A 121896-nucleotide genomic window follows, 5' to 3' on the forward strand; every position below is an offset into this window, starting at 1 on the left:
TGTTTCAGAAGTTCATCAGTTTGGCTGCTTTTAAAATCAGCTAATTCCTGCTGAACCGTCTGAGGTCTTGGGACAACTGTCTGAGATTCAGAGAACTCCAGTTCAGCAGATAAATGAGTCTCATTAGGAAGTGACTCTTTCTCAGCACCAAAGACGGATGTTTGATCTGACATCTGAGACTCCATCTCTTCAGTTTTAGACAGATCTGACTTTTCGTCCTCACTATCGGAACCAAAGTCGATGACTAAATCATAATCCATTTCAACAGGGTTGACACATAAGTCGTGCCAGCAGATGTTTTTGCTGTTCATCAATTCAGCGAAAGTAAAGGGTTGTTCTGCCTTACTTGGGCGTTGAAAATCAACAAATTCCTGCTGAACCGTCTGAGGTCTTGGGACAACTGTTTGAGATTCAGAGATCTTCAGTTCAGCAGATAAATGAGTCTCATTAGGAAGTGACTCTTTCTCAGCACCAAAGACGGATGTTTGATCTGACACCTGAGACGCCATCTCTTCAGTTTTAGACAGATCTGACTTTTCGTCCTCACTATCGGAACCAAAGTCGATGACTAAATCATAATCCATTTCAACGGGGTTGACACACAAGTCGTGCCAGCAGATGTTTTTGCTGTTCATCAATTCAGCGAAAGTAAGGGGTTGTTCTGCCTTAATTGGGCGTTGAAAATCAACAAATTCCTGCTCGATGACTAAATCATAATCCACTTCTACTTGGTTGACCCACATGTCGTACCACGACATATTTTTTCTGTTCATCATTGGAGTGAAAAAAAGGGTTTTTTCAATCTCACTTGGGTGTCCAACCACAGTGGTGCTTTCTCAGCAAGAGCTCTGACAAGACTGAAGGGGAGCTGCTGCTCGTGGTCCTTTTATAGTCTCGGAATGTTCCAAGTTCAAACCCCCCTTTATGATGTCACACAGAGATTCAGCTATTGTGTTTGTTATATTTATTCATATCATTGTAGTTATTATTAATAATATTAATATTATTAATAATTATTATTATATTAATAATAATATTAGTATTAATATTAATATGAATGAAACACAAATTAATGAATGGAATCTTCCGGGTTCAAACCCTCCTTTATGATGTCACACAGAGACTCTTCTATTGTGTTTGTTATAGTTATTAATATTATTGTAGTTATTAATAATAATATTAATATTATTAATAATTATTATTATATTAATAATAATATTAGTATTAATATTAATATGAATAAAACACACATTAATGAATGGAATCTTCCGGGTTCAAACCCTCCTTTATGATGTCACACAGAGACTCTTATATTGTGTTTGTTATTGTAATTAGTATTATTGTAGTTATTATTATTATTATTATTAATAATAATAATAATTATTATTATATTAATGAAAATATTTGTATTAATATTAATATGAATAAAACACACATTAATCAATGGAATCTTCCGGGTTCAAACCCTCCTTTATGATGTCACACGCAGACTCAGCTCTTGTGTTTGTTATTGTTATTACTATGGTTATTGTTGTAGTTATTAGGGATGAGCGAGTACACCACTATCTGTATCTGTTCAACCAACTAAATTATCTGTATCTGTACTAGGAACGGGCGTGGCATAACCCGGAAGTGGGCGTGGTTTAACTCGGAAGTGGGTGTGGTTTACATCAATATATTATTTTAAGTCTGAAATTGATATGGAATGATCAGAAGTTGATATGTGTATTGTTTATTTGAAAACTATTTACAGAGCAGCCTCAGAATTGAGATTAAATATTTTTATCACAATAGTTAAGAACCTATTACAATTACAGAACAAGTGTTTCAATAAAATAAGAACATTAATATTTAAGTGCATGGATTAATACATCTGAACTCATGCAGTAGGAACTAGGAAATATGAAATGCTAGAACCAGAAACAACTTCATGTATATTTTTTTTATTTTAATTTGATTTAACTGATTTTTTCTTAACGTTCTTGGCATTTTGCCCCACACAAAGTTAAACAAGGCAATGTTGATTAAGGTGTGTGTGTCTGAGAGAGATAGAGAAGGTGAGAGGGAGAGAGATGGAGTTAAAAAAAATATATAAAAAACCCGACCGGAGCGGAGGTAGTGAGTGACTGATGCAGCACGTCAGCTCTGTCTTGTCAAGTGCACCATGTAAGTTACGAAAAAAGTAACTTTAAATATTCAACCGAAAAAGAGGCGAGCTGAAGAAAACCTAGGGAAAACTGAAGAAACGTGAGCAACAGTGAAGCAATCACAGCGAGATCCGTTACTGTCTGTGTGTGTGCGTGGATGAGCCGGACGGACTGCGCTCCTGGCTGGCTAGAGAGTTTTGTGCGTAGGGACAGGCGGGCGCTCTATGTGACTGGCCAATCACAGAGCATGAAGACAGTCAGTTACCCAATGAGGATTTTTCTTCAGCACAATTACAGATATTTACGAGGTTTGCTCGTTTCATGCTCGTATTTGTCAAAAATGCTTTATCCGTACCGGATACTCGTCTGAAACAAGTATCCGGCTCATCCCTAAAATAAACAATACACATATCAACTTCTGATCATTCCATATCAATTTCAGACTTAAAATAATATATTGATGTAAACCACACCCACTTCCGGGTTGTACCACGCCCATTCCGAGTACAGATACAGATACAGATAATTTAGTTGGTTGAACAGATACAGATACAGATAGTGGTGTACTCGCTCATCCCTATTTCAAACCCTTCCAGCGGGCACGGGAGCTCCTTCCTGGGCCGCAGCCGGCCGGCAGCAGCGGGGTATTCGTAATTTGGCATATAAGTCACTTTGGTATATAAGTCGCAGGACCAGCCAGACTATGAAAAAAAGTGTGACTTATAGTCCGGAAAATACGTTACTTAATGATAAATGATAAATGACCCGCACTTGTATAGCGCCTCTCAGAGTAAGGACTCCAAAGCGCTTTACACTACAGTGTATCATTCATCCATTCACACACACATTCACACACTGATGGTGATGAGCTATGATGTAGCCACAGCTGCCCTGGGGCGCACTGACAGAGGTGAGGCTGCCAAGAATGGGCGCCACCGGTCCCTCTCACCACCACCAGCAGGCAAGGTGGGTTAAGTGTCTCGCCCAAGGACACAACAGCAGAATTCTCTGTCCGGAGCCGGGATCGAACCTGCAACCTTCCGATTACTGGACAACCCCCTCAACCTGTTGTACTTAAAGGGTAGTATTAAACAAGAATTACATTTTAACAAAAGTGAGAAAAGCTTAAAACTTGAAGGATACAGTGATGCTGACTGGGCAGCTGATAAAGACAGCAGAAGAAGTACTACAAGATATGTGTGGCAAGGTGGAGAAACGAGGGCCCGGGCAGGATTCCCAGACTCCCTGGTGAGAGTCACGCACGCTAACCAGTCAGCCAAATGGACATCCCCTTGGCCAAGTAGCCAGGGCGCATGATCAATCGGGACACTCTGACAGGATGCCCACACTGCCACATATTGTTTTAGTCTATTTGAAAAGGGTCCGATTGTATCATGGAAAAGTAGAAAACAACCTACAGTTGCGCTATCAACATGTGAAGCCGAGTACATGGCATTAGCTGCCACAACTCAAGAGAGTATATACCTTGTACAGCTACCTAGAGGGATAGATAGTTGTAACAAACATGTACCCATCAGAATATACAGAGAAAACCAGGGGGCAATGGCATTATCCAAAAACCCAGTACCCAGACACAGAAGCAAACATATAGATATTAGATATCATTGTGTACGATCAGCATACAAACGGAATGATAAACATCGAGTATTGCTCTACAGAAAACATGGCTGCTGATGTATTCACAAAGCCAGTACCAAAAACAAAGTTTGAGACTTTTAAAGAGTACTTGTTTGGAAAATAATGTGAACTGAAAAGACGTGATGTACTGAAGATGCAAACGAAAAGGTGAAGAAAGAAAAACAAAAAAGAGAAAAAGTAGTTCTAAAAAAAGTTCTTCTATTTTTTTATGCGCTTTATTGAAATTTACGTCGTATGTGTATTACTCATTTGTTATTTAGTACAATAGAGAATCACTAGACATGCCTTTGAGTTGGAGTGTTGAGTATATTGTGTAACAAAGGCATGTCACGTGACTCGAGTGATGACATCACATGAACTGTGCGAGCACCGGAATGCTATTTCAGTTGAGCATGCGCAACAAACGATCTGTGTGTTCTCTAACTCAGACCAAAAGGAGAAAGATGGCGATCTGTGTTTTTTCCTCCGGTGATTGTTAGCGGCTACACTGTTCAGCTAACCACTTTGGTGGCAGGCATCACGCTGAAAGATATCTAACGTAACAGGGCACAGGTTACCTTGGTTTTTTTAAGTAGACTGAGCTTATTGGGGTTTACAGTGTGTGTGGCTTTACTCTTACTACTCCTGTCCAATGTTTTTTAAGTACAGCAGGATGGAAGTGCAATTTTATCACTATTACATTATTACATAAATCAATTTAAAGACATGGTGTTTTCATTTTACTGTATTTAAAGGGTTAAACATTCCCAACAACTAATTAGTAAATAAATAAATAAAGCCACGGGTTGTACCACTCAGCAGTACATAGAGGGCTGCTCATGCCTCATTGTCTCATTGCAGCTGATTCTCACACACATCCAGCTTATCAAGCCCAACATAAACCTCTGAGATCCAAAGGCAGTGCTGCTGGTCCCATTTCTCCTCATTAGCTAGCGCACACCCAAATGCATTGAAGATAATTATGCATAATGTGAATATGCTGCCAAAATAATGGAACAGCAGCATCATGATAATTACGCTGAGTTCAGTATGAGACAGTCTGATGCTGAATGGTGGAAAGTGAGGAATGTAGAAGCAATCCAGCCTACCCCTCTAATTTTCTCCTTGGTTTCTTTCATTCCATCACCTTGCCAGGTAATGTAACAAACATGTGGATGTGGACGTCACAGGAGGGCAGGACCAGAGCCAGCTCAGAGCACTGAGCTGCTCTCCTCTGGACTTTCATCTGTACTGAATTTGGCAGCTCGTAGCTCACATCTGTGCTGCTTCTCTGGGGTTCTCTTGGTTCGAATGACTACTAATTAAAGGTTGAAGATGCAAATATATTTCTGCCTTTACTATTTTACATGGAGGCTTTACAAGAGGTAATTTAAAATGCTACTTGTACAGTTATTTATAAATCAATTTTGTCTTTTCCACATATTCAGAAGGCTCATTTTCTCCAATAAAATGTTATTCATAAGTTAGAGAAAAAGACACTGTTCCAAACAATAAGTAAATGTTATTGGTTAAAAAGTAAATAATAAATAATTATTTAAAAGATTAATCAATTTGAAATGAGTGGGATAAAATAATAATAATAATAATAATAATAATAATAGTAGTAGTAGTAGTAGTAGTAGTAGTAGTAGTAGTAGTAGTAGTAGTAGTAGTAGTAGTAGTAGTAGTAGTAGTAGTAGAAGTAGTAGCAGCAGCAGCAGATGGCAGCAAAGTGCAGTCTGATAGTAAAGTGCATGAAAGAGGCTTCATTGTGTCTTCATTCATTCATTTGATCCAATCAGGAAAGAAGTCATTTTATTGTCTGTCTTGATCCTGGATCCCTTACAGCAGAGGTAGACAACTCCTTTCCCTTGTCAGTATTCAGTATGTTTTAGTTGTATCCCTGCTTCAACACACCTGATTTTAATGAGCAGGTGATTGAAAAACGTTTGCAGCTCTCCATGAGCTTCTGAACAGGTGAATCAACTGTGTTGGAGCAAGGAAACAACTAAAACATGCTGGACACTGGCCCTTGGGGAATGGAATTGTCCACTTCTGCCATACAGTCTCCTATAGTGGTGCAAATAATGTGTGCAGAGTAGGTGGAGTTACAGACGATACAGGCTGCTCTTTCCTGGCATTAAACAACAAACATTACTTTTTAAATTCATCCTGAGATACTAGAGACTTTCAAATTGAATTAAAATTAATTCGTTTTAATTTCAATAAGTCCCTCTACGTCAATAATATTTCTTTCTTGTACAAAAACAACACAGTAACATCACACTATTTACCACTTACTGCAAAGCAGGGGTGGAGCGATGGGTGGGCACAGGCCCACCCAGTTTGACAGAGTGCCCACCCACCAGGGGCAGGGCCAGGCAGTAGCTTGGCGTTGCTACAGCAACATCAAGATGTGGCCAAGAAAGCAACTGTTTAGCAACCCCAGTTATGGTGTAACAACAATTACAATATAAAATGATTACTTTAATGAATGTGAACTTTTTTCACTGTGTAATAAAAGTACTTTAACTTTTATATCTTGTATTAATTTTAATCATATTATGAATAAGTTTTCCAGTTTGCTTGTTGGAGTTGTAATTTGGTCTTTTATATAAAAAAGGCGAATTGGCACCTGCCTACTGACACTAAGCAACTATTAACCTACTGCAGAGAAAATGTTCTGATGCCATCCCTGCCACCCAGTGAGGTTCATGATTTTTTTTCTCAGAAGCATCCTCCTGCCCTGGACTTCTCGCAGCTGAACCGGGCATCTCCCGGAGTCTGCGGATGACATCATTGTTATTGTCAGCTGTGTAAACTGAGAAAGTACTGGGTGTGAGGGGGAGACAGAAGCGCTGCATGAAGCAGACACGCAAGGACCTTTTATCTGATGCTTTTCCACTTACGTTAATCTGGTAAAGGAAACGAAACGTTTCATCCGGGTATCTCGTCGGGTCTGCTTCAGTCCTCCAAGGCCATTTTTTTTTTGGTTCTGTTCATTTAATTGCTGTTATTATCTGGACCGGAGGTTCGGGTGAAAGATCCCGCCGGTGATGAGTCGTCCCGAACCGCGTGGGCGCGTCGCTGTCCCTGGTCCTGAATAAGACAGAGCCCTTGAGAGCCGGTGAGGAGAGGGGGTGTGGTCGGAGGTGTATGCTGTTTAGTCAAGGTGTGTGTGTGTGTGCGCGCGCGCTTGGATTGTGCTTGCTGATTATTCCCTGGTGGAGGACGCAGTTGCTGAGAATCAACTGATCTGATCTCTGGTTTTGCACCACCTCCTGCTGCATCCTGAGCTATCTGGAGCATGAAGAACAGTCAAAAATCCTGATTTTTGAAACATGCGGTGACCTCTGGCAAGCTGCAGTCTTTTGGATCTTCAGCTCTTAGCTGATAGCCTGCAGCTAGGATGCTGAGACGAGCACGGCAGCATGCCTGGCTGATATTAGAACCTGTCCAAGGTCCTGAAAGTTCACACGAGAGAGAGTGTGCAGGTCTTGGCCCAGAGCGGGAGTCCAGCGTCGGTAACAGTCCTTAAAATTGAAATTTAACGGAGATCCATGGAATAAGTATATAATATATAATCTTCTATCATAGGATTATTTGTGGCTTGAGAGATTTTATTAAAATATGTAATTTTGACGTGCACGCGTGCAGCGCACATCTCATATGAGCTTTGAAATGAATTAGGCCATCCACATTTTTCTAGGCCCACCCATTTGCTACGTTCTGGCTCCGCCACTGCCGCAAAGCACCGCTTTTAGCAAGCCTGCTAACACAAAGCTAACATGTCTCCTTGGGAAAGCTAAAATATCTGCAGCTTGGGGTCAGTTTAAACCAGACAGCAAAGGCAGAGCTGCAGTAATAGGTGCATACTGGGCATTCAACATGCTGGAAAGAACATAGCTCCATGATTCGCTGCCTTCATACAAGCTACTTTTGCTGTTGGCTTTTCCCTTTGGGCATCAACAAAGCAAATCACTGATCCTCATTAATCCCCCGTTTGTCTCTAACAGTCACAGTTCACAGTGAAGTCAGTCAAAAACGCGGAGCCAGCCGACAGAGAAAGTTACACAAATGAGCAAAGAGAAATTGCCAACAGACTGCTAAACATCGGGGGTTTTATTTCTCCTGCAGCACGGAGCTGTACGCTGGAGCTACAGGTGTTATGCAGAGAAAAGTTACCCTGCCCGCTGAAGGCTCTGCCTGCCTGCTCCGTCACGTGAACACGCATTGCTCAATTCAGCTGCGTATTGAGGGAGTAAACAAGTTTAAATAAGAGCAATGCTGCTACGCTTAAGTATATTCACAATAGAAACAAGTTTTTTAATCAGTGTACTCCCTAAAAAAATGAAAATGAAACTTAAAGGACAATTTGGATGTGTTTTCTTTTCGGGGCGACGGTGGCACAGTAGTTAAGTGCTCGCCCCATAATCGGGAGGTTGCAGGTTCGAGTCCCGGTCTGTCTGTCGCTGTCGTTGTGTCCTTGGGCAAGACACTTAACCCACATTGCCTGCTGGTGGTGGTCGGAGGGACCGGTGGCGCCAGTGCTCGGCAGCCTCGCCTCTGTCAGCGTGCCCCAGGGCAGCTGTGGCTACATCGTAGCTCATCCCCACCAGTGTGTGAATGTGTGTGTGAATGGGTGAATGACTGATTGTGTTGTAAAGTGCCTTGAGGGGTTCCATGACTCTAGAAGGCGCTATATCAAATACAGGCCACTCTACTTATTTTAATGCTTTCTTGATATCTTTCCCCCTTTTTTCTTATTTTAATGCTTTGCTAAAAGTGATTTCTTTTTGTCTTCTTATTTTAATGTATTTCTGTAAAATGATCAGATTGGGACTCGGTATCGGCATCAAAAAAACGGATCGGGAGCGAAAACCGTGATCGGAACATCCCTAATGAAAACAATCAAAACGTCATGAAATGAAAACAAAGTCATTAAATTATATCATGAAGCACAATAAATGAACAGACAAATTAAGATGTTGGTTTTTCGTAACATTCATGGACTCACCCGGTATGTCTTGCGACGGGGAGGCTGTTGTTGGATTAGCTTCCAGGAAACAGCAGAGAACATCTCAGCTTGTAGACGCTGACCGTTAGCATTAGCAGAACACCTCGTGGCTTGTTATTTGTGGAGATAAAACATCAATGTTGCAGAGCAAATGGAGTCCAGTCTGAAGTAAGAAGTCCAAACATGAGCGTCCCAAGTATGACTTGCAAGGCGTTTCTTCCTAGAGACCACTGTAAATGTATTGATTAAATGAGTGTCCCGCACCTTTAAAACTTTCCAGAACAATTTTAAAACATGATTATGATTTTGGTTCCTCCTGACTTGTTTTGGGTTATATTTTGCTGTTGAATATCAAGACAAAAGTCAGAAACATATGTTTTAATTATGAGGTAACACCATGTTTTTGTGCAGGAGATTTTACTTCATATTAGGCTGAAATATATGGTGATCTTCCTTGTATTTATGAGACATAAAATATGTGTTGCTTGTAGCCAAAATCCACACAAGTAGATGGACATTAGAGTAAATCGATGTGCAGGAGATAGAATCCCAACAGTCAATGGAGGATGACTTTTACTACAGAAGCAACTGCCAGTTTTTTTCTTTCTTTCTTTAAACAGGAAATCTGTTGTTGCGCTAATCGATTTCTTCTTCCTGTTTCATCACTAATTTGTTTCTACAGATTGAAAAAGCAGAAACAAATTTGTACTAACTCAGATGTCCAAACCCTATGTTTCTGGTGTTGCATTATTGCAATTTAGAAGGACATACTACCAGGGCCAGATTTCAGATTTCAGATTCAGATTCAGATTTCAGATATATTGGCCAAGTAAAATTACATTTACAAGGAATTTGTCTTTGGTAGATGTTTGCTCTCTAAAACAGACAACAACCACAATAAATGACAGTAAAAATACCTAAAAACACAAAAGAACATGTATACCCACACACATGTGCATTTACACACACACATATATACATACCCACACACACACACACGCACACACACACACATATCCATAAGCATACTGAATACGTATTAAAAACTATAATAAAAGGATGGCAAAAGAATCTACAGATTCAGGAGAGAAATGGCTGAAGGAAAGAAACTGTTCTTGTGTCTGGTAGTTTTTGTGTACAGCGATCTATAGCGTCTGCCAGATGGGAGGAGATGGAAGAGAGTAGATGCATGATGTGTGGCATCTTTGACAATATTCACTGCCTTTTTCCTGGTCCTGCTGATGTACAGTTCCTGGACAGAGGGCAGTTGGGCACCAATGATTTTTCCTGCTGTTTTATTAATACGCTGTAGTCTGCATTTGTCCATTTTTGTGGCTGACCCAAACCAGACAGTGATGGATGAGCAAAGTATGGATTTGACTGCAGCAGTGTAGAAGATGATCAGCAGCTCTTGTGGTAGGCCATACTTCCTTAGTTGCCGTAAGAAATACATCCTCTGCTGAGCCTTTTTGACGATGGAGTTGATGTTTGTTTCCCACTTCAGATCCCTGGAAATGATAGTTTCCAAGAACTTGAATGAGTCCACCATTGACACTGGGCTTTTGGATATTGTGAGGGGGGGCAGCACTGTGGTAAGCTTCCTAAAATCCACAACCATCTCCACAGTCTTAAGGGTGTTAAGTTCAAGATTGTGCTGACTACACCAGACCACCAGCCTCTCAACTTCTCGCTGATAAGCAGACTCATCACCATCCTGGATGAGCCCAATGACAGTGGTGTCATCTGCAAATTTCAGGATTTTTACAGCTGTGTCCTTAGAGGTGCAGTCATTGGTGTACAATGAAAAGAGCAGTGGAGAAAGGACGCACCCCTGTGGTGTACCGGTGCTGATCAACCTTGTGCCAGATGTAACATTGGCCAGATGTAACAAGACTTTGTTGTACCCTGGGCAACAATATTCAAGGGCCCCATCATCACGACCCAAGGATCACCATAATATGGTCACATACAGAATATTTTACTGTAAAATGCAGTAAATATACTCAATATTTGAATGCCTGACATCACGTAACCCGCTCAGGGTAACCTTTGACCCACCCCGTGTGGACTGACCAATGAGGAGAGGGTCTTAACTTGAGGCCCTCTCTTCAATTGAGACTGACTCTCAACTGACGTTCAAAGTCATAGGCAGCGAAGCGTCTCTGTGCAGCGCAAAAGCCCGGGTGGACAGTTTGTTTAATATAGGGTGACCATCTTTTCATTTCCAAAAAGAGGACAGGGTATCTGTGCCCATGATGTCACGCTATGGCAACGCCACACAAACCACGTTGGGACCCATTTTTTGTAAGAACTAAAATTAACATCAGATTCTGCCAATAAAAGGGCTCTAAAACAATTTATATGTAAATATTTTGCATATTTATTGCAACATCTCATTTTTCTGCTTCAGTGCTGCAACAAGGTTTTAGTAATAATAAATTATTATACCTTTTGTTTTACTACAGCATCGGTAAGCTTCCTGTGCACAGATTATTAAGGATGCTTGTTTCAGCTGCGAGATTAGACGATAGGATCAATGAAAAAATAAGTTGTCACACACTCCATGGAAACTTTCAGAGAATCCACAAATAGTGGCTTTCAATCGGTTTTGTTACTTTTTACAAGTTTAGGAAAGAAGCAGATGAGACAGCATGTCTGATAATTTAGTTTTTCATCTGATAATATTAGAACATGTCAGTAATGTCTGAGGGGCTTTTACAAACACTGTATAACTAACACTCCTGGAGAGGGTATGAAGTACACAGAGGCTTCTAGGGAGCCCAGTTATGGGGGGTGGGGTCATTTAGCCTTGGCCCCCAAAGTGCTTTGAAACAGCCCTGGGTGTGTGACTGAGTGTTGAAGGTGATCTGAATTGTATCAGATATATAATTATTACATGTGTTTAAATGATTGTTTTATACAGGAAAAACGTGTAGTGGAGATAAATCCACTTACATTTTACTTTGTTTTCTTGTTTTTATTGAACTATTTTCCTGTCCTGTCTGTCTCTCATCTTCCTGCATCTCTTCTAAACTATCCAGAAAAACTGCTGCCTGGATTCTTACTTTTTCACCTCATCAGTTACTTCTGAGCAGATCAAAGATCTCCTGACCGCAAAGCGGAGTGTGCATTTCGATGCTGCGTCAGTGAGGTGAAATCACCGCAGCACAGGTGATGAGCTCCGCAGTAGCAGAACGCTTCAGGCACAAATAAGACAGAAAGTAGAGAACATGTGAGGACATGAACGGTCGTATATTAATTATAGTTTTTTGGTTGCGCCACTTTGAGAATGGACCGTGCGCTGGACGCAGCAGCCTGGATCGCTGCGCAACAATGATCAGCGCTCTGCAGCTCTCTGTGCTCTCTGCTCAGAAGAGTCCATAAATGATGTAATATAGGTAGAAAACTTTTTTCCGGCTCCCCTGGATGTGTAGGATATCCAGCTCCCCATAATTCGATCCCTGCTCCTGGATGAAAAACCGGACATTTTCATCTACAAGAACCCCCAGCCCGGACGCCCCGGACGGAGAGTGAAAAGTGGACATGTCCAGGGAAAACAGGACGTATGGTCACCCTAGTTTAATATAAAGTGGGAGATTACAGATACAGTATTTTGATCATGCCCTTGCTGCCCTGGGCCCTTTAGAGTTCGTGGGCCCTGGGCAATTGCCCAGTTGCCCATATGGTTAATCCGGCCTTGCATACTACTAATTCACAGCCTCTTTTCTTGTTGTTTCTTTTTTTGTTATTTCTTGAATGCCACCATTGAAATTCCAGCTATGTAATGATACTCAACATTTCCTGAGAACGTTGATTTTTACTTTCCAAACTCTCTCTTAGCAACAGATGAAGAAGAAGAAATGGGTAGAAAGGTATATTTGTATAGCACAAGGCACTTCACAAGCACATAAAATTTTTGAGCAAGTTCTCCCACTTAAAAAGATGAGAGAGGCCTGTAATTTACATCATAGGAATAACTTGATTATATGAGACAAAATGAGAAAAGATTCCAGAAAATCACATTATCTGATTTTTGAGGAATTTATTTGCAAATTATGGTGGAAAATAAGTACAACAAGCAACATTTTTGGCTCTCAAAGACCTGCAAGAGGCTCCTCTGTCCCCCACTCGTTACCTGTATTAATGGCACCCGTTGGAACTTGTTATCAGTGTAAAAGACACCTGTCCACAACAGGGGCGGATTTAGGACTGAAGAAGATCCGGGGCTTAACACACACGCGCACGCGCACACACGCATGCGCGCACACACGTGACACGCACTAGTCAACATCATATATATATATATATATATATATATATATATATATATATATCTTGTACCACATAATGTTTAATCTGAAGCTACATATTAAGCATATTCAGGGCAGAGTATTGTTCCTGTTAGTGTTTACCTGATAGTAAGCTAACTTTAGGCAAACCAGCAGCACAACAAATATTTTCAAATAAGACTCACAAACCTGAGTCAACACCAGTCTCATCAGAGCTGGGGTTCTGTCGTTGTACTTTTGGTCTAAAAAACGTCCTTATGTCCATCTTCACTCATGCGTTTCAGACAGAGACTGTAGAAGAAGTCAGCTGCTGAAGGGCTTCTCTTCAGTGGTGGAGGCTCAAGCAGGCTGTATACCGACTGAGTGGCCTAGTGGTAGAGTGTCCGCCCTGAGATCGGGAGATCAGGGGTTCGACTCCTGGCCCGGTCATACCAAAGACTTTGAGAAAAATGGGACCCAATGCCTCCCTGCTTGACACTCAGCAATTAAAGGGTTGAATTGGGGGGTTAAACCACCAAATAGTTCCCAAGCTATTTTGACCCAGGGGATGGGTCAAATGCGGAGAATAAATTTCACCACACACCTGTGTGACTAAATGGGACTTTACAAACTACTGCCAGCTGCGCTCTCTCTGTTGGACTTTGGTACTGCATGTTACTTCCGCGATTTAGATCCGGGGCTTATCATGAAAGATCCGGGGCTTCAGCCCAAGTAGCCGGGCCTAACGCCGCCCCTGGTCCACAATCTGTCCGCACCTGTCACAGTCCAAACTCCACTATGGCCAAGACCAAAGAGTTGTCAAAAGACACCAGAAACAAAAATGTAGCCCTGCACCAGGCAGGGAAGACTAAATCTGCAATAGGTAAGCAGTTTGGTGTGAAGAAATCTACTGGGGAGCAATCATTAGAAAATGGAAGACATACAAGACCACTGATAATCTCCCTTGATCAGGGGCTTCATGCAAGTTCTTACCCCGTGGGGACATAATGATCACAAGAATGGTGAGCAAAACCCTGAGAGCTACACAGGACGATCTAATGAATGACCAGCAAAGAGCTGGGACCAAAGTAACAAAGGCTACCATTTTTAACACACATGCTGCCAGGAACCGGCAGTACCAGATGTCTCCTGCTTAAGCCTGTACATGTGCAGCCATGTCTGAAATTTACTAGAACTTATTATTGGAACTTAAAATTGGTTTAGTAATCTCAGTGACCCTTGACCTCCATACACAGGTGAATTCAGTTATGAGAACGAGTATTTAAGGGGGCCAATGGTAGGTTTTCATCCTCTATGATTATTTTCTGAAGAGTTGCAACATGGAGGTCTGAAAACAGCTACCGTACCATGTGGTAAAACAGCTGTCAAAAGACATGAAAACAAAGATTTTTCACCATCATGGTTTAGGGAAGGATACAGAAAGCTGTCTCAGACATTTTTTACCTAAACATTTTATTTTCTAAATTTCAACTAATTTTTTTTAGCTTTCTTCTGTTTATGAAATTTTATAATTATAATTATGACTTAATATTTTCTGATGTTAATCTAATTCTGTTTTGAGATCAATATGATTTTGTGACTTTGTTTTATTTTGTTTTGATCTGTGTGAAGCACTTTGTGATTCTATGTCTGTCATAGTGCTATGTAAATAAAATTTACTGACTTACTTACTAATTTCTGCTGTCTGTTTTCACAGTAAGGAGCATACTGAGGAAATGGACAACCACGGGCACAGTTCAAGTTAGGGCTTGAAGCGGCAGACCAAGAAAAATCTCAGATAAACAGAATTGAAAAGTGGTGAGAACAGTTAGACTCAACCTACAGACCAGCACAAAGACCTACAACATCATCTTGCCGCAGATGGAGTTTTTGAGGGTCGTTCAGCTAATCGGCGCACTTTACACAAGGAGATGCTGTATGCAAGAGTGCACAAACAGAGCTGCTTGAGGTATGTTAAGGTACATTTAGACAAACCAGCTTCATTTTGGAATAATGTGCTGTGTACTGATGAAACTAAAACTGAGTTATTTAGGCATAACAAGGAGTGTCATGGAGGAAAAATAACATAGCATTCCAAGAAAAACGCCTGCTACCTACAGTAAAACATGGTGGTGGGTTCATCATGCTGTGGGGCTGGGTGGTCAGTGCAGGGACTGGGAATCTTGTTAAAGTTGGGAGATGCATGGATTCCACTCAATATCAGCAGATTCTGGAGACCAATGTCCAGGAATCAGTGACAAAGCTGAAGCTGCACCAGGGCTGGACCGTTCAACAAGACAACGACCCTAAACACTGCTAAATATCTACTAAGGCATTCATGCAGAGTAACAAGTAGAAAGTTCTGGAATGGCCATCTCAGTCCCTAGACTTGAATATTATTGAAAATTAGAGGTGCGAGTTAAAGAGAGTTGTCCGTGCTCAGAAGCCATCAGACCTGAATGAACTAGAGATGTTTTGTGGAGAAGAATGGTCCAGAATACCTTCAACCAGAATCCAGACCCTCATTGGAGGCTGTAGGAAGTGTTTAGAGGCTGTTTTTTTCTGCAAAAGGAGGGTCTACTGAATGTTGAGTTCATTTGTTTTTAGTGGTGCCCATATGTATGCTCCTGCCTAATTTTGTTTAAATAGTTATTGCACACTTTCTGCAAATCCTATAAATTTTGTTTTGTGTGTCCAGTTCTCAGATATCAGTTGTTGAACAATGACTAGTATCAGGCTTGCTGATAAAATAAATCAAGGCTGAGATAGTCTTCCTCTGTGTAAACCTTTGACCTCCTTCCATTCCACTCCTGCTCACAGGCCTAAGCTCAGCTCCTCTCTGTGTGTGTCACTTCCACTTCCGGTCGGAAACAAGATGGCGCCTGTACTTGGCTTGGCCGCAGTCACCGGCCACTTTTTCAAACTTTTCTCCACTAACCTCCTCTATTCCACCTTGCTCCTGTCTGCGATCCTCTTCAGTATCCAGGTTTAATAGAGTCTAAGCAGGTGTGTAACAGCTGTAGCTTAGACATCTCATGGGGCTTAAAGGAGATGTACAGTTGGATGTCATCTGCATAAAGATGGTAGGAGATTCCTTTGAAGGAGCTCAGGATGTGCTGAAGAGGAAGCAGATAGAGGAGGAAGAGCAGAGGCCCCAGCACAGAGCCTTGTGGGAAACCATGGGTGAGAGAGGTGGTGGAGGACCTAAACTTGGAGACGACCACAGAAAAGGAACGCTCAGAAAGATAAGAGGCGAACCACTCCAGAGCAGTTCCTGATAGGCCTACCCATTCTCTCAGCCATTTCAGTAGTAGGTGATGTCAACAGTGTCAAAGGCTGCAGTCAGGTCCAGCAGGACCAGAACAGAACAGTCCCCTGCATCACTGTGAGTCAGAAGGTCATTAGAGACCCTAAGAAGAGCTGTTTCAGTAGAATGAGCTCTACGAAAACCTGACTGTAAGCAATCATAGATGTTATGTTCATCAAGAGCAGCTGTGAGCTGTTTAGATACAACCTTTTGCAAGATCTTGGAGATGAACGGAAGTTTAGAGATGGGTCTGAAGCTGCTATTGAGAGAGGGAGGGAGGAAACCACAAAAGTTCCCACTGCAGGAGAATGGGCCTGCAAGAAGAGGTGAGAGGGAGTTTTTGTGCTGCAAAAATAAAGATGTGACTTTTCCTCTCAACAGGTGTTAAAAAAAGTTGACCTTTAAATCGAGACAGTAATAAAACAAGGAACAGCCCGGAAGAATGAAAAGAAATATTATAATGCATGATGTGAGAAATAAGTGTTTGGGGTTCTGGTGGGGGTAAGAGCTGTGACAGTTGAAGTGTGTGTTAAACAGAGGGATTGTGCTTTTCCGTGGATCTGCTAGACTTGGGTGTTTGATAAGAGTTTTTCCTTTTTTTTTGCCTACGTGTTCATTTCCTGTGTGGATTATCCTTTTTCATTTGTGTTTGAAATAAACTACTCCTTCTATCGGGTAGGAATAAAAGGCAATTCGTGGGGGCCTCCTTTCTTTTCTCTGGCGCAGCAAAGGTAAGTTTGCTGGTTGCTTCATTCCATCCCAGGTTGTTTACATCAGCTGTCGCCTGATCAGAGGGGAAGCTGACGGGGATCTGTGATGAGTGTGAAAAGCTCTTGCAGTGTGTTCTGATACAGCATGAGTCTTCCTACAGCAAAATAAAGGTGATTTTACCAGAATTAAATGCCCAGGTTGCATACAGGTAACAGTTTCTCTTTCCACAGAGTAAGGTGCTCGTCAGGAAGGGGCAGAGGTCAAGCCCACCATCTAGTACCGTGAGTCAGGACCTTGAGACTTAACATCTAGAGCTAACCTGGTGGCCTGATTCACGACATCAGAATGTGTGTGTGTGTGTGTGTGTGTGTGTGTGTGTGTGTGTGTGTGTGTGTGTGTGTGTGTGTGTGTGTGTGTGTGTGTGTGTCCTATATGATATTTAACAGATTTTTTTATCATAACAACCAATGATTTATTCAGGAAAAGCATGAAGATTTACAAGGCTGCCCAAACTTTGCATCCCACTGTATCAAAGTACTGAGATGGAATTTTGTTATTGAATAAATACTGATTTTACAACATAATTTATAAATAAATTGGTTAAAAACCAGACAATGTGATTTTCTGGATTCTTTTTCTCATTTTGTCTCTCATAGTTGAGATATGCTTATAGGCATCTCTCATCTTTTTAAGTGGGAGAACGTGCTAAATTGGTGGCTGATAAAATCATTTTTTTTTTTTTGCCAAAGTATATTGAACGGTTTTGAGTGTCCTTTAGTTGCTTTGCTTTAAACAAAAGAGAGAGCAGATCTTCAATAGGTAAACTGGAAGTGAAAAGTCTGCACACCCCTGTTGTCACACTTGGTTTGAGTGTGGTAAACAAAAGTAAATTAATAATCCCAAACCCTTTTCCCACCATTATGGTAAAAATGTACTGTGCACACCCTTAAACTAAAATTTGTGAAACCTGTTTCATTGTTTCATCACAGCACTGAATCTTCTTGGGTAAAGCAAGAACTTCACCAGGCAATGAGTGTCAATTCCTTCTTGCAAAATACTCCATCTGGTTTAATTGCTCAAGCATTTCCTTTACACAGCCTTATTCCAGTCATTTTAGCAATTTCCTATCAGATTTAGGCCTAAACTCTGATTAGGTTTTTCCAAAGCTTTTATTTTCTTCCACTGAAGCCATTTTTTCAGTGTCCTTGGTTGATTTAGGTAAATGGTTTGGGTCATATTAAAGATATTCAGACATCTGGAGCTTTTGAACCTAAACTGACTGGAATTCAGTACTAAATAGGATTGCATCCATCTTAACTATAGCCAACCATTTCCAGAAGAATCCCCTTTATCAGGCATGGGGAACCCTGGTCCTTGAGGACCGGCATCCTGTACGTCTTTGCTCTAACACTTCTGATTCAGTGACTGAATCATCTGTGCTGCAGCTCATCAAGCTCTGCAGAAGCCTGTTAATCATCTGCTGATTGAAATCAGGTGTGTTGAAGCGGGGTTGAAACTAAGATATGCTGGATTGCAGCCCTCGATGGACCAGGGTTCCCCACCCCTGCCCTAAATGGAATGGAAACTTGGATGAATCTAAGAATCTGACCTTTACGAATGAACGGATCCCAGTGAGCAGCTTCTCAACAAGTCTTGGCTGGAAAAATTATGTGTTTACTTCAGTTTTAAGATCTTTAAGAAACAATCGATCTCCACTCACACTAAAAGTGTTTTTGTCGTAAACCGAAAGCATTTCTAAAAGTCAGGATGTTAATATTAACAGTTATCAGAAAATCATCACAGATTATTCTCAAGATAATTCATTCAAACTGAGATTGCTCAATCATATTGCTCTGAAAAGGTCTAAAGATAACTTTTTGATTGCCTAGACGTCACTTTCAACATGCAGTATGCTTGTTTTTCCTCAAAATAAGATTCATGATCCGACTGGTCCCGACATGCTTAGAAACAGACCAGAGACTCCTAAGACACCACACACAGCATTGAGATTATCTTTTGAGCCATTTTGGAAAACGGGTGCATAGGTTGTTGGAAGGGAAGGATCGAGATGATTGGCCGTGTGAACCGAGACCATGTGCAGACATTGTGGAAAGTTGCATCACACAACTTCATTGTTATAAACTCCACTTTTCTGACATTGAGCAGTGTTGATTTGTATCCAGATGCATTGTTTGGAATTGTAAACAACAAGTTCCACTTTGTTTTCTGTAGATTGTAACATGGTCTCTAACATGCTTAATGGGAGACAATGTTGTGTTGCTGCTTTTTTTGACTAAAAATTAGCTGGGCCTGGACGTTCAGGCTACAGATGTAGAGAATAAAGAGGCTTATTGTTACATGTTGTTCACATCCAGTGATTTCCAGAAATTCCTGCTGCTCCCTCAGTGTTGCCAGGGGCCTCTTTGACCAGTTTGTAACTTGTCTTTTCATCAACGAGGTTGTTCAGTTCTGGGTAATTTCTCAGTTTTATCATGTTTTCCACAATTTCCGATGACAGTTGTCCCAGTGTTCCCTTAGTCTGTCTAATGCTGTGGAATTTTGTTTTTTCTCTGAACTTTCCCTCCATGAAGTCCGTCAACGCTTTATAAGTCTGAGATTTAACACTGCAATGTTATTGAGACTTTCTGGCTAGAACACATTAACTTTATTTCAGGATCTTTACAATAGGCTGAGATAGGATTCTAACTGGGCTTTTATAGAGTATTAGTGTAATAATTTGGATTTTCAATGAAACTTTTGCTAATAATCAGAAATATCAAGCCATCAAATTTTGGTTACAGCACATGGGAGTTCACAGAATGGACTGAAGTCAACAAAGAATTAGAAAAGCGTTCATTTCTAGTCTTTCTTAATGGTTTTACCCAGTTTTCAGCCTTCCTTGTTTCTCAAATCCAGCTTTGACTTTTTGTCTTTTTTTTAATGGTCTCTTGTAAGTCACTCACAGCTCTTTGTAACCACGCCCATGAGGTATAAAAGCACATGGCTTTAAACTTTCCATCAGCTATTTTACCCAGACACTGACCAAGATACAAAAACCACAACGCTGAAATGGAATCCGGCCAGTCCCGTGCAGTTTACCCAGACTACCTTGCATGGTCAATTTTTAACACCTTGTGCTGTTGTCTGCCTCTCGGGATTGCTGCAATCATTTTCTCATCCAAGGTAGGAAAATGTCACACTTTTTAGTTTTAAACTTTTCCTCTTATGGGGTAGCCAAAGACGTTAACTGCAAGGCTTATTTTTGTGACAGAATCTCTGATCACTTCTACTCATAACTCAAATTTGAATGTATGTAGATCATGTCCAAAACGCATCATAAAATTCAGCTGTTTTGCAAATGTAATCGTTTTTATATAAACATGTTTATTTAATTGTTTCTAATTTTGTGTATTGTCTCACTAAAGGCAAAAGGTGCTAATGAGTCTGGAAACTCAGTTGCTGCTCAGGAGGCATCAAAAACAGCCAGAACGCTTAACATCATCGCATGCGTCTGTGGAGTCATTTTTCTCATCATCATCATCGCTGTCAACGCCAGTGCAGCTAGGTAAACCTGAGGAGGTCCTGGCACAAACAGCACTGAAGCTCCTGCAAAGCCCAGCCTTCATTTGTCTCCAGCAGAAGCAAGCAACACGAACAGATGCTGTTGCATCTTTTGTGCCTTGTATTTCTGTACTTTAGTCGTCTCTTTCCTTTGTACATGATGCTGTAAAACATCAGCATTCTGTGTGTGACATAATTCAACATATTTGTTAAATTGGTTCATTGTTATAATTTAAAAATAATAAACAAAGAACAATGAAAGCTTGATGTTGTGTCAATCTCCAGAAATAAGTTCCATGGATGGATGGATGAGTAGAAGGTAGGTAGGTAGGTGGAATGTTCTTTCATGCAAGAACATTACACCATTACAAGTACATCTGATGTTGAAAGACTATGTGCAGATTTGGTCATATTTTGCATATTTACCTCACTCAGTATTGCAACTTTTTGCATAATCTGTTAGCACACAAGGTGTGTGTTCCAACTGGCTATGAGAACTGCTGACAGCGCGTTGTCTTTTCTTCAGATCCACAACTGTGCCTCACTTAAAATTGGTGCCATTTGAATGAGGAAATCAAAGATATCTCTCTCTCTCTCTCTCTCTCTCTCTCTCTCTCTCTCTCTCTCTCTCTCTCTCTCTCTCTCTCTCTCTCTCTCTCTCTCTCTCTCTCTCTCTCTCTCTCTCTCTCTCTCAAGTCAAATCTTGCAGGCTGAGTTAAAATAGCGTGACCTCAGTCATTCCCTTTGCTTAAAAAGGAAATCCAAATGTTTAGAACAACCTCTTTGGTGCAGACTTTAAGCTGAGAAATTTGTTTATCCCACATTAGCACATAAACTGTTGGGTCCACGACTGCCGCTGCGCCACTGCTGGAAATCTCTTATAATTCTGAACACATATTGTGTAGCTGTCTAGAGTTACACAGATGAGTTTATTATCAGCACATGAACAACAACCTAAATATCAATGTGTGTCTAAATGCATTTAAAATAAATTTCAACGTTCATGTGCAAAATAATCCTCAGCTAATGGAGTAATTAGAAGCCATGTTTTCTTCTGTTTGCCAAGTCATGTCACCCCTGAACTGTTTAAGATGAACCAAGCAGTGTTTAAAAAAACAGTAATCATCAAAGCTGAGATTAAATCTTCATGAGATGTGAGCTTCCGTGGCTAGTCTCCGACTCTGATTAACAGCTCTGTGTGTGTGTGTGTGTGTGTGTGTGTGTGTGTGTGTGTGTGTGTGTGTGTGTGTGTGTGTGTGTGTGTGTGTGTGTGTGTGTGTGTGTGTGTGTGTGTGTGTGTGTGTGTGTGTGTGTGTGTTTGTAGCATTTTACAAAGACAAAAGTAATAAACTTACAAGCAGGTTTATGAGACAACACAAGAAATATGAAATAAGATTCTGATCTCAGAAATACATGTAAGTTCATTCAGTCTGGTCTTCTCCACTTTCGATGGCCCCAGACTTTCTGTCCTCCAGAAGTCCTTCAACATGGGTGAACAAGGATGTCTCTCTGTGCTTCGACTGCATTTTCTCAACCTGCTCGTACAGCCATCAACAAAGAAAATACACAGCCACACACAGACATACGGCTTCAGTTAATCACAAGTACACAAAGCCTCAGAAACATGATTAAACAGTAGAAAAATTAGCATTTTTACTCATTTACATCTTCAGACAGCAATCTTCTGCTTGGTTTGTGAATTCTGTGAAGCAGAGCCACACCATGGGGGTCGGACAAAACTTCTGTTACGTCTTCCTGCTCCTGAAATGGCTCAGACAAACTGGACAGTCCAGAGGGGGACGTGTCCATTTTTGCCAGAAAGAGTTGTCCCAGGCACTCCTGAAGAGACTAGGATTTAGAGAAATAATAGATAATAAGAAAACAACATAAGGAGAACATGTGTCCAATTAAGAAAACACTTCCAATTGAACATCTGATCTATACTATCATGTAGATTTTATGTTTCTGCACCTTGAAGAAAAGCCTCTGGAAGGCGGGACTGGAGTCTGGGCTCATGTCTTTTATTTTGATATGAGACAGACAATGAATCAACATGAGAGAGAAGCCTCCAACAGACTGCAACCTCTGGCGACGGACAAAAAGCATCTCCTCCGCTTCCTGCCAACAGGACAATAAGAGTTATGTTTCTGAGCAAATTATAGCTGTTAAATAAAACGTGGAGATTTCATCAGTTGTACAAAATTCTGAAAATAAATGACTTTTTATTCACAGCTACAAAAGATAAAGATGTCAGTTTAGCAGTTTTTCTAAATGTAAATGTTGCAACAAAAGTTTTGAAGTTGGATCTTGGCAATCTGGAGCTCATCTTACTTTGTAACAGAAGAGGCAACAGTGTTTTTTTTTTTATTTTGCAAATACACTATGAAAGAAAATCCATTTGAGACATTTTAAGATCATAATATTCACCTGTCTCAGTAACAATCATCTAACCAGAGTGCTTAATTACAGAGGTGTGGACTCGAGTCATATGACTTGGACTCGGGTCAGACTCAAGTCAATTTTTTAATGACTTCAGACTTGACTTGATTAAATCTATAAAGACTTACAACTTGACTCGGACTTGAATGCCAATGACTTGCGACTTGAATCGACTTGCATCTGTTGACTTGATGATGACTTGAGCATAATTGATATTTTAGCACAAAAGTTGCATGACATGGACAAAAATCATAAATCATTCTTTGTTCTGGGTTTGATCTTGTTCTGCTAGCTGTAGCAGCACTTTGTTTATAATCAGTTTCAGTTGCACTTTCTGCTTGTTTGAGCAAATAAATGAAGCTTTAAGAAGCTTTATTTCTGGAATTTATTTATTATCGTTATCATTAAATAGAAGCTGGACAGATGACTTGATTATGACTTGAAAATTCAAAGTTAAGGACTTGGACTTGACTTGGACTTCCACATCACTGACTTTGGACTCGACTTGGACTTGATTGTATTTGACCTGGACTTGACTCGAGACTTGACTAGAAAGACTTGTGACTTACTTGTGACTTGCAAAGCAGTGACTTGGTCACACCTCTGCTTTATTACATAAATCTCTCATTGAAGTATTTTACTCCAGAGCACCTTTAATGTGTTTTTTTATCAGTTTGCTGTCTTCAGCACCTATGGGCTACCTTTAGTGGATGTGAAAGGTGTATAAATAAAAATTCAGTTGAATACAACTGAAGCGGGATTTTAGATCCTGTCATATTTGTTTAATTTCTGATAAATTGATCGGTTTTGAATGGAGCATTCAGCAAATGACTGACCTCGTGTTTTGGGAGGTTATCAGCCGTGGTGTTTACCTGATAAAAAAAAGAATTCCTGAAGGCATTGTTGAAATAGTTGTTGTTTGGGAGGCTAGCTGCTATTTGAAGGGAAACAGCTGGAGTCTGTTGAAAAAGAGGAAAATATATTTGTTTCTCTGAATCTATCTAGATGGGATGAAATTAGAAAAGTTGGATTATGTTACAAATATGCACAAAAAAACATAAAATAACTGAAGTGATGTTTTTTTTACCCCTAAGGAATTTATTTGGAGATTAAATACAAAAAAGACTTGCCTTAAAGACCATTTGATTATTTTAAATGTAAGCAAAGGTTTTCGTTTTAGAGTGAAACTAGCACACTAACCAGTTGTAGATGATGTAGTGTACTGATCAGGAATAATCCATGTTGGTAGACCAGGAACTCTCTGGGGTTGAGCACTGACAGATTCAAAGGGATCAGCTCTCCCTCACATTCCCACTGAGCATCGAGGACATCCATGAAACCTTTACCTTCAACACACACTTCAGTTAGATCTGGACTCAGACTCTTAGGTTCGCACATGCTCACAAACATCTCTAGACTTTGTGAGTGAAAATGTTTTGACTCACCATTGAGGTCTTGACTAAGAAGCCCTGCCCTCCCAGCCCTGGCTTTCAGCTGTAGCTCCACCTCCTTTAACAGCTGGAATAGAGGAGAGAGCTCCAGCAGCCGTTTCCACTGCTCCTCTGTTGGAGGGTGTTTAAAAGTGGATTGTGTTAAAAGTGTTAAAAAAGTGTTTAAAAGTGTTTAAAAGTGTTTAAAAGGGACAAATAAAAGCATAAATACATTTTCATCTTTTTTCATTTGTATTTCCTCCACCTAAAAATACGAACTGGGAGACCACAAAGTAACTGTCCATTGGTGTTTAACCCTTACCCAACGTTTAAATTTACGAACGTTAATGTCATTTGAGCACAAAAAAATGCTTTAATGTTGGGTAAGGGTTAAATAATCTATAAAGTTGTCTAAATCTAAATCGATATTTATAAAAATTAGAATACCTGAAAAGGTGGGGACAGCTATGTGTGCCAACGGAGCAGATCCCTTCGTCTGTTGACTTTCTGTTTAAAAATAGCAACAGTTTTCATAGATACCACTGGAAAAAGGGTTAAGATGTATCCAGTCACCATGGCACCCTGGGCATCAAGTAATAGCATGATGAGGGTAATTTGGATGGCATTTTTAAAAAATGACAACCCCATTGTGGTAACTCCCAACATCGCTCCATCCAGTTTCCTCCGCTTCCCTGAGGTTGGGTCGTGGAGGCATCCGAGCAGAGAGACCCAGTCTCCTCCCAGTTGGATGTGCCCAGAAAACCTCACCAGGGAGGGATCCTAACCAGATGCCCGAGCCACCTCAACTGGCTCCTCCCGATGTGGAGGAGCAGCGGGTCTACTCTGAGCTCCTCCCAGATAACCGAGCTTCCCACACTATCTCTGAGGGACAGCCCAGACACCCAGTGGAGAAAACTGATTTTGGCTGCTTGTATCTGCAATTTCATTCTATCGACCCCTAGCAACGCTCGTGATCGTAGATGAGGGTTGGAATGTAGACTGACCAGTTAATCGACTCCCAACATAATATCCAAAATACTCAGGCGGGGAAGGCGCAACAAAGGCGGTTTTCCCACAAACAACTCCCACAAATCGTGTTCAACCTCTACAGCTCGCCCACTGGGGTGCTCAGTTGCACAAGAAGCCCCCAAATTGTGTTGATTGTTCCTGTAACACTAACAAAGTTTATTCTTCTGGTTAAATTTTTTGTTTTATGCATTAATGTTGCTATTTAAAAGGCAGACATTACCAGAAAGTAGCTTGGTTTCCAATATAATTAAAGGTGTGGTTTACTTGTGTAGGAATTAATACACATTAATTATGACCAATAAGATGTGATTTTCCATATAAATATGAAATATCAATCTGATTGATCCTTGAATGTTTAATCAGAAGATTCTAGGGTTCTTTACTTAACTAGGGACCATATACACACTTCGTATTGATTCAGAATTAATTCAGACAGATTCAGTATATAGTTTATAAAATTAATTTAATTATTTTTCCTAAACTAATCATTTATACATGACAAGATATGAATAATGAGATGTGACGTGGTAGATGTGAGGTGTTGTGATGGAAGCTAGATGTTGTAGCAACCGTTCTTTGTATCTGAGAGTAATTGTGAAATCTGGGTGTAAAAGAATTTGTTGTTAGTTAGTTATTGATAAAAACATCATCAGACACAATCTATCATGTCAAGTCCAAGCACCCTTGGTGTGGAGGTTCTCGTTCGATCTGGGGGGTCATGCGGGACACTGCCGATGGCGTGAACTCTGATATCAGGAACCCGTAGAAAGTTCTAATAAGACCCTTCCAGTCTGAGATCCCTCGAGGTGAAGGCCAAAAGCTGGAATGCTTATTTGCGTCTAAGGTTGATGTTTGCTTGGCTCATAGGAGAGCTGGTTGTCTGGTATCAGTCGCAGTGTTTCAGAGAGGCTTTGACAGGAGGTCAAAGGAGAAGATGTTTTCAAAAATGCTTCTTTCCTGAATTGGCCGGTTCGAGGGTCAGTGAGAAACTGAATTAATTGGGAAGTAGGTCTTGTTTTATTAAACTACCTTGTTATGATTTCTGGCCAAGTTTGGCCAATCAGAATTTGACATGTTTCTGAGTGTTTACCAACATCCCTCAGAAAGCCACGCCTTCCTTCAGATACAAAATTCTTAACATTGTGAATAAGAATCTTTAACCTTATGTGAGGTGTATGAGTGTAAACAATGATTAACTTGTTAAATCAAACACATACTGATTTGTGATATAAATGCATCATTGTAAGAACAATATTCATTTCAAATTCATTGATTTAAGCACAGATTATTCAAACATTTGATTTAAACATCTTGTTCATTCATCACATATGATTATTTAACTTAAAACTATAACATCGTGGAGTCTTCACTTATTCAGAGTGAAGAATGTTTACGTCTGGCGTTCACACGGTGAGTGCAAGAACCTTGGGTGAGAATGTTTGTTTGAATGTTTAGTCTTCATGTAATGTCAACAAGCACTACAGAAACTTCTGGATTTGGAAGGCCAAATAGAAAGTGGATTTATTTCTGCAGATGAAAGGTCATTATGTTGGTCAATGTAGATGGTGACAAATTTACCCTTTCTGACGTTACACTTGTTTGATAAAATGGTAACTGGTCTGTATTTGTATAGCGCCATATTAGGGTTTAACGAACCCCCCAAGGCCCTTCAAAACACTATCAGTCATTCACCCATTCACACGCTGGTGATGATGAGCTACGATGTAGCCACAGCTGCCCTGGAGCGCACTAATAGAGGCGAGGCCTGCCGAACACAGATGCCACCGGTCCCTCCGACCACCAGCAGCAGGCAAGACAGGTTAAGTGTTATGCCCAAGGACACAACAGCAGCATTCTCTGATCGGAGCCGCAATCAAACCTGCAACCTTCCCATTACAACCTGCTCTACCTCCAATACATTTGCAGTAGTCTCTGTTAGGAATGAATGCCTTGTGGGTTGTACTCTGGAGGAAGAAATATACTGATGAACCATTTCCAGGAACTGGTAGTGACCCACATCACAGCTGACCTTCAGACGGCAGGTTTTGGGGTTTTATTTCCTGACATTTGAACATCTCGCCTTGGATTGAATAACATCAACGCGACTCTATCACTGACTTGCAACGTGGATATTTTATCTCCACTAATAACACAAGCCTAGAGGAGCGTCTGCCGTGTGGTGAAGTTGCTAATGCTAGTGGTTAGCTTCTGCAAGTCAAAACATTCTCTGCTGATTCTTGGACACTAAACTAACAGCGGCTTTCCTCGTTGTGATTCAAGATGGGTGAGTCTGTGAACGTTACCCCGGCTTTCCACAGGAGCCGTCAGCAGCATGTTACTGCAGCAGCACGTCTTGCTCGCGTAAGCTGCTGCTTGACCCTTCCCACGAGACGTGGAGCAGCAGGGGAGCAGCTGTCACCGACGGAGCACGAAGTCGCACGAGTGACTTCGTCAGTAAACACAACAAGCAGGAGAGAACTACAACATGGTTTGTCTTTTATGTTTTGTCCGTTTTATAATCGCCAATACGGACCTGAAAAACAAAGGAGACCGCTAGCTAGGTGATAACTTCTCACGGGGACGCACAGTTAGTAACTTTTTTTTTTAAGTAAAGCAACCGAAGGCAGTACGTTCTTTATTCTGAAAATCTCGGGAGCTTCTCTCCATTTCCGCGTCCGATTTCCTGTCTTTCTTTCCCCAAAAATGTCGAACTTGACCCGTTTCAGAGGCGTCGCGCGTAGAAAATAGAACCGGCGCGTAAGGGCTGCGACATGCTGCTCCTGAGAGGCGGCCGACTCGCGCTGCTGACGGCTCCAGTGGAAAAGGTTCTGTTGACCACAGCGGTTTCTATCAGCAGCTATGACGTGCTGCTGCAGTAACGTGCTGCTGACGGCTCCTGTGGAAAGCCGGGGTTAAGTGACAGTGTGACGTAGATCTGTCAGGCTTTTCATATCCTAGCGTTTCACCATCTATTTTCTATCAGAAGCTAATGCAGGAGACAGGTGTAGGAGACTATTTTCATGTTCAGCCTGTTGGGAAATCTCAGAGTGACTGGTTATAATCAGAAATATTCATTTAAAAATGGGTGTTCTGTGAACCACACCTTTAAAGAAGTTAAAGAAAGTGACAAATATGCTAAGCTCCATCTCACCTTGAGAATGAACTCCAGAAGATGCTGTTTGTCTTTCTGAGTTGTTTTGTGTCAGTAATGAGTTTGCATGAAGACCGATCTCCTGGGACCGAGCCACAGGCTCCCTCAAAGACTGAGTAGAGAGACCTTTAGAGACATAGGGAAGGTCTTTTCACTGCCTAAAACTGGGGATCAATCCTTGTAAACACAGTAAAGTTGTCAATTAAAGTTTGTAAAAGGAAACTAAATTCAATTTTGAGGTTTAAAAGATAAACAACGAGATAAAAGCAGATTGAGAAATCTATCCTCAAAAAGACATAGTTTAAATTGAAATACTTCATTATTCCCAAATTCCCAGAAATTAAATTCTTTAGTAATTATTAATGCTCTTGCTTTACATATATACTGTAGTTTGTTTGAGCAGAGCTGCACGATGGTGCAGATTGTTGCACTGGTGCCTTGCAGTAAAAAGGTTCCAGGTTCAAATCTCAGCTTTTGCTGTTTGCATGTTCCCTAATGCATGCAAGGGTTTTCTTGAGATACTAAGTCTGAAGAAATCTCTAGTTAAAACTACCCTGCAATTGATTTTCTGTCTTAGAGGATGCTCTGGGCTGTTCTTGTTTCCATGATGCATCACCCTTAGTACAATTAGCTCTAGAGAGTCTGGGGCAGTTTTCAGAATCCTTACACATCCCTTTGTACAACCACTTGTTCTGATGCTGCAATGCCAGCAAATGACAGATTTTGCTGTGTGCTGTTTGTCTCTCGTCTCTTTAACTGTCTCGTCCTGTCACCTAAGCCGGATGCAGTTTCTCATGCCATAAACCAGAGTTAAAGCTTCCTTTTGTAGAGTAAATCTTTTCAGGGGAACTACAATTACACTGAACTGTCATAAAAGTGAGTCTTGGCTCCAAATTTTCTAAAGATTTTCTTCTTTTTTTCTTCTTTTTTTTTAGATCTCATTTGAAGGTTTTGTGTGCATTTCCACACTGACATTCAGGATTTAGAGTGCCTTATGAAGCACATACCTTTTCCCACAGGCACAGAAGCAGTCCAGACTCTGGAAGGCATCTCCACACAATCTGCCTGCTTTGTTGAGAATCCTAAAACATGTTAAATGTCACATTTCAACTGTAATTGTTCCTCTTTCTATTCAGATACTTCAAAAACAAACTCTAATAATCAAGACTGATGTGTGTTAAGTCAATGTTCAATGATTTACAAAGTAATGATTAAGATATTGTATGTGTGGTATCTGCTTTTCTGCTACTCGTGATGTACCAGAGATGTGCTGATTGCAGAAGTTAGAGGAGAAGCCGGTTGGCTGCTTTTCTTCCAGGAGATGAATCAGTCTCTCCAGCAAAGGCAGGGCCCTCTGCTGGAGAGAGGCAGGGATTGTCACGTTCAGTTTATGCACACAGCTCTGGACCAGACCAAAGTCCCTGAACCAGAAGTTCCCACTCAGCACAGCCTAAACAGACAAATGCAGCTTATGTAATAAGAATTAACTTGACTCCAGACAAAGATCTGTTAATATTTATAAAGACACAAATTTATGTTTTATATCTGTGTGTTTTTACCTGTGCAGTTTTGGCACGCAGCTGAGAAAGATGTCTGACAAAGTGCAGCGAAGTGAGAGAAGTGTCCAGCTCTGTCTGTCTGGAACTGCACAGCTGCAATGTCTCTCTCTGCCTCAGCTCTTTGTCCTGAAGACCAAATAATCACATTACACTTCAGCATCAGTACTGCAGAGTGCTCCAATCTTCTGTTGAGGCTTTCTAAAGCTTGCTATGTTGTATCTTTGGTACGTTCTTGCTGTGTTGCTTTTCTAACTGCATTGTTGGTTCTTTTTCAAAACACAGAAAAGGTTTATTTTTATCTTGCTGCTGACAGTTTCGTTCACGGCTGCGAACATCCTCAGAGCTGACGCTGATGGTGGCGTCACTTCCTATTCCGTTTATCCGCGGGCAGCAGAGGACACTGTCGCCCTCTGCTGCCCGTTCTCCCCTCTCCAATGATGCAGTTTCATGGGCGATCCAGTGTGTAGACCCCATTGTCTCTGTTCATAGTCCCGCATCCACGTCTCCTTATCTCTATAGCTTCCTTTATCCAACTTTTGTGTTTCTGTTCGGTGTTTATGATCCTTGTGTTGTCCCAGTCTATTATATAATTTTCTCTTGTGCAGTGATCTGTTATGGCTGACTTCTTCATTGTGCTTTCTGCTTCTTGTTTTGCTGCTCTTGTGTGTCTTCGACTTGTTTCTTTCTCACACTCCTTTCTATGTTCTGTTGTTCGTGTGTTGAGTTGGCGTACGGTTTCTCCTATGTATGTTTTATTGCAGAGTTTGCATGGGATTTTGTAAATGACTCCACATTTAAGACCAGCTGATATTTTGTCTTTTGGGTGTACTAGTCTGTTTCTAACTGTTGTGTTTGGTTTTGTTGGTGTGTTTATGTTATGTTTTTTCATTGTTGCTATTATTTTTTCAGTCATGCCTTTGATGTATGGTAGAGTTATCACTGGTTGTGGTTCTTGTCTTTCTGGGTTTCTGGTTCTTTACTTAGGTTGTTCTTTTCTTTCTGTTGTTGTTTGTTGTTTTCCTTTGTTTATTACCCATGTCAGGTATCCGCAGGTCTTTAAAGCGTGTTGTATGTGTTTGTCCTCTTGTTTACGGTCTCTTTCTTCTGTTATTATGTTTGCTAGGTGATATAATGTTTTCATTACTGACATTTTGTGTTTGGTAGGGTGTTCTGATGTCCATAATAAATATTGGTCTGTGTGTGTTGGTTTCCTGTATTTGTTTATGTTTAGGGTCCCGTCAGTCTGTCTGGTTATTTTCATGTCCACAAATGCTATGCTGCCTTATGTTTATGTTTATTTATTTGGCAGACACTTTTATCCAAAGTGACATACAATTTTTAACTTGTTGGGCATGTTGTGATCTGTAGGGGAACCCGGAGTACCCGGAGGAAACCCATGCACGCATGGGGAGAACATGCAACTCCATGCAAAAAGGCCACAGCCGAGTTTCGAACCTGCAGCCTTCTTGCTGCGAGGCAACAGTGCTAACAACTGTGCCACTATGCAGCCTTCTCTTTCTGACTCATATGTGAACTTTATGTTGTCTGCATCATCGGAGAGGGGAGAGCGGGCAGCAGAGGGCGACAACGTCCTCTGCTGCCCGCGGATAAACTGAGTAGGAAGTGACGCCACCATCAGCGTCAGCTCTGAGGAAGTTCACAGCCGCGAACGAAAGCGTCAGCAGCAAGGTAAAAAAGAAACCTTTTCTGTGTTTTCAAAAAGAACCAACAATGCAGTTTCTATGTTGTAGTTTTTCAATTGTAGCCCAAGACGATTATGAACTGCTCACCTATGTGTAAAGAAATGCCACAAAGAAAATAAATCTGACCATTGCGTTAAGGTTTGTAGACCAATCTCCAGCTTGTGACTTCCATTTCTCATAGTCTTGTTGCAGCTGATCCACACACACATCCAGCTTATCAAGTCCAGACATGAGCGTCGAGTGCCAAACACACTGCTGATCCCACTCCTCTTCATCACCTGAACCCACAGATAAAAAGCACAGCATTTTATTATGCTGACTCCAAAAGCAGTGTCAAAAATCAGTGCTGGTGATTTACCAAATGTGAGGATGTGTAACACGTGTGGAGGCAGGATCAGAGCCAGATAGGAGCGCTGAGCTGCTCTCCTCTGGACCTCAGTCTGGGCTGAATCCTGCAGCTCTGTAGCTACATCTCTCAGTTGCTTCCCTGACCACCGAATCTGAAAAGACGAGTAAACACGTGTGAAAAGGAGACATACATTTTGCTTTTTCAGCTCTAATACCAAATGCATGAAAGTTGATTTCAAAATTCCAAGAAAGGTAACACATTTTAAAAACCGCTTAACTTCAAAATCTTGCAGCTTTACTTGTTTGTTTGTTTTTTCAAGCGCTGTTTTAAACGACAATAATACATCAAACGTATATAGCGCTTTTTAGGACACTCAAATACTCTCTCACATTCACATGCTGCTAGTGATGGTGAGTTACTATGTAGCCACAGCCGCCCTTGAGCAGTCTGACAGAGGCGAGGCTGCCATTTGGCTCCATCGGCCCCTCTACCCACCACCAACACAGACAAGTTAGGTGAAGTGTCTTGCCCAAGGACACAACAGCAGAATACCCCTGGCGGGAGCTGGAGTTGGACCCATGGCCCTCCAATCATGAGGCAACCTGCTCTATCTACCTCCTGAGCTACTGCTGCCCAACATCATACAGCTTCTTGTTTAATTCAGCTTATTTTACTGACTTCATCCCTCTAAGCAAAGAGAAACGCACAACTAAAACAGGAACTCCCTCTGCTGACCTGTGCATCTGTGACTCTACAGACACTCTGGATCAAAACTGAGTCCAGATCGGTGAGGAAATCGTCCTCACGCTGCCTCTGCTGCTGCCAGTAGGTGTTTCTCACACACACTTCTCTCTGCAAAGCCTCAACCTGGCAAAACATTTAAAAAGTCAGACAGAGCTCTGAAACAAAAACTTGTATAAGTCTCTATAATGCACATTTCACAAACAGTCATGAAAATATGGCCATCTTATCATCTCTCCCACCTGTATACTATCAGTTTGTTCTGCCATCATTAACCAGTATGAAGCTGTGACTGGTATGATGTTTTGTCGAGATACATCCAGCCTCAGTCCAACTACCGGTGCCAGCAGCCCAGTTACTGCGTCAACAGTCTGGGATCCATACCGGATCGCCACCAGGCCTGTGAGGTGAAGAGCACATGTGAGCACTTAAAAACTGAAATGTAAAAATGTGTGTTCTATCTTTTCTTATGTACCTTTTCCATCTGGGTCCTCCATGGTTCCAGCCAAGGGAATTGTTTTCCCAGAGATGGGATCTCGCTGACACCCAAGCACAGGAACGCTAAGACCAGATCCCATGGGGTCAGGATATTCCATACCTAGCAGAGCTGGAACACGCACATCTGAACCTGGCAAAGGCATCTCTCCTGATTTAAAACAGGAATATGTTTCAGGTGCAGAAATAAATATAAATTAGATAAAAGATTAATGAGTAAATCAGAACCAAGAAGTCAGGTCTTTACTATGAGAATCACATCACATGGAACAGTGTGTAAGGTTTTTTATGTAGGTGAAAAAGGTCAATTGTTTAAAGCATTTTCTCACCCAGAGTGCCTCCATCCTTCATGAGACCCACAGTCCAGTCCAGCAGCATCTCCAGCCGGGTCCACAGCTGCAGCTGGCAGTGCAGACTCTTTCCCCAGGACCGCTCCAGCTCCTTGGTCACAGAAACAAGATCATCTTGTTGACCACTTGGATTCTCGCTGCCTGGATGGAGCTGCATGTGCTGCAGAGTTGGATCTGAATCCCACTCCTCAGTAAGTGACTTCAGAAGATCCAAAACTTTAAACATCTCAACCAGAACCTGAGTTGAACAGATGTGACATTAATTCAAGTGATTTTTAAATCAATCCATTGCTGTTATGTGCCTGTGTCATGTTCTGTGTCTCCCTCATGTGTCTCCTTGTCTGCATCTCCCCTCATGTGCCTCTGGTGTTCCCCAGCCCACTCCAGGTTTTTTTTTCCCTTAGGTGTTCCCCTTAGGTTTCTGTGTCCCCAACCCCCTCCAGGTTCTCTCTAGGTTTCCCTTACGTTCTCCCTTTAGTTCATTTTGCTCCCTTCCCCATTTTTAGGTCTGGTTTCCTCCCCTGCTTCGTTGTGCTCCTCCTCTCTGTTTATTTGTCTCACCTGTGCACAATTCCCTAATCACCCAGCCCTTGTGTATATAACCCTGTCTGCGTCTCAGGCCTAGTCCGCACGTAGCCGGGTTTTTTCAAAAACGAATATCCGCCCCTCCAAAAACTTGCATCCACACCACCTCATTTTAAAAAGAAAACTGTCCACACGTACCCGGATAAATACGTTGTTAAGGACATGCCAGACCTGTAGGCGGCAGTACTTCCCCCGTTCTTAACCTCACCCTTCATCTGTGGTCTTCCGCAAGGAGCAGTAATTCCGCTTGCAAAAACAAACAAGCAAAAAGCGCTTGGACTATTGATAAAGCGAGCGCAGCTCTGAGGGCATCCATGCTGCCGGCTAGTGTAAACACAGGTCGCACACGTGATGTCAGCATTTTTTGTCGCTGAAAGTGACGTTGCGGACCTTAAAACTCCGGTTTTCTCTGTCCACACGCAGACACCCAAAACGTGGAAAAATATCTACGTTTTGGCAGATCCCCGGCTACGTGTGGACAGGGCCTCAGTGTGTTGTCGGTTCATTGTTGTTTGTGTCAGCAATGTCTCCTTGTCGTCCCCCCCCCCCCCCCCCCCCCCCCCCCCCCCGGGCTCTAGGTATTTGGTTTTTTCCTCTAGGCCTCTTGGATTTTGCTCTTTTGGATTCTTGGACATTTGGATCTGGGCTTCCTGCCCCTTCTTGGATTTTTGGTTTTTGGACAGTTATTCCTAAATAAAGGATTTTACGTTTTACTTGGCTCCTGCCTTTGTGTCGCTCTGGGTTTCTGTATCTTGGGTCCTGACCTCCTCTTGGCTCGCAACGTGACAGCCTGGTGTGTTAGTTTTTAAATGTAACATGTCACACGCTTCTAATTACCTCAAAATAAAGTTTTTTTTATTGTTTTTTATTGTTTTATTGAAAGGCAAAAATGCAAACTATCAAGAACAGAAAAAAACTGAAATCTGAATATTGTCATGATTTGATGCTGCTTTAGAAACTCAAGAACATTTTTTGTGAGCGTAAACTAAGCGCATCATGCTTTTGTTGCATTCTTCTTTTAAATGTAGTTATTTAAAAGAATGAGATCCTTGTTGGCACCTTGCTGTCTAGTAAGGTTTGGTACCCTCCTGCGTTTGGCACCAGCTGTCCCGCCCTGGTGCTGGCCCCTCCCATTCTCACCATCCGCCCACTCAGAGGCTCCATTAAGGACTCGGCCAGCAGGACTCCTCCTACTGGCTGCACATCTCCTTCACAGGCACACAAGGCAATAATGAATAACTAAATGTAATATCATTTATGTTACGATATTAGCAGCACCAACCTGTTACTGGATCTAAATTAACCCCAACAGTGAGAACAAGGTTCCCCGTCCTGGAGTCCAGCATTGGATAACCAATTTGTATGGGCTGTGGCAGGCGGGAGAATGGGCAGACATTTAGCCTACCAAGAGGGTAGACTAATCCAGTCTGGGGGTGAATGGTTACTGCCAGAATGGGAACTGGGACTCCTGTGTCTGGGTCTGGCATGGGAATGCCCAGCTGGAGTCTCTGGCCCGGTCTGAGGCCTCTGAGGCGAGAGCAAGGCAGAGGCTGGTCCGAGTGAGGGGAGGTTGGATAGGGGATGAAGGGAAGGAGGGGACTGTCCCATTTCCTGGAGTCACCTGAAACAAAGAACAGGGCACAGACCGATGTCTGTGTATATTCTTAACATGTAATGTGTTTATAAAACTATTAAACTCACATTTTAGCTTGAATTTAGAAACACAAAAATGTAGATTCAATTCGTTTTAGTTTATTTTTGTACATCACTTCAATTTTAGGTTTTATTTGGTAACTTTTCATATTTGAACCTGTTTTTGTCTCAGTTTCAATTTTTTTTAATTGAAGTAATCATGACAAGAGTCGTCTCCAGGCTCTTCACAAAGTAATCTTTCCAATTGAGTTCAGTTCATTAAGCCAGTTATATTAAAGTTTCCTTATAAGGAATCCCAGCAGACTAGATGACTATTGTCAGTGTCTTACAGCAATCCCAGAACTGAGCAAGCATGTAGCAACAGTAGAGAGGAAAACTCCCTTTACACAGGAAGAAACCAGGCTCAGTGAGCAGCCATCCATCACGACTCACTGGGGTTTGAGAAGCCAGAGCAGACACACACACACACGCACACACACACACACGCACACACACCTTCAGTCATTTGTCAGATTAAAAACATTCATTCAGTTTTAGTCAAGATTTCACCCCCAGATCTTTTAAAATTCTTCTCTTTTTTGCTTTTGTAGCAAAATTGCTCTTTTAGTTTGTTCACTTGATTTTCTGCCACCTGACCTCGGCTCTGACTCTGGCCCACAAACATAAACCCTTTGTTCTGTCTGCCAATTTTTTTGCTTCATGAAGGAGATTTTCTGCTGGGTTGGAATGAATGAAAAAGAAAACAACTGAAAGAATACTGTTACCTGTGCAGAGGTCAGTAATGATCACTAATGTAGCGCTGACTGGATCGTAGGCCACGTTGCCAACGATGGGCAGAACTCTACCAGTCTGTGGGTGAAGGAAGAAATCAGGCGGCACGGCCATGGTGTGGCCGCTGTTCAGCAGCATGTGGCTGTGAGCGTTTGGCCTAATGAGGCCTGTGACTGCATCAGAGTCAACGGCGCCGGAGATCCGCAGAGACCCATCAGGACCTGGAAAAGTTTACTAATTTATATTGTTTGTCTAATATACAGTATATACCACCACTTTTAGTAACTTCATCACACATCTGACTTTGTGTTCCAGCACACAACTGTAACAGTAGGTGGCAGCGTTTTTATAAGTGTGTTATTTTTCTACATAAAATGTTTTTGAGTGTATTTCAATAAGGAGGTAAACTCACTAAATATGTCCTCTTTGTTCAGAACTGTCCTAGAGTCAGGACAGAGCAGCTTGGCCCCCGTACCCTCTCCCAACAGCCCCCATGCTCCCTGACGGTGGCACTCCGCAGACAACAGTTCTCCCATTTCATCCGTCAAAGCTGTGAGCTTCTGCATGATGCTGAAATAAAGACATAAAGGACTGAAGATCTGATGAAACAAATTGCTTCAGTGCATGAAAATGATTACATTTGCTGTTGCAGCTCACAGAAAGGCTGGCTGTGGTTATTTATCTTGGATAGTAGCCGTGTGCACTCTCTGAGATGAGATGTGAACACACAGTAGACCCTCTGCTTGGCCTGGTGCTCCCGCCTCAGAACCTGAAGCATCACACTTTATCAATTAACTTGATCAGACCCACCACACCACTGATTACTATCATGCATGATTACATGCTCATATTTCTTTGGATATGATGGCAGGTTTTTACTTAATGAAGCATATTTCTGTAGTTGTGAAGAACTGCACAGTATACCTGCAACTGGCTGTCCAGCAGAATCCGCAGCTGTGAAGCTAAAGATTTCCGTCTCACCACTTCTTTCTCCATCTCCCTCCTCATCCTCTCATAGCCGTCCCCCACCCTCTCTTCAGCAATCATGCTTGGGTGGAGCAGTTGCAGTTTCCCGAGGACTCCCTGATAAAGTTCCTTCACCTACATGCACAAACATATATTAGAAACAAAATCATCATATCACTGCAGTAATCTGATCCCTGTGTAATGAAACGGGCATGCATTGAGCTGACACTCATCGCATTTGTGGGATGGTGTCTCTTTTATATCTTTATCGCTCTGTTTGTCCTCGGGCTTGTAACATAAATCTGTGTTCACAACCCAGCAGCCAATGGTCTTTATGGTAAGAACAGGAAGAACACAGGATGGAGATAACTGCACGGAAGAGGACAAAGAGGCTCACTTGTGATACTCAATCTGCTTGAATGGGGTTGAATAATATCAGTGAGAAGTGAATGAAAAAAGGGTCAGAAGGTGCTGAAAAAAAGATGCAAGAACATTAAGAAATATTTGACGAGACAACAGGTTCTGTTGGGTACGCATGAAACCATGCAGACAGCAAATATAACTCAGATTGGGTACAATTATTTATTTCTTTTTCTCTTCTGACTTCCTGTGAATCCAGTATTTGAGATGCTTGATAATCTATTTAACATTAGTTTTAATGCTGATTAAACAAATAAAAGCTGTATGTATAGTTTGGAATTTAGCTTTCTCGACCAGCTAGAGCAAATCATCACCCTGAATGGCTGAATGGGATTCAGAATGATGTGTTACCTTGCATTCTACTACTATTAGGGTGACCATATCCTAACTCGGTAAATGTAGGACAGAAACTACTCAGTGTGGGACAACGTAAAATTTGAATACAACGCGGGAAAAAAAATATTCTAGTCTTAATTTCCTGATAATAACCTTTTACAATATTTGACACTGAATGTGCTACTACTAGTTTACCTGTTGAATTAATTATAGATTCACTAACATAAATACAGTACAGTTTATTTCTTACTAAATAGAAAATTTAGTAAGAAATCACAATGTAGCCATAGTAATACAACTTGGTATATATGTTGTGTATGTGTGTGTGTGTGTGTGTGTGTGTGTGTGTGTGTGTGTGTGTGTGTGTGTGTGTGTGTGTGTGTGTGTGTGTGTGTGTGTGTATGTGTATGCGAGTGTGTGTGTGTGTGTGTGTGCGTGCGTGCGTGCATGCATGCATGTGAGTGTGTATGTGTGTGTATGTGTATGCGAGTGTGTGTGTGTGTGTGTGTGTGTGTATGTATGTGTATGTATGTGTATGCGAGTGCGTGTGTGTGTGTGTGTGTGCGTGTGTGCGTGCGTGCGTGCGTGCGTGTGCGTGTGTGTGTGTGTGTGTGTGTGTGTGTGTGTGTGTGTGTGTGTGTGTGTGTGTGTGTGTGTGTGTGTATCTGCTCTGTCTTCTCGATCCCCAGTGAGTCATGGTGGATGGCTGCTTATACTGAGCCAGGATCTTCTGGAGGTTTCTTCCTGTTAAAAGGGAGTTTTTCTCTCCACTGTCGCTAAATGCTTGCTTAGTATGATGCAACCTGCTGGGTTCCTTATATAGGAAACATTTTACTGATTGGCTTAATGAACTGACCTGTATCGGAATGTTTACTGGGGGGAAGTGCCTGGAGATGACTCTTGTCGTGATTTGGCGCTATATAAATAAACTTGAATTGAATTTGAATTGAATATGTGCATGCATTAAATTTCCACTTTTTATCGAGCTGCAGCGCTGCATGAATGTAATGCTGAGGAGGCTCCTTTCTATATCCTTGAATATCATTTTGACTTTCCAACTGGTTGAATGTTTAACAGCTCTACCTTTTGTTGCTGTCTGTTGTTATTTTCCAAGATTCAAAAACAAGACATGAACATGCTTAAACTTGACTGTTGAACATAACGTTTGATCTTCATCCTTGTAGCAATCAGCCTCAGGCACTTTAACTAACACTAGGTGATCAATGAGCACGCTATCACAGTTTCAAATAGAGTCTCTTGTGAACTAAAGAAACATTCAACCTTTTATCTAGTTTGCTGTTCTCAGAAATGTTGACAAAATGACTAAAAGGTAATCCTGGAATCCGAGAGCCAGGGTCTCCCTGTGGTTGGACTGATTTGGGTCAAAACAGAAGATTAGCACCGCCACAGCATCGCATAGAAGACATTTCTGAGAAAGCAACTTTTCCACATAAACTAAGCAATGCTCAGACACGCTTTAGATTCTGGTGTAGAACTACAAAATAAGGTTCAAAAGTGAATCGTTCATCCTGAAAGTTCCTTATCTGTAGTCTGTTTGCACTGATCTGTAATCAGAATATGCGTTAAACCAGTGTACTCTTGTATTTGTTTCATTTTCTAACATCATTCCACTATCAGCTTGTTATTTATTTTGGGACATCATCTAACTTTGCTCGTATCTGACAATTCCTACAAAAATTTTAAGCTATTGAAAGATTTTACCTCAGAGAAAATGATACACTTTAAAATTTATGAAAGAGACGAGAAAACCAGAGTGAGTTCTGCCACATGCCGCACGTTCACTTTAACTCTAATAGTTATGGACCTCAGTTGTGAGCTGCCCCAGTCGCGTTGTGACAGACAGGCTTTGCTTAAGCAGCAGGCTGTAGAAGGTGTTGCTGCTGAACGCCTCCAGATCCACCTGGTGTTCATAATCCCAAAACTCATCCGAGGCATCCGCGCAGGCAACTGTTAAGAGAGTAAAACACACAAAAAATTCTAAAACTGCATTTAAAATCTGGATTTGGTCAAGTGAATGTGTTGGGAAATCAAACAGCTTGGCTTCTACAGGTTTACGTCAGTTTGTGTGTGTTCATCCTCAGGCACGTACCAAACACAGGATGCTGCCCTTTGACGTGACACTTGGATTGTTTTCCTTTCTACTTTCACCACGTGCTATCAGCTTTGACGTCAGCTTTTTTTTAACAGTAATTGGTCACGTGGGAGCACCGCCCTAAGGTCATTGTCAGAGTTGCGTAAGACACCATGGGGATCGTCGCACTGTGATCCTACATGATGTGGTGTCCATGTTCTTGTGTCTACATTGTGGAAATCTCATGTGAATGCAACTTCTGCAATATGTTGGCTCCTATGCTTTTGATGAATGAAGTGTTTATGCGAGTTCACACTCATGATTTAATGTTCCACCTGGCTGCATGGAGTCTTGTGTCACTCCAGCTTGTTGCTTCCGGTGAGTCTTCCTAAGCGAGATAACCCTTGAACCTTTTGATGAGTAATCATCCATTTGGTAGGATAACTGCAAAGAGCGATACCTCGCTCTGATTGTTTCCTTCTGTGGCCATCCATACTCACGGAACATGATCTGCAGAAGGAATAGACGGGGTGTTTTTGTAAATTATCCTTTTGTGGTGACATCTGGAGGCACCGCGTGTTGAAAACTAACCAGCACTGCTACACATAGACAGAGAACAATCACAGCTCCGAACAGCAGCCCTCCAGCCACCAGCCAGTCCGGCCGAAGCAACAGGTCACGTCTTCGTCTGATCCCCATCCTGGTCACATGACGAGGGAGTGTAGGGAAAAAAGGGCCCGGCTCGTAGCACTGGCCTCCTGCAGGCATCACTCGCACATACTGAGAGACATGCAGGAAGGGAGAGAGAACAGCAAATCTAACAATCAGGGAATTCTTCAAACTGTTAATGTCAGATCTAAGTCAAGGATTATTCATAGCGATATATTTAAAAATGGCAGAATTGCATCATTCAATGGAGAGTTTACTAGTGAGAAAGCCAGACCATACTATGCCAAAATATACCATAGTTATTTATATAGCACATTTAAAAACTGCATGGCAGCTGACCAACGTGCTGTTTATGAAAGGAGGACGGTACCCGGGAGGAGAATAATCCAGATTAGATTTTCTGTTTTTCAATGACTGTAACTTTTTTTATAGAGAGACAGAAGAAACATTCTTAGGGAAGTGGCAAAAAAGTGTTACAAAAGTCAATTTTTCTGTTGATTTTCTTGTTGACTTTTAAGGCAGACACAGCAAAAATGACCCTGATTTTCAAGAAAGATGAAAAGTACTTTTTCTTTTGACTTGATGAAGAATTCACAAATTTAAATATGAGGAAAACTGATCATATTTTATGATGATGTTTACTATTTGACTAACTGCTACAACTAAAGGTGTGGATGAAATTCAGTAAACAACAAGTAAAATCAATCCGAAACAGCTAAAAAAATACTGAAAACTGTTGTTTTTCCTTTTGTTCCTCACCGTTTACAAATTTATAACTTTTATAATCCATTTTTGATCAAACTGTCCATGCATTGTCTATACCCACTTGTCCATGCAGTGTCGCGGGGGGCTGGGGCCTATCACCTGTAATCTCCAGGTAAGCTGGTGGGGTGCACCTAGAACAGGGGTGTCAAATATACGGCCCGCGGGCCAGGTCCGGCCGGCAAACGGGTTAAGTCCGGCCCGTGAGATGGTTGTGTAAACTTTATTTTCATACTTTACAATGTAGAGTGAAAATAAACTTATCGTGAGCAGGTTTCCTCTGTAATGAGTATAAATAAAACAAAGCTGCGCTCAAGACTCACACAAGAACTTGAATCACATCCTGAAGTTGGCCGCCACTCAGGATGTGACTTCTGATATTGATGTGCTGGTGAAAGCTAAAAGATGTTAAGTAAAATGAGTCAAATATACTTTAAGTGCTGCATGAAACTGATCTAGCCATGAGATCTGTAAGCTCTTTGAATCACTAAAGAATGTTTCTTTGATTCATTGATTTTTATTTATTTTTCAAATTTTCAAGTACACTTCAGGTGTTGTACTTGTACTATTTTGGATACACTGTCCTCAGGCTCCAGCTTTGTTTTATATTGATTGTATTAAAACAAAGAAAACAGTTGTTTTTAATTTACCGGTCCGGCCCACTTGGGACTAGATTTCCCTCAATGTGGCCTCTGAGCTAAAATGAGTTTGACACCCCTGACCTAGAACATGTTGCCAGTCCATCGCAGGGCAACACATAAACACACAGGGCCAACAACCATGCATACACACACGCCTAGAAACAATTCAGAGACCAATCAACCTGACAGCTTGGACAGGAGGAGGAAGCTGGAGTACCCAGAGAGAACCCATGCATGCACAGGGAGAACATGCAAACTCCTTGCAGAGAAAGCCCAGGTTTGGTTTTGAACCCAGGACCTTCTTGCTGCAAGGCTTTGCCACTGTGCAGCCCTTCTGGGCAAACAATTTAAAAATGAAATATAATGATTACCATGTGTTTGTGCTGATTGCTGCTGAGAGTAAAAACATAAACTCCAGGTTGGCTAAAGACAACTGTGAAGATGGCTGGAGGAGTCCAGGAAAGAGTCAGCTCTTCCTTAAGGAGTCTGAACGCACCCCAGTCAAAGTGACTGTTTGTGTTGTACAGGTTATCACTGAAACACAAAGACAGTGCCAACAAGTGATTAAAAAGCCAATTAAAGTGATTTATAGAAGAGTAAAAGATCTGACTTACACATCATAGAACGGGTAGTGAAGCGTGTTGACGATGAACAGTAAAATATCACCCAGATGGAGACATGTTGTTGGGTTCAAAACTCCATTTATATATAACATCTTGTTTTCTTCAGTGACATCACTCTCTCTTAAATGAACCTCTCCATCTGCAGGAATGTTATCTTCCTCCCTCTCGACCTCGTGCAAAAATCTGTTTTCTTTGTCTAGAAACAGACAATAAAACTTCCTTATAGCAGTCAGGTTGATATAAAGGTGTGGGAAACTCATTTAATCAATACATTTGCAGTGGTCTCTGATAGGAATGAATGCCTTGCAAGCCATACTCGGGGCAAAAAATTGCTTGGATCAGCATGGACAAGTCTGCTGCAGCAGAGGGTGGCTGAACACGGTGGGATTTGGAGTCTTATTTCCTGAGTTTTGGAAATCTCGCCTCGGATTGGATAACAGCAACGTGATTCTATCACTGACTTGCAACGTTGATATTTAATCACCAAAAATAACACAAGCATGGAGAAGTTTTCTTCTGTGTAGTGGAGTTGCTAATGTAACGGTTAGCTAGGACCTCCTACTACCAGGACGTTGTCTGTTGATTCCTGGATGCTAAAACAACAGCCTTCCCCATCACGAGTCAAGATGGGTGAGTCCATGAATGTTAAGTGACAGTGTGATGTAGATCTGTCAGAATTTTCAAATGCTTGAGTTTCACTGGCAATTATCTATCAGAACCTAATGCAGGAGATAGGTGTAGGAGACTATTTACATGTTCAGTCTGCATGAAAAACTCAGAGTGACCGATTGTAATCAGACTTAATCATTTTAAAATGTTTTTTCAGCGTTCCGCACCTTCAATAAGCTCATCTTTTTAATGCATAAATCGTAAATTCAGTCTGGAGAATAAATGGCTGCAACAAACCTGCCGAACTGTGCGTGCTGTCAGGAAACAGCTGGTGGATTTCCTTTGGGATGCCACCGAGGAGGCCGAAGAATCCTGCTTCTGCAGCCACATAGTGAAAGGGTGACAGGAAGCCACAAAGAGGCAAGGAGCTGGACAGAAAAGCCCCATTGTGTTTGTGTCTGTGATTGTGCGAAAGTGCGTCCCCACCTGTTGTTTGAACAATATAGACAGGACGTGAGGATTTGTTTTGGCTGTTGCACTGCAGATTCCCCTGGGAGTCCCACTTTTTAAAGACAGTTTCCAGCACGCCGCCTGAGAGGTCTGACACCTGCAGGCACACAATAAGAGTTTGGCTTTAATAGGTCGGTGTCAAATTAAGACACTGGGTGGATGTGCACTTTGTCTGATCGAGTCACAATGTCACACTTGATGTCAACGATTACCTTCTTAACCTGAAACAATCAGTCATTTCTTTATTGTGCATCTTATTCACCTGACTTTCGTAGCTCCACACCAGTTCCAGGTCTCCATCCAAGCCACACTGGAGCTTCAGGTCACTCTCCATTTTTCTCCTACAAAGGCCTCCACACATGGCTCTTCCAGGTGCGTCTCTGCACACACACAGACCCAACTCCCTGTCATAACCACGGTAGTCCTCTGCAGTTTGGCACACCTGAGGAAACATAACCAATGCAAATTAAATTAATTCATCTGATTAAAGCATTACGGATCAAAAGTCACAGGAAGAACTTCCTGGTTAAACATTAAGAGGACCTTATTAGTGCAGATAAAGCACCGTCGGGTTCACAGAATAAAGGGCAAAGACATCTGGGTTGTACTCATTACCCTCCAGGATCGTGGAGTGTGTTTGCTCAGTGTGTTCAGCAAACAGGCCTCGGTGGTCTCGTATCTTCAGGATGAGTTTCCTGTTTGGTGATGTTTTATGAAATCTAGACAATTCCCTTTGCCCTACTTCTTGTGACTGTATCTGAGTGTGATAGGGGGCCTATATCACAAGTACAACCTCACGTCTGCAGTGAGACGACCACTGTTGCTTGTCGAAGCAGTCTCCATACTGTGTGCGTGATCTCCCATCTCTGCAGACGCTGTACAGCTGTTCCACACACACTTCTTCATTGCTGGTGGGTTGATAGCCGGTGCTGCAGATGCAGCGCCCATCACTGCTCTATAGAAAGACAAAAGATAAAGTATACACCTCAATCTGGAGTCATGTTGTTGCTTAATGTGCCAAAGTGCTCTCTCATTGATTTAATGATACTGCATTTTTAACTTTATGCTTCGTCATTCTCATGCAAACTCAGGGACAAAAATCTCATTCCCTTTATTGTGAGATGATCAGAGGAGAGCAATGCAAAGGTAGCAGCCTGGGAAACCAGATCCTCATCAATGGTAACTCGATCTGGAGCTCTTTCAGCTAGAAGCTGCAGATTCTTTAGTCCGACATCTCAGAGAGACTCTACATCACTGCTTGAACAACACTCTAGGATTTTATGGACGGATCACAGACCCAATCTGAAGAAAAGGAGTTATGTCTTAATGGGTCAAATCCTGAAAATAAATATTTTAAGAGTTTTACTAACATCTGTCTAGTGGTTCGTGATATATATTGCAAGCAGAAACACACACTAATGTAAAAACATCACACACCTTTCACATATGATTTCACAAAAACACATTTAAACTGAAATTGCTTGTAGAAATGATCTTTCTGTCGCCTTTGTCAAGAACAGCACCTGAAAATGTTGTCCCTCCCCTGGACAGGTGCAGGAGTGCTGTCCAGACAGGGGCTGCTGAGCCAGCGGACCACAAGTCAGAGGGGAAAACATTCCTGGTCGAGGACAGTAGTAGTGAGAAGGACACTTCAAACAGCTTTCTACAGACACAGCTCCAACATCTGGTCCGTATGTCCCCTTGGGACAGGGAACGGGGCTAAAACTTTCAGGAGGACAATAGAAACCTACAAACAAAAATATATTTTTGTAATTTTTCTTGTTTTTGCTGTTGCAGTTGTGGTTTTAAAAATGAAGCTGCATTCAGGAAAGCTTACCTTGCCGGCAGTGCAGCCGCTCATTATTAAACTGACTGTTGTCCCTTTCAGGAGCCACACCTGAACTAAAAATCCACCACAGACACCAAAACCCCATGTCTGCAGAAGTTCTGATGTTCTCACATCCTAAAGAAAAAGGCTCATAAAAAGACGTGACGTTTCATCTGTGATCCATCAAGAAAAAGCTTTTCATGTTCTGCAAGCATCCTTCATCTGCTAACGTCTGCTTGACTTTCAGCAGGTTGCTGAATTATTAATGCGGCCTGTAAGGTTAGGTGACAGTGACAGTGGTGTGAGCGCTCAGCAGGAGGAAAAAGAAAACGCTCGCCTGGCGCTGCAGATCACCTTACTCTGTTTTTCTCAATCCCATCATGATACTGATGAATGGATCGACTCGCAGCGAGCTTCACTGCTTTAAAGAGAAGCACCTTATTGTATTTTGAACTTCGCAAGCAAAGCTCGGTGTTTGTCCTGATCCTGCATGGAGGCATTGTGTAAGCTGCTGTAGCTTCACCAAATCAGCCATTCTGACATTAACCTGGTTTATTAGCTTTTATTCTAGCTGACCGGAGACTCGGGGGCACCCAAGTCTAGTTGGACAAACAAATGTTTGCTTTGTTTTTTTCATTATGTACCTGATAGTGTCGACCTGCAGAGGGGAAACAGAAAAAATAAAAAGGTCGAAGTCGGCGTGGCTAAAACTGAGATTTAGATTTTTTTAATAGGTTCACAAATGTATTTCTTTAAATTAAACTGTAATTTATCTGCCACAGACACTGTTAGCTTTTTAAAATCTTTACAAACCATTGATTGCTTCCTTTGATGCTTCATGCCTGAGCAAAAATCAATGCCGGAGGGTTGACCTTTGCTCTATAGTAAAATGAAAAAGCTCCATTATATTGATGCAAAGTGACTCGAGCTGACGAGTCATTTCTGCAGGAAAAGAATTGCTCAAGTAGATATATGTTTCAATGAAACACGAACGGTGGTGTTTGCACTCAACACTCAATAATAATAATAAAAATAATATGTAAAATAAAAGCCCTTTTGTGAGCACGCAGACTACGTCAATAAACTAAAGAAAGTAAATAATTTTGTTTTCATGTCCACTAGTCAAGGTCCCGCTCTGCTCTGTTGTTGTAGTGAAGTAAACGCTAGACTTTGGATACCTTGAATACCCCCACAAAGGCTGTTTCATCATGGCAGCCATGGACTTTGACCCCCAGCAGTGACGACTTGTGGCTTATCTAATGAAACCATGCTCAACTTTAACCCAAATATTCATCTTGTTTGTGGCAAAATTTGCATTTCACAAATGCAAATAAACACATCTTTAAACACGCAGCTTGTCTGATTGAACTGCTCTCAACTTTTACCCAGATATTTTTTTTCTGAAAAAAAATGAAAATCGATCACAAAATAATTTTTACTGTAAAACTACTTTAAAATTATATTTAATGATGAAAGAGATGACCTTCTTTTCCAAAGCACGTTCCTGCAAACCAGAAACTTAAACTTTTTAGGGGCACAGTTAGAAATTTAAGTCCCTTTTATATATGTTACTTGCAATAAAAAATCTAAATGACTGATTTATCTTATTGAACACTCTTATGAGGCGTTGCGATGATAAAAGCATGGTATCTATGCTTGCCTTTTCTGGAGCCTATATATAATGTTTATTTTCTGTTTATAACTGAGCAGCATTGATGTACCTCCTTAAAATAATCCCCTGATCAGTCTTCAAAATTAAGTTTACCATGATTATCTGGTGAAATATGTTGCCATAAATCAACTTTTTTTCCAGTATGTGTTGTGCGGCGATAGAAATCATCAGCGTGACCTTCCACGTGTTGATTATTGACGCAGGCAGAGGTTGGGCAGCCTCTCTGATAAGGAGGATCTTTATAAGTCAGACGAGATGAGAAGTGACTCCACAGACCCTCAGACTTTTGACAGAAATCTGCTCCTTCACCCGCTGGCTTTTTCCACTACTTCTGTGTAAGAGAAAGCAGGATTTTTTTAGCAAGTTTTCAGATTTGATTCCTGGGTTTTTGTGTTTTTGTGTGAAATTCTGAACTTTTTTTTCCTCATTTGTCTTTCCACAGAGATCAAAATGAATCTAAAAGTTGTGATCTTCATCATGTCTCTCTCACAAACTTTAGGTATTTCTCCTAAAACTGTAATTTTACAGACAATAGTCCTGCATCGTTTTCTTATATATTCTTGTTTTTCCTGTAGCATATCCTCTGCAGGAGGCAGCTTGGGTTGGCTCAGATTATAACCAGATTCACGAAAAGAAAGACCTCTCAAAAGATGTGCAGTAAGTCGACCAAACTGCAAATATTAAATCTGAAATTTTAAATGAACACGTATAGAACATCTTTGTAGTCTAATAGTTTTGCATGTGTCTTCCTACAGTAGGATTTACAAGAGCGCCATTGACAGCAGTGGTCTTTACCACCAACAAGACGATGACACCAAGAATCCTGTGGCAGCAGAGATGCAACGCAAACTCTTCATGGAGTCAGAGCGCCTGCGTGTGCGTCTGAGCCAGGAGCTGGCTGAACTGTGGGAGAGGCTGTCCCCATCTCCGGCCAATCTCAGCGCCACATTGGCCAGTATGAAGGAGCGCCTGACACCCCTCACACAGCAGCTCCAGACTTCCCTCAGCAGCAACACTCAGGATCTGTGCAGCCAGCTGAGTGTCTTCCTGCAGAGCCTGGAGGCAGCCGAGGGTCAGACAGAGGCAGGTTCAGCTCTCTATCAAGAAGCTTTTCACTGGATTCGTCAAACTCTGGACCACAGCAGCCTCCAGACGGCCAACATCATCGCTGACTTTCACACCATGGCCATAAACAAAGCCAAAAACCTGAAACGGGCTGGAACCTTTGAGGATGAGGATGAGGAGGAAAATAACTCAAAGATCTGGCAGGCAGTGAGCACCAAGTTGGGACAAGAAGTGAGTTCACTGAAAGAGGAGGCGCAGGCCCGGGTGGGGGCTCTGAAAGCACAGTTTGCAGCTCTGCTAGAATCCACTCAGCCCCTCAAGGCTGAAGTGGCAGGCAGCGTGGAACAGTTCTGCCAAAACGCAGCGCTGCAGAGCCAAGTGCTCCAGGCCCGGATGGAGAGGCTGTTTATCGGGGTGGAAGAGGAAGTCCTGGGGGCCTCCCCTCAATATCAGCCTCCATCTATGTCCACACAAGCTGGCTCTTTGCAGGAGGACTTCTCAATTAGACTTTCTGCTCTGATTCAGGACATTATGCACTCTGTGCAGTGATCTAAACATGCACTTCCCTCTTACTTTAACCACTGAACATATCTCCTAGCTTGTTTGTTCCATAGTGAAACACCCTGGTTGTAAATATTTCTGGATGAATGAGTTGAGAGGATTTATTATTTTCCATATTTTGTGTGAATTAGTGAGAAACCAATGTAAAAAGAGTTACTTTGGAAGTAAAAGGTGTTCATATGAATGCAAAAACAGTAGAAATGTATTTAATTTTAACTTTTGTATATTTTTGGGCCAGTTTAGAGTGTGAAAACCAACTGTTGGTAATATATGTATTAGAGAAAAGACACTCCATGTTTGATTTTGCCCAGTGTAAAAAACAAACATCTGTGTACAAAATTGCAGAAAATACAAGTAACAGATTACTTTATGCTATTACATTTCAGTCTCACCGTCTTTCTTCATTACAGAACCCCAAAAAGCAGCAATATAGAAAAAAATAAGATCCCGTTGATTGAATATTACTCCATTGATTGATTGTGGGGAGTTATTGCTGAGAAAATGTTCTTTGATATTTAGAGAAAATTTGCAAAAGCAGCATTAACCATTCAGTCAAGTGATCATCTCCCCCAGTAATACTTTTCTTCAGGGAAAACCAATCACCAGCCTTGCAGACACCACCCCGACCAGCAGGCCTGTGATGGTAAATTTATCCGTGCTTGATGCCAAGTTACTGCCTAAATAAAAATTAAAAAAAGCAGAAATTAGTGAAAAATAAGTCTGATCCTTCAGGATGTCAACGTGCATTTGGAGATTTTAAAGAGATTAAACATAAATGAATAAATAAAAACTCACTGTGTACACTTGTGACAGATGTGGCTTTAATGAAACAAAAGGATAAGGTATTACTCATCATGCTTAGTGAATAAATATGCGTGATAATAAAATTAACAAAAAACCAACCTTCTGCGGCAGTGTAAAGAGGTCCGACTGAGATCGTGGCCGTGTCACTGCTTTGTTCTCCAAAAGGAGTCAAAGACCTTTTTCTTTTGTTTTTACAAACCTGAAAAACATGCAGTTGGAGTTTGTAAATCACAACAATGTCAAAAAGCAGTAAGGATCTTTAAAGAGTGTGATTTCCTTTTAACTCATTAGCTTACAGACGTCAGCTGTTGGCACGAGCTGGGCTCACAGAGTCTCAGCATGCAGTGCAGGTAGATGGTGGATATCTCCTGGGCTCTGTCTTGAACGAAGCGGAAGGCTTCAAAGTTGAACTCAGCGGTGGCGGAAAGGCCGTTCAGTGTCACAGCTGTCTTTGTGTCTACTGTGCATCTGCGGCGGAGAGCCAAAATATATACGGATGGACTTTCCAACATTAAATAAATGTTACAATAAGGTTGCACAACTGATGAGGAGTGCCTTACCCAGTGAAGAAAGTGTACGCTACAGTCTGGGAACTGTTATAAGGAGAGGGAGTTGCAAAGCAGCGATCCAGCAGCACGTAGAAACTGGAAACAGGTGTGTAGAGTAAATGTAAACCTGTTATCACGTCTGTTCCCAGCCAGCACACGTAGGTGGGCTCCATGTGGAACAAGTATGGGCAAGCTGTATGGGTCCCAGAAGGGTTTGTCCACAGTTTCCATGGAGGCCCCATTGGGGTTAGCCCAGGAAGATTTTTGCCCACAATTCAAATCTTTGTTGGCAAACTCCTGTTGGGCCACCATGGGCTTGCCCATATACAGGTATATTCATATACAGGTATATTCTTCATGGGGCCTACCAGTGTGTGCTGGCTGAGGTTTTAAATGAAGATAAAAGTAATGAGATTTACTCACTTTCCTGTCAGATTAACAGTCTTCACCGCCACATAGACCTTCGTCCGCAGCTCGATTCCTTTCGAAGGCATGACTAATGGATACTTATAGTCAGAGTCCTAGAAAACAAAACAAAACACATGTAAAGGCTTGGTTTAGATTTTTGTTCAGATTTAACCAGATTTAGTTTGTTCCTACGTTAAAAATGCTCATTCTTAGCGCGTTAATGAAGGTTCCATTATTAGTGGTGGTCGCCACTGAGATGGAGGAGCTGAAAAGTTACAGGAAAAAAATGGAGTTAATAAAATTAACATGATGCTCAGTAGAGTTTTGTAAAGAACAACTACTCACGCAGCAATCCTTGTGTTGTTGAGGAGATATTCCAGGGGGTAGCGGCAGGAGAACTGGTAGTAGAGGTCTGTGGAGTAGCTGATGATCCCTACGTCTGATTGGAGCGTTTGAATGTACCCTGTGATTACAACTGACTGGATACTTAGAAAATTACTGAAGGGACCCGTGGGATCCGGGGCTTCGTCCACAATCTGAGCAGCAACGGACACAGAAAGTTTCACATTATTAATTCTTCAAATACGTGCTGTTTGATCTCCCCAGATATACAGTCGTTTCTGACCTGCAGAGACTGGTGACAGGGATTATCTTGACTGCTGTTAACAGGAAGGTGGAAACGGACGACTGGAGGGTCCAAACTGGTGTCGATAGAACCCAGGCAGTCCGTGTGGTCGTGGTTCCCGCCGAGCACCAGTTCTGAGGCGTTGAAGCCTGCCCACTGAGCCGTGCACGCGTTGACGTCTACGGTTATTATAGTGGTGCCACAGCCTACTGTCATATCAGAATTGTCTAAAAAATGGCAAAATATTTTTATCTAAATGATAAAGTTGCAAAATTATTTCTTGGAATTGGATAAAAAGTCTGCGTTTGACTCCAAACAATTCTCAGTTAACCAACCTGGGTTCCTGTTGTACACAGAGGAGCAGTTGTAAAGACAAAGAGCGGGCTGCAGGAGCACCGCCAACAGGGGGAGACAAAGAGAGAGAGACATTCTTTCAGATGAAGGCTCCCTCACTTCAGTTATCCCTGTCGATAAGAAGAAGGCAGAACTTCAACTCTTAAGTTCAATCAAACGCATTATCAAAAACGTTTAGATTTTTACTTTTTCTTTTATCTAATACAGAAAAGTCAATGAGATGCAGCTCTAGTCTTTTCAGAGTTCTGTTTGCTTTTCCTGAATGAAATTGAACTCATCATGTAGCTTATTAACATTTTCTTACTTAAATTAAACTGAGAATCCCGATAAGGAGGGTCTTACCTCGCTGGTATCTGAGTTGGTGTTTGTCACACAGTTGGGTGAGTAATATGACTTTTATAGTGGGTAGGACACCTAAAACCATGGCAGTGTGAATCATGAGCCCTCCCTTAGAATAAGTGTGTACTAGTACACACGCACACACACACACACACACACACACACACACACACAGAATGCACACACTCACACAAATGTACTTGTATGTGCTTAATGCTTGCACCCAGACCTAAACACTAAACCATCATTCTTAGATGATGGCTTCTTTCTATTGAAAAGGCTTTGTATGAGCACAGTGTTACAGATGTACTCTTTAGCTGTATTAACTGGCTGGGTGGAAGCACATGAGACAGTGTGCATGAGCGAAAACATTTTGTGCATGGAAACAAAAATGTCCAACATACTAAATAGGCCATTGCAGAAACATGTTTCAAATAGTTTAGTTCTCCATGAAATAACTTTAATTGCAAAATGCTAAATAAAAGTTCTGCAAATCTCCAAACAACAGTAAAAGTATTTTTGTGGTTTCTTCATATTAAAACAGTGATTCGTGTCTGGAGAGTAAACCACGTAAAGTGATCACAGTAACCACAAGCAAGCTCACCCAACCTTTGTTTCCTTTACCTGCTTGTCAAACTTTTCTCATGTTGTGTTCACAGAGCTGCAGAGCAGGTATTCTAACTTCCTGCAGGCCACAAGGGTTACAGCTCAACTGTGAACCTCTATTGTTCATCAGACATTTAGAATAATGATTGTGCCAAAGGGGCCGTGCCAAGTGAGAGGAGACATTTGTCACTTTATCCAAAAATGCGTCACTCTCTTGGAGTTTCCTCAGCCACACCTGATTTTACCTCCAGGTAGACGCTTGTTGGGAACAGTGCTTGATCACTGTGCAACGTGTTGATTATTGATGTTGATACTAAAAATAGCATCCATGAAAATAGACTCACTGTTTAAAATATTTGAGGATAGCAGAATCATTTAAAAACTGGATGGAGATGAGTCGTATTTAACAGTAAAAGTTTTGAAACCCAGAAACCTTTACGTCTAAAAGTGTTGAAGTTAGAGAAATGACCACTCAGTGGCCCTGCATGCTTTATTAGAAATGTATTTTAGCAGAAAACCAACAATTACTCAGTTTTTGTCTTCATTTACCCCCCAAAACAACATTAAACCACCAATTTGGATAGCAGAGTCATTAAGAGAGAAACAACTTCATGAAATCAGCAGCAAAGCTGTTAATCAGAGTCGGAGACTAGTTGGTTCAGAATCGCCACAGAACCTCACATCTCATAAAGATTTCATCTCAGCTTTGGTGATTACTGCTTTTTTTTTTTTTTAAAAAAACACTGACTGATTCATCTTAAACAGTTCAGGGGTGGCATGAATTGACATCAATTTATCCAGGTGATTATTTTATTGTTATTTTTAAAAAATTATTTCATGTAAAGGCTTGAGAAAAATATTTTTGTTGCACATGACAGTTTACATTTATTTTAAATGCAATTAAACAATTTTTGATAATTACGGTGGGTTCAGAAAGTATTTAGACCCCCATCTAGTTTCCACTTTTTGTTATATTGCAGCTGTTTGCAAAAATCAACTAAATTCTTTTTTTTTCTCATTAGCGCACACACAGCACTCCATATTGATGTTTAGGATGAAAAAACACATAATTTTAGAAATTTCTGCAGAGTTATCAAAAAGAAAAAGCGAAACAACACATGGTCCTCCTAAGAATTCAGACAATTAGCTGTGATACTCATATATTTAACTCAGGTGCTTTCTGTTGTTTCTCATCATCCTTAAGATGGTCTTACACCTTCACTGGAGTCCAGCTGTGTTTGATTATATTGACTGGACTTGATTAGGAAGGCCACACACCTGTCTATATAAGACCTTACAGCTCACAGTGCAGGTCAGAGCAAATGAGTCATGAGGCCAAAGGAACTACCTGAAGAGCTCAGAGACAGAATCGTGGCAAGGCACAGATCTGGCTAAGGTTACAGAAACATCTCTGCTGCACTTAAGACTCCTAAAATTGCAGTGGCCTCCATAATCCTTGAATGATAATGCCAATACCAGTTAATCTGAGGAGTTAAACACTCTTACTGCAGAGGGGATTAATAACCTACGGTAGCATTCTGTTTTCCATCTGGGATGTCTCAGTCTGCCTCTGATGGAGTTGTCCATGGTGTCCACAGTGGGTGAGAGGGTTTTTTGAGATGGAGGTCATGTTCCCCAGCACCTTCCTTTCACACATAAGAACTAAGCTAGCTTTGTGAACTAACTTGTTCAGACTCTTCCTTATGTAGCATGGTGGGTGTTGATACATATCATTAAATTATCAATACAATGTGATATTCCATATTAATATAAATTATCACTCTGATTTGCATTTGAATATTTGATTTAATATTACCTTAGATTCTCATGACTATTTAGGGAAACACACACTTCATATCAATTCAGACAGTCAGAATATAGTTTTTAAACATGGATTTAATTCTGTATTTCTAAACTAATTATTATACATGACAAATTATGAATGAAATGATGGAATGTAAACTAGATGTTTTGTAGCTAAACCTTGTTAAGTATCTGAGAGATCTTGTGATGTCTGGGTTGTAAAATCACTCTGATTGTATGGTTTGACAAGCTGTAGATTATTCATAAAACCATCACGCCCATGTGCAGGTCTACGATACCCATGTTGGATGACAGCTCTTGAGCGGTCCGAAGAAAAGGCAACAGATTGGGGATGTCTTGGTGGCTCCTGGAATATCAAAGAGTCAGCTCCCTTTGATTTCAGATATCACCGGCCATGAGATGCTACCAGGGCCTGCTAGTTAGACGTTCCACATCTGAGGTGTTGTAACATCTGGTACCACTCGCAAGCATTGCAGAGAGGCTTTGACCTTGACGTCAAAAGAGAGGATGGTACCAAGTGCTTTGCTCACCTGGTCGGCCGAACCGGGAGGCTGCTGAGAACTGGCTAGATCATGCAATATTCCATTTGCAACATCTGACTGGCGTCTGTTCTGTTGGGGCTTGAGAAAAGTTGGGCTGACATACCTGGCGCTGCAGTCTGGTTCCAGTACATTTCTTGCATGGTTTTGAATGTGAACACAGCTGATTTGTCTCGTTTCGTGATTACTCTTTCATGTAGAGACACTAAGGAAGGCTGGAAACATTTCAGCTGTTAGACTAAGGTGTTAAAAATACGAACGCACTTTGAGTAGATAGATTTTGCTTTTGGTTCTACAAATGGACACTGGGGGGTGCTAAAAGCAAGCCAAATCTGCCTAGTTCCCCTCTAAAGTATAAAGACTATTAAAACAGGTGCCTAAAATAACAGTGAAACATATTAAAGCACTAAAACAGGATGTAGCCATGGTACAAGATTACTGTATAAAACTAGGAAGCAATATAAAGGAAAACAGTTTCGAAAATATTGACCAAAAGAAATGTGTTCTGAGGCTAGATTTAAAACTTCCAAGTGAGGAGGCCAAACGCATAGAGGGGAAGTGCATTCCAGAGCTTTGGAGCAGCAAAGGCAAATGTCTGTTCCCAGCAGGATTTACATTTGTTTTTGGGGATGCAGAGCAGGTGATGGTTGGCTGAAAGTTGAGATCTGGAAGGGACAGTATCCATTCGGCACCAAAGAGGTTATTCTAAACATTTGGATTTCACTTTAAACTCAAGGGAATGACAATCACATCACTTTTAGCTTAGTCTGCTAAATTTGACTTTATCCATTCATTTTATCCTAATTTAGTCACCCGGGATTTTTGTTTGTCAAAATGTTGACAGTATTCTCAACCTGTGGGAAGGAGAGAGAGAGAGAGAGAGAGAGAGAGAGAGAGAGAGAGAGAGAGAGAGAGAGAGAGAGAGAGAGAGAGAGAGAGAGAGAGAGAGAGAGATTTTGTTTTCTCACCACTTGACAGGGAGGAGCCGATTAGGATCTGAAAGAAAGAAGATACGCTGAGAAGCTTGTCAGGAGAAGAAACTGTACTGTGTGGGCACACATCTAGCAAACACGCTAACCAGTGTGACTAATGACACCTCTGGGACTGAACATTGTGCATCACTTGGATTAATTATGTTCTTGGACTAGTTATGCCAAAACTTCAGAAGCTGCAGAGGAACTACTGTTTGTTCTGCCTGCAAGACAAAGCTTTTAAAAGTGTTATTTTTAAAACACAATTGCTTGTTTGAAAATAAATCCTTAAATATTGCATTTATTGAGGGGGAAGACAGTTGTTGCACCACTGATTTAATCAATTCTGTGGGATAAAAAATCTGTTTAAATATCAGAAAACTATTTCCATTTTTAGTTACATAATGTTGCACTTACAAATATTTAACTGTGCTGTCCCTGATGAGAAAACCTGTTCGGTGTAAAACATTTGTAGCCTATTTATTTTCACTAATCTGTTGCTGAAATGGGGAAGAACACAAAACATGACTTAACATCATTCAAACAAAAGACAAATATACTAACAACTGTTAATGAAAGTTACTTTGTAATTTTTGCTACATTATCTACAACTTTAGGCTTTTATAAGTGGAATTGAAGACATAGGGCCTAAAAATTTATCCAAAGCAATGAATGGGGAGAATGGCCCTAAAAACTGTCCTCTTCTCCAAATTGCTTATTTTCTTCTTTATAGGATGGAGTCAATGTGACAAACACAATACAAAGTGCTACAGACTCAATGTTTTTATTGACTTTATACAAACAAGGAAGGGAATTGGCACACTCCACTGGCAACAAGTAGAAACTACACAGAGGCTCTGGTAAACCAGGTAGGGAACATTTTAGCCTCTGTAGCTCAATTACTCTAAAAAAAATCCTAATCGTTCTTTTTGTACTTTTGGAATTTTTATTTAATAGGAAAAGAGGGATGGAGAGGAGAAGGAAAAGAGGACACAACATTTATAAAGGTACAGTAAATGTTTAGCAGAATCACTTCCCTGTAAATTATTTCAAAATAAAACTCTGATACATTTTGGAGTTTTGTGTTTATGTTTATGTTTATTTGGCAGACGCTTTTACCCAAAGCGACTTACAATTTATAACCTATAGGGCATGTTGTGATCTGTGGGGGAAACCGGAGTACCCGGAGGAAACCCACGCATGCATGGGGAGAACACGCAACTCCACGCAGAAAGGCCGCAGCTGAGTTTCAAACCTGCGACCTTCGTGCTGCGAGGCAACAGTGCTAACAACTGCGCCACCATGCAGCCAAGGAGTTAGCAACTACTCTCATTAGTTTGATAAAAGCGCAATTAAAATCTTAATTTTAGAGGAACAAGGTCGTTTTGGCTCGCTTTTAGCACCCCCTAGTGACCGTTTGTAGAACCAAAAGCAAAAACTTTCTCCTTGTTATGCGTTTGTCTTTTTAACACTTTAATCTTACAGCTGAAATGTCTCCCCAGCCTTCCTTAGTGTCTACAGGAATGAATCCTGAATTAAACAAACCAGCTGTGTTCATGATCTAAAACATGCAGGAAACGTGCTGGAAGCAGAATGCAGCGCCAAGTATGTCAGCGCAGTTTTTCTAAGTCCCAACAGAGTGGCTGCCAGTCTGAAGTTGCAAGTGGAATTTTCTGGCCAAAGAAATTGATCTAATGTATTTTCACTGTAAAACAGTTAGTCGCGTTGTCTTTCAAATTAATAAGCGTATAACATACAGGTGGCCAATTCTTACAGAAAATATATATTTTGCTAATATTACAGTCAAGGTTGAATATGGTCTGTATTTAGGTTGGACTGCTTTAACAAATATACATTTTCTATTGGAAAATTAGTAAAGCTTGTGAATAAGAATTATTTGGAAATGTGTTTCTTCTACCTTCTTTTGTTATTTGATATGTAGTTATTAAATTTTCCCTTTAAACCACATATTTACAATATTTTACATGTAATTTAAAAGTATCATCCATCTGATTAAACAAATGTATCCACATTAATCAGCTGTTGTGACTAGACATTTACCATACTTTTATTTGTAATTTTTTAGCAGTTTATGCATTTATTGTGAAAATCATGTCATGTGAGCCATGCCTTTCATGTTTAAAGCAAAATATGAACCTTTTAAAACAAAAAATCAATGTCTATCAAAATCTGAGTGTGTTCATTGGATGCAGTTGGGTACTTATTGGTATTCAATAATAACTAATCATTTTATATCTGACATGTTTGATTATGAACTGTATGTCTGTGCTGGTTAAATTTTGTTATTACTAAATAACTGTATTTTATATTTTATATTGATTTTATATTAATAACTTAATTTAATTAAAGAGTAAAATCCCTCTACCATGGATTCATCTTGCTGCCACCAGAGGGCGCATGGTCTGATAAGCATCACTGCAGCCCTGAACTCTTGGTCCGTGAAACCATTTAGAAGAGAACATTTCTACCTCTTAATCTCACTGAGGCTGAAAATCCCAATATAAGATTTTGTCTTTTTGCTAATATATAAATATTAGGGTTAGAAGAGGAGGAGGAAACTCGTGAACTAAGAGATTATTTGTCGCCCTCCAGTGGGGTCAAGCTGTGACTGCACATTAGTTGTGTTAAACGATTTAGAGGACATTTCATTTTGTATATTACGCAAAAAATAAATAATATTTTTTGTACTTTTAGGAATATTTTATTACTTAAAACCAGGAGGAGGAGAACAAAGAGTAGAGGACCATACGTTTTTAAAGTTACAATAGTTAGTAGAAACACTTCCTGTTAAATCTTCCAAAATAAAACTCTGTGGCTGTTTTACGTTAGTGTTGGGAGAGAGAGAGAGTGAGAGAGTGAGTGAGAGAGAGAGAGAGAGAGAGAGAGAGAGAGAGAGAGAGAGAGAGAGAGAGAGAGACCAAAATTAAAAAAATAACTTTTGCTTAGGGTCCTGCTCAAATGTGCTCAGAGAGATTTATTCTGTTGTGTTCAGACAGTTTATTTCTAACAATAAATATATTTAACAGACATATTTATGGTCCTAAAATCAACCGTTTACCCTGTTTTTGTCCTGTTTTCCATGACAGCTCCGTGTGACCTTGTGAAGCTATCAGGATGATGACAGATGCTGGTTTGTTTTAATGCAGTGCGCATGATAGTCGCGGACAAAGAGTTCTATTCAGTCCATAATAAAGTTACTAAAAGGAAAAATGGGATTTTAGGAGATTTAATCTTTCACACTCAGTTCTACTTTAATGTTGGTTTAGTGTAACAGAAAAAAAACTTTTTTCTCTCTTTCTATGTAAAATGTTGGATTTTCTGAAGTTTCCTGAAACAGCCGCAAAACCTCTGCTGCTGCCACATCCGACCCACTTTTTTTTTTTTTTTTACCTCAGTGACAGATCTACTGTTCTCTCAGCCCTGAGAAGGTCCGAGCCCCATGGCTTCACACGTGATTTAACCAGAACCCGTCCAGAACAGCGGAGGAACATGTAGAAATGGATTTTATGAAGCTGCTTGGCACCGTTGTCGCCGTTCTGTTCCACCCTGGATCCGCTTCCAAACTAAATGGTAAGGTTACGCTTTGGGACAACTCGATTTTCCGCTCTTTCGGACGCAAACAGCGCAAACTCGGTTTATTTCCAGCGCATAGACCGTGTTTGGTTCTGCAGAAAAAGTTCGCACGCAGCAGTAAAATGGTGGATTTCGGGCTTTATTTGACTGCTTGAGCGAGTTTTAACAGCAGAACCACAGCCGCTTCCTATTCGGGTCACGGATCTGATTCCAGAGATTCCCTCCTGGAATTACAAGCCATAAAACCCACAAGTGAGATAATTTAGTTTCTTTAACAGCGTTTATATAACTTCTGCTGCATAAAAGGAGTCTGATCTTTCTGGTTTAAGAGATGAACATTACAAACATGATTTAGGAAAAACGTTCTGAAATGATGTAATGCATGATCTTCTGACCTAAAGTGAACTTTTCTGGCTTTATATTCACTCACACCCCCACTCTTAATAAAAACAAGTGCATGCTGCCAGTTGTGATTTATTATAAAAAACAATATTTGGCTGAGCATCACCTACAGATCTATCAAAGAAAATGATACGTTTAAGGTTTTTAAAGCACTTTAGACATGTCCTGTATTGTAATCTGTGCTGTTGAGGCCACAGGAAGAAAAGCCTCAGAAAAGTTTAAATCACTGTGTTTATCATCTGGTCTTCTTCTGCCTGATGCTGCCCTTGGTCTCTAGGGGAGAGAATCTGTCGACGTGGAACAGAGCGCCCGTGCTACAAGGCCTTCTACATCCAGGACAGCAGGCGTAGGCTGACCTTTGAGGATGCCAGACAGGCCTGCAGGTCTGACGGAGGCGAGCTGCTCAGCGTTGAGACAGACAGCGAGCAGCACCTCATGGAGAGGTTCATACAAGAGCTGAAGGTTGGAGACGGAGACTTCTGGATCGGGCTCCATCGCAGCCCGCAGCATCACAGTGCAGGGAACTCTAATCTGGGCTGCCCCTCCCAGTACTCTTGGCTGGATGGAAGCAAAGCCAAATACAGGTTTAGTGGAATGGAACAGTGACGTTTTCTCATTTAAACATGAATCTAAACTTTTTATTTTTGTGTTGCAGGAACTGGCAGTGGGACGAGCCTTCGTGCGGTACTGAAATGTGTGTGGTTTTGTACCACCAGCCCTCTGCTCCTCGTGATGAAGATGCTCATTTCCTTTTCAAATGGAATGACGAGAACTGCAGCTCTAAAAACAACTTTGTCTGCAAATACCGAGAAGGTGAGCCCGTGCGGCCGTTGCACCTGGCTCCGACTGCTGGGAAATTCTGATTTTTACTTTTCAAACACATTCATATCAGTACAGGTTTAAACCACTTGGCAGGCTTTCCACCACTCTCACACTGCTGTTGAGGGACTTTATGTTGCCCTTGTTGCAGAAAGTTCAAGCAGCGCAGCTTTTTCTCTTCTTCCTCTTGATTGTAAAGGAATGCTGATGATTTTTCTGTGCTCTTTCTCTTTTTCTAGAGCTTTATTAGTAAAAAGTAATCTATCCTGATCTATTGAGATTTATTTTAGTGTGTTTGTTTGTGTATTTTAGAGGGATGCTGTGCAGGTTTGGCTTGCATTTAGCACCCCCTAGTGTTTCATCTATGAAAGCAAAAGTGAAACTTATCTCTTCGCTGTGCGTTGTCTTTTTCACACCTTCCCTCAGTTTCACACTAAAAGCATCAGTGGAGAGGAATGACCACGGAACGTCACTGCTTCAAATGGAATCTGTTATAGTCTATGGAGTGTTTCGATCCAGCAGCGACGCGGCAGTTTCCAGGCGTGTCCCAGAAACGGCACGCCGTGCCATTAAAGATCGGGTCGGGTTCTATTTTTGCCACATTCTGGAACATGTCACTTTCCGCAATTTAATATAAGGCTAGACAGGAAATCACACCGTTTCAGTGTAAAGTCCCCGGTAATTTTCAAAATAAAGGTACCGATGCAATTTCATATTTATGAAACTTACGTGTGACCCAACGGCCTTTTTTACTCACAGCATCGTTCCAGAAGTGCAGCGGTGTGTTTTTCATGGGTTTAATTCCGGCAGTGGAGAGGAACAACATCATATATGGCATCAAACGTGATTTCCGTCTTTTTGGTTTAACGGCAGATTGCATAAACAAACTGTGACTTGAATTCTTGAGGGATCTTGCGAGCTCACGAGTCCAGCGAAGAGCACAGCGAGGAAGCCGTGCCGCTGTCAAGAAACTCTCGGTGTGAAAAGGATTTCTTTGAAGTTTGCTAGTTAACCGTTCCACTGCTGTTTTGCGCCGCTGAAGCTTTCAGAGTCAAACCGGGGTAAAAGAGCTAGTCACCTCCAAATCAGCTGTTTTTTGCTGATAAACAATATAAATGGGTGTCTAATCGTGCTGTGGACACGTGTGGCCAATATTTTGGCACTTTAGTGCATCTCAGGTAAAATTTCAATATTCTGCCTAAAACTGTCAGTATTGTACCATTTTCTGGTATCTGCACTGCATTTGAATTTAAATCTGCCATCACAATTGGCTAAGAGGTACACTATGATGTTAGCTGGTACATTATGATGTCACATTGTGTATTAGTTAGCAGCTCCGCCGTCTCAGTCAACAGTATTTGTTGCATTTTTCAAACAGGAAGTGGGAGTGGATTAAGACTGGTAGGGGGTGACTTGCTCTTTAGCTGAAATATCACCTCAGCCTTCATTAATATCACTAAATTAAACAAAATCAGCTGTGTTCATGATCTAAAACATGCAGTTAATGTGCTGGAAGCAGACTGCAACACAGGCATGTCAGCTCCTTTTCTCTAAATCCAACAGGAGCCGGATCAGACTTTTAAGTTGCAAGTGGCCACAGAGGGCGGCCCCAGCCTGGCCCGGTTGATTCCACACATCCTTGCCTTAAGCCCATGTGGGCTGATTCTACCCACCAATCAGAGGCTTGCTTTAATGGAAGGTGTGAATTTGCTGTCAGCAGTGGGTGTGTTGGCCCTGGTCGGCCTGAAGCAGACCCCCTCGAGAAGAGGGCTGAGAATGAGCCTTGGTTGGCCCAGAAAAATACCAGGCCACCCAGATATGTAAACAACCTACGCTGCCCGGCCCGGGCCGACCCGGTGCAGATGGGAATGGCCCATAAGTGACACTTCATTAACCCTGAAAAGGGTCATTTTAGCACACGATTTAAAAATATGAAAAAGTATGCCTTTAAATTTACAACCTTTGGTTTATTTTCAAATGTGTGTGAACAGGAACGTGACATTAAATATATTTTAATCAGAGTATTTTGTATTTGCAGATAAAGTACCCATCATTACAGGTGACAGGAGAAAAACACAAGCAGGTACCACACAGTCTGGGTGTGCACAAGGCTACTCTGTTTTATAAATCAATTCAATTCAATTCAAAAATACTTTATTAATCCCAGAGGGAAATTGATTGCTGTAGTAGCTCAGAATAATAATAATAATCAAGTCATCAAAGAGTTATTGTATATTACAATGGCTGTTGGCAGGAAGGATCTCCAGTAGCGGTCAGTGTTGCAGCGAAACTGAAAAAGCCTCTGACTGAAGACACTCTTCCGTTGTCGGACAGTCTTGTGAAGAGAATGCTCAGGGTTGTCCATAATTTTCTTGATTCTCTGGAGAATCCTTCTTTGCATTATCTCCTCCAGTGGTTCCACAGTCGTCCCCAGAACAGAACCAGCCTTTTTTTTACCAGGCTGTTGAGCCTTGTCAGGTCCCTGCTTCTGATGCTGCTACCCCAACAGATGATGGCTGAAGAGATTACACTCTCAACAACAGACTTGTAGAAGATGTGCAGCGTCTTGCTACAGACATTGAAGGACCTAAGCGTCCTCAAGAAGTGCAGTCTGCTGTGTCCCTTCTTGTAAACGGCTTCACTGTTCTTTCTCCAGTCCAGTCTGTTGTCCAGGTGAACTCCAAGGTATTTGTATTCCTCAACCACCTCCACTTCTTCTCCCATGATGGAAACAGTGTTTGACTCCACCCTGTTTCTTCTGAAGTCTAAAATCATCTCCTTTGTTTCAAGGTCAGATGATTGTTTCCACACCATGCCACAAAGCTCCACCAGCTCTCTGTACTCAGCTTCCTGTCCTTCTCTGATACACCCGACAACTGCAGAGTCATCTGAGTATTTCTGTAGATGACAGGTCACTGATTTGTACTGGAAGTCTGAGGTGTACAGGGTGAAAAGGAATGGTGAGAGTACAGTCCCCTGTGGTGCTCCAATGTTACTGATCACCTGGTTTGATGTGCAGTTCTTCAGCCTCACAAACTGTGGTCTGTTTGTCAGGTAGTCTTTAATCCAGGCGATAGTTGAGGTCCCCACCTGTGTCTTCTGGAGTTTCTGGCAAAGTACATCAGGCTGAATTGTGTTAAATGCACTGGAGAAATCAAAGAACATGACTCTCACAGTGCTGCCTGCTTTGTCCAGATGACAGTGGATTGGCTGAAGCAGCTGGATGATGGCATCTTCAACTCCAACTCCACGGCGATAAGCAAACTGCAGCGGGTCCTGATAGGTTCTAGTTTGCTTATTCAGGTGGACCAACAGGAGTCTCTCCAGGACCTTCATGATGTGGGATGTCAGGGCAACCAGTCTGTAGTCGTCATTGACTGATGGGCGAGTTTTCTTTGGAACTGGAACAAGGCAGGATGTCTTCCACAGGACTGGAACTTTCTCCTGGGCCAGGCTGAGGTTGAAGAGGTGCTGCAGAATCCCACAGAGCTGCTCTGCACAGGCCTTCAGTACCCTGGGGCTGACACCATCTGGACCTGCAGCCTTGTTCCTGTTCAGTCTCTCCAGCTGCCTCTTCTCCTGACTTCTAGAGACAGATAGGTGGGAGGGGGAGGTTAATGGGGCAGCAGCATCTCCTGATTTGGTTGAAGACAGAAATATGGAGCCAGAAGAGTCCATATCTGTGTTAGAGGACAAAAGAGCTGGCGTGTGACAGGAAAATGTTGGATCAGATGAAGGATGGGATGTCTGATTGGCTGGGGACAGGTGAGGAGGATGCTGGGTTTGTTCCTGAACTGAACCTATTGAAGAACTTGTTCAGTTCATTGGCTGTGTCCAGGCTGCCATCTGTGCAATCCTTCCTCTGCTTGAAGCCTGTGATCTTCTTCATCCCTGACCAGACATCTCTGATATTGTTCCTCTGTAGGTTGTTCTCCAGTTTCTTCCTGTATGCCTCCTTGCTGTCTCTGATCTTGATCTTCAGTTGCTTCTGTATACTCCTCAGTAATTCCCTGTCTCCCTCCTTGAAGGCTCTTTTTTTCTCATTTAGCAGATTCTTCAGTTCACTGGTGATCCAGGGTTTGTTATTAGCGAAGCATCTCACTGTTCTGGTGGGTATGATGGTGTCCACACAGAAGTTTATATAGTCAGTGACACATCCAGTCATGGCATTGATGTCCTCTTCATATCCTTGGCCGAGAGTCATCCAATCTGTGGTCTCAAAACAACTCTGCAGGGCTTCTTCAGCGTCTGGTGACCATTTTCTAACAGTTCTTCTTGTCACAGGTTGCCTCTGAACAAGTGGTTTGTATTCTGAGCAGAGAAAAACAAGATTGTGATCTGATTGTCCCAGAGGAGGTCTTGTTTTGGACATGTATGCATTCTTTGCATTTGCATAACACAAATCCAATGTCTTGTTTTCTCTGGTGGAGCAGATGACAAACTGTTGAAATGTTGGAAGTGTAGTAGAGAGTGAGGCATGATTAAAATCACCAGATATAGCCACAAATGCATTGGGGTGCTAGGTTTGTAGCTTAGCGACAACGGAACTGATGGCATCACATGCATTTTCAGCAATGGCTGAAGGTGGAATATAAACGGTTGCCAAGACAACACTGGTGAACTCTCTTGGCAAATAATATGGGCGACAACTTACTGCCAAGAGTTCAACATCTGGGCTGCAGAGACGACATTTCACTGAAACATGACCTGGATGGCATCATCTGTTGTTGACAAGCACTGCCACTCCACCTCCTTTTCTTTTCCCGTTCCTCTTCAGATCTCTGTCTGCTCGTACAGTCAGGAATCCTGGCAGAGAGACGCTGGAATCGGGGATATGGTCCTGCAGCCACGTCTCAGTGAAACACATAACACTGCACTGCCGAAACTCTGGCTGAGTCCTTGAAAGGGCTTGGAGTTCATCCATCTTGTTGGCCAGTGATCTCACATTGCCCATTATGATTGATGGAAGAGATGGTTTGAATTTCCTCTTTCTCTGTCTCCGTTTTGCTCCCGCTCTGCACCCTCGCTTCTTGCGTTTTAGCTCATTTGAGATTTGTGGCTTCATTTGAGGTATTATTTCAGCCTTCCCAATGTTAATCAGCTGCTCCCGATTGTAAACCAGCTTGTTGCCATGGTTACGCATCATAACAAATGCTCAAAAACTGAAAAAATAGCAGTAAAAATCCTCCAAGCTTCACAGCACCAGAAACAGAAAAGTGAAATGTCCAAAAGAATACTGTTTTTCTTGAGAAACTAGAAGAAAAATGTCCAAGAAAAGGCCAAACTAACATATAGTCAACAGAGCTACTCAACATGCAGCCACTCAGAGCAGCGCAGTTCCGGACTGCCAGTCATTTTAATTAAACGTTGAAAACATTAAGATTTCTCACATTTCAAGCTTCCTCTCCTTTAAAAGAAGAGCTCTAGATGTAAAAGTGCTCCGAGGGTTTAGTTGTTTACTTTTAATCAAATGAGCTGCTGTATGCGGCATCTTGCTAACATAACGTATCCTTGTCAAATTGGCTGTTGCATGTGATTATTGACCTTGAACAGTCATAAAGGTTGTGCAAAATATTTAACCAAATTTAAGTGATTTTTGTTTTCATCTGCTTTGGAATTAGTTGAACATTTCATGTTGTCAAATGTAACGGTTTTATTTCCGGTTCTCTAGTTCCATCTCTGAGGCCAAGCATATTCTCAACAACAGAAGGAGTTAACAAAATAGAAATGGGACTACCCGAGTCATCAGGTAAATAAAAATCTCTAGCTTTCATTCTTTGTTGGAAATTCATTTGAAACATATTTTACGTATTGATGTGTTTTAAAACAGTTAAACAAAATAAACTTTTTTTTCAGTGTCTTTCTCAGAAAACACCCTCTATGTTTCATACATCCTCTATGCCACTATTCCTGCTCTAGTCCTGCTTCTGTTGGCAGCCGCTGGCTTCTTCTGCTACAAACATCGTGCAAAAAGGTGAAAGCAGAGCTGCGGAAGAGTAGAGAAACTGACTTTTTCACTGTTTTCCTGACGTGCATCTTCTTTTTAACAATCAGGAGAAAGACGGAAACAGAAAGCTACCATAGCAGATCAAAGCAGTGGATGTCCACAGCAACTTCAGTCCCTCTACAAGGACCATACGCCTTTAGCGATGTAACCAAACTGCCCCATAATTCACTGGACTGCAGAGCACCAGCAAAGGAGACAGCAAAATACTCCTGCACTCCTTCTTATGACTCCCAATATGGCGACTATGAGAATGTGGCGAGTCCTGACAAGGAGAGCGGCTTTGTGACCAATGACATCTATGAGCCTTGCAGAGGTCGGCCTTGCCGCGGTCAGACAGGATGGGTGGAAAATGAGATCTATGGATAATAATTGTCCATCTGGGGTCTTTGACTATTGTGAAAAATATAGAATGAGAGACTTGTACTATTCTGTATCCCTATTCTGTATATTTGTGTGGTACTTGTTCACTGCTGTGTGTTTGTGTGATCTTATATGGACTAGATTTGTGTTGCTGGTGTTCATCTCAGAATATTTGCATAACCCCATATAAACATATATTCAAAATCTTTCAAATAAATGCTAATAATCAAAACAAAGACCCACAGCAATCCCAAGATGGTTTTTTTATTCAAAATAAACACAAATTTGGGGAAATTTGTGAATTGTTCTGGGTATTTAGAGTTAAATAGACAATCAGGACTGACAAGCAAGTAGCAATTATCACGAGACTCCAGCTAATATATGTTTAGACTATATTTCCAAATAAAAGTGCCAATTTTAGTCACGCAAACATTTGTTGATTGTTGTGACTTTTTTAATACAAAAAGCATTTGAAATAAAAACATAAAAACAAGGGAATGAGACTGAAACTGTGACCCATTCCGCTTATTGTGACCATCAATATGTTAAGAACTTCAAAGCTAACAGACTTGTTATATGTGCAGCCACCAGGTTTAAACTATTTCCTGTTGGTGTTTTAAATTTATTGATTTTCAGACGCATGAAGGTTGAATTAGATTTGCTCAAACTGGGAGAATTTACATGCAACCCTGAAAGTATAAATGTAAGGACCTCCACAAGGTTGCTCATTTGTAAACAATTCACAATTAGTCCAAAGTGACAGATTTATAGAACATGTCACCGGATTTACTGTGACACGTGAACAAAAGGTTACAAGGTTGGGGTCTAAAAAGCATCATTTTGGCTCTTTGATGTGATGGGAGTATTTCAACCTTCTGTCATTCCTGTGTAGAGCTTCCTGTTTGGACCCTGGTGTCAGGGAACAGGACAGTACATTCGGAAGCAGCGATGACAGAACTCTGCTGACCAAAATAGATCTTATTGCTGTTGGATTGCTGATTTATTTTTTTGTCTTTGTAAGAAGCTCAATCCCTTCACTGATCTCTCAAAGTCAGTTGAACAAGTGTGTGCCTCCTATGTAATTTTGCAAAAATAACACAGATGCATATTTCTTAAAATAAATCCTTGAGCATATACTCAGCGTGGGCTGTTTGGGTTTCATGATTTGGAGAGATGCAGCAATCCCAGTAAGGAGAGGCTGAGTGTGTTCTTGGAGAACGTTAGACAGGAAATGCCAAAAGCACATCTGGAACTCTTACATTAAGGAAGTCTGAGCGTGACAGCGGAGGCCTTTGCCTCGCTTAGCAGTCCACTGCTCTGTTAAACACTGTGACAGGGCAACGGAAGAGAACACTCTCTGAGTGTGAATGTGGGCTGTGTTTTAGGCATGAAAGTCATTTCCATATGGTTTGGCTACAAGATGTTGCGGTCACATTCCTTATTTGATAATAACATGGGTGAATTTAACTGCATTTGTACTTGTATAACTATAATTTGGAGTGTGTGTGATGCTTTAGATGTATGTGTGTGTGTGTTTGAATGTAATTACTAGAACGGTTGATAATTAAGTACAAAGAAGTGGAAAGGAGAAATGTGTGGCCCATGTGTTGTTTTTTGTTTTGTTTCACCGACAGGTGGTGCTGTTACACAGGCAATCAGAGGTGTCTTTACTATTTAAAATGTCTGTGTTTATGTGGCATTTGTGATATATATTTTCGAACTACTTTTGCGTTTTTTTTCCATTTTTGGCATTTTTTAATTCATGTTAAATCATGTTAAAAGTACTCGAAATTCGAGATGTTTTAACATAAAATGCAGAATATATTTGTATTCATTTTTTCCTCTATTAATATTAATACATTAGAGCACTTTTTTATCTCCTACAAAGAGGTGCACGTTTCACGCCACTCTTAAATGCACCAAATGACTCTCATTAACATTTTTTTTCTCTTGCATTTTTGAAGCTGCAGCAGACAAACGCTCGGCAAACACCTGCAGGGCAGGACTTCAAAGTTACCTATGCGTGCAATCAAAGAGGCCAGGCGAGCAAACAGATTTCAGAACAGCAATTTTACCGGTTGACGTAAGAGGTGGGTCTGGTTGTCGTGGCAACCAATTGGCACTGAAGTGTGGAGTCGCTCCGTGGCTCCGCCTCCTGTACAAATACCCCTATGGCTTTGACGTCAATACACGTCAACCAGAGAACATGATGCCTCTTTGCAAGTCAACTCGTGTGCTCTGTAGCAGATAGAGGCACCTCGGGCTGAAATATTAGAACTCTATTGTGCCGGAGAACGTGGTGTGACAGCCCCGTGGCTCCGCTAATGGCCTGTCGCGCTGAGGGAGAGAGCCGCCACATTGGCGCGTGAGCCGGCGGGGCGACGCAGAAATCAACTTTGTCTATTTTTAATGGACACGCTTCGAGCGGCGGTGGCAGCGGGCGGTTTGTTTTCCTTTCGTCTTTATCTCTAGCTGGCCGTGGGTCCCCCTCCTCCTCCTCCGCGTGTCTCTCTCTACCCCCCCAGAACTCTCCGAAACAGCTCCCATTTACAACAGCATGGTCATGGCTGACAATGTCCAGAAACCGCTGTTTCGGGGTCCGGTCAGGGTGGGCTTCTACGACATCGAGCGCACTTTAGGAAAGGGCAACTTCGCTGTCGTGAAGCTGGCTAGACACCGCATAACCAAGACCGAGGTGAGTGCGAACTTGTTAGCCCCAAAGGCTAACTTTGGGCTACTGTTCTATTGAGTTATATAACTTTTAAGTTGACACCCCAGGCTTTCGCGGTGGACAGGGGGGCTCTGTCCCGACATCACACACTAATAGAAACTCTGGTCGGGCGGCGGCTGAACAGCCGGCGGCCACATGACTGCCACAGGTTCGGACCCTGCAGGTACAGGAGCTAGTGAGCTTCAGCACGTCCATCCCTCTCGGGATTTCACTGCCAGTAAGAGATCTGACCGCCAGTGCTGCTGGGAAACACACTGTAAACATGCACACTCGGTTTTACACCGGACTTGACATCATACACCTGTTCTCACTTAATGACCCAGTGTCAAAGAAAAAGACATGTCAGTATCTGGGGATGCAGAAGGAGTTGGTGGTCTCATTATGTAATCCAACTAATGATGCGATGTTCCAGCAGTGCAGCCAGCCACGTCTCTGCAATCTGAAAGCAAAGTCTTCTGCAGGCATGCATGCACCGACTCTTTTGAGTCCTTGCATAGCTTGGAAAGGGGTTTGATATCGCAAACACTCCAGGCTCTCAGTCGCTGCAGCTCGAGCACATAAGAAACAGTTCATCTGTCAGCTCTCTGCAGAAAAGGGCTTACTGAAGCAGTACCATGGAGTACCATGACGTTCTGCTGTAATGACAGAGACAGGGAATTTACTGTAAACAGTGATCACACTACAAAAGCCATGCTGGGGTGTGTTCTGAACATAAGATTAAAGACTTGTAAAAATAAAAGTTAAGGATTTTAATCTTTGATCTGTGCAGTTTGTTTTTTGCTGATTATACTGTAAAGAAAAACAGAGACACTCAGACAGACTAATGAATAACAGGGAGAGAAAATGTCTTGTGCGACACTTGGTGTGTTCATCTGTTTGGCTGTGTGGATAAAATGTGTGACGTGTATTTGGTATTTGCTAGAGGAGGTCACATGGAGCATATGACCAAGGTTATTGGAGAGAGAGATTCTGAACATTTATTTGAAGCCATTTACCTCTAGGTCTAGTGATGCCAGGCCTGTTGCATGTGTGGGCAGTAAACTAATGTTTTAATAACACATGACACAGCAGATTTGACTTGTGCTCATGCACACACACGTCCCTAGATAGGTGGGTTGCTTATGTGCATGTGTGTAACCTACTTTTTCTAACTGACCTATTTGTCTCATTTTGTACATTTTGCCACTTGTTTGCATAGTTTTGGTCCAACAGTGATCCACGTCTGTCCTAAGCGCTGTCCAGTTTTCCTGTTTTTACTATTTCATGAGGCACTAAATTCCCATTGTAACTCCTTTTCTTCCAATTGGCCTTGCACTCGCAGAGTTAAAGAGTTGTCTTTTGCTTTGTGTGCTTGTTCAGTATTGTTTCCAGCACAGTCCGTTTGAATACCGAAGATGCATTCATCAGAAATGTAAAATTTGCAAGTTAGCACTATAAGATTTAGATTTCTTTGCAGGATTTAATGCCATACAGTACTGCATGCCAGTCTGTGTCGTGACAAGGGAGATAATAATGGAGTGTTAAACCTATTAAAACTCCCTCAGCTGCTCATTGTTGAGCAGCAACGTCAGATATGCTGAAGGAAGCTCAAGATAAGTGACAGATTTCACTGCCACTGAAAGCAAATTAAAGCTCACTGTAAACACAAAACCGAAAATGCAGCACTGTTCTTTATTTGACTAATACCTCTGCTTTTATGCAGCAGACAGGTTAAGGGAACAAATACAGGCATCATTTATCAGTTCATCTGTTGCTGCAACATGCTTTTGCATCAGGTGGCCATCCAGTGCAGCTACACATTCCTTTGTAATATGAACAGAGTAGATCTGATGGATATCTCTGAATAAAGATGGAGGATAAAACGAACATCCAGGGATCGAATCGCTGCACAGTCTGTCGCCATTTGATCAACCTTTAGAAGTCTAACTGATCAAAGACCAAATAAATGTTAAATTAATCATTATGAAAAAGAAAATTAGGATTTTTGTTTGGTTGGTTGAAATTTGCTCCCCCTGATCAGCTTTATTTGTTGGCAGACTTTCATCTCAAATGTTCAAGTTCACCTAACGGTGGTGTGAGTGCAGAGATCTGGGGTTTCCTGTTTACTTCTCCTTTTGGCTCACAGATGCCTGGAGCATTTCAGATCACACTGGTGATTTTGTTGTTTATGAGAAAGTCAGGCAGAGAGGTGCTATTATTGCCTTGTTACCCACCAGACTTCAGCAACAAATGCCCGTGATGTTTAGGGTTCGAAGATGCTGTTTACATTCGTTCATGTCCGTGAGTGTGACAGGAATGTATTTACCTGTTGGATTAAAGGTCAAGACGGTTTCCGAACATTTTTAATCCCATCATTCGATTCGTAGAAAAAGCTAAAACAAAAATAAGCTAGAAAAGGAACACAGTGTCCTGTTTTTATGTTTGTTGAATTACTGTTTTGCACTGCGGCTAGTTTTTGTGTTCATCACTTCTCATGAGCCTAAACAAGCACCTCAGCTACATGTCATCAAGGAACTGACTATTGTTGTATTGCTGATGGTTGATGTTTCTGCAGGTGGCCATTAAGATTATTGACAAGACCCAGCTAGACGCTGTGAACCTGGAGAAAATCTACAGGGAAGTTCAGATCATGAAGATGCTGGACCACCCCCACATCATTAAGCTGTATCAGGTTGGTTCTTTGTACCTTTTTATCTTCATCTTTTGTCGACTTGTCAAAAAAAAATGTAAACAAATGAGTGATTTTTCAGAAGTGTTGGATTCTACTTTCACCATGTCTCTATTTGATCTGATCTATTGTGTCTTATCGTCTCTCCGTTTTATCTTTTTATTGTTTCTTTCCACTGGATGCCTGAGTGGCGTTTGACGTAATAAATGCGTTTTCATTGCGACCTCAGAGGTGTTCCGTTTCTACTGGAAATCTTTCAGACGTGGAAATCAAGGAACCACAGAACTGCCAAGATCTCAAGTGTGATTTCACCAGTTCATGTGATAAAAATCAAGGTGAAATGTATCCAGAGGTCTGTGGTTTACTTTCTGTGCTTTTTACCTGTCAAGGAGGTGACACATGTATGTTTTGATATCGTTAAACGATGAGAAATCTGCACCGATCTTTTCATTTGAAATTTTCCAGATGCTTTACTCTACTTTTGTGTTTGATTTCCTGTCTGGCTCGATCGGAAATGTTTAGCTTGACTCTAAATCCTGTCATGTGCTCGGTCGGATACTGATCGCACAGCATCATGGATATATTTGAGCTCTGTTGAGATTCTTATGATAAAATCCCTTGAAACAGCCTCTTGTTTTTTATTTAAATTTAATTGAACTGACTTACTTGTAACCCTAATACACTCCCAGTAAAGAAAATTGCTCTAGTTTTAGATCATATCCGCGTTTAGCCTTGAGTTGTCTGTGATGGATCGACACTTTCAGCTGAAACTGAGATGATAGTAAGCCAGACACATTAAGAGAATGTAACTTACAGCAGGTCATTAACAGGTGACCACATGTACTCCTCTTCATCTCTTTGTTTTAGAAACTGCTACTAGTGCAAATCAGTGAAGGTGTAGGTTGTTCCTTCATTGTCTTGCTTAAATCGAAGATTCTAGGAATTTAAGAACTGACTTGTTATTTGTCTCAACATGTTGTGAGAGGTTGTATAAATGTGCTCCTCTATTCAGTGAATTAAGGGAAATGATTTTTCTATGAATATTTTGAACACCATTGATGTCACAATGAATCTCATCATTTCACCTCCTGCCCAGTGGCACGAAATAGTAGAGAGTTGAGGTAACTTTTGATTGAGAAGGATTGTTGTGAGGGGAAAAAAATATGTATTAGGGATGGGTACCGAATTCGGTACTTTTTAAGGTACCGACCGAATTCCATAGTACCGACCGAGCACCGATTCACGTCATTTCAAACGGTGCCTCGTTTCGGTACCCGTCCATCATAACGAGAACTTGCCAAAACAGCTGCGCATGCGCAAGAGCGTTTTGTCGTCGCTCGCTGCGAACCAGTTGTAAACAGAGTAGCATGGTAGAAAGAACGCAGGCTAAAGCTTGGGTCCACTTCACTAAATGTGATGGGTAACTGGGTGATGATGAAACCAGTGACAACGATCTAAGTGAGACATCCTCATCTTAATCTGCTCCGGTAGGTAAATATAATTAGCTTGATATGTTAGCTTCCGTTTCGCTAATGGTGCGTTCGCTTTCTCCTCGGAACTCCGAATTCCCGACTAGAAGAACATGAACGCGCTCTAAAGTTTGGCTTCACTTTACTAAATGTGACGGGTGAAGACAAAACCAGTGACAACGATCTAAGTGTGAGGCATCATCGTTTTAATCTGCTCCAGCAGCTAAATAAACTGTTTAAGATAACGTTAGCTTGATATCTTAGCTTCCATTCCATCCTAACCCAAGGACAAACAGTTGTATGTTATTTATCGTGATATTTATCAAATATTGTTATATATTGAGAAAAATATATATTTAATTATAAAAGAGAATTAAAATAATAAACACTCAAAAGTATCGAAAATTGGTACCGTTAAGTACCGGTATCGATTCGTAGGTACCGGGAATTAGTACCAGATTGATTCAAATGTCAAAGGTACCCATCCCTAATTTATATATATATATAAGTTTTAAGAAATTACAGATACAAATACACAATCTGCCACGTTTGTGTGCCAACAAATCCCTTTCTTGATGTCAAAGGTTTTGTAAAGCGACATCCAGTTTATTTTTACTTTTATTTTTTCTGTTTTGCATATCTTTTAAAAAAGGCGTTGATTTAATCATTTCTGAAACGACCATAGCAGCAAATTCTGAAGAGCCAAGTCCTAAACTACGCAGACTAGAGTAACTGATGAATGTCGACATCTTTCACCTGGCTGATTGTTAGTTTATCTGGACAAGTCAAAGTCTACCCCCGTTAACTCGCTCATGGCTTGTTGTCAGAGATCAGGGGTCAGAATGTAATATGTAACACTTGTTGAACTGGATGAAACATGTTTAAGGGGGAGTAGTACAGTGTTCACTGCCCGGCCCCAAACAAATGAAAAAGGTCACGCACTCTTTGTTGGACCACCTTTAGCTGTGATTACGGCACACATTTACTGTGGCATAGTTTCAATAAGCTTCTGTATTGTCACAAGATTAATTTCCATCCAGTGTTGCAATAATTTGTCACCAAGATCTTGTATTGATGATGGTAGAGTCGAAGCCTGGGCAATAAATCGAAAATGTATCGCTATCGAAATTTCTGACTCTTTTCAAGGTTATTTTTCCCATGTCAATAAATTTGGTTATAAAAAATGAAAAGATGTGTGTAGGTTGGCAACATTGATATCTCTTTAAGAAGCTGTACCACCTTCAGTAGGGCTGAATGATTTTAGGAAAAGATTGAATTGCAGTTTTTCTTGCTGAAATTGCGATTTTGGTTCAATTTACGATTTTCCGCAAACAAAGATCCGACACTAGCCTGCCAAGCCATCCTGTAGATTGAGTGAAAATATGGTCTAGATTCTAATCTAGTACAACAAATCATTCACATTAATATTTACTATTTAATCATACAATAAAAACAGTCAAAGCTATTAATATTTTCTCCCATTATTATTATTTTTCGTGTTTGTGAAGCAACTTGTGCTTGTGATTTTCATCTAGAGAGGAGCTTTATAAAAACATGTTCTACTCCAAAAATGCATGGAGGAAATCTGTAGGTAGAAATAGCTTTTGAATGTATTAAATAACAGAAAAATGCACACAATTTTCCCTGCATTACCGCGGCAGGCTGGTTGCACGATTTTCGAAGCTGTCTGATAAGTTTTTCCTCACTAACGTCAGTTCCGTGAGAGAGGCACACATTCTGACACCTTAGCTTATTTGAACTAACGTGTGCCATCAGAAACATTCAAGCCATTTTTAAAAGAGAAGTTAAGCTTTCAAGTCAACTAAAGTGTGCGACTCCGCACTCGCGCTGATGAAGCATAAACCAAGCTTTAGAAATCAGCCTGAACTTGCTCCGATGTGGGAGGAGTCTCTCTCTCCCTTGCTTTACGTTCTCTCTCTGTCCCGGGCTCACCTACGGTGCCATTATTTTCAGCCCTAGCAGCGCTGTGTGTGGGAACATAAAACAGGGAAAATAACCTGAACATGCAGCTCTGTCAGCTGTGGAGTTGGGCTTGGCTCTGGACGGTACACCCCACCCCCACCCCCCCGTGCTGGCTTTTGCTGCCGCCATAACACCGGGGGAAAACCCCGGATGTAAAAAAAGTTACACAACTGATCCTGGATCAGTCAAAACCGCTAAAACCACAGCTTTGACTGTCACGTGATCGTGCTGTTTGAAATTGCAATTTCAGTCCAAAAACGATAGATCGTTCAGCCCTAACCTTGAGTAACGTAAAAATATGACTCAACATAATATAAATGATAAATGATCCGCACTTGTATAGCGTCTCTCAGAGTAAGGACTCCAAGGTGCTTTACACTACAGTGTATCATTCATCCATTCACACACACATTCACACACTGATGGTGATGAGCTACAATGTAGCCACAGCTGCCCTGGGACACACTGACAGAGGCGATTGATACACATGACAGCCCCATCTAGTGGACAACTTTTGTTTCTGCACATTCGTGTAGTTGTCCATTTATCGTTATCGAGGTGAAATCATCAAAATATCATGATATTGATTTTAGGCCGTATCGCCCAGCCCTAGTAGAGTCTGACCACAGCACAAAGCCTTCTCCAACACATCCCCAAAGATTCTCAATGGGGTTATGGTCTGGACTCTGTGGTGGCCAATCAATGTGTAAATGAACCCTCATGCTCTCTGAACCACTCTTTCACAATGTGAGCTTGATGAATCCGGGCATCGCCATCTTGGAACATGCTTGTGCTATCAGGGAAGAAAAAAATCCGTTGATGGAATAACCTGGTCATTCAGTAGGTTCAGGTAGTCAGCTGACTTCATTCTTGGAGCACAACCTGTTGCTGAACCTGACCAACTGCAGCAACCCTAGATCATAGCACTGCCACCACAGGCTTGTACAGTAGGCACTAGGCATGATGGGTGTGTCACTTCATCTGCCTCTCTTCTTACCCTGATGAGAAGCAACTCATTGCACCAGTTTATTTTCTCGTTTTGCTGTCTGACACGTGCTCAAACACACACACACACACACACACACACACACACACACACACACACACACACACTCAATTTAAACAGATCTGCTTCTCTGGAATACAGATTATTACTTCTTGTCAGTTTCTGTGGAGTTGGTGGGACCTAAGTTAGAAAAGAGTATTTATGTAAACATGGGTGGAATGACTGTATCCATTTGTACAATGCTAAGCAGAAAAATAATATGCTTAAGGTTTTTAAACTAATTTAATCAAATTATAGCATTAAGCCAGGATTAATATTAAGGCACTTGTATGAGAAACCCCAGCTCAAGAAGCCTCTTAATGCTTTTTGTTTTCTTCAAGCACTTCTGTTCAAATGTAAAGGCTGAAGGAGATAAAGAGATAATTATGTTTGAATTGCAATCGAGGGCACTTGAAGTAATTTTAAAGGTTTGGGGTGGGGTTCTATTCTACAAAGTGGATCTAATTCACATCACAAGGGTTCTAGAAAGGCAGCGTTTGACTTGTCCTCTAACCAGATGTTAAATATTTATTTTGAGTTAAATGCATCACATCCTCAGTAAATGTTTTTTCAGTATTTGACACTTTTGACTTATTTTGAACTTTAAATATTTCTACATCGTACATTATGGATGGACGGGTAATGGCTGATTGATTAGTCTTATTATTGCCATTTTAAATAGTAATCGTCATTAGCCTTTTCAAAGAGAAGCACAATACTCAAAGGAAGTTGACCAAAATATTGTGTTAGCTTTTTAAAGAAGGAGCAAATTCCAAAACTTTCACTTTTACCAGTAGTGGAGATGGGCCGATTCTGGGTTTAGGCGTAAATGCTAATTACGTGCTGCTCAAACTGATTTTGGTTGATTTTAATTTATCTTAAATTTTTAATCCACTCAATGTATCTTGTCATTGAAGTCAATACATCGACAAAGTAGGGCTGCACGATATTGACCCTTTGCACCGACATCACCTAATCACGTGGGTCCACCATGGTGGACGGCTAAAGCATGTAAACAGTGAGTGACACGATTACTAAACAAAGGGAAAAGTAGAGCCTGAAATAGTTTTTGCGATCAAAACAAAAACAAAACTCCTCCAGCATTCCTTCAACTACTTCATGCCCAGTTCAGTTATCAGAAGAAGTAGTGCATCTAGCGGGGGCTCATAGAGAGCGGTATGTTAACTAGCTTACCAACGTTAGCTTACGTTCTCTCTGCAGCTGTTCACCGATGTAAACATGTTGCTGACTTTGCCTAAATTCACCCCGCTGGATTTATAACTTTATGTTACAAACAGCGTTTCACTTTACACCAAAGCTGATTTTTAAAAAGTCCGGATCCCTACCAGCTTCTGTTGCTGGTGGTGTTACCGGGTTCAGCTGCTGCTCTCACACCGGAATGAGAAGATCTCTGAACGCTGACGCTCATATAAATAAATAACGTAATTTTAACACACGTAATCATACATCGGAGCTTTAATATTGTTAATAATTGTCTCGCTGTACACTACAGTGGACTGAGCGCATCCTCTGTGGTGAAATCCCCATCCATCAGGATTATCAATAACTAGTATAAACGCATCACATTTATCCCTGTCCCTGTCTTCCTCGTGAAACAAATGAACGTTAATCTTACCCGGTAAAAACACGTTTGCTGCAAATCTGAGGCCACTAGTCCGCTTGATTGATCGCTGCAGTTCATCTCCGTCCTCAGTCTCCATCAAAGTTATTAAAAAGAAAAAACGAGTTGAGTTTACATCCTTGTCTGTTAGTGCAGCCAACCACGCAGCAAGCTAAAACCATTTTACTGTCAAATCAGCTAAATAAAAGTGACAAAAGGCTACAAACTGGCTTGTTTTGACTAGCTTCACTGGAGTTTCTACTGGTGTAAACAGTCTTTTTGCCATCCATCATGGCGAAGGGGGAGGTCACATGAGTGGAGTGACGTCACGTGCAAAAGGTCAATTAGGAAAACATGCAATGCGCGATAATGGGGATTAATGATTAGTATTGTGATGACGATATGACTTGCAATAAATAAACAAATATGTAACTCACAAAATCTAAAACAAAGAAATTTTGAAAATGACCAAAAATATCATAAAAAAAATGGGAAAAGCAAAACTTGTGATCAAAACATGTGGAGAAACGGAAAAAGAAAGTGAACAAGAAGAAGCAAATGGCGGATCCCGTTAAAAGCAGAATCAGTAGAAAGCAGAACGAAGCTAACTCAGGTGTTTGCTAACCGTCCTAATTAAAGGCATAGCGGAGGATCTGTTTCTAACAAGTGGATCACTGGTCCGCATAACTGTCAATCATTCTGATGAAGCTTTAATGCAAGGTCGTCCTCGTACATTTATGGACCAAAAACAAGTAAATTAAAATGTAAACATCTTCTTCATATCGACCATCAACAGTCAATGTTCATTTTAAAACATCGCCACACTTCTTGGGTTTTGCCCACTTTATTTTACAGTCACTGACTTACTGGTACAGAATATTTTTCGAATCACTTCTTTTAGTAGCAGCTGTCCAAAGAGAAAGAACAAAAAAAAATAATAACGCAGGAACTCCAACTACCAAGTCTTGGACTGTGTATCACAGGTCGTACGGGGGGGGGGGGGGGGGGGGGGGGGGGTCTTTAAATCTGTGGACATCATTTTTACTTACAGGGTGTTTCATTTTGGAGAATAAAAGCCATAATTATATAGTTCCATATGAGAATAGCAGAACATAAAATAGTCAAATATACAATACTTACATTTGTTTTGTATGTATATTAATTGGAGGTTATGTTATTCTCTTCATTATAAACTGAACGTGTTAATTGATTTGTAAAGTTGTGGGATAATTCTAAGTAACAAATCAATTCATGAAGAAGCAGTGAAGGGATTTTGTCTGCTAGTAAGAGTCCCAAGACACCATCAGCCAATGCTAATTTAATAAAAACAAACAGATTGTTTCCATTCTGCATGTGTAAGAAGATTTGCATAAATTTGGACACTGGTTTGTAAAATGTTTGTCCTTATTTCTGTGATTTTCTGCTCTGCTCCCACTGATGTTACAGCGATGGCTGCTGTTTGTCACAAAACAGCCTCACCATCAAAAACTGTATTGTATAAACCTCCGGGGTCCTGCCGCTTTGTTTAGAGAGTGTAAATAAATGTTCATTATCTTTGCACAACCATGTAGCGGTGTTCCAGCTTTGTGTTGGGGTTATTTTGGAGTATATCATTATTTCTAACAGGCCTATCTATCCCATCATCTTTGCTCAATTAGTTGGTCCCTTTCGTGTCTCATAAACTGGGCTTGACCCCGCCACCCAGAGGAAAGCCCAAGCTAATGAAGGTGCACACAGACACAAATTAACTGTGGACCCTTTCTCTTGTTTTTCATGTGTTATGTGGCCTCTTTCTCTGACGCCAGTCGCCCATTATTGTTTTGTTCACATCAGTCGTCGGACTCTCCTGGGTGTTCCACTCTCCACTTTCCCTGAATTTTGCAAATTCAGACGTCGCCACACGACAAAAGTGCTTTGTCTGGCGGTATTTTCGTTATGATGCCAAAAGAAAATGAGAATTTAATTTTCATTATAATAGTAATAAAAAAAATGCATAAATACTTAAATGTTGAGGTCACAGAAAAAAAAATTGCTGTCCGTTGTATTTTGTTTGTTATTGGTGCATAAAATGTTCAAGGATATAAATCATGTGATTGACCACAGGAAGTGCAGCTACCCAAGCTCATGACTACATAATCAAATGGAGGAAGACACTAATGCTGAATTAGACACCAACCAGCGCTGAACACAGCCAGAAATATGACTGGCATTTATTTAAATTTTTTTAAATTGTTTTTACGTGAATGTCCTTGGCACCAGTATACAGTTTTATGAACCAGTGGCGAGTTGGGCTGTAAAATTAATCAGATTTGTATTTTAATTTCAATTTTGGCTCCTAACAACAACAAAAAGCATTCAATGTAACTGATTAAAAATCAGTTTAAATCATTCGGTCAATATTATTTTGCATGCAGTTGTGTGTGTGTGTGTGTGTGTGTGTGTGTGTGTGTGTGTGTGTGTGTGTGTGTGTGTGTGTGTGTGTGTGTGTGTGTGTGTGTGTGTGTGTGTGTGTGTGTGTGTGTGTGTGTGTGTGTGTGTGTGTGTGTGTGTGTGTGTGTGTGTGTGTGTGTGTGTGTGTGTGTGTGTGTGGTTCCACCCCTTTTGAAGGCTGATTTCAAGTAAAAATGGCACAGTGACGCATGCAGAAAAACATGCTTCCTTTATTTCCAGTAATGGCCTCCCACAGCATTCAGTAATTTCTTCTAAATCTTCTAAAGTTTTATTTAGAAGCATCAACACTTTTAAAAGACAAATTTTAATGCACACTTCTATCCTGCTGGCCCCTGTTGCAGCTCTTCTCTGCTTTTCTAGCAGCACTTCCTGGTCCTGTTTTCTTCATGTACCTGATCAGTCAAGATGAGTTGAAGGAGTAGTTAATGGTGGTGGTTAAATTAACCTTTAACTCTAAATTGGCCTAAAGTCTGATTTATGCTTCTCTGTCTGCGTGGGTACGGAGACACGTGATGTAATTATGAGTTGGCTCTCCGCCGGGCTCGCAGAGGCTGACGGAGAGCCATGCAAGTTTAACTATCCGTCAAAAGAGATGGAGACCAAAAGCTTGTGATTGGTCTGGATGAAGCTTCCTTTAACCCCTCATTGACCCCTCAAAAAATAGAGCCGAAGATATTTAATGACTGACACAGAGCAGATTAAAGAACGTTTCATGGAAAAAGTCTGAAAATTGAATGTTTATTCACCTGTGACTGAAAGAGTGCAAAGATAAGCAGCAAGCATTTTATTAGTGGACGGAAATTCTGGGAAACTTGAAAAGGCGAAGGAGAATGGAGGACAAATTTGTCCATGTTTAAAAAGTCTCTGAAATACATAAACACTGTAGAAAATGCACTATCTTTAACCAAATACGTGACTATAAAGGTGGCAGAATACCCCAGAAAAGCACTATGCCCTCTGCTGTCCTGGTGCGGAACTGCAACAATCCCCGCGTGATGGAGAAGTCCAAAGGGAAAACATCTCCATCAATTTGTGTGCATGACTCCATACTTGAGCTGATGGAGAAGTATAAATCAGCCTTAAGGGGCATTTTGGGGGTTGTCTGTATTAAATGTAATATGATAAAAGTATCTCTGGGATTTTCTCTTAAGTTTTATCCACCACTAAACCCTGTACTCTAAAAATGTGTGAATTCCACCCATTTCATAAAATAACCCTAGATCCCCAGCAAAGCATCTTGACACCCGAAGAAAAAGGAAGCAGTAAAACACACACCAAGTGCAACCCCCCGTCCTCCCATCAGAGAAGCCAGTAACACACACGAACTCACCACTCTGATGGAAAAAAGGTGGCTGGAATGAATTATTGTCGCAGCCTGTCCTTGACGCTCACCCACCAAACTTTCTAACCATTCAGCTAACAGTTAGCATTTTGGTTGTACTCGCCACTCTGGCCTCACCATTGAATGGTTTTAATGTTGGAATGGCGCCGGTTTGAGGAACAAATCCATCTGAAAATTTACTGTGATACTGGCAGAATTTAAGAAGCAGTCTGTGAAATCACGATCACAGAGAAACACATTCTGGCTCAGTTTTTGAGAGCTCCTGAAGATAAAATCTAACAATTTGTGGTAGTAAAAATCTTTAGGAAGACTGACCAGGGATCCTGTACCTCTCACTGACAAAAATGAATTTTTATGTTTTAGCCATTATCAAAATTGCAAACTAGGTAGGAAACATAAATCACAGATGTGGAGAATAAACTCCCTGCTTGCAACTCAGAGAAACTGGGTGTTAATGTTTACAGTCCATGGGAGGAGGGTTCCGGATTTGACACCACATGAGGAGATGTAGCCTAGAAATCTAGACCGTCTTTTGCCAAAGCAAAATAATTTTGCTTTGCCTGTCAATCTAACCACGCTCCATTCGAACTTCTGCTCCGGACCGTCTGGTGCCGGTCCAATTACAGCACTATATCTGTTGGGTAGGCGGGATGTTGGTGTAAAACTAAGATGGTGGCGGCTCATTTGAAACCGCTTTGGTATCAACTTTTGATTATTTAGAGTCCTTTATTTAGAAAAATTATGTATTTGGGTCTTCTTTGACCATGTATGGTGGATTGCCCATAGATCCTACCCTGCGAATGAGAGCTGTTAATGGTTCGTGGCCAGACTACATATTCATATATATGAGATGGCTTGCCAGGCTAGAGGAGAAGTGCATGAGGATCCTAACCTTTTCTATCCAGCCACTTGCAATAGCTTAGTAGAACTGACAGAAGCAGCAGCTGGAAAATGCATGCGTGAATCCAAAAACTGCTTTGGGGGTGTTTTTCATGGTGAAATAACTATAGCATGGTCAAAAGCTCCAGAAAGTGGATTTTTCTTGATATAGTCCCTTTTAAACATTGTAGGGGACGCCAATTGACTCTTAACTCTCGTTATTTCATCACAGCTAAAACACAAGATTATGTTATGGCTAATAAAAATCAACCTTTTTCACAATAGTTATTTTATCTTGTTCTTATGTAATAAATGATTTATTCCACTTAAGCTTCTTAGTGCCAAGGTCCTGATTCTGCTCACGCTGCTTTACTGGCACTCCATAATGAAACTGAGCCACTGTTAATTTTACAAGTTACTCCTTTGCTTCTCCTGCTGTGACAAGTCAACGTTTCTCTGCTGAAAAACCTTCATCTTCCAAATTAGTTTCTGTCGGTTCATAGCCGAGTACAACTACGTGGGTTTAAAAAATTTCAATCAGTTTTTGTTGTCAAAGAAGACCTAAATAGGTTTGTTGCGCAACCCAGAGCCACCTCCTTTCATCTCCCAAATCTGTGAATCGGTCCGTCTTAACAGATGGAAAATTGATCACAAACAAAGAGCGTGGGATTTCTGGTGTGAATGTCTGGCTCGCCGTGTCTGATTCATCCTCTCCCTCGCCATCTGATTCTACACTCCACATTTAATTCTATTCATCTCCCGAGTGTTTCTGCTGCTAAATCGGTTCACTTCCTCCTACACAACATAGTGCTATGTCAGGACTGAGAGGTTCTAAGTACTATACAGATACACTCAGCAACACCAACCATCCACCTCCATTCTAACTTGGATGCCATTTTTAGACCCTGTGCCATTCATGCATTTTGTTTGTTTGGAATTTTGTGGACGACACACTATGTACAGTGTTCGCCACTATGGTTGACTGTGTAATATTTCATTTTTTTTACAGCAGAAGTTTGTTTTGTACTAAAGTGGTACTTTCTTCCCTCCTCCTTCCTTTTTGACCACTGTTTATTCGTCTATCTTTTCTCTCAGGTAATGGAGACAAAGAACATGCTTTATCTAGTTACGGAGTATGCCAAGAATGGTGAAATCTTTGGTGAGTTCTTTATCTTTTACTTATTAATTAGCGATAGTTTTACATCACTCAGGTCATTTACTCTGTTTATCTATCAGTAAAACAAGTTGGTCCTAGTGTCAGGACAGTTCTTGATAAACAAGTTGGATCAAAGTCTTTTTGAGTTTTCGTTGCTGTCACAGGTGTCCCAGCCCCAATCTCAAAGGTCATATGATTGGTGAGAACAATGTACTGATGCAGCCCTTGTTATGAACCACTAGCAGTTTTCTAAATGTGCTGACGTTGTTTTCTTGTGTAAAATGACATCACGGATGGCTTGTAAAGGCCACTGAGAGGCAGCCTCAAAGAGCAAAAGGTTAATTTATTACTAAAGGTGCTGGAAAATCAAATCAGGTTATTGCTGAGACACTACTGTACATGACATGAGTTGATTACAGCATGCTGCAAAATAATGCATCATTTCTTTTCAAGTTTTTTGCAACAACTTAACTATATGTGGTTGATTTTTTTTCAAGGGGGGAATTTAAGAGTATTTGTCATGTGCCTGCAAAGGCAAACTTCTTGAATTTGTTAGGTTTATCATTATTTACTCTATGCAAACAGTTTCATATCATGTAACAAGAGTGAGACGTGTTACATGAGAGGCCTACAATCTGATGTGATCTTCTGTCTCCAATAAAAACAACCTAGGAAAGAAAAGAGTCCGTCAGTGCTGTTGAAAGGGAACAATAAAAGATAACCGATGTTCTGAGAATGTGGGGCATATCAGCTTAAATCATTTAAGTTCCTTGCAATGGTTTTGATACTCCTAATAAAATCTGTGAATTATAAAAGTTTAATGAGTTTTTCTCAAATAACATTTTGGTTCTAAGAGAATTTAACCAAGTTTAAAATAACTGCAGTCTTTTCCAAGTTAGCTGCCAGAATGCAGTGTTGAAGAATTGCATCTTTCTGAGGGTTAATAAGACCAACAACGATCAACTTCAACATTTGTCACATAAGCAAATGCTGACTGAAATGGTAAATGGTATTTGTATAGCACCTTCTTAGGGTTCTACAACCCCCAAAGGCACTTCACAACACAATCTGCCACTAACCCATTCACACACGTTCACACGCTGGTGAGAATAGCTACGATGTAGCCACAGCTGCCATGGAGCGCAATGACAGGGGCGCCACCTGTCCTTCCGACCACCGCCAGCAGGCAAGGTGGGTTAAGTGTCTTGCCCAAGGACAACAGCAGCATTCTCTGGTCAGAGCCGAGATCGAACCTGCAACCTTCCGAATACTGGACAGCTCGCTCAACCTCCTGAGCTACTGGTGCCCAACTGAAACTGTGTGACACAGATAACAGTGGAAGAAATTGCAGCAGGAAAGCCCCACAAAACTTCATGCAGACAAACATATCCAAACAGCTTTTTTAGAGGTTTTAAGGATATGAGACTGTCCAGGAGCAAAGTGGGCTCATATTTGCCAAAATGAGATGACTAGCTCCCATTTGGACAGCCTGATCATAAGCACAGTGTTGTTGAGTTTTTTCATTTTGTCAATTGAAGTGAACAAATAAAAACACGGGTAAAAGCAACTACAGACAAGTCAGAACAAAGCAGGAATACTAAGTAAAGATAAGGATTTATCTTCATCTAACATAGCACAGTTATGAGCTCCTTGTACTGTTTGTACGAGTACAGACTGCAATCTCAGATCCTTATAGCCCAAAGTGCTTACGTAAGTCATATTAAAAAATAGACTTGTGTCTTTGTATGAATAATGTTTCACTTTAAAACATTTTACAAAATTTTTATAAGGATTATAGTAAAATAATTTTTTGTTTAATGGGGACAAGTAAGTGAAATAATTTTGAACATAAAAGTCTTCCTGTGCATGTAAATCATCACCATTGTAAAATAAAGAAAATTCCTGAAAACTTGCAAGAGACTTGGACGAAGGTCTGGTGCCTCATATCTCCTATAGCCTCAGTAAACAAAAGATCGACCAATCTTCCAAGCTTAGTCATGAAACCTTCTTCATCAACCCTCAGGGAGCTTAAGTTTCAACCAGTCTTATGGGGTGATCGGTTATTTATTGACTTACTAATGCCAAATGAGCTTTAAAAGTCATAATTACAATATAAATATTAATTCTGAAACAAGCAGGGAACCACCATTGAAGCTTTACCTCTAATTATCTGTTCTCTTCTGTCGCAATTGGTATAAAGTCTGGCTGCTTTTCTCTGAAATAATTGAAATCTGGACAACTTGCAAGTGCATAGAATGGATTATTGTAGTCATGTTTTGGCTCCATAAATGTATGGATAATGATTTGCACATTAATGAGATGTGTTTTTGCAAGAAATTTATTTTACAGACTGTGGTATTGGTGCTAATAAACCAGACTGGAAAATATGAGGTGTCTTGTTTTCAGTCCAATCTTTTTAAATGTTCATAACGGAAAATTGTACAGGGTAAAATGAGAAGTGTCTGGTGGAAAAAAATATTTAGCAAAGGAAATCTATTAGTGATGTACCAATATGAAATTTTTGGGCCAGTAACGATATCCAATATCAATATCACTGTTATGGCCGATAACCAATATACTGACATTATTGCTTCTAAAATTAGCAGATTTTTTTATAGAATGAAAATTATTAAAGCTGAATTTACGTTATTATGTACACACACCACACACATTTACGCTTCTGAGATGATTACAATGGCTGTCGCATGACTAAACAAATACACATCACCCCCTCACTCTCTGAAACAGGCAAACAAATGGAGACAAGATGGAAAAATAATCAGTTGTTAATATCGGCCCGGTTTTATTTATCGGACCGATATTAATGCCGATATATTGTCCATCCCTAAAATCTATGAAATCCATCAAAGGCCTGATAGAGCTCAAGTCAAAAAAGTACTTCTAAATACTCTTTTTCGGAAATGGGGATCACTGAGGAAATACCCTTGAGGTACTCCACCAAAAATGCATTTGGTAAAAGATTCCTAATCACCAGTAGCAGCCTAAAGTCCTAAATAACTTTTGGACAACTAGACTAATTTACAACTAGATTATTAAGAACTTTGAGGATGGCAATCATTATTAGTTGTGTAAATTTAAAACCAGACTGGATTATAATAATCTAATTGGAGAAAAATTCGGATCGTGCAGATTTATGAGCTATCTTGTTGTCTTAAATCTTGTTCAAACGATCAGCAGCTACGGGCTCATCTAAGCAGCCTCGTGACACTCAAATAAGTCTAAAAGAGTTGCACTAGAGTTGTCCTGTGCTTGTTTATCACAAACTGAGGTCTAGAAGTAAGAAGTAAAACAGGGACAGCTGCATTTAAGCTTTGTTACTGGTTAGTCATAATCTAGTACACCTTTTATGAAGATGAACAAACTCTTGAGTGGGCGTGGAGTTTTCTTATTTTACAGCCACACCTGCAAAAATATGACCTTCATGAAAGAGTCATTAAAAGTATTTCATTTGTCCTTGTCTCCAAATGTTGTCAGAAGAAAAACTTTCTAAGTGGATGGTTGATTCTTTACTTTAAAAAGTACTTCTTAACTTTTATTTAAATCGGTTCTTCCAGATGTTGAAGGCAAATAATGCATATTTGGATGTATTTTTAAACAGAACCTGTGAAGATGATGGCCTTTTATAAAGGTTCTTGCCAAAACTGTGACTAACCGCTGACGATAAAGGGTGCCTGAACTGTACGTCTTTCTTGATGCTGGAAAAAAAAGAAAAATCTTCTCAGAATATTAATGAACAGGATAATAATTCCTGACAAATGAAGTTTTACTCATTTAGCATCTTAACCAAATACTCCCAACATTGAGGATGCTTAAGGTCCTGCTGGGTAAGAAACAAACCTTTTTTATAAGTAGGCTGAAAGTTTCCCATTCCGTTGTGAATAAACATATTTTCTAAATTATTTGTAGAAGTTTTGAGCGTTTTTGGAGCCTTGTAGCGTGATAGTCTTACCTGTGAGATTGTCTGAGAATGTTTGCTCTTAACCTACTTCCAGACAGGAGCTGAGAGGATTACTCGAGCAATAGGCTGCGTGCGTGTGTGCGTGCGTGCGTGCGTGCGTGCGTGCGTGTGTGTGTGTGTGTGTGTGTGTGTGTGTGTGTGTGTGTGTGTGCCTGTGTGCGTGTGTGCGTGTGTGTGTGTGCGCGTGTGCGCGCACATTTTGTTTGCGTCTGTATTCAAGACCAGTGCTGCACTTGTAACGTTGACTCAGCAGCAACAGCAGCAAGCTCCTGCGACCTAGAGAGAAGCAGACTGGAGAAACTCTGAATGGAAAATAGAGTACAGAAATAGGATAGATGGTCATTATTCAGTGTGCATGTTTTAGAGCTCGTCAGCTTCTTGCTTCTTAGGTTGCTTCAGCTGGTTAGATTTACTGGTCTTTAACAGCTACTCTAATCCAGATATTTAAAGAAATGTATTAATAAAAACTTTTCCTGTTTTTTACTCCATCTCCACTAGCTTTAGATTTACCAAACACCAGTTCTGTCGATCCCACTGAGAGTGTTCTGTGCTCCCCTACATGTGATCTGTTCCTTTAAATAACCATCCACAATTGGTGAAACTCATTTTCTAAAATATGTGGCTTTTTCTCATCTCCAGATATTATAAAACCATTGTGTCCTCATTCCTCAGACCCCTCTGCTCCCATTGCGCAATGTGATGTAGTTATGTAAGGCATTTATATGTCAACATCAGCTGCAGCAATAGAGGCTTGGTTTCCATTAGACAGACACCGACTGGTAGCTGCAACATGGTATTACAGTCTTCAATCTCACAAAATTGGACAATCACTTGTGATTTCCAAATATACTTCCAGAGGTTGGATTGAGTCAGGATGCATTCAAGCAAATGGATAAACTCTCCCTCCACCATCGCCCCCACGGAGAGGTTTCCACCGCTTTTCTGAGACGAACACAATCTCAGGTCAAAGGTTACAGAGGCTGGAAGGTGTCACAAATTAAACCAAACACTTTGAGGAGCAGCGAGAAGGGGCGATGTGTGTGTATCGAGACAGAGAAGTAGATATTTTCTGCAGGAGGTGAAGAATGATGGATTCAGTCTTACAAAAAAGGATGGGTGGGCACAGTGATAGGCACGGCTGAGATGCCAATGTCAGTTTGTTGATGTCTTTGTCTTTCAGTCAGTTTGTTGCTTCGCAGTCTGCCTCGACACCACAGGATGGATCAAACCTAGAAATTGGGTCATCCGCACATAAATTGAATTGCAGAGAGCAGCGGCAGTAGAGGAGAGGAGGTAGAAGAAAACAGTCAAGAGCTGGGGGACATCCGTTTGAATTTGAGAGGTGGCGGGGAAATGTAGGGCATGCATATTTAAGAAAGCACTGCTGGAGTGAGGGGAGCGTAGTAGCTGGCAATGAGCAAAATCACTCCAGCAGATCTTTAATCTCACTGCTGGGAACCAAGTCAGACACTCGGTTTGTTGACTTCAAAGGAGCACTTAAAGCTATTTTGAGACAGATTCTCATTTTCATACAGTGGAGTGTCAGTTTCTACCGTTTTATACATGACCTTACTTTTTCAGTAGCTCTTTTGCCGCTCTCACATTCACCAGGGTGTGGCTGCTTTCACTCAGGTCACCTTAAAAGCTGAACTGAGACGTGACTGTGCAATATAGTTATTATTATCAGATACCAAAAAATGTGTGCAAGGTTTTCATGTCCAATTTCTTAAGTGACTCAGACCTCTGGAAGACATTGATGTATGCGTGATTAGATAAAAAGGTCAACTGTAAGCTGACTTTGGTGAATAAACTTAAAGGCTGAAAGACTCTAGATTTGTTTGTTTGTTTTCATGCAAAATAAAATGCAAGTTCATTTTAAAGGGAAATGCTGATTGAGGTTTTCTAACCTGCTGCTAAAAGATTTGAACATCTGCACTATCAGATAATACTTGGATTCTGAGTAAAAAGAATATTCTTTATGCAGGTTTGAGGGACCCAGACTCTTCTTTAATCCACACTGTGTGCTTTCAGTTGGCTGACTATAAATAACATCGGAGTGAGCATGTGTCAAATCAAGCTGACATATTTTTTTTATTTGAAGGTTGAAGTGAGATCATTTGTTCTCTTTTTCAGCAAACATCTGGAAATTATGTGTTTGGGGCAGAAGAGATCAAACCTTTGATATTACAGTTTGTCTTGTTAGTTAATATGCAGTAGGGGCTGCATGACTTAATTTTTTTTAAAGTCGACAGTCAAGTAATGAAAATCTAGTCGATTTTGATTACTCGTTGATGACATCATATGCCTGAAGCGGGTTGGTTCGCTGGAGTTTATGACAAATAAAATTGTACCCACATTTTCAGAGTTAAACACATCTCTTTTAACAACGGTAGTTTATGCATCTTGCTTCAGCCCTCTCCCCCTGCGCAGCGGCCGCAAACTCACTGATGCGCCTGCAGCCTCTCAGAGTTTCTGCTGCTCTAAACATTAAAATAATTATTTCATTTTCTGTTCCTCACTTCTGATTACCTTCAATGGTGTCTGTTTGTTGCAACCACCAGGTACAAAAACTAACTTGTTTTTATTTGACAATTTTTCTGTCCTGTCTGTTTATTATCTTCCTGCATCTCCTCTCAGTCCTGAAGAAAAACCGTTACCTGGGTTCATATATATTCACCTTATGAGTTACCTTTGAACTGCAGTTCTAAAAGATCTACTGACCGCAAAAACAGCGGGGTGCGCGCCGGCCGCGCCAGTTAGGTGAAATCACTGGAGGACAAAACGGGTGGTGCGCTCTGCTCCACAGCAGCCAAATGCATCAGGCACAAATAAAAGACAGAAAACATAAAAAGAAATGAGCCGACATGAACGATCGCGTGTTAAATTTGTTTTTGAGGTGGTGACACCTAATTTGATAATGTTACTGTGGCCGTGCTCAAGACGCAGATGTCTGGAGCGCGTCAACGATCAGAGCTTTGCATGCGCAAGCTGGTTAAGGTTAGGATGGGGGTGAGGGTAAGGTTAAATTGCAAGAGGGTAAAGGTCAAGATTCGGTCAAATGTCCGTTTTACCACAGGCGTCAGTACCGACGCTCTGGCACAGCCCGTCGCCCCCCAATGGGCAGGGGCTCGTCACCTGCTGTCTTTTCCGAGGACTGCATCTTGTCGCTCATTATCACGTGACAGCGACTAGTCGATGAAAGCATAAAAAGTCACTACAGAGCAGTGAAGTCGAATAGTTGATACAACCCCTAATATGCAGTGCATTCATCATTGCTTCATGCAGCGCTGTCCTGGCATTAAGGGTGTCAAGCAATAAAATTTTAGGGGTGTGGTTTGTTTCTTTTTACTTAAAGGTGCAATGTGAAAGAATTCTTTAGTTAAATAATCACAAAAAAGTCAAATGTCTCAATCATGTTGGAAGGAAGGTTACACTTAACTCATTCACTGCCAGCTGTTTCCTGATCGCTAACGGCCTTCGCTGCCAGCGTTTCTCACCGTTTTTACTGTTTTTTTAAGAGTCACAGAATGTTGCGTGCTAGAATGATGTCAACGCCAAAACAAAGAGGAGAATCATTTTTTACATCAGCAAGAATCCGTGTGTTTCGAGCGTTATCCGTTCTTTCATAATCCGTTGTCGAATTGTGATAGGCAGGCGCTTTTCCGGTTCGCGCCTCACTTTTTTTTACAGGAACGGCCCAAAACGATCTCCTAACACATGGATGTTCTGCTTCCTGATCACGTGACGTGTGACAAATGCGGATGAAGATCGGCTTCAGGACTGAGATGTTTGTTCTCTCAGCACGGGGGCTCGTTTTGATGCTCAAACAGTAAAAAAATGCAAATGACCACTTTAGTCGTCATTTGCAGTGAACGGTTGGATCTAAAATGACGACTTTAGTCGTCAATGGCAGTGAATGAGTTAAACAAATGTCCTTCTTAGCCGATGAGGGGTTGTCAGTTTTGCTCTAAACAAGGGAGGGACGTAGTTATCGTTTACAGTCAGTGAGTTTGCGAGGTTGACGAGCCTGCGCTGAGCTAACACTGGTGCGCCAGCATTTGTAATCTGACACCACCAGGCAAAAAAACTCCAGAGTTGTTTAAAGAACTGAAGCCAGTAAACAATAGCAACCCAGAAGTTATTTCTTGTTTCCTTAAGAAGTCACACCATCTTGTTGTCTTGCTCTAAAATAGAGTCTAGCAAGCTAGAGGCTAACATTGAGCTAACAATGCTAACGGTCAGTTAGCTCTAAAAATATCTCAAGCTATTTTTTCAGTTACCAACAACTCTATATCACAGTGTGAAGTGAAAAGTGAGTCAGTTGTGTTTTTTTTTTCCTTAATGAGTCATTCAAACCTATAAGGAACCACACCTTAGAAAATCTGCTTCAATCTGTAACAGAGAATGTTCATGTTTTTAAGGCCAGGCTAAAGACTTACCCTTTTATTATAGCTTTTAGCTGAATCAGATCTATTTTAGCTTGTTTGTGTTTGCTTATTTGTCAAACGCTTTTATCCAAAGCAACATAGAATTGTTATCCTATAGGGCATGTTGTGATCTGTGGGGGAAACCGGAGTACCCGGAGGAAACCCACACATGCATGGGGAGAACAAGCAACTCCACTCAGAAAGGCTGCAACTGGGTTTCGAACCTGCAACCTTCTTGCTGCAAGGCAACAGTGCAAACAATTGCTCCACCACGCAGCCTATGTTTAACCATCTTTTTTATATTTTATCCATGTTTTATTACTTACTCTTTTACTTAAAGGGACTTTACGGAGTTTTGAATTTTTATGCTTGCGATTGCCCCCTCAGGCCAAAAGTGTAACGGCAGCTTCAATAGTAGGCTCGTGCATGAGGCGTGCATGCTGTACGTGCACACTCCTTAACGAAAATAACAGCTGAGACAGTCCCGTGGGTGGGTGGGTGGCCCGGAGGACAGAGGACAGGAGAACGCGCAGCTAATTAATTAAATAATTTGGTTCTGTACCTTTCTCTTCAGCACAGCCGACAAAGGTTTTAGATGGGTCAGTCTTCCTGCATGCTCAGATCGTGCCCTTCACTTGCTTGAAAAATTGTTCCAAAATGAAAGTTGAACCCACATCTTTTTTATCTGTGAATTCAATGCCGTTTGGCGAGTCTCAAATAAAAATGTGGCCATCTTGCTGTAAAAAAATATACCATTAATGTAAAAAATAAACTCTAAATAAATTATGTTCACATCCAGAATCAAACCCAGGCCTTCCGCACGAGAGTCCGCCTTCTTACTAGGTGAGCTATAGCACCAGTGACGTGTTTTGTATCTGTAATATTTATATCATTGATGACAGCTGAAACAACCTTCAGAGAATGGTTCGGAGCGAAAATGGCTATTTTGTTGCTAATTTGCAGGAAATATCTAGAAGAAAGTAGCTAAGGGTCCTCAGAAATGTGGCTAGGTTCATCACTAGGCATTAGGAACAGCAACAAAGTCGCTGAGTTGGCACTACCTCATTCTCTGCTGCTAAAGCTACTGATAGCAAATGCTACGGGCTATGCCTGAGCGTGAACGCGCATGAAGCAGCCTGCTCGACCCGAGCAGCTCTTTTTCTGTGATTTTACTGAAAAACAGGCAATCACAGTAAAAATGCCAGGGCTCATTCTACAGAACCAGGGCATTGCAGAAGAATGTATGAAGAAGAAATTTATTATTTCTATACATGTTTTGGCTGTCAAACTTCCATAATGCCCCTTTAAATGACATATTTTCTTATATATTAATTTTAACTTGTTTTAACCTGTATTCATTACTTGTATTATATTATTTTTATATATTAAATTGTATGTTTCTACTTGGTCATCTTTTATCAGTGTGTTTTACTTTTATTTATCCAGTGTTTATGCTTGATTTGATTTTTAACTTATCGTAATCTCTTTAGGTTTTACTAGTGTTTCCTCTGTGGGGGCCAACTGCCCCGGGAGAGGCGGTTGGCTGTGGCTGCCTGGGTGCTTCTCATGCCTCCTCTTGGTGCAACATGGCGGTGCCCGTGCTTCTGCTGCCGATCCTACTGCTCCCGGTGCAGCTGGCTCCTTTTGATGGCGTTTCCATCTTCTTAGTTGCCTTTTGCATCTGTACTCAGCCAGTTGTGCCTTCACTATAGCTTGTGTGTGTGTGTGTGTGTGTGTGTGTGTGTGTGTGTGTGTGTGTGTGTGTGTGTGTGTGTGTGTGTGTGTGTGTGTGTGTGTGTGTGTGTGTGTGTGTGTGTGTGTGTGTGTGTGTGTGTGTGTGTGTGTGTGTGTGTGTGTGTGTGTGTGTGTGTGTTTGCATGGGATGGGAATGATGGTGGGAGGAGGGAGATATAGAAGGGATCTTGGGTGTTGATCTGTGGAGGACGGGTGGCAAATTGACTCTTGTGTGGTTGTTTTAATATTGCACAGTGCTTTGAGTTGCACTCGTTGCATGAATAGCACGTCATAAATAAAATTTGATTTGATTTGGTATTGTCGTAATAAGTGTAAGGTTTCCCAAACCATAAAACACCCAAGAGAGCCAAAACCAGATAGGACAATTTATGTATCTACTTATGAACTTTGTGCTTATGACTCGTCTTGTCATCTAGTCTTCTGATGTTTATCTGTAAATGGCAACAGCCATGAAACTTGTGGAACGGCAATGAGAAAATCACTTTTTGCTTAGAAAAAGGGACTGCAGTACCCAAATTTCACCACAGGATGTCATTTTTACACATTGCACCTTTAAGCTAGCCTAGTGAACTAGACCAAATTCTTGCTTTGCAAAGAATGGTCTAGGCATGCTCCATTGGAACCTCAGCAGGTCCTACCAGGACTCTGGCTAGCCAATCACAGCTCTCTAGAGGGGTTTCAAACACATAAAGAGCTGTGATTGGTCCATAATGGTGGGCCAATCATAGTGCTCTATCTGTTAAGTGAACAAATCACAGAGCTTTGTCCGCTTTGTGGGCCAATCAGGGCACTCTATATGCCTGTTGGTTGGGATGATGCAACAGAGTGAAACAAGAGTATGTCACATTCATTGTCCAATGGAATGTGGAGATCATTTGAAAGACAACGGTAGAACCCGCCCCACAACCGAGAGCCGTCAATGGAGCATGGCCAGACTAAATAATACATTTATTTAGTCTGGCTTGCCAGGCTACCTTTAAGCAGGATCCGAGTTTGTCATTTTTCTGTGAAGTAGAGCCTAGTAGAGGATGTAGCTGTTACCTCCAGCTGCTTTGGCTGAAATTGGGATGGCATTGCAGTGAACGAGAAGGGACAGCGCTCAGCTCCAGCTGGCTCCGCCCTACTTTGAAAGGTAGTGGCCAGACTCAGCATTAAAATTGTAGAAATACAGTATAGCTACATTTTACCATCTATATAAATATGAAAATGGTTCAGTGTTTCATATCATTAGAGAAAATCAAAATTCTCTCCTCCAGGCAGTGAGGAACTGTGTTTTGCATACGTCACTCACACACATCATACTAGGTAGTTGCTGTTGCTAGCATGGTAAATCACTGTATTTTGTTTACTATCGTGTTCCTAATTAAAACAGAAAATTGTGTTTACAGCTGCAGCTAAAGGTCTGAGCCATATGTCCATGTCCTACACGTATTTGACGTTTCTCAGTGGCCTAGTGGTAGAGTGTCCGCCCTGAGACTGGGAGATCAGGGGTTCGATTCCTGGTCGGGCCATACCAAAGACTTGGAAAAAGTGGGACCCAATGCCTCCCTGCTTGACACTCAGCATTAAGGGATTGGATTGGGGGGTTAAACCCCCAAATAGTTCCCGAGCGCGGCTGTGTCTGCAGCTCACCCATCCCCCAGGGGATGGGTCAAATGCGGAGAACAAATTTCGCACAGACACCTGTGTGTGTGACAACTAATGGGACTTTAACTTTATTTTTAACTAACATAGGTTTGATCTAAAATAATAAGCTACATCTATAAATCCATTTAGAACCGCACCCATACTTCTGGACTCCAGCAGGCGAGTCCCGTTAGCATGACTGCCGCAGCACTAACCGTGTTAGCTCCGGTAAAGACTAAACAAGTAATTTGTGAAAGCTACGACACACACACACACACACACACACAGATATAATCTAAAAGATGATCCCCATTTTTCAACAATAGATCCTCCTATAGGACTGGTAGAACCTCCTTGTCATCCTAGATTAGAAAACAACGATCAGAGCAAGCGAGTTAGCATCAGGAAGATTTATTCTGGTAATTAATCGGTTAAATATTTTCCGATGTTATACCAATAAATACACCCAGCGGTAAAGCTGGCAACACGTTATTTTACTCATCTGTAGATTACTGAATTATATTGGAACAATATGATGGAGCTTATCAGCTGAGAATTTAACTGAAAGCTACCGGTGGGGCACAGACATGAAATATTTAACAAACTTTAACAAAATGTTCCGATTTTGGTTCTGAAGACGAACAGAATCCTCCCCAGTGTCCTAATCGGGCCGCGGGTTTTCTGAGTGAAATGGTCCAAAGCATGTCTGCACCTCCGGTTCTGATATCCAGCTGCAGGGCACGGAGTTCGGTTGAACGTCTCCGGTTATCCAATATCCGTTCTTGTCGCCGTATCCCAGAGAAAAAAAAACAAATCTGACCGACTAGCAGAGGCTTCAGAAGCTGCATCTGACCGATGGCACACTGTTCTCTGCTATAACGCTAATGCAGAAACACCGGAGTCAGGCGTTGTTTACTATTGCTGTTTCAGCAGGTCTCCTTGTGAAACGTCACCAGCTGCCCAGGGCTTAGACCGGAAGTTAGTTTCTGGTTTTCCTGCGCCAGTCAAAAACATCAGATTTTCTTTAAATTCCAGCTGTGAAAATCCAAAAACCTTTTTCATCTGAGGTTTTAATACTTCTTTACACATTCAAAGGAATTTTGCCCCTGGCCAATATCTTTAACCCTTTGTTGTGTTGGTATCAATCATTACCAGCATCTATTAACATGCATATAGATGCAACTTTAATGAGGCTGCTGCTTTTAAGTGGTTCGGGCATCGGTTAGAGTGTGTGTGTGTGTGTGTGTGTGTGTGTGTGTGTGTGTGTGTGTGTGTGTGTGTGTGTGTGTGTGTGTGTGTGTGTGTGTGTGTGTGTGTGTGTGTGTGTGTGTGTGTGTGTGTGTGTGTGTGTGTGTGTGTGTGTGTGTGTGTGTGTATGTGTGTGTGTGTGTGTGTCCATTCTTGTGCTTACTACATACTGAGGACCATTTTCACTTTTTTTTCCTACAAAGTGAGGACATTTTTCTGGTCCTCACTTTGGGTATGGTGTGTATTAAGTTGTAGTTAAGGTTAGGGTTAAGAATAGACTGGTTAGGGTTAGGCACAGTGCAGTCACGAAAATGAATGAAAGTCAATGATGGTCCTCACAACGAATGCTGGACAAGAATGTGTGTGTGTCTGTCTGTGTGTGTGTGTGCGTACGTGTTCACCACTTTTTCTCTGTACACACACACACACACACACACACACACACACACACACACACACGTGTCCATGCTCTCCCAGCAGTGTTATCTGAAGTCCTGCCAGAGCTCGGTTCAACAAGCCAGCTTGGACCCATGATGTTAGTCCTGTCCAAACCTGAGCAGCTGTTAAGAGACTTATCTCGTCGCCCGGCTCTCAGTAAAAGTGGAACATCGTGGCTGTTGAGCTGTTCCCTAATACCCTCATGATTCATACTTGTTCTGCTCCTTTTCCCAGAATGCAGCTCTGCATGCCTCACAGTGCTGTTGTCTTTACCCCGAACAGCGTCAAATCAGTGGATTACTCATCGTTCAACTGGGGCAACAAATTGCATTTTGTGTGTGTTTAAGTCAGTTTAAACAGTAATGGCTTGTTCTTCAAGTGCCTCAATGCTGCTGCTTGTTCTAACAGAATTAAATTTGATTAGTAAAGCTAAGCTGAAGCGTTAAAACCACATAGCTGTTTTATATTTTTCAGGACTAGAATGTTGCAAATAAATTTGCTTTAAAATTTTTGGTTTGTCCTCCTCAGAAATGAATGTTTGCTTTGATTCTTTGCTCTTTTTTTTCCCCGTGTCCTGTCCAACTGTAAAACAATCAGAATTGATGTCTGAGAGCCGAAAACAAGCCTTACAGTTTTGTTCTCACAAGTGGAGCATTATAGATTCAGCTATAATGCCCCGCCTGATAGCAAAATTTTATTAGAAATGCTTTTGGTTGTTTTTAATCCCAATGGACGTGGAGACAAGACGAAAGAAAAATGAAAGAGAAGAGGTGGGGTGGGGGCACACACAACAAAGAAAGGATGTACTTGCTTCTAGACCTGCAGAAAGAGAGAAAAAAAAGGGACACACAATGCAACGGAACCAAAATTTCACTGCGTAAACAGTAAACATGAGGATATATAATAACAATTTTGCTGAAAAACACACCGTAGTAATTCATAGTGCATTTAGTGCCGACCACAGCCCATGGTGATGATTTAAAAAAAAAACATAAAACTGAGTCCATACTTGTGAGAGCACCGTGTATGTTTGCTTTGATTCTTAATATTTAGTCTCTTTAAAGAGGAACTACACACCTTCATAAAATGTAACTCCACTCAAGATTTGAAAAATGCTATGGAAGTGGGCATTGCCAGGAGGCATGGAGTGGCATGGCCAAGCGTGGGGAATTTCCATCCCGGGAGGGAGGGGGAGTGGGAGGAGACTGTACCGATGACGTGAAATTGTTCCAGCCCCACAAATTTAAAATGCAGTAGCCACAGTTCAACCCACAGGGGGCAGCACTAAGGCGTTTTTAGACCAAGATTTTAGATTTAATCGAGTTTACACAAACATGTCAGAAAATGCACAGAAACAGAAAGGTTGTATTTGTAAAGACCCAGTTATTCAGTTTCTTAGCAAAAATGTATTATTTTGGGGTATAGCTACTCTTTAATTAAATATCCTATAATTGTTGATTGATTAGTATGAGGATTGCTGTATAGTCACTGACACTCGTCAGTGACTTGATGCAATTTGCTGGGTTCCTTATATAGGAAACATTATTTCTGATTGGCTTAATGAACTGTGAATTGGAATGTTTATTATGTGAAGTGCCTTGAGACGACTCTTGTCGTGATTTGGCGCTATATAAATAAACTTGAATTGAATTGAATTGCATCACTAAAAAAGTAAATAAGGCAGATAAATTGCATTGATATAAAGGTTAAATTCCAAACCATTCAAAACTACATTTAGATTATGAATTTCAGCCTATTGGTTGTATTTCTAGATTTCCACAGCTCTTGTTTGAACAGAGAAAAATTCTCTCAGACAGATTTTATCCAACGACAGGTCAGAGGTATGTATTCTCAAAACGTCAAGCTTTTAGCTGCCTGACATCTGCCTTGACCAAAACATTTACTGGTAAAAGCAAACCGACAAATAGCACAGGTTTGATCCTAGAACATTTATGACTTCAGAGTCCTGTTCCTGTCATGTGCAGTCTCAGACCTTCTTGACACATTCCTCTATTCGTTTTCAATTAGTGCCAACGCTTGAAGGAAGCCCTGGTTACCGAGGAGCCTCCTCTGTGAAATTCAGCAGCAACTATCTAATCAGATGTGTTTACATCAAGCATTCTGTTGTTCGTTACGGTTTAATAGAGCAGCTTTGGGCCTTTTGAATCATCTTTGTTTGAAATTGGTTCCAGATACAAAACTGACCCATTTCTGACCCTAAACCAAGAAAACAGCGTTGAAGACATTCACAGTGATTTATTTATTTATTTATTTATTTATTTATTTTGTTGCAACAGACTCCTTACAAGAGGTCTAATATGAAAGTTTTATTTGTATTATTGACATAGTGACAGTATATTGCATGTAAAAACTGTATTTTGTTTAATATGTTGTGTTTATTGTGTGTTGTTGTCCGTTTGGGCAACGGTCAGTGTCCGTGCCTGCTGGGAGGAGAGCCAGCGCTGAGTGTCCTCACCTGTTTGCTACTAAGTGTGAATTGAAGAGTTAGCAAGCGATCTAGACAGAGAGGTGTGAAGACGAACCCTGCCGACAGCGAAAAACATTACTCTTTTCAAAGATCACGGGGCACTAGCGAGTTATTCAGCCTGTGAAATATAATAACATTTGTATAAAAAACATTAATAACAAGTAATTAAAGCAAACAGAGGTTTAGTCGAGCAATCAGAGAGGTGAGGCACACAAAGTGTAAAAGTGATTGATTTGGTGGCCTAAAAAAGATTAAGCTAACATTTATGACTGTGGCTCCTCAGAGGCAGAATCCAGTTTGCTTTTATGTGTTTTTCTAATCAGCTCCGAACTCAATTTTTCTTAGCAGATAAACAAATAAATCAAGTTATTTTATTACATGCTGGACAAGAAAACAAGTTTATAGATCAGTATCTTAATTTGTCCCAAATGTCTGCTGTGTTTCCCCGTGTGTTGCTATCCTGCATTGCTAAACTTAGCGTTATCATCCAACACACACACACACATCAAATTCAGAGGCTTATCCAAGTTGTAGTAATGTGGACACCATATGCTGCAGCAGACGAGCCGTTTTTAGGAATGTCTTCTTTCTCCGACGGTGACAACATGATGCATACTTTACTGTTAGTGAAAGCCGGCTCACACACGGTTAGCACACACATTTTCTCAGGAAAAAAAAAAGACATCTTGGCTGTTAACTGTTACTGGCACCAGGTCTTCACTTTAGCAAAATCAAATCATGTTTCACCAACAGTGTTAGGCGATGGAAGGAAAACTTGAAATCACCTGTGCAGTGATGCCTTACCGTGTGTCTGGGAGGTGTGAAGAGGACCGATGTTATGTAATCAGTGTTTAAAAAAAACTCATCTGTATGTGTTTCTAACATGATACGTCACATTTTTGAAATGCCTGTCCTTCTGGCTGCAGACTATTTGGCAAAGCACGGCCGTCTAAGTGAGCTGGAGGCCCGGAGGAAGTTCTGGCAGATCCTTTCTGCGGTCGAGTACTGTCACAACCGAAACATCGTCCACAGAGACCTGAAGGCAGAAAACCTGCTGCTAGATGGCCACATGAACATCAAGATTGCAGGTAATTTAGACACACAGAGCGTAGTCTGTAATCTCACTGAGAATTTAAAACTCTTTGGATTTGTTTCCTGACATAATCTCAGATCTCTGAACCAAATGTCAAAGACAACCAGATCTTTTAGGTGTTAGGAGGCTTGTCCTACATTGTTTTTAAAACCGAAGCTTAAAAAAAAATCCCTCCCTCTTCAACTTCAACTGTGAAACATTAAAGATGGAGTCCAAAAATAGGAATAGAGTTAAAGGCAGAGATGTGAGACTTCATCTTTGGATCTGTATGGTTTGGATCAAACGAGTCGTATTTAGAGCTGTCATGTGATGGTGTCACCGAGTAGATGAGAGCAGTGTGGGGAAGTGAGAGGGTCAAGCTTGGACCCAACGGTGGAGGAAAGGATGGAGTGTTCTCTGAGAGGCTCAGGATTTATCTTCGCTGAAGTCCATCAGACGTTAAAGGATTTAATGAAAGCTGCTAAAAATACAGCCGTTAAAGATGAATATCAATGTGCTCCTCAATTTAAATGGTTGTTGTTCATTGTCTTCCTTTATTTCCAGAAGGTGAAAACAGATGAAGACACAAATGAACACATCTGTAGAATTACCCATAAATTATAAATGTGCTTTTCAGCTACATGATTTCTCCAATCTTCCTTTCCTCAGAAGACGGTAACCTGAAGATGTTATGACCCAGCAGTAATTTTGTCTGACTCGCAGCTGATTTTCAGCACCGCAGATTAGATTTGATGCAGCAAAACAATGAAAAGAACATTAACTGTGATTAGAGAAAAGGTACGGTCTGTGCCACTCTGCCCAAAACATGCAATTACAATTTTGGTAAGTGGTAGATGAAGTTTAAATGAGTTATTGTGTTAAATTAGTCCCATACATTAAAACAAGTCATTCCCTGTCTGCAGTGAATTGGTATGTTTATTATCAATCACAAGTTCACTGATTCACACCATTTCTTTAGGGATTAGGCTTTGATAATCTGCAGATTTTTCAAATCTGATAACTAAGCAACCAGATTTACTGCGTGATCCCTGTAGAAACGTCTGGCAGCTCAGTGGCCTAGTGGTAGAGTGTCCGCCCTGAGACTGGGAGATCAGGGTTCGATTCCTGGTCGGGTCATATCAAAGACTTTGAAAAAATCGGACCCAATGCCTCCCTGCTTGACTCTCAGCATTAAGGGGTTGGATTGGGGGGTTAAACCACCAAATGGTGCCCGATCGCGGCTGTGTCTGCAGCTCACCAATTTCTCACACACATCAGTGTGTGTGTGTGTGACAACTAATGGGACTTTAACTTTTAACTTTAACTTTAAGCAACCAGATTTACTGTGTAGAAACATCTGGCACTTGTATGAAAATGGGAGGATTCTTGCTTTCATGTCGGGAAACATGTTAGAAATCTTGTGACAAATTTCCTCTCAAAGTAATCATTGCTGCATTAGGAAAACCTTTCGCAAAAACTTTTCCATGAGGAATATTTTACATTGCTTGAGAGGTGTTAGCAATTAAATTTTAACTAAAAAGAGGCTAGATTGATTACTGAGAACTAACTTTTTTTTGTTGTAAAAATATTAAATATGTAAAACATTGCTCAGGGGGGTTGGATATACCTTTTGGGTGTCATTCCACTGTAGGTTTTCTAGTCACAGGCCAGTGAGATGTGCTTTATGGACAGGTGGAAAGTAAAAACTTCTATTTGCACGTTTACTCAAAGACAGGACAAGAACAGATGGATGAAAAAGTTCTAAACTCACATTGACCCCTTCCCCTTCTTTCCACCGGAGGCAAAAGCAACGTGCAATGAAATGGAGACATTTTACCCGCGAGCTTTCGGGAGCGTAAGTTTTCCACACATGGTGAGAATTGCAATGCCACGAGTGATTTCTGAAGTTACAAGCCAGGAGAAAAACAGCTGCAAGCATCCAGAAAGGTCTGTGGTTTATTTTCTGTTCTGTTCACATCGGCTGCAGGGTTTTAACAGGAAATGGCGTATGTTCGTGTGCACGTGACTTTTATTTTGAAAGTTTCCGGATGTTTCACGCTGCTTTTGTGTTACTTCCTGTTTGGTGTTATCTAACCTGTGGAATTTGATATTTTGATGCGTAGCGTGTGAAAAATAGACTCTAAATGTAATGAGACCGTCCCTTCGCTCCTGAGACACTTTGCTGCCGGTGGAAAGTAACTCATCCACTATAACAACAGCTAATTGCTGTGTTGTGTGTTTCGCAGCAGTTTTGCGAAGCTTTCATGTCAAGTGGAAAGAAGGGGTCAATCTGTCATTTTACAAGGTAGTTCTAAAATCTGTCTTAATTATTGCAACCAGTTTCAAGTTTCTATAAAGTTTATTCTGGCTTTACATTATAACCCATTCACTTTGACACGTGCTTCCTTTTGTCTAATGTTTACGAACCGGCTGATTATTTAGTAGGTTTTCTAGTTGAATAAATCCAGTTTGCTTGTATAAACCAATTCTGTCTACTTGTACAGCACATTCTATTTTGTATTATTAGAAAAGAACAGCAGAATTTTGTCATATAGTAAAAAAAATTGTTTTGTTTTCATTTTTGGTGTTTTAATGTGCCATTCAAGTTTGACACACTCATTGTAGTATAACTTTGTGAAGTACCTTGAGACGACTCTGATTTGGCGCTAAGTAAACAAACTGAATTGAATTGGATTAACATTGTATAAAATCTGCCTCTGGAACGTACACCCATCACTACCAGTGCAGGTTAATTCCTCCGATTATCTCAGATGAGTTTTACTGATGAATAAAAGTGAAATATTTTAAAATCAATACACGCTAATTGAGCTACGATGATCGATAAATGATACTTAAGCTTCGAGGAGTTTTAACACGTAATTGTCTGAAAACTATTTCCTTGCCCAAAGCGTCTCTAGAGCTTCTGGGTAGGTTTTTTTTTATTTATTTATTTTTTATGTCTTTCTCCTGGAGTCCATCCATTTCTCCCAGCTCTCAGAAGGCCACCCCCGGTCAGCCTGTATGAAGCTTAACCGGCGGTCGGAGAGGGAAAGGTCGCAGCGATGGCGGCTGCAGAGGAGAGTGCAGCAGTAGCAGCAGGGAGTGCCCTTAATGTTTTCACTTCAAACAACCTGTTTGGGGTCCAGTTGACAGATTGACGAGGATGGAAAGAGAGAAGGAGAAATAACACAAACAAGGAAAGAGAGGAGGCCTCCTAGATTATTTTTCATTTTACTTTAGAGATTAATAATGTCACATTTAGTATTTGTTCACTTAATTGTTTGTTTTAGTAAATGTTCACGGTTTATTAAAATAAAAAACAGATGACAGTGTGTAGTGTCTTACATAATAAGTAGTAAGTATGGTTTAGAGGACTGGCTTTTGTGTTTTAGCATTTGAGAAAAACTGTAATACGTTTGCAGTGGTCTCTAGGAGTTCCTTGTGAGTTGTACTCTGTGTAGAGAAAGCCCTGGTGCACCTGTTTCAGGAACTACAAGGTTGCCAGATCAGAGGAGTGTTTCAGGTAACAGGATTTGGAGTCTTACTTCCTGATATTTGGACATCTCACCTCTGATTGGCTATTGACTCCCTTTTCTCTGCAACGTTGTTGTTTTATCTCCACTAATACCACAAGCCTGGAGGAGTTCTGCTTGGTGGTGAAGTTGCTAATGCTAATGATTGTTAGCGTCTATTAGCTGAGACGTTCTCTGCTGTTTCCTTGACACTAAACCAACAACAGCTTTCCACGTCATGAGTCAAGATGGGTGAGTGCATGAATGTTAAGTGGCAGTGTGACGTAGATCTGTCAAGTCTTTTCTAATCCTAGAGTTCCACCGTCTATTTTCTATCAGAAGCTAAAGCAGGGGATAGGTGTGGGAGATATTTTCATGATCAGCCTGCATGAAAAACTCAGTGACCAATTATAATCAGAAATATTCATTAAAACATGTTTTTTCAGTGAACCACACCTTTAGTTTTATTAGGATGAAGATGAGAAATAGTAATTTTTATGCAAATTTAAAATATTTAAAGGAAGGCTTGTACTGAGTCATAAATACATGTACCATGTGAACAGCTGCAGGACTTGACTCACCTGCACTGATTCACTCAAACTGATTGTATTTCCAGTGGAACATGTGTGATATTATGCTAATGCGTGTGTGTGTGTGTGTGTGTGTGTGTGTGTGTGTGTGTGTGTGTGTGTGTGTGTGTGTGTGTGTGTGTGTGTGTGTGTGTGTGTGTGTGTGTGTGTGTGTGTGTGTGTGTGTGTGTGTGTGCGTGCATGTGTGACACTTGGGGCACCACCACCCCACCCTTCCTGTAGAGCTGTTGGTAGCCTACAGCATGCCGGCATGTCTGACGTCAACTAGTCTGCTCAGTATTCAGCTCCATGAAATGGGTCACAGCTTCTGACGATAAAGCAACTGCAGCGCCTTCGCTCCACTCCGCCTGCGTCTTCTATCTCATGTTCACAAAAGCATCAGACAGTAAACAGAACTGTAATAAACCCAATAATGCAACACAGTTCTGCTGCTGCTGCAGCCGGCATTGCAGTAATTGCATTCGCTCACATCTGGCGATTTGGTTTTGGATTTTTTTTTGTTTTCTTAATCCTTCAAATCTGATTCCTAAATGTATTTGAACTGTTTAATGTTTTCCAGGAAGAAAACAGATTGCAGTCCAGATTATGTGTTGTCCTCGTCTGTTTGCACATAGTTTGATTTATTTATTTATTTATTTTTGCTTTATCTTAGAGAGGGATGGGTAAAAACATGCAGCTCAGGTCTTTGCACAAAAACTAATCCAAAGAAATAATTTTATAGAATATCAGACCATTAATTTAAGGGGAAAACTGAACCAGTATGAGCGTAAATAGTCGTGTGTGTGTGTGTGTGTGTGTGTGTGTGTGTGCGTGTGCGTGTGCGTGTGTGTGTGCGTGTGCATGTGCGTGTGCGTGTGTGTGTGTACCTTCTACCTCCCTTTGATGCAGACATAAATCCCAGTACAATAAATAAAATCTCAGACACCACTTGAATTCTCATTCGATGGTGAGAAAAAACTTCATCTAGCGGAGTAAGACAAGGATGCACGTCTAACCGTTTTATAGATTAAATTTGTCCGACAGTTTAGAGGTGAACACAGAGGAGATGAGAGGACTCAAAGGACACACTAATTAACAAATGAGATTTGTCCGCAGGTCACATAATCTATCTATAGTTCAGTCAGGTGCTGAAATCCTGTCTATGATCCGATGAGTCCAGTGAAATGTTTAAACCCACCAAAGTGGAAAAAGGTAGAGCTGAAGTTACAGCTACTGTTTGTTTTTGGTTTTTTTGTTGGTGCATAATTGTATAAAAATCATTTTGTAGGATAGTTGGAAGCAAAAATCAAACTTTGTTTGATTAGTAATTGATCATCTGATCAAAGTCGACATTGTTATGACCTCTGCTGTTCATTTTTTATAAGTAAAACTGAATCTGATACTGTTAGGAAATGTAGTTTTTGCTTGTTTTATGCATTTTTACAAACTACAAAAAGAAACCACTTTGTGTTTTTTTTATCATTAAAACCTGTAACATGCTTTAAATGATTTATTAATGTTATCTGGTTTACAGTGTGGTGTTTCGTAATGTGGAAATGCTTCAAAATGGAAATGTTAAACCATTTGTCCAGATTTTTTTATTGTGCATTTAAACCCACATCCCCTCGAGCCCAATCGTACAAGCTGGATATGTTTTAAACCTGTAGTTTATTTGTTTTGCAATGCATTTTGTTTCTGTTTATGTAACCGTTCCAAATTATGGAAAGAGGGTGGGGGTGGGAGCTAAAGTGCAGCTGTCTAGTCCCATGACACCATCCCATTGATAAATTACTAAATATGGTATTTTTCTTCTTCTTTTTTTTTAACACAACTGCAGGTAAATACAAATAACCAGCATTAAAGCTGCTACAGCAAATTTGGAAAATATTAGCTTAAAACATTATTTTTCTTGCCTCTTAATGTTCTAATATAGTATAGCTGTAAATACATTGTGGAGGGGACGAAAACTTGCGTATTTACAACAGAACACCACTGGTGTCAGGTTCTCCACTCAATAATATCAGAGAAGAAGAAACAGCCGGCTGCTACCACTTCAACTTCAGGACATACTACCAGAGTCCCAAAAAGCAAAACACCGTTTGAATTTACGGAAAACAAAAGACTCTTGGACCTAGTAAACAGTGACTGGTGTTTAGCACCATCTTGTTTTCTCTGGCAACGTGGGTTTCTGATTCTGGCAGAAGCATCTAGGGGTGGGGTGTGTGTTCTGTGACCGTGTTCAAAACCTAGCTTGTTCTGTGGATTTGCTGTAGCAGCTTTAAAAGCTGAAGGGATAACATTTATTTTCATTTCTGAACTGGACGAAATGGAAAGATAATCATCCTTAAATCAGATAAATTCTAACAAAAAAGATGAGAAAAGGAGTGAAGGTGGTGTGATAATAACTGGGTTTGGTGAATGCTCTCAGTGATTTCCCATTGTTTAACTCACATATTGGATTTAAATAAAAATTGACGTCTGCGTGTGTTTTTGAGCTTCTTCTCACCGTCTCTTCTCTGAAGACGAAAATGTAAAGTCTGTCGTTCTGCAGACGGCCAATCGGAGCCCAGCACTGATGACCTCATGTCAGTCTCCAGGGGAGGTTGCCTCATACAAAGATCCATTTCTTCAATGTGCAAAAATGTGGATCTTAAGCTGCGATACACAAACCCTCCATGCAGACGTTCCTGATCAGTGCACTTCATTCATTCTGCACATCATCTTTGAAACGTTTGACACTTTTAGCTGTTTATTTGTTTCTGTTTTTGCAGCAACTACTGTAGAGCTGTGTCTCTTTCTGAGCTTTTATTATATAATCTGACTTTTGTGTCTTCAATCTGCTTGCCTCTGCTCTTTGACCCTGTGTAGATTTTGGATTTGGGAACTTCTTCCAGCCTGGAGAGCCTCTGGCCACATGGTGCGGCAGCCCGCCTTACGCAGCTCCTGAAGTCTTTGAAGGACAACAGTACGAGGGCCCGCAGCTGGACATCTGGGTAAGATGTCTGATTGCTTAAAGATCAAAAAACTCCTACAGGAAGTTGAACTTTCACCAGTCTGTGGTTGATTTATGGAGTGTTTCTGCCCTGACTTTGCTCCCTGCGTGTGTGTGTGTGGTTTCTAGAGTATGGGGGTGGTGCTGTATGTGCTGGTGTGTGGTGCGTTGCCCTTTGATGGGCCCACGCTGCCTGTGCTCCGACAGAGAGTCCTGGAAGGAAGGTTTCGCATCCCCTACTTCATGACTGAAGGTGAGGAGACACGGTCTTTGATCTGGGATTTAAAACACACATGAAGATAATGAAATCAAGTCCAAAACCTCACCCCGCCACTTTACAGTCTTATAAATGCACCCTCACTCTGCATATAAAAACATCATGTTTCAAGTGCCTTTGCTGGTCGGCTCTCGTGCAGCACCACAGTTGTTACCCGTAGAGCTTTGTGCTAATTTAAAGGGAATGCAGTACGGAGCACTCCCGTCGGTGTCGGCTGCAATTTTTGTTGGAGGGGTTGTGTGTGCACGCAGGCTGGAGAGTCAGTCAGGTTAACTGGGTGTCTCGCAGCATCCCTGCTGATTGCATTCATTCCTGCTTGCTGGCTGGAGATTAAGTCCAGAGCTGGAGCTGTTTATGTAACCTGGGAAAGAGCCAGCGAAGCCCTCCAGCTGCTCGTCCGTCCGTCCCTCTCAGAAGGCTTGGTGATTCTGTTTGAGTCATACTCCCATTGTGTGAGACGTCCTCCTGTCAGTCCGTGTCTCTCTAGGAATCTGATGTCTCCACTCAGGGTGTGGCGAGGACGTTTTTTAGTTTATTTATTTGGCAGCGAATGTAAAAGTGTAGTATCAGCACTTGGATCAGACTCCAGGTCCAACCCTCGTTCCCTGAACTTGGAGAACAGAGTGTGCTGATTTCTTCATCCAGAAACGTTCCACCTCATTTCTTCACGTTGATCTCGCCGCTAACACAGCCTTGCACCGTAGACTCTCACTGGAGCTTCCGATCACTGTTTACTCCGGATTTATTAACCCCAAATGTCATAGTCTACATCCGTTTCGAGCTTGATTACTTCTTTTTCCTGTCCGCAGTTTTGTTTTAAAGCTGCAATTTGTGTGAATTCTTTTAAATCCACATTGTGCAATGAAAAATTTGCACTTTTAACTCACTCCTGCTGCTGCTGCTGCTGCCCCCTTCCTGGAGGACACACTGCAACTCTACACCACTGGAGCGATACTCGTGTTCAGTGGGATGGTTTTGTGTTTAACTCACGGCGGTGTAAAGTTCTTTCTAAGAACAGCCTGTCAATCAGTGAGCCAGCCACGCGGCTTCACGGAGTCCGCTCCTTCCTGGTTAAGAGAGTTCAGCCTCAGCTGTGACCAGACCGAAGTGTGACGACGTTCTGGGTCAAGCCAGGTGTACGGGTGTTAAACTCTTGTTAGGAGCTGCTTTTGCCTCAGCAGCTCTCGCTGCTTGTAGGCCACGGTGTGAAGTGAAAGTACAACAAAAATAGGAAAACAAGCATTACTTAGAAGTAAAATGCTGTTAGTAGATCAGCGCTGTGAGTTGAAGAATGTGCAGCAGGGTGTTAATGTCAGCTGCTCGGTTTTTACTCAGTTAGTGGAAAATCAAGACGTTTCATGGTTATTTAACTTGGAACCCCAGTTTTGGTCTTTGAGACTAATACAAGGTGATATGAAGACGATTGGGGGATGTTACACAGCCCGTGTTCTCCAGACCCCACTTGTTTTGCTTTAAGACGGCAGCAGTGGAGTGAGTGGGCAAGAATGCAGGGTGCAGCCATGTCGCAGCGCTGCAGCCGCAGGAACTGTAATCCCGTTAAGATCCCAGCTGTGTCTGACGTCAAACTCATCAAGCCTCTAACTAGAGGTGAGCAGCTCTCATTAGCAAGGGAGGGAAAGTAGAAAAGAGTGTTCATGCTGTTCACAAGTGACGGCAGGAGCAAATAAGAAAGGAATGTCAGCTTTTACGTCCTTGAAGTGTAATTTCTGCTCCATCGATGCTAATTAGAAGATGTTTCTGAAATCACAGAAGCTCACCCTTCTCTTTGCAGACTGTGAGCATCTGATCCGCAGGATGTTGGTTCTGGACCCGTCCAAGCGTCTGTCTCTGGCCCAGATCAAGGAGCACAAGTGGATGCTGCTGGACGTCCCCGTGCAGAGACCAGTCCTTTACCAACAGTCTCTGTCCACTGAGGGCGAGACAGGTGTGGGAGAGTACAGCGAACAGGTGCTTCGCCTCATGCACAGCCTCGGCATCGACCAGCACAAGACTATCGAGGTAAAGGACCGAGCTGGAGCCATGAGACGGGTCCACCCACATTAAAGATGAGAAAAACAAGCTGTAAACACTGTAAACTACAACATAATCCACAAATTGTAGTTTCAGATCTCACACCAACACTTAGATCCAATAAATATAAATTCTTCTGTAATTATTTAATGAGAACAATCCAATAAAAATAGTTTGAGACTTTTATTTTTCCATCTTGCACCAATTTTTAATAATTCCTTATGCACATTTTCAGGAGTGTTGTTCTTTTACAGGTGTGTTTCTAACCCCGGACATCTCAAACTGGCAACGATTTGTAATAAACACAAATATTGAAATGATTTGTAAAAAAAAAAAAAAAAAAAGGTTGTATCTTTGTGTGTTGGTGTTCCACAAACCTGGCTGAGCTCATTTTAGGGCCAGAAGTGAAAAGTGTGCACCAATCAAAACGTGAATGAGCTGCAGACTTCCAAGAAATGGTGCAGTAATCATTTTAACAGGCTTCTTGAAAAGTATTTTGTTTTCTCAGATCCCAAAACAGATTAAATGTGTTCTGATTCCTCAGATTTCAGCGAGGTTAAAGCTTGATTTTAAAACGATCTTTATACCTCTGGAGTTAGACGTGTTCTTACTGAAGTACGCAGAGAAAAGTCTTAATAAAACCTGTGAGCTAATGTTTTTTCCTAAAGCTTGTTAGTTAAATCTGGAGTTCTCTGCATCATATTTACCTGTTTTTCAAAGACATTTGAACTTTTGCTTGTTCTGTTCAGCCAAGCGCTGACGGGCTGCCATTTATCAGCATGTTGCCATGTCTTTTAGCACCAAACCAGTGATTCTGTTTGCATCCACCCTCTAACCCAGGGATGATTAAAGAATTAAATGTCATCGAGACGAACGTGCTGTCACCGTTGAGGTGAACCCCGCTCTAACGCGACCGTTTGTCCTCCAGTCTCTGCAGAACAAGAGTTACAACCACTTTGCTGCTATATACTACCTGCTGGTGGAGCGGCTCAAGGCGCATCGCTGCAGCTTCCCTGTGGAGCAGCGGCTCGACGCGCGCCAGCGACGGCCCAGCACCATCGCTGAACAGACGGTCATCAAGGTAACGGGAAGTCTGCTGAATGCGATGTGCTGATTACGATCTGATCAAAGCTCCATTATTCACACCTGCACCCTGAAACAAACAAACAGAGGCGGCCGGATGATTCTTTTATTCATGTCTGCTGCGCTCTCTGGGAGGATTTCACAGCCCGCCTCGATCATTCACTGACATTGTTCTTCCTAATTTTCTGCTTCATAGTATCACATTAAAATGTATCATTTCTAAGGCTTTTTTTAAATTTCCCATTTGGAAGTTTATTATTATTTTCCCACAGTTTCACCACCGACGCCGTACATATCTCTCTTTTCCTCCTCCTCTACAGTCGACCAGCAGCTCAGCCCAGGTGGGTTTGCTCCCGCAGGGCATTCGGATGCTGCGTTCCCCCGCTGTTCCACAGACCTCCTCTGATGCTTGCACCTTCCCACAGTCTGTGTCTCTGCTGGAGCAGAATTTCATGGTGGAGGAGGTCAACACGCCCAAAGTAGGTCCAGCTCATGGAAACATGAACATGAATGGAAGTTCTGAGAGTTGTTGTGAGGTTCGCTTTGATGGCCTTGTTATGTAAATCAGGTGTGTGCGTGCGTGCGTGCGTGCGTGCGTGTGTGTGCGTGCGTGTGTTTACAGAACAGAGAGGTACATGTTATCTGCATGAATGGAGTCTGGTTATGTAAGCGGTCCTGTGATGATGAAGTGACCTTATGCAGAGCTGAGCAAACGCACACAGACAGGAAGCCGTTGCGCCACTCCTGCCATCTCGCCGCCCAGATGTCCCGCTCCTCTCAGCCAGCATCCGTCTCTCTCAGCATATGAGTGTTCTTTATGCTCTGGCTTTTCTATTGACTCTGCTCATTTAGTGTCAACTCTACCCTCTTATTGATCATCTAACTTTACTGTCCCCATATGACCTGCTCGGTGTGTGTGTGTGTGTGTGTGTGTGTGTGTGTGTGTGTGTGTGTGCGTGCGTGCGCGTGCGTGCGTGCGTGAAAGTTCATTAAGCCAATCAGAAAAAGTTTCCTGTATTAGGAACCCAGCAGGTTGCATCGAGTCACTGACACGAACTCCTGGTGTTTCTCTGGCTCCGGTCTGAAGACGTTTTCATCTGCTTGTGAATGCTGTCCAGAGTTCTCAGCCCTCTTATCACTTTACCTCATTTAGGTGAACGGCTGCTTGCTGGACCCCCTCCCTCCCACCACTGTCCTCCGCAAGTCCTCCACCTCGTCGCCTAGCAACATGATGGAGACATCGATCGACGAGGGCATTGAGACTGAGGAACCCGACACAGATGACGATCCAGCCCACCTGCTCTCAGCCTATCAGACGACTCGCTTTGGACAGCGGCGACACACCTTGTCAGAGGTCACCAACCAGCCAGGACCGTCCAACCAAGGTATGACATCACCCTTTGGGCTCTACTAAAAGCTAATCTGTTGTCTCGGTTACTGATTGACCTGAATGTTCCACCCCAGGTAAATTATTGGCTCTCGGCCACAATCCGTCTACGGGCAGCATGGACTCCGACATCGGCTACGACATGGGGTCTGCCCACAGCGAGCTGGGTCTCCTGGACGACACGCCCCCCTCCCTCAGTGAAGCGGGACAAACCAGCGGCTCTGCCTCCGGCTTCTCCCCGACTCCCTTCTTGATGGCAAGGCCCACCAACCCAGCAATGGCTGTCCTGGCCTCCCAGCACCGAGAGACACACAACCGCTCTCCCATCAGCTTCAGAGAAGGCCGGCGTGCCTCTGACACCTCCCTCACGCAAGGTCAGAACACATCGTATCTGGACTGGGGGGTTAACCACAACTATGGAAGAACGTGTTGAATCGGACACACTCTCTGTTGAGCAGCTCAGCCCACGACAGGATCGTTTGACACCGTGTGATTCCCGCCGCTTGTCTGTTGAATAGAATCAATTTAGCCAGTTTCTCTTGAGATGCCGCTTAAGGAGCTCACTGTCTGGGTTTGGAGGAGATGGGTGGAAAAAAATGCTTTGAAACGGCAGATCAAACACACATAAGTGTCTTCTGACGAGGCGCTCCGCCGCATGTCGCTGACGATCTGGGATCCGTGGCGGGGAAGTTTGATCGCCATGACAGGTGTACATGTCTTATGTATAATATGTGTGTGCGCAAGTGCCTCGTTGGCACCTTCTCGTTCCCACCTCCCCACTCCTCCTCCTGCTCCTTCACACACTTTTTTTCTCTTCCATGTCTTCCTGTGCTCTCTTCCCATCCCTCACCCTCTCACTGACGACAACAGCGGTGATGATTCACTTTGTGAATCAGACGCTCGTTTTGAAGGTTTCAGCCCACATCCCTCTCTGTCCCCAGCCCACCCCCCATCCTTCTTTTAACTTCTGTTTCTTCCTCCTCTCGCTGCCTTTCCTTTCTGAAGTTGCAGACAGGATCTCTGCCTCATGATTGTCACACGGAACGAGTCGGCGTGGAACAATCCCCGTCCACGTCCTTTGTGGCTGCGTGTTGAAAATCACCTGCACGTAAGCCGATCAGAACCGATAATTCAGTGTTTAAAAATACACCTCGCTCCCCGGCTCCACGCCAACGGGCTGCAGCGCGCTCCCAGTTGGTATTTGCACTTATTTATTTATTTTTCATAATCTTCTTTTGGAGGATGTTGATGCGGCGGATTCTTTTGCGTCAGGCTTGCTGACTCTGGTTTTAAATAACTCCCACCATCGCAGTGAGTCAGGCCCTATCGTTCACAGCCGCAGCTCGTCACCACTGGTCGGGTTTTATCAGGGCTGTTTGGAACACAGCTCACACACACACACACACACACACACACACACACACACACACACACACACACACAGCTGCAGAATGACGGGCACACACTAGTGACATACATCCAGTGACTGTCAGCAGGGGTGATGAAAAGCCTGCATGGTGCTAACATCAGCGAGGATTAAAGCTGGGCTTCTCTAAAAAGCAAATTTTATTCTGTTGTTAATTCTGACTGATGTGGGCGGGGCTTCTGCTCACAGGTCTGGTGGCGTTCCGGCAGCACCTCCAAAACCTGGCGAGGACCAAAGGGATCTTAGAGCTGAACAAAGTCCAGATGCTGGTGGAGCAGATGGGCTCGGGGGACGGTGCCCCTGGGGGCCCCCTGGGACCACAGCACCACTTGCACAACCTGATGGAGGTTGGTCTCACACACACACACACACACTCTCTCTCTCTCTCTCTCTGTCTCTCTCTCTCTCTCTCTGTCTCTCTCTCTCTCTCTCTCTCTCTCTCTCTCTCTCTCTCTCTCTCTCTCTCTCTCTCTCTCTGTGATCTCTCCCCAAACACTCATTCTCAGCTTCAGTTCTACTATTCTGATTTCATATTTGAGATTGAAAAAATAAAACACACACACACACACTCACTTGCACCGAGGCTGTTGTGTAACCCCAGGAGAGGCAGCCAACTGCAGCTTGTTTACTGTCTCTCGTCCCACTGGAGCTCGGAGTCTCGGCCAAAATGAATGCAGCCATTGTTGAAATCAGTCCGACTTGTCCCTAGTAGTGTCTAGAACTCTGATCACACACACACACACACACACACACACACACACACACACTGGGGACTATTTGAGGAACTAACTGTTGCTTCCCTGTAAACACAAAATAAATTAGCACAAGCAAGATGTCCTTGTTTTCTTTTTATTTTTGTTTGTTTTTCATTATTTTCCGTCCATCTCATAATGAAATGAAGCTGCACTTTGTTTGGTTATGCCCCTTGAAGCCGCATCATCCTTTTAATTATCTTCCATTCCATCTACCTAATGTGGAATCCCTCCGTGGCGTGCCCTTTAGGGAAAGGCATCTGCAGACATCGGGGGCAGGAGGACTCATTTAGACGACATGAGGCGCCCACGCCGCCGCGCGGCTTTATGAAGCGCCCTGCAGCTTCTGAGCGTTCTATTCCAATGCTGTATGTTTCTCATTGAAGGGTGAGGCTTGCAAGCAGCAGGAGGGCCTAGCTTTATACCCAGGTGAGCCCCGACCACCTCTGCTGTCCCGCAGACAGAGTCTGGAAACGCAGTACCTTACTCACCGATTGCAGGTACCGTTAACACGCTCACCCCGATGAGATTCAGCCAATCACAGGCTTACCTCTGATTCTGTGTCCTAATTCTACATGAACTCCGCTCAATATCTTAGAAATACTTGATTGCAGATGACTGTAGTAGTAATTTAGTCTCTTTTGCCTTGAAGACCAACCTGTTGGCTAACAGTCCAACTAGCTGTCAACTTTTCTGTAAGGAGACTCCTCGAAGTTTAGAGCAGCAGCTGCAGGAACACAGGTAACTCACTCTGCACCCCCACCTGTTGCTTCTTTTTTGTTTCGGGGGGGGGGGGGGATACACACCACAGCCAGATGAGTTTGACAGTTCATCGCGATCAGTCATGTTTTTCTCCATTAAAACATTTTATGGCTGTAACATTTGCTTTGGAGCAACGACGAGTCTGTTTCCCCAGCTCTGATTGGTTTGGTTTCTTTTATATATATGATATTTTTTATTTGACTCCAAAAGGCAATATGTTAGAAAACATTTTCTACTTTTGGTGTTCAAATTCAATTCAGTTCAAATTCAAAAATACTTTATTAATCCCAGAGGGAAATTGATTATTGTTGGACTCTTGTGCTTGTTCTCCGTGTGAAGTGAAGATGTGCTCTCCCCCAGACTGAACCAGAAGAGGATGTTCCTGCAGCAGCAGTCTCAGGGCCTGGGCCTGCAGACCTACTTCAACCAGATGCAGATAGCTGAGAGCTCCTTCCCACCAGGCAGCCCTGCTCTGGACCTGGCGGCGTCACAGACTTCCCCTCAGGGCCCCCCCATGCCCACCTCCAGCCAGCCTCCGCCCCAGCAGCAGGGCAGTTCTCAGGCCTCCTCCCCCTTTAGCCTGAGCCCCCTTATTGAGCCAGGCGAGGTGGTTTTTGATCCCTACATGAGCCATCACCACTACACCCAACATCTGCCTCATGGAGCTCACCTCCACCACCAGCACCACCATCAGCAGCCTCTGGAGGCTTCCATCAGCAGCAGCCTGAGCTTCAGCTACCCCACAGGCTGTGAGCCTCTGGGGCCAGAGACCCTCCCATTGGACCAGTACGAGTTCCCCATGAACCCCGCCTTGCTGCCTCCTCCCGCCCCAGGAGAAGCTGGAGTTCTGGGCGGCTCGGGGCAGCCGGACACCCTAGGCATGCCTGAGCTGCAGGGCTCTCTCCTGGACAGCGAGATGATGGAGACGGTGGACTCGCAGCACGGCTTTGTCCTGGTCAACTGAAGCAGGCTGAATCCAGAGCAGTATTAAGCAATGGCAGCATGGAGAGCAGAAGGAACGGAGATGTAAGTGGAGGTCTGACGCGCCGCAACAAGGAAGGACATGTTCCCTTTTGTACAACTAATACAAACTTCATTTCTTAGTTGTGTAAAACCTCAACTTTTCTACCAAAATCCTCCCTTTCTCCTTCTGCTCCGAGGCAGAAATGGGCCCAGCGCACGGCGCGGCCGCTCTAGTCTGAGACTGCGCTGCGCCATCCTGCAGCAGGACGCAGCACGCCCTCCAGGCTGCAGCAGTTTGTCTAGAAAATAGTTTGAACTAATTTAGAAATGAATGAATTGCAACTAAAAGCACAAAAGCTGGCAGTGCTTCTTGTATTTCAGATGGAACTCGACGACCGACGGGTTCCTAAAATCACTTCTGTGGATGGAGAGATGCCCGAGCAAGTGACTGTAGCCCTCGTTTATCATGGTACTAGGAACATCACCACAAATCCAAGTGTGTGTGTGTGTGTGTGTGTGTGTGTGTGTGTGTGTGTGTGTGTGTGTGTGTGTGTGTGTGTGTGTGTGTGTGTGTGTGTGTGTGTGTGTGTGTGTGTGTGTGGTAACACACTATAATACACAGGCCGTCACCGTGATCCTGCATAAGTTACAACACTATCGCTTTAATAGCTTTGCCTCATCCGATACCCTAAAGGATGCTAGTTCTGTGCTGTTAGCAGATGAAGAAAGTTAGGAGAAACGTGCAGTTTGTGACTTTTTTTATTCATGATGTAACTACTGATGTCGTTGTTTTTTACACTACTGATTTCACACAGTTTCAATTTAAAGAATGAAGCGGATTACGAGGAGTTTTAGCAGGCGAGAAGGCCGCGCGTCGTTAGAACTGTGGGTCCTGATGAGTGAGGGCTGATGGGATGGAGAGCAGAGTTTCTGTGGCAATACCGAAGCAATATTAATCCTGAATGTGGAGGGAGTGGAAGCCTCACCCGCACGGCCAGCTCTGATTGGTTCCTGCAGACCTCTGAGGCGTCCACAGTGACATCACTGCAGCTGATGATGTAACCAGGAGATAATCCCATCAGTCATTTGCTCCAAAAAGTGCTGCGATTTGCCTGCAGCTGAAGAAGAAACGATTTTTTTATATAGCACCTCTAAATAAAAATCACAAGAATGAAAAATCCAAATTTAAAAAAATATTGTGATTTTTTATTTTTTTTAAATTTTTTGTTGATCTGTTAATGTTGAGATAATCTCACTTAAATGGGCTTTTGAGCAGCACCACTTCTCCTGAACGGTGTTTTTATTAGATGTTCAGGAGTTGGCTGGTTGTGATCTCAGATCCGGGATCTGTGAATGAATCTAGAACACAGCTAGTTTAATTTAACATCAAAGTTTAGACCTTTGCACAATATTTAAGTTCAAATATTCAGTTCCTAAAAACCAGATTTCCTCCCAGTCTGTAAAATATTTATTCCTAACAATGATTTTTGGTTTGCATCATCGCTGCTCCGGTCGTGTCTCTGAGCCGTTTCATGACTTGTGTTGATCTTTCTGACGATGTTGCTGCTGCTGTGAGACGAAGTCCAGCAGAACTTCAGTCCCTGGACACTGGATCTCTGCCGTTTTCTCACCTTTCTTTTTTTCTTTTGCCAGACAGCAACGGGACAAGATTTTTCTGTTTCCTTTGTTTTTACAGCATTTAGTCTGAGCTGAATCTAGCAGACAGAAGGAACTCCTCTCACAACAACAATAATAATGGAGATGCAGGTCTGATGTGGCTGACTCGGCATGCATCCAATCAGATTTTAGAGGAGTCTAAAAAAAACGTAGGAACAGGAAGAAAATGTGGACCAACTGTGCAAAATTTCTAAAGAAAAATCCACCCAGGAGGTTTTTTTTCCAGAATCATCTAGTGGTTATTTGTGCAAGCGGCTTTTATCGGTCTGCTTTATGGGACGTTAATGTCTGAGGGAGTCTTTTTGCTCTAATTCCTCTAAAATCTGCACACAACTCCAGCAGTGGCAGCCAGGCCTGTTGCACGACTGGTCTTGTCATTAGCTCCGCCCTCTGACCTCTGACCTACACAGCTGGATGTGCAGGTTTATACGGCATCATCCACTTTTACTTACTGGGAGTAGCTCACAACCAACTCGTGGGTCCACTAGAGAGGAAAATGAAATAATTAGGTTTAGCATTAAATCATCAGCACTGATGGTGTGTGTGTGTGTGTGTGTGTGTGTGTGTGTGTGTGTGTGTGTGTGTGTGTGTGTGTGTGTGTGTGTGTGTGTGTGTGTGTGTGTGTGTGTGTGTGTGTGTGTGTGTGTGTGTGTGTGTAATAGTAAATCTGCAGGATGATCTGTGGAAGTTGAATACTAGAGCACTTTGACATGAAGGGGAGATTGTAGCGCGAGAATCTTTAGGAAACCCTTTTCTTCTCTCCTCCTCCTCCCAAACAACGGACACGGACGTCTTTCAGAGAAAGACCACACGCAGAGACGCTTCATTAGATTGTTTGGTTCGACTCTACCTAAAAGTAGCACTTCTCAGTTTTATCATGAGTGTTTCTTTATGTGGAGCTGGAGTGGAGAGTCCTCGCTGAAACGTGTTCAGTGTGCCTTTTTACTTTTCCTATTTTCAGTCCGAGTTAAGACTTTCAATAAAATGAATATTTCTGCTTAGACCCATTTGTTTTTGATTACTTCTTGTCTGTGAGGTTTTTTTATTTTTATGTAAGTAGAGTCAGGTTTTACGAAGGTACCAAAGTCCCTCAAAGTATTCCCCGTACAACCCACCGTGTGGAGTTTTGGAACCGTTTGTTTTTCTTCCCTTGTTGGTCAATCAGTGTATGCCATTTAAAGTATTCTAGCAATATTTCTCTAGAAGACAAACGTTATGAAGATTCTAGTGGATGTGTTTCGAAGTATCATAATTTCACCTCCTGCTGATTAAAAAAAAAGTCAAATTGGTGGAAATCCTGTGTTTTTATTTCCCTTCATTGATGTTGACCACACATAAGCTAACTTGCTGTTGAGATTAAAAAGGTTTATTGAACAGAACAGTGTGTGTGTGTGTGAGTGTGTTTCTTTCTCCCGGCTATTGACAGCTGATCACACACCTGATTGATTGGGCCCCAGGGTTCTTCCGCGTGGGCCACCGATATACGGTGCGGTATGGGGGCCAAAATTAAGACTACTGCCCAGCAGCAGGAGGCTATATAAATTCCGAAGCAAACGACTCATCTGATTAATGATAAGCTGTCACCGGTAACTGAGGATGGTGCTTCTTACTGAGGAATAGCACCTTTACCGGCGTTACTACTAGATACGCTAAGGACTAGCAGCCCTCGGCTGGTCATTGACTGGTTCAAACACTCCCTCTGCTGTCTATTAGCATGGATAGGCTAGCGTTAGCCTGGAAGGGCTGGTGTTAGCATTGGAGAGGCTAGCCATTAGCGTGCCTAGGCATGCCACTAGCTGGATTTCCTACCTCCTCGACGGACCATTAGCATGGATAGAGTGGCATTAGCATCGGAGAGGCTAGCCATTAGCGTGCCTAGGCTGGCCACTAGCTGACTAATGACTCTCCGACTCATGCTAATGGCTAGCCTCTCCGACGTTAATGCCAGCCTATCCATGCTAATGGTCTGTCAAGGGGTAGGAAATCCAGCTAGTGGCATGCCTAGGCACGCTAATGGCTAGCCTCTCCAATGCTAACGCTAGCCTATCCAATCCAATCCAATCCAGTTTATTTATAAAGCACTTTACAAGACCCAGCACAGGAACAAAGTGCTGTACAGAAAGTACATTAAAACAATTGACTAGAAAGAAAACAGCAAAGATAAATAAAACACATGATACATAAAATTAAACTAGCCCTATATTAAAAATAAAAACTTGATAAAACTTG

The 121896-nt window shown here is 41.8% G+C and overlaps 6 protein-coding genes across 7 annotated transcripts in view; 3 read left to right on the forward strand and 3 right to left on the reverse strand.

Annotated features, from left to right (window-relative positions):
• LOC129163817 (putative leucine-rich repeat-containing protein DDB_G0290503) overlaps window positions 1-909 on the reverse strand; it is a 3766-nt gene extending 2857 nt beyond the window's left edge. Inside the window, exon 1 of the mRNA XM_054742685.2 lies at window positions 1-909. This exon is cut by the window's left edge and continues 2857 nt beyond it. Coding sequence (XP_054598660.1) covers window positions 1-776 — 776 coding nt within the window. The 5' untranslated portion in view covers window positions 777-909.
• Window positions 910-20407: 19498 nt separating this feature from the next.
• Window positions 20408-47813, reverse strand: LOC107380336 (uncharacterized). Its single transcript, XM_015951527.3, has 34 exons — window positions 46370-47813; window positions 46056-46279; window positions 45326-45487; window positions 44795-44974; window positions 44509-44629; window positions 44320-44400; window positions 43405-43609; window positions 43162-43324; window positions 41310-41498; window positions 41054-41228; window positions 40452-40594; window positions 37829-38005; window positions 37543-37673; window positions 37317-37474; window positions 36898-37125; window positions 35763-36101; window positions 35540-35688; window positions 33875-34133; window positions 33526-33696; window positions 33293-33450; window positions 33045-33176; window positions 32319-32460; window positions 32087-32238; window positions 30258-30383; window positions 29959-30148; window positions 29706-29780; window positions 28699-28824; window positions 24966-25025; window positions 24534-24650; window positions 24289-24434; window positions 23961-24047; window positions 22621-22767; window positions 22315-22497; window positions 20408-22184 (listed from the first exon to the last, which is right to left on the reverse strand). Exons 1-34 carry the CDS (start codon window positions 46464-46466, stop codon window positions 22071-22073), a joined length of 5307 nt encoding a protein of 1768 aa, XP_015807013.2. The 5' UTR covers window positions 46467-47813; the 3' UTR covers window positions 20408-22070.
• Window positions 47814-47856: 43 nt separating this feature from the next.
• On the forward strand, window positions 47857-50464 carry zgc:162608 (apolipoprotein A-IV). Its single transcript, XM_015951526.3, has 4 exons — window positions 47857-48367; window positions 48475-48531; window positions 48608-48689; window positions 48788-50464. The coding sequence occupies exons 2-4, from the start codon at window positions 48483-48485 to the stop codon at window positions 49644-49646; spliced, it is 990 nt and encodes a 329-aa protein (XP_015807012.1). The 5' UTR covers window positions 47857-48367; window positions 48475-48482; the 3' UTR covers window positions 49647-50464.
• On the reverse strand, window positions 50108-52761 carry LOC107380333 (zona pellucida-like domain-containing protein 1). The gene is made up of 11 exons (XM_015951525.3): window positions 52740-52761; window positions 52379-52507; window positions 52044-52270; window positions 51764-51954; window positions 51611-51683; window positions 51434-51531; window positions 51023-51106; window positions 50759-50930; window positions 50562-50661; window positions 50454-50477; window positions 50108-50335 (listed from the first exon to the last, which is right to left on the reverse strand). Exons 2-11 carry the CDS (start codon window positions 52470-52472, stop codon window positions 50244-50246), a joined length of 1155 nt encoding a protein of 384 aa, XP_015807011.2. The 5' UTR covers window positions 52473-52507; window positions 52740-52761; the 3' UTR covers window positions 50108-50243.
• A 7311-nt stretch (window positions 52762-60072) lies between these two features.
• laynb (layilin b) lies at window positions 60073-68356 on the forward strand. 2 transcript variants are annotated; one of them, XM_015951523.3, is made up of 7 exons: window positions 60074-60267; window positions 60950-61256; window positions 61328-61485; window positions 63530-63574; window positions 67163-67240; window positions 67348-67465; window positions 67546-68356. In XM_015951523.3, the coding sequence occupies exons 1-7, from the start codon at window positions 60195-60197 to the stop codon at window positions 67862-67864; spliced, it is 1098 nt and encodes a 365-aa protein (XP_015807009.1). In that variant the 5' UTR covers window positions 60074-60194; the 3' UTR covers window positions 67865-68356. The 2 variants fall into 2 exon arrangements, with proteins under 2 accessions (XP_015807010.1, XP_015807009.1); XM_015951524.3 differs by lacking the exon at window positions 63530-63574 and having other exon boundaries at window positions 60073-60267.
• Window positions 68357-70198: 1842 nt separating this feature from the next.
• sik2b (salt-inducible kinase 2b) lies at window positions 70199-118200 on the forward strand. Its single transcript, XM_015951522.3, has 15 exons — window positions 70199-70553; window positions 73144-73260; window positions 85143-85206; window positions 102091-102252; window positions 109186-109310; window positions 109439-109562; window positions 111379-111605; window positions 112546-112698; window positions 113021-113179; window positions 113854-114085; window positions 114165-114461; window positions 115703-115860; window positions 116652-116765; window positions 116918-117006; window positions 117388-118200. Exons 1-15 carry the CDS (start codon window positions 70416-70418, stop codon window positions 117989-117991), a joined length of 2763 nt encoding a protein of 920 aa, XP_015807008.1. The 5' UTR covers window positions 70199-70415; the 3' UTR covers window positions 117992-118200.
• The last annotated feature ends 3696 nt before the right edge of the window (window positions 118201-121896 follow it).

This window comes from Nothobranchius furzeri, chromosome 13, assembly GCF_043380555.1.
Source record: "Nothobranchius furzeri strain GRZ-AD chromosome 13, NfurGRZ-RIMD1, whole genome shotgun sequence".
NCBI classification, from domain to species: domain Eukaryota; kingdom Metazoa; phylum Chordata; class Actinopteri; order Cyprinodontiformes; family Nothobranchiidae; genus Nothobranchius; species Nothobranchius furzeri.

What these genes read in the sequence shown, in the direction of transcription:
- zgc:162608 (XM_015951526.3), top strand. Translation starts at nt 48,483, where the DNA reads ATGAATCTAAAAGTTGTGATCTTCATCATGTCTCTCTCACAAACTTTA. An exon ending in GTCTCTCTCACAAACTTTAG is followed by an intron (nt 48,532 to 48,607) that starts GTATTTCTCCTA and finishes TTTTTCCTGTAG; the next exon opens with CATATCCTCTGCAGGAGGCA. An exon ending in GACCTCTCAAAAGATGTGCA is followed by an intron (nt 48,690 to 48,787) that starts GTAAGTCGACCA and finishes GTCTTCCTACAG; the next exon opens with TAGGATTTACAAGAGCGCCA.
- LOC107380333 (XM_015951525.3), bottom strand. Translation starts at nt 52,472, where the DNA reads ATGTCTCTCTCTCTTTGTCTCCCCCTGTTGGCGGTGCTCCTGCAGCCC. An exon ending in AACAACACAAGGATTGCTGC is followed by an intron (nt 51,684 to 51,763) that starts GTGAGTAGTTGT and finishes GTAACTTTTCAG; the next exon opens with CTCCTCCATCTCAGTGGCGA. An exon ending in ATCTGTCACAAGTGTACACA is followed by an intron (nt 50,336 to 50,453) that starts GTGAGTTTTTAT and finishes ATTTTTATTTAG; the next exon opens with GCAGTAACTTGGCATCAAGC.
- LOC107380336 (XM_015951527.3), bottom strand. Translation starts at nt 46,466, where the DNA reads ATGGGGTTTTGGTGTCTGTGGTGGATTTTTAGTTCAGGTGTGGCTCCT. An exon ending in CTATATTGTTCAAACAACAG is followed by an intron (nt 44,401 to 44,508) that starts GTGGGGACGCAC and finishes ATGTGGCTGCAG; the next exon opens with AAGCAGGATTCTTCGGCCTC. An exon ending in TGCGTGCCAAAACTGCACAG is followed by an intron (nt 30,149 to 30,257) that starts GTAAAAACACAC and finishes TTGTCTGTTTAG; the next exon opens with GCTGTGCTGAGTGGGAACTT.
- laynb (XM_015951523.3), top strand. Translation starts at nt 60,195, where the DNA reads ATGGATTTTATGAAGCTGCTTGGCACCGTTGTCGCCGTTCTGTTCCAC. An exon ending in TGTCTGCAAATACCGAGAAG is followed by an intron (nt 61,486 to 63,529) that starts GTGAGCCCGTGC and finishes TTGTATTTGCAG; the next exon opens with ATAAAGTACCCATCATTACA. An exon ending in TACAAACATCGTGCAAAAAG is followed by an intron (nt 67,466 to 67,545) that starts GTGAAAGCAGAG and finishes TTTAACAATCAG; the next exon opens with GAGAAAGACGGAAACAGAAA.
- sik2b (XM_015951522.3), top strand. Translation starts at nt 70,416, where the DNA reads ATGGTCATGGCTGACAATGTCCAGAAACCGCTGTTTCGGGGTCCGGTC. An exon ending in ACATCATTAAGCTGTATCAG is followed by an intron (nt 73,261 to 85,142) that starts GTTGGTTCTTTG and finishes CTTTTCTCTCAG; the next exon opens with GTAATGGAGACAAAGAACAT. An exon ending in GCCCGCAGCTGGACATCTGG is followed by an intron (nt 109,311 to 109,438) that starts GTAAGATGTCTG and finishes TGTGGTTTCTAG; the next exon opens with AGTATGGGGGTGGTGCTGTA.